The following is a 127,446-nucleotide window of genomic DNA, read 5'->3' as shown; positions in this document are numbered from 1 at the left end:
GCAGCCTCTTCAGCTCCAGCCTACTGATGGCAATCTGGAAGCACAGGATGGATGCACACTTGCACAAGCCACTTCTGAGTACTTATGCACTAGGCAGAAAGCAGATTCTAATCAAGAGAAGGGCCAGGGCTCTGAGTTCTTCCTGTCTTTCCCAAAGCCATGGAAGGTTATGCGTTTCAGCATGTGTGTATATACACAGGAATGCTCAGAGAGCACGAAGAAAAATAGCGGGCGATGAAAGAATGCTTTCTTTGCCCTCCATGGTATGCTTGCTACAGTCATCCACAGCTGTTCTGTGGGCATCTTTGGCATGGCACAACTTGTTTTTTTCTGGTCTTTGCTTGTAGCACACACTGATTAGCATGCATAATGCCTTGCTACACAATTGATCTGGAAGGAGAGATCACAGATGTGGAAGATCTTGTTTTAGGACTGGGGTGGCATTGGACAGAGCATGGGTGGTACAGTTGGATAGGAATTAGAGAGCTTGTGGGCTGTAAGAGCCCCAAATTCTTGTGTACCTCTCATATTTATCTATACATTTGTACCCCACCTTTCCTGTAAGGAGTTCAAGGCTCTCTCTCCCCCATTCTATTTTATCTTCACAACAACCCTGTGAGGTAGGTTGGGCTGAGGAATGGTGATCGGCCAAAGGGTTTGAACCCAGGTCTTAGTCCATCCTCACTGGGGCTGATGGGAGTTTTGGTCCAAAACATCTGGAGGGCACCAGGAACAAAGGCTGTTTTGCAGTTACTTACATTATACCACATGTGCCACTTCATTTCTCATTTCCCCAGTGTGGCAAGATTGCCTTTGGAGCACTTGCTTTTCACCATCCTGAATCATCTAGTGTTGCCTGAAAACATGGTCATATTCTGTCATCCCTGACTGCAAATAATTTTATGAGCAAGATAAACAGCACCCATCCAAACAGAGAGCCTTGAGGCCCATGTTGCTTACCGGTACTTCCCTTTGTTGTGGGAAAAGTCCTGATATCTAATACTTACCAAAAAGCCCTTTCCATGTGTTTGAATGATACTCTGAAAGAAGTTTAAAAGGACTTCCCTTTTCAGAGGAGAAGCTGGTTCTTGCTCAGCAGGACTTGCTTCTCTATATTACGCTTTTCACCAACATAGCCAAGGCTTATTTCCCAGCTTCCCTTGCGTATCTTTTAAAAAATGAAATAAGGCATTATATTGCCTACTTTCACTAATGGGTGATGACCAGCTACATATTTTTTTAAGAGTTCACCCTTGAGCCATTTAAGAATGCTTAGATGTATCCCATAACCAATGAGCTGGTCTTGAGATGTAGCTGGACTCCAACCTCCCATCAGCCAACATAGCCAGTGGTCAGGAATGATGGCAGCTTCAGTCCAGCAATTACTTGGGGGGACGGGGACACTAAAATATCCATCCCCACTCTAGAATATCATCTCTTGTCATCTCCACGTAACTTTGTTCTTCAGGTGCATTTCCCCCAAAATGGATCTGTCCAACACAAGGAAGACAAAAATGACTTTTTTAAAAAAATTACATTGGAAGCTGCTTCAAGCCACACCACTGGTCCACCAACTTCAGTATTGTTGACACTAAATGGTTGGGACGCTTTCAGGCCAGTCCTACCTAGAGACCCTTGCGTGCAAGCCTTGACCCCTGAGCTATGGACCTCCCCAATTACATTCTCTTCCAGTATAATATTTCATTGTAGGGTGTTTAGTAAGTAAACCATGCAGCAATCTTTAAGATTGCTTGGATCTCAATCCAAGCATGGCTGTTTAAATGGGAGTAGATGCCAGATTAAATGCTAATCTACGTCCCTGACCAGGTTCGCAAAAAGCTGCTACGCAGGGGAAGCAGGAACATGTGCCTCAGTGATTTGTATGTGAACTATGCATGACAGCACACTGCCCCCAGCAATAAGTTTAACACTGCTGTTCACATACCAGCAGGGCAGGAAGTGAAGGCAAGCAGATCTGCCAAGGTGTTGGATATGCTTCAGCATGATATTCAGTTGCTTCAAATAAATGCAATATACCAAATTTACCACCAGGTAGAAGTAAATGACAACCAAAGTCACACAAAAGCAAATGCTGTATAGTTTAGGGTTACCAGATGTCCCCGTTTCCCGGGGACAGTCCTCGGATTTGAAAACAAGTCCCTGACAAATTCCATCCCCGGAATGTCCCTGGATTTCACCTAATGTCCCTGGGAAATGCAGCAGCGGCAGTCTCAGCAGCCTGGAGCAGTTGGCTCTGGCTGGCTTCAGGAGCTGCTCAGAAGTCCCCATATGATGGTGGTGCAGAGACTCTAAGATGCAGCTTTCAGGCTGCCTCCACCTTCCCTGACCCCAGCAACTAAGCTCTGAAGGGAGGCTTCATGCTGCCTATCGGAGCAGCCTGCCAACTCCTACTTGCATGAAAGCAGGAGTGGGGCGGGGATCTCTCAGCTCTGAAGGGAGGCTTCACGCTGCCTATCAGAGCCTGCATGCAAGCAGGAGGGGGCAGGGATCTCTCAGTTAGGCATCGGGAAACCTCCCTTCCCAGCTCAGGGATCCCCGCCCCCTCCTACTTGCACGCAAGTAGGAATGGGATTGGGGCTGCTCCAATGGGAAGAGAGGTGTCACACTGCCTGAGAGATCCCTGCCCCCTCCTGCTTGCACGCAAGTAGGAGTCGGGATGGGGCTGCCCCGAAAGGCAGTGTGAAGCCTCCCTTCCCAGCTGAGGGATCTCCACCCCTCCTGCTTGCACACAAGTAGAAAAGGGATCGGGGCTGCTCCGATGGGAAGGGAGGCATCGCGCTGCCCGAGCCTCGCCACCACCACTGCTCTCAACCCTCCTCCGCCTTCCATGCCTGACCCACTGTGCACTGCTTCACCACCACCACCAAAGAACCAACAACTCAGGGGCTGCCCAGGCTCACGGATAAAGGAGATAGAAGCCTCAGAGGAAGGGAAAACGTGGTGATTGTGGTCAAGGCGGTGGCTGCCCCTCTGCCATCGCTGCAGCATCAACGTCCTGAATGTAATTTGTTGGTTTGTTTGAAGTCCCTGGATTCATTGAAAAAAAATCTGGTAACCTTAGTATAGTTGTCCCTGTTGCAACAGCTATGGTACCCCTTTTTCTCATTGTGTGTATAGGTTGCTGGTGTTGCGTTTAATTATTCTTCTTATTATTCTGGTGCTGGAGGAGACTCTTGAGAGCCCCATGGACTTCAAGAAGATCAAACCTATCCTTTCTTAAGGAAATCAGCCCTGAGTGCTCACTGGAAGGACAGATCGTGAAGCTGAGGCTCCGATACTTTGGCCACCTCATGAGAAGAGAAGACTCCCTGGAAAAGACCCTGATGTTGGGAAAGATGGAGGGCACAAGGAGAAGGGGACGACAGAGGACGAGATGGTTGGACAGTGTTCTTGGAGCTACCAGCATGAGTTTGACCAAACTGCGGGAGGCAGTGGAAGACAGGAGTGCCTGGTGTGCTCTGGTCCATGGGGTCACAAAGAGTCAGACACGACTAAACAACAACATTCTTGTTATACCCTGGCCTATCACCAAGGAGCTCACAGCAACTTCCAAATGGTTCCCGGGTACTCTCCTATCAACAAACCTCCTTAGCTTCTTCAGTAGAAGTGGGGCATGTGCTTTCATTCTCTGGGCATTGATGTGGCTAGTGCCAAAGCAGGCTTTGTGCTGTGACTGGTAGGGCAGTTTCTTCCATGAACACATGTAGGTGTAACTGCAGCTTTCTGAAGGTTCTCAACGCATGCAGCCCCAACCACTGGAAAATGAGGAACCACACACAACCGGCATTATTTCTATGTGCAGTTCCCCATCCAGTTATGTAGCATAACATGCTTTTGCTCACCTACGGTCCCTGGTCGGACATGGTCTTTTTGCAGAACTAGGCCGCACCTCTTTGCTAGCATGTTTTCCAGCTGAAAATCTGAGCGATCCTTCTCAGAGACGGGGCTGTTATGCAGCAAGCCATGAACACAGGTTTTGCGATTCGGATGGGAAAGTTCAGATGGCAATGAATAATAGGAAGCACGTTTTGCAATGGATGCTGCGAACATTCTTTTGCAGGGTGCGTCAGCTTCGCCCGTGGAATTAGCTCACTCATTTGGATTGCTACGTTGCAGAAACCAGCCTTGCACATAGTTCACGGGAGAACTCTGCCCTGCTCCTCCTTCCACAAGCCTCTATGCTATCAGAGGACCACTTCCTGACTGTTTTGAAGCCAGGATGGGCATGGGCAACCTGCATACTGTATTCCCCGCTTCCACACATACTTGCCCTGTCCCCTGTGGATATCCAATATTCAGCACAAATACCATTTCAACATTAGTACGCACTACCTGTTCCTTGTTATGTAGAGCAGCACTGTGCATTTTATCTGTTTCCAATACTGCTTCTTCCTTCCCACAGCGCAAACTGTGTGTCCATTGGCTCAGGGGTGGGGGCAAGTCGGACTGGAGTAGGCCCCAATTTTAATTAGGATCTTGGCAGAAGAGCAATAGGGTTAAAGTCTTCCTCCTTGCCCCCTGCATACCTGTTAACTATCCATTTACATTTTAAAATAACATGCATGTTAAATGCAAAGATGCACTTAACCCCATGTCCAGCTTGGCCTTAAACCACATGCTCCAAAATTTCACAGAGGAGAGCAGGGATATACTTGTTCCAATGCCAATAATCACTACCTGATGTAACCCACTGTCAAGAGCTGTGACGTGCAGTTGCCCTTCATGAGAAACCCCTGCACTGCAAGTGACGGCTGTCTAGTAAAGCATCTTTTGGCCCTGGACCAGTTTTGGCCTACACCTGTTGCCAGATGCTCCCCGTTGTTCAGGAACAGCTGTATATATGTAGGCATCTTTCAGCATAATGAAAAGCCAATCTGAGAGGGCAAGTATTTCTTATACAGTGTTTTAACTCAGCACAAGGACTCAACACTCAACTTCTATCTTGTTCTTAAAAGTAATTTAATAGTTTTTAAATTAAAAATTGTTCTGTTAAGACACCAAAGTCAGAAACTAATACTGTCACACATATACTGTTTTGTCATCATACTCGCAGACAGTTTTAGATTTTATATACTTGTTTCAACAGTTAAGGAACCACCATCTTTTCATACATACATTACAGCAATATGAAGTTGATTCCATAAAATATCAAATCATCCTTATTTTAAAAGTTATATTAGATTCTGTGTGCCAAAATGACATTTTTGTACACAATGCTGCTAATGTAATATACAGGTGTATTTCCCCTGCCAAGACCGCCCACGCCCCGTGGCCCCACCACATAAACAATCTCATTCTTTGTTTGTAAATCATTTATAGAGATCCACAGAGTCAAGTTATTGCAAAGGGCTGATGAAACAGTTATTTCCTGAATGTGCAGTAGCTTATCTTCCCTGGATAACATTTATGGGACTTACTCCGTAATCAGCTTCCTTCCTTCTTTTCCAGTCAAAACCTGGAAAAGTTGAATTTTTAGATGTGAGCTATGTTAACATCTAACTCTGTCACTATCTTGAAGGATTGCAATTCTCCAGTAGCAACATTTTGTATATTGCCCTTGAATGTAGGCCTTGAAGGACAGTATAATCTTCAGGTGAGCACAAAAAATGTGTAGAAATCAAGACTGTAATCCTCATACCTACTTTTTCCAGAATAACCTCATTAACATTCACTGGATTGCTCTAGAGAAGAATTTAAGGGTTGTAACCCAAGACTCAACCTGTGCAAGCCACCATTATGCAAATAAACTCAAATGAATGAAAAGAGATCTATACTTTCCACATGAGATGCACCTAAAGCATCTTTTGTTAATAGGAAAACCATCAAGAAAATCCCACAGCTATATAACATAATGGACTGCTTTTCTTAACTCTCCATTATGAAGCAACACTGCTCTAAAGTAAGGATACTATTATAGACTTTATCTGTTGTTTTACCCAAGACCAGGATTTTGGAAATGTTAGGTGCAAATCTGAAAAACCCTGAGAAAGAGGGAGAGAAGCATAAGATGACAAGAAGCTGCATTACAAGAATAACTCTTGGGAACGTTTGTCTTGTCAGGAGTTCAAAAGCAACTTTAAGTCTCATGGAACTGTTGCCAAACACTAAGCAGAGCAGTTCTTCGTAAGACTGGAAGCCACTTACAGCTTCAACATTTCCATCTACCGAAAACCTTAAACAAGAAGAGCATAACCATAACACTCTTCAGACACCCCCCCCCAATGAAGCAAATGAATTCCTTGGGTGACCTGATGTGGATGCTTAATGTGAGACCCACTATGATGACTGTGTAGGAATCCACATCCAGAGCTATGAGATGTGCATGACTAGAGATGGAGCAGAGCCATAAAGTTATTTGATGCCCATTAGGAAGGCCTCATACTAGTACTCTCCTATTGACAAGTTCCCTTCCCTCTCAATAAATAAGTTTGCGTATCCTTCACGTCTCAATATACAACTAGCATTTACATCTTACAGGTCACAGTGCCTGCAAGTGATTTGCTCCTGTGAAAATTGTGCAACATCACAACAGCTTTCATACATCTGAAGATGTCCGGATGTTGCATCTTCGACCACAACCTCTCAGGGTTGTGAACTTCATATGTGCTTTCAGCTTATGGCAAATAATAAAGTTTCCTCTTGCATGTAATTATGCAGTTGTGATTAATAAACAAATGATCACTAGGGTGAGTTTTCAGCAGATGCTTGCCAAGTCTGGATTTGGAATGAGTACCCTGGAATGGTGATAAGCTATGGGATTTGGCTTCCCCTAGTGGTTCTCAGAGCTACCTAGTGATAACACACATTTTCGCTGCAGCATAGGAAGATGTGATCTCTAAGGAGGGAACGGGTGTGAGGGTTGCTTTCTTTAAAACAACAACAAAGTACACAGGTTGGGCACCTGAGAGGAACACATTCCATGCTGCACTTCAGACAACATGCAGGAAATCCTCAAGTGTCAGGGAAAGGTACAAGAAGTGGGGGCTGACAAATGAAGCAGCCTACTGGTCAAAGCCTATGTACAACTTTTTTAAAAAATGAATCATTTTCAATTTTTGAAAAAAAAAGGTTGGAAATGTAAGCTGTAATACAAAACACATATATGAAGGTGATCTTGCCTCTTCCTTCATCTCTCTGTCACACTGATATGGTGGGACAAGCCCTGGAAATAAATAATAATAATAATAATAATAATAATAATAATAATAATAATAATTTATTATTTATACCCCGCCCATTTGGCTGGGTTTCCCCAGCCACTCTGGGTGGCTTCCAACAAAATATTAAAATACAATAGTCTGTCAAACATTAAAAGATTCCCTAAATAGGGCTGCCTTCAGGTGTCTTCTAAAAGTCTGCAAGTTGTTTTTCTCTTTGACATCTGGTGCGAGGGCGTTCCATAGGGTGGGTGCCACTACCGAGAAGGCCCTCTGCCTGGTTCCCTGTAACTTGGCTTCTTGCAGCGAGGGAACTGCCAGAAGGTCCTCAGCGTTGGACCTCAGTGTCCGGGCAGAATGAAGGGGGTGGAGAAGCTACTTCAGGTATACTGGATCGAGGCCGTTTAGGGCTTTAAAGGTCAGCACCAACACTTTGAATTGTGCTCGGAAATGTACTATGGAAAGAACTGTGTGTTCAGAAATTGCCAGATTTATTTAGGTTACACGTGTTATGAAGGATCTATAGGAAAATGGCACTGTGTAATTCACTAGATGACAGCAAAATAGATGATGTGCAGTAACAATTACTCTCCAGTTGAGGGCACAGTAGACTTCTGTTCAGAACAGACACACTGAACATTAAAGTGATCTGTCACATTCAAGATGTTAAGGAACTATTCGTATCTTCAAAAACTACCCCCATATTCCTTGTGCATATCTACTTCTGCTTTTCCATCTGATAACAGGAAAGACAACAACCTGGTTTTGCACATACAGCTAAGCTGAACTGCGGCTTAGAATGAATGAGCAAACATGGATTCCCAGCTTGAAGGTTGTGATCACTTTGGTCAGCTTCTGCTGCCGCCGCTGCCACACTACCCAGAACATCCAGGCTTATAGTTTGTCTCCCTTGCACAAACCAAGAGTGGTGAATCAAGGGAAAAAAGAGGGGTTTACAGCTTTAAGTGGGGTTGATAGAAGTTATAGTCCCAATGAAATCTGGAGGGCACTAATTGGGGCTTCTTTTTCAAAATCTGTGGTGTAAATTATACTGCGAGGACAAGCAAAGAATGCACTAAGCACAACCTGATTAACTGAGCTGAAAGAGTTTTTGCAAGTTTACTGCATTGTGTGTGCAATCTTCGATTATTTCACTAGTTTTCTCAGGTCTAGCTCCAGAGGTGCTTTCTCAACAAAATCACTTAAATGAGATATACCCTTTGCAAAGCCATAACTGTTATTGCTTCTATACTCTCTCTTACACCGAGGCTTATTTTACACGTCATGTTTAGGCAGGTATGCAGCCCAGACCCAGGACATATATGGAGGAATTTAATGTTGCACTATGATAGATAATTCCATCAGGGCAAGTGTTTCAGCTTGCTAGCTGGAGTGATCTCCCCCATGTGTTGTGCAGGTTCTCACAACCCTCCAAGCCAATTTCAGGTGGCACGGGGGAGGGAAGTGGGGGAAGCCCTGTTGCACAAGTGGGAGTCTTTCCGCGGGCTTCCACTACTGTGACTCATTGGTTGAATCCTGCCCATACTATAGCAGTAAGTGGCTATAGTTGTTTTCCCTCCACTGCTTATACCTGGAGCATATATTGCTATGTTCTGGGGTGGCGATGGCTAGCCAAGATGCTGGGATTCCTCACAGCCTCATGGTTCTTTGTAGAGTTGGATAAGAAGAAAGTAGATGTGACAAACAGGATTGTTCAAGATTATCTTGATGGCCCTGGCAGAATGGTCAAGGACCCGACTCGGTTAAGGAGATGTCTCATGGATCAGTGATTCTGGAAGGGAAGAGCTACGTGTCACTTCCTCTGGCTGGGAGCAAGTAGGAAAGAAGGGAGCCAATCTAACTTTGTCACCAAAGACAAAGAACATACAAAGGCCTGATTTCACTCGATGAGAAACCAAAGCAATGACTGTGATGACCCATAACCACCAAAAAAAAAAGCTGCCCCCAAAATAAACTATTAGGAAATCAAGTTCTGTTGGAGTGTTAATGATGTGAGCCCTTTTATCTTATGCTCAACCTGCATGTGTGTTATAAAGCCATGCATCACAAAGACACCACCACAAACCTCCAGTGACCGACATCCCAAGGAAACCCAACTCAAGTATATACTGAGCCCCCTGAGAGATTACCCCACGTGGAGATTTGGGACTGCACATGGCCTACAGCTGCTTTCAATGTCACTGCAGCAGCTTTGTATTCTGCAGAGGTTGAGACGGCAAGTCAGCCATCTTAGATAGCTATGCTGTGTATTGTATATTGTTTTTGCCATAAAGGAAAAGCTAGGCCTCGCTCTCAAAATGGATGCCGCTGTGACATGGTCTTTGAGCTGTCAGAGAAAGAATTCCGAGTCTAATCTTTAAGAGATGAGACTGCACAGCACATGCAAAACTAAGCAGCCTTTCAGAAGTAAATAAACTGATGTTTGGAGGAATTTAAGATGAATGCCCATTCTTGCACAATGGTGTGGCCGAAGGAGAGGCTACTCATGCTGAAGACCTTCAATGAGCAGCATTGTTATTTGGCCGCAGGATTTGCTTCCAGCCCTTGGTTAATATTCTTATTGCTGTGTGATGGCTTTTGTTCACTGTCAAGAGCTTCCCATGCGAGCAGAATTACACGAGACAGATGATATGAGGCTGTCTTTCCATAAGATCTGCTATTTCTTGCACAATGTCATGACATGAAGTGTTTCCCCATCTGCAGTCACATCAGTCAATGAGTAAGGTGAGGTAATGCACAATGCCATGACACCACAACATGGGATAAATGTTACTGCTGCATGTTACGGTAGAGGAGAACTCAACCCAGGAATTTTCATTGATGGCCCTGCATCTTTCTCAATGTACAGTACTGCCTATATTTTTAAACAGCTGAGTGTTTCCAAACCTTGTTTTAGTAACCCTGGTTACTAAAATAGCTGAGGAATAGATGAGAAAAAGCCAGAAATTTTAAATATCAGAGGATGATATGAGAATCACAGCAGAACAGGAAGATTTTGCCAAAACAAAACAGGCCACAAACTTTAATGTTCAAGAGCCATTTCAAATACTCTCTTAGGCATAGTAAGCATGGGCTAACCAAAAATACAATTACAACGGTCCAAGTGACAAAAAATAATGTTTAGAAGAAGATCCCATCCACCCTAATCTTTCCCCAACAGTGGTTTGGGGGGGGGGGAATCCAAACACAGCTGCTCTCTGATGAAATATGATGAACTTAAAGTTGAATTTGCCAGCCATGTGTCAAATTATGCCCAAGTGCTAAGTGAAAGGACTGCAATGGAGGTTATGTGTGAACCACTAATCCCTTTTAGCTGTATCACTCCTCTAAGGAATATCCCACCCATTTATAATAGGGTTGCCGCTTGCAGAGAAGACCTATCCAACTCTCTGTGTTTGTACAAAGAGCACAACAGGAAACGGTGGCTCAAAAAAATTGGCAACAGGATGGCTAAGTGTCCCAACTGTGTTGTCACAGAACAGTCTACTGGTTGTTGTAGTAAAGTGCATATGTCTTCTGTGCGCAAAAACCTCACATTTGTGTAGGCAAAGTGAGTCCTTCAACAGTCCACCTACGCTGCTCGTAAAAGTGCTCAGGTTTGGATCGCATACCTTTGGTAATGGTGCACCAAGGATGTGTTGAGAGGGTTTGTTCCCAAAGGGCCATTTTTCAGGAGCATGGTGGCCCAAGAAGCTCAGAAATAGAGATGGGGTTAGCAATCACATGGATGTAATGAGATAGCTCTCTCTTTCTCTCTCGTGTGGACAAGAGTATGCAATAAGGAGCTGTCCTGGATTTCTCTCTGCCACCTACACTTGCTTGATTTTTTAAATGGAATTGCAAAAGCAAAGTAAGGTACTAAAAATGAGCAAGCCTGGGACAGACTGGCCTGAGATGACTGATCCAGATTCTCCCGTTCCGCAGTGATAACAACCAAGACTCAGCAGAGGATGCAACATGCCTACCCAGCTTAGCATCTCAGCTGGTTAGCAATGAAATTGGATCAGGAAATTCTGCAGCACCCGTGCACCTTCTCCTCCATTTCTTCCATGGGAGCTTTGAACTTTAAGAGAGGTGGATCACCGCTCGACACTGTGTAATAAACTGAAGTCCCATTGGACGTATAGGAAGGAGTCCTGGAGCTAATGAGGTGCTCTTTTGCTTCTCCCCCGTTCTCAGCTGTGCTGCCCCCATTGCTCCCAAAGTGTGTGCTGATGAAGGGGTGGTTGAGAAGCTTCGCTGCTGCCCGCTGCCGTTTCAGCTCCGCAAGGGTTTGGTGGCTCCTTTCTTTGTAGCCCCCCCAGATCTGATGAGAATCAGGGACTCCGGGGGTTTCATAGGGCAGCGCTTGGCCTGCCTCATTGTCCAGGGCAGAATGCATTTTCCAAACATCTCCATTAGGGATAGAGTATTGGTAAGTGGCAGAGGATAAGTTGAGCCCGTTCTGGAGGAGGGTTTCCGAGTCGCACTGCGTGCTTTTGGTTACCAGCTCCGGAAGGACTGTGGGTGAATCTGCTGGAGAGTTCTGAAACAGAAAAGAAAATGAAAAAGGCTCAGCCATGACTAACCATTTATCTTTTTTAAAAAAAAAAAATTATTGAATTTTTCAAAAAATAAAAATTAAACAAAGAAAAACAAAGAATACATAACATTGTAAACATACTTATATACATATTTTCCAAAATGAAAACTAATAAAAAGAAAAAGAAATAAAAGGAAAAATAAAAGATATAAAGAAAAAAGACAAAAGAAAAGAAAAAATACTTTTCAGAACCTGGAATATTACCAAATTCTTGCTTCAAATACTGCAATATATAAATCTTAGTTAAAATATCATAAAAGACTTCCACCGCATTCACCACAAGTCTCTTAGTTGTCTTACTTGCATTTACATCTGTTCTTCAATCATTTCCCTTCCTTAGATTATTTCATAATCAATCAAATCTTTATGTTCTCTGTATTCTTCACAGACTAACCATTTATCATTTGACTGACGCTTACTGATTTCCATGCACCAAGGAGCTATGCATGCCTGCTATGTTAGGCTAGCCTGTGGCTTATGAAAACATTCATAAGCCGATAAGCAGACACAGGGCAGTCTGCTTCCATTCTTTTTGTCAAGTTATCCAAAACCTTCCTGGATTGGCAGGGCAGGGGAAAAGGGACACCCCCAAGAGATCGGCATGAGGCGATAGATGAGCACACGTTGGAGCATAGGCTATTGGGATAACGAAACTTCCACTCTACTTTGGAGCACTGGAAATACTTTCACTCCAACATAAGGATTAGTTAGTTATTACTTTGCCCCTTACTGGATCTGTGTTCTCTTGGTTGGAGCAAGACTCTCTGATGTCACCGTTGTAGCCAGAGGTCCTCTGTTCTTCTGAAGATTCTATTTGCTGCCAGATGATGGCCTCCTTCTCGTACTCCTTTCTGTAAAGGTTGGTTCGGTCAGAAAGGCTTGCCCTCCGTACCACTTTCCTGAAGAAAAAAGGACAGAGGAGAGGGATTGTGAAGAGGATAATCACTGAACTGGAGTGGATATTTTGTTCTGTAGCTACATTCCCAGTGTGAACAGCCCTTCACAGAAAAGCACTTCACTAAGTTGCATATAAGTATCATCAGGCCTTGTTAATAAGGGAAGTACCCTTTACCCTTTGTAGTTGTTATTATTATTATTATTATTATTATTAGTAGTAGTAGTAGTAGTAGTAGTGATTAGGCCTATAGGACTTCAGAGATTGACCCGCCAGGCCACTTTGGACTCCAAGTTGTTGTGTTTTCTAAGGTGGGGTGAGGCAATATTTTTGATGCCCTCATCCCAAGCTGTATAGAGCTTTGTACACAAGAACAAACACCTTGAATTGAGCCCGACAGCTTATTGGCAGTGATTGCAATCCTTTCAGCAGTACCATAACATGGTGGCAATAGGCTGCCCCAGTGAGAAGCTAAGCCACTGCATTTTGCACTAGCTGCAGCTTCTGGGCCAAGGGCAGCCCCACATAGAGCATATTGCAGTAATCCAACCTGGAGGTTATAAGCAAGGGATTCTGACTCCCAGTTATATTTAATAATAGCAGCAGCAAAATGACTCCCCTTACACCCTAAGTTATCCTGTTGAAATGAAGAGCCCAGGAGTGGAGTTCTGCATGGAAAGGCTGTGAGCTCCTTTAAGTTCTGTTACTTAAATTCAGAGTTCTTTAACTGGCCAAAGAGTATATCTTTTACATAAGACTGCAGCTTGTGAATCTCAGGACAGTAGTAAAAAGAATTCAAAAGATCCCATGTGCAAGCCTGAAATCTGTCAACTTGTGCCTTGGTTCAGCAGCAATTGAATTCATTGAAATGCTTGCATAAATTATTGTGAGTAGGCAAACATGCAAATCTGCTATAATATTTTTGCCCAGGACATGTAATTGCTCCATAATTCATAACTAAAGCATTAGTTCCCATGATGCTAAATGGTCAGTAGGTGGCTCTCATTCCATGCTAGCAAACTGTGCGTCTTCCCTCAATATACTGTAGGTATATAAAAAGGTTGAGAATCCTTAACCCCTTAGTTCTCACATTCAACACAACACAATCCTATGCAGTCCTAAGAAAATCTCACTGCATTCAAGGGACTTAGAGCATGTATAGAGCTGCATGCAACTGCATTTGATCAAATTCACTTCTTGTAACCCATGACTCTCTCTCCCATTTTTTTTGGATCTATATTTTAAAACTAACACAGATAAAATTGTTTTTGTAAGATCTTGGTAGCAAGAACCACCTGATATATATTTTTGCTTATGTTCTTCTGTAAAACAACACATTTGGGTAACAGTGCAATATAAAATAATAATAAGGATAAGGTTAATTTTAGCCCCTGATAAACCACACTGTAGGATTTCCTCCTAAAATATCTCTTGTAGGAAATCAGTTTTGTCCCCACCACAAGCCCACACTCTCAGTTAAATCTTGCAATCATGGCGTGCATTTGCCCTGTTGCCTTTCTTGCTGAATCTGCTTTTATTTATTGAAAGTAAGCTTATAGAAGTCAACTGCAGCCAGTTGGAAATCCTACTAAGCGGCTGCAAAGCTCAGACTCGCCAAGCACTAAAGGGATGGAAATATACATCTAGCCAACATGGTTTCTCTCTGCTCACTCACCCTCTGCTTCCAGTGCTGGAGGTTCTTCTGCTCAAGGAGGACTTGTGCCTCATCTGAGACTTCATGATGACATCGTGCTTATGCTTCAGCTCCAAGAGCAGAACCTTAAACTCTTCTTCTTCACAGAGGTCTAAAGGGAATAGAAACCAAACCCTTGAGTTGAGCTGCCCTGCAATGATGTAGCTAAAGACTGCATGGTAACTACAGTCCCCAGCTCACACACTGCATTTTATTAGGAGTACTCCAAGCCCAGCAACATCTGGGACTGAGGACAGAAAACATGAGCTTCTTTTATTCATGTGCATAAACCAGTCTTGGGTTCAGATTTTTCCCCCTCCAGCAATTTGTGGGGCGTGGAGGTGTAAAGAACATGCCCCCAGAAGACTGATATTCAGATGGGGAGCCAGGATATGCATTTGCCCAAGAATTGAAAGTGAAAACAGAGGCAGAATTACAGCTCACCTATTGGCATCTCATCCATGGTGGTTCGGGCGCTCAAGCTTGCGCCGTGAGACACCAACAGCTCTGCCATATGCATCTGGAATAAAGGAAAGAAAGCAAAATTCTTACTAGTCCTCTGAACACTAGGGCCATGTCTTTTATACAGATGAACTTGGCATTGCAAGAAGAGCCCTGCTGAATCAGACCAAAAGTCCATCTAGTCCAACTTTCCCCAAGCTGGTGCTCTCCATATGTTTTGAACTTCATCTTCAACCTGGCCAGAGCAGGTAGGAGAAGGCCTTGTCAAGAAGAGAGTTTGGATTTGATATCCCGCTTTATCACTACCTGAAGGAGTCTCAAAGCGGCTAACAATCTCCTATTCCCTTCCTCCCCCACAACAAACACTCTGTGAGATGAGTGGGGCTGAGAGACTTCAAAGAAGTGTGACTAGCCCAAGGTCACCCAGCAGCTGCATGTGGAGGAGTGGAGATGTGAACCAGGTTCACCAGATTACGAGTCTACCGCTCTTAACCACTACACCACACTGGCTCTCCAGTCAAGTCCTGCAGCATCTTGTCTCCCCACAGCAGGGAAGCTCACAGGTAGGATATAAGGCTCTCTTCATGGTTGCTCCCCAGTCAATGATATTGAGGTTCTATTTAGCTATCGTAGGTAAAAGTCTTTGAAGAACTACTTCTCATGAGTTGGTCTTGCCCTCTTCTGAAAGGTTTGCAACAAAACACGTACGTGTCCCCAGAAGGCGGCGGCATGGAGGGGCTCCCAGCCATCCCAGTCCTTGAGGTCCAGCCTTGCTCCATGGTCCAGAAGAATCTCTGCTGCGTGCAGGTAGCCATTGGCTGCAGCTATATGCAACTAGGAGAAGGAGAAGGCAATGCCTTTTATATTGAGTGTGAAACAACCTAGAGCCTGACCTTAAGGATTAAGTGCATCCCAAAGACCTAAGCTGCGTTCTCAACTGGGCTCCTGCTCCTTGTACCAATACCTCATTCAGCTTTGCATCCATTTCAGCAATTAAGAGTTCTTAAGATTGCCGCAGCTCCCATTCCTTTCCAACTCAAAGCAAATGCTTAGCAATTGCCTCTTAATTTCTTAGCACTGAACCTGCACAGCTAGCAATAAGACTCTTTATTATCTGTAGATGTTTTGCCAAGCTCAGATAACCTGACCCTAATACAAAATCAAGACTGCCCCAAGCAAAGTATGGCATTGAGCACATAGAAAGTTGCCATATATCAAGTCAGATCATCGGTCTGCCTGGTCTCTTCCAGCCTTACTTGGAGATGCTGGGAACTGAAGCTTTGTGTGTGGAAAATGTGTGCTCCACCACAATGACACAACCCTTATGGCTCTTGCTCCTAATACTGGCCCAGCTTGATATAAATTCAATACCCACGACCTTTCCATTTCACCCATAGCCCACCATTAACAGCCAAACAGAAAGAACTCCACAAAACCAATAGGGGGCTCCAAGTGAACGGAGCATTGCTATGCTAGAGAAGCTCCTTGCATTCCTTGCCAGAGCTTGATGTGCAAAACAGAATTTCGTTATCAATTTTGCTACTGAAACAACTTATCTTAGGGCCAAAGTAGATGTAACTGGATCTCCCAACACATTTCCCCTCTTTTGGAACAGCTGTGTAGCAGTAACACCCCCCCCCCCCCCGCAAACCACCACCATTTGGATCAGGGCCAAGTACTGGGGAGGAAGATTTAAAATTGTAGAGTTGCAGAACTGCAGAGTTGGAATGCACCACAAGGGTCATCTAGTCCAACCCCCTGCAATGCAGGAATCTTCTGCCCAACGTGAGACTCGAACCCACAGCCCTGAGATTAAGAGTCTCCTACTCTACAAACTAAGCTATGTTGCCATACTGTTTTCCTGAATTAAAATGCCTCACTGAAGTGGATATTAATATTATCAAACAAACAAACAAACAAACAAACAAACAAACAGATCTTCACTCTTAAGATCCTGGTGAAGGTTGCTGCAATTTTAAATACAATATAAAAAATGGTTTAAAACAAATTATGATCAGGGTGGGTCCAAAAATATGCATCTAAAGTGTCAAAGGCCAAGGTAAAGAGATGCATCTTCAGCATATGATGGAAATATGCAGTGAAGGTGCCAGGCACACTTCTGTAGGGAAGGAGGGATAGTAATACTAGCAATTGTCTCATGGAATGCTAAAATTAATAAAATGCAGCAACCTGTGCATTTGATGAGAACCAGCAATTGCAAACACCAATTTCATTTAGGACACCTGACCTGCCACATTTCAGCAGTCGGTGGTGGCAGCTCTTAACATACAAACCTACTCTTAAACATCACAGTATTTATTCCAGATTAAAAATGAACGTGGTTTTGTTCTCCTAAGCACTGATGAGTGTGAGAATCAATTTAAAGCTCACTTGCAGAATTAAGTCACACTGAACACTATGCAGCCACCTGTTTTGTTACCCAAGACCACAGCAAAAAGGGATAAGACCCCCACACACCCAACACACTCTCAAACTTTTCCTATCTGGAAGAGTTCATGTGATGTGTTAATCCCTGACCCCTAACTACAGTAACAAAACCAGGTGTAGTTAGCGATCAGAATCTCCCATTTTGTGCCAGTGATGACATGATGCTTTTTACAGTCAGAAGGATGTCCTTGGAGCAATTCCTACGGCGGAATGCATATACAAGTGCTGTATATTTAGTCACCACTTCTCAGGTGAAGCCTCAGAGAGGTTTAGTGACGCTGTCGTGAGATAAACTCCTCATTGCACACCAAGCTGAGCTGCTTAGAGGAAGGCTGTAAAAAGGTGACGGGGGGGGGGGAATAAATCGTTAAGCAGGAGCCCAGATGTCTGACTGTGGGTCAGCCCAGAGTGTGGGAAGTATTCTGGCGGGGGGCAAGGGTGTGTTGTCAATGCCTGCTCATACTAGGGCCAATGTACAGAAGGTTTTTAAAAAAATAAAAAAACAGCCAAGAAGAGTTACAGATTTGGGAGGGAGGGAGCTTTAACCGTTCCCTCCTTGCAAAATTCCCCTGATCTAAATCCCCTCCTGCAAAGCTGCTATTTGCCCCGCTGTGGAAAATACAACCCTTCCTCTATTGCCGCAGGGCCAATCAAAACGGAAACCCTTACAGTAATTTTAAAAACTAAAAATAGAAGCTTCGGGACATCAGAACATGGAGCTCTCATGTCTTGTATTTTAACACACACCCAGGCTTACCCACCTCACATGGTTGTTGTGAGGAAAAAAGGGGGGAAGAACTATTGAAAACTTTGAGTTCCTTGGTGAAAAGGCGAAACACAAAAATAACTAAAATAAGAGCAACATAACCCTCTTATCCTGGTTTCTTAATACTGGCCATCAACCGTAATAATAAAGATTTGATTGGTCTAATATAAAAATAATATACCACTGGAACCGAAATTCCTTTCAGCCCTCTTAAAAAGTAATTGTCTCTACCCTGAACATCCGTCATTTCAAGAAGATCCACAGCAAAAAAGCAATAAAGGAAATGTTGAAGATTTACAAGTCCAATTACATGCAAAGGCAGGCAGCCAGCCAGCTTCTTATAATAATTCAGTGAGAATATGGCTCACCAGCGTAGCACCTTGTGCATCGGTCCTGTTCAGATCTTGCCCTGTTGCTATCATCTCTGTAATATCATCAACCATTGCCTGTTCTGGCGCAGCTCGCGTCTCATTGATTTTCTCCTGTGTTATTCCTACAGTGAGCAAAAGGAGAGGAGTAGGAACAGCATGAGGTTCTATTTGACTTAACGGAAAAATAGTTTGGTTAGCTTAAAGGCTAACATACATGTTACAGGCAAACGTGTATAGGAGAGTGGTTTTTAAAATAAATCTGTTCCAGGAGGCATGCTTCAACTTATGAACACCTTTTTTATTTTTAATTTCAGGGGGAAAGCCAGATGAGAGAGGGAGGCATTTGGAGCAAAGAAACAGCTGAATGACAAAAGGTTTATAATAATAAATTAATAATAATAATTTATTATTTATTCCCCGCCCATCTGGCTGGGTTTAAGCATACCTCCCTGCTGCTTTACTGTTTCAAATTCCTCACCAAGAGCAAACAGAGCAGCTTTTATTTTTATTAAAAAAAACCCAGCAGCATTAGAATTAAGAATGCCTTTATTTGCACATAACACGTAGCTAGCCCCTTAGACTACACACATAGAAAAAAATCAGCAAATAGTAATCAAAATGGTTATGGGGATGGATATACGTAAATAAATCTGCTGGACTGCAGTCATTGACTTCAGCAGCTCTGGTGTACATGTGGGGAACATCAGGGCACACACATAGTTTTGCATGGGGAGAGACTACTCCCTTGTTTGCTTCCAGGGAGTGGTTTTCTTTTGCCCAGGACTGGGCACAAAACTGCCGGAAGAAATTAAAGTTTGGTGCAGCAGTTTTGCAGCTGAACAGAGCTACCTTAAACCTAAATATTTTCATGGATGCAAAAACATAATTTAATGTGCTAGATCAGGGATAGGGTAACAGGTAGACTACAGCTTCCATCATTCCTAGCCTTTGTCTAATCCTTTTTAAAATTCCTCTAAATTGGTGGCCATCATTGCCTCTTGCAAGAGAGAATCCAATAGTTTGACTCATGAGAACATGGCCTGGATGCTCACAAATAACACATACCCCTCCCCCACCCCCCGCAATGTCACACCATGCCGTGAAGGTTTGGCTTTTATATTGGCCTTAGAAGGCTGCATGCTTCTGCTGCTCAAGTACCCCCAATACATTTTCTAATAGCAGCACGGCTGTTCCTTTACAGGGATGAGGGAACCTGTGGCTCTGCAGATGTAGCTGGACTACAGCTCTCATCATTCTTGCTATGAGCCATGCTGGGATGGGATGCTGGAGTCACCTGCACTGGACATTCAACCTCCACAGGAAGATGTCAAATAGCAACACAAGCCCACACCTGAAGCTCCAATTTCTCATAACCGGGCCTTACCCTGGTATGCCATGCAGGTCTCAATGACGTCTAGAGTTGGTTCGTCTTCACACAGGTCATATGGCATGTTCCCATCTGCATTCACCGCTAGCAGGTCTGCTCCACTGCAAGGAGAAAGCAAGGCATGAGAGATATCAGCACACTTGGATTCAAGGATCTCAAGGGTAATGCACAGCACATGAGACAGCAAATCTTGTTCCATCAAGCTTTTGAGAACTGACTGCTTTTAATGAAAGGGATGGTGCTGTGCTGTTTTTATTGCAATTATCTGTTTGCTTTATAGGCTTAACTCTATCAATTTTAATTGTTTTTTAAATATTGGGTTTTCTCTGAGATGTTAGATGTCTTGACTCCCTGTCAGGGGAAAAGGTGGGGTATAAATAAACTGACAACAACGACTCAGACATGGTGCCCAAAACTTAACATTGCATTACTGGAGACATATAGGGCTGTGGTGGGTTTCAGAGGTGTTTTTCTCCCAGAGCCAAATGAAGCAAAGCAGGTGGGAGTCAGTTGAGACCTTACTTTTGTCATGGGGAACTGTATCCCCATGACTACTTTTTCCATCTGCCACCAGGATTGCCCCCTAGGTGATAAGGAAAGGCAACTCCTAAGAAAGACTTTCAGTGAATTCATTGGATTCTAAGGTGGAATGAAAATACCTTAAATTATAAACTCCCAAAGAAAACAACAATTCCTTCCTACTTAATACAGCAAGACACCCTGAGAGACGGTGCTGAATCGGAGCCTCCACCTGTCACTGTTTGGTCACAATACTCTAATCTCTTGTCTCTCAGAAAACCAAGTGGATTAGACTCTGTAGTTAAAGGGCGGGGAGCCTGTGAGCTTCCAGTTGTTGTTGGATTACAACACCCTGACCATTGGCCATGTTACCTGAGGCTGGTGGGAGTTGGGAGTCGCAACACCATTGTGAGGGCCACTCCGCACCGCTGCTGTAGATCAAGAACACCCTCTAGTCCATAGTTTTAGCCTGAATACAATCAGATGATCACACAGCATAAATCCAGGCCAGTAGGGATACACCAGACTGTATAAGGCCCTTACTTCCAGATTAGCTTCTCAGTCCAAATAGTATATGCCATTAAGGAGTCACACAGACTGTGCTTTCTCTGGAATTTTATCACCACCGTACCTAAATCTTTAATGCAGTTACTACATCAGCTGCCTCTAACCTTGTGGATCTTTGATTTCTTGCAAGAGAACCAGCCCCCACCACCCTCACCCCAAACGGTGAGAGCTTGTCTCCCTCTCACCCCAAGATGTAAGAGCTTGTCTCTCTCACATGCATTTTCACTGTCCCATTCCCACATTTCTCTCAATCAGGCATTCTGTTTTGCACAGGGCACCAAAACCGACAGGCCCACCATTCTGCTTCAACAAGTCAATTCCTGTGCCTGTAACAAAATCCTAGGGGTGTCCCAATATATTCTGAACCACATGTGGCCTCAACGTGAAAATAATATCCTAATACAGATTAAGCTTGATCTGCCTTGACATTTATATCCCTTTGAAGTGCAGACCAGGCAGTCGCTTCCATTGATATTCATGCTCATTTTTCCTCCCCATGAGAACAGAGGAAATTACAATGTAAAACACACTTGCAGGTTCTTTTTATAGAGTCCGTCTAAATCAGCAAACAAAGCACAGGATCTGACATCCTTTGTACGGCTGCTACTTCTACAGGTCTCTCTGGGTTCCATGTTGTGGCACTAAAGCCTTTTGATTCTGTATTTAAACAGACCCTTTGATCTGATAGACTTCTTACTGAATACTACTTTGATTGCAACAACCACATGCTGGGTTGTGTTCTGGAAGAAAAAATCCCAGTCCGTTGCTTCTTCTAGTACAGAGAATCAGCTGGCACGGTGCAAAAACAACAGCATTCTTATTACTGAGGCGCAGGAAAAGCGGAATTTATTTGTCCTACCTTATTTGTATCCCTTTCTTCCTCCAGGGAGCTCAGGGTGCCCCCATTTTTTTATTCATAATAGCCATATAAGGTAGGCTCAGAAACTGGCAGTTATGAAGTAGCACATTAAACATGCAAGATGGCTGACATCAGACTCATGTGGTTTACTTTTCCTTCTTCTTTTTTTTTAAAAAAAATTAGAACTTCCATGGAGCATCAACACATTATACATTTACAAAGCAGAACTGCAAATCCAATTTGTTTCCAGATCCAATTCAAGGTAAAAAGAGTCTGAACTCTTTGAGATCAGGATGTCTTAAGGACCATCTCTTCTCACATGAACTTGCCCATGTACTGGGGCACTGAGAGAGACTTTGTCCTGTGTCCCTCTGTCCTATGAGGCACAAAGGGTTGAGATGCAGAACAGGGCCTTCTCATCAGTAGCACCCTGACTGAATAAACTCTTCTGTGAACCACATTCTGACAATTCTTAAAGTATACCACTGTAGCTTATATCAAGTGGTAACATGAAATGAAGTGTGGCATAAATCCAAACCTTCACTTCTGCCAAGTCTAATCAGAATAAGTCATGAAGAACTCTAGGACTGCTTACCCATGGGGGAATACCAGGACTGTTGTTCTGGAATGCAAAAATAATGGATGCTGTGTGGCTGGCTGCCCAAAATATTCATCCATCATGTCTTGTTCCTGCTACTTGCTGTGGTTTCTGGCTGGCCAAGAGTAGGCTAGTGAACTGGATCAGACGAGTCTGATTCTGATGTCCTTCACCCCCATGGACCACCTTTGGCAGTTTGAGGTCCGCCTGCCTGTCAATCACCTGACATCAGAATGTCAGGTGACACATTGTTTGAAATCAAATAAGTGTTGCTGATCAGCTAAGACCAATCGCAGAGGGGATGGATTGTAAACACATGACTAAGCAATAAGGACCCCAACTTGTATCAAAGGTATTCAAAACGGGTCCGGCCCAGCATAAGACAGAAAAGTAACACAGGTCACCTACTGCTGAATCAGGATCTTCACCAGGTTGATGTGTCCACATGTTGCTGCTGCATGCAGAGGAGTCCACAGCTCATTATCCTTTGCGTTGACATTGGCACCATGGTTCAGAAGAAGCTTAACGACCTCTTCATAGTTGTCTATGCAGCACTGTTGAGAATTAAAAGACAGCAGAGGTTTTGTTTCATTTAACAAAATCAATAACCCACTTAAACAACATAATAATCTCAGACAAGTTTACATTAAATGGTTAAAAAAAATCACTAAAAAGATGGGGGGAACCACCCACAGATTTTAAAACAGCTAACTTAGTAAAATTATCAAAATATAAAAACCAAATAGACATAGTAAAATTACATGTCTGGGTAAGATTGCCTAAACAAAAACGGTTTTAGCAGGCCTTGAAAACTGTACAATGAGGCACCTGTCTAATATTAACTGGCAGGGAATGCTAAGAACAGGGGCTGCCACACTGAAGGAATGATTTCTTGCAAATGCAGAACAAACATTGTAGGCTAATTCAAATTCAATATTATTAATAAGGCAACCAAATATAGCTTTCAGCCAAACAGAAACATATGGACATAAATTATACATAAGAACCATACAGAAAGAAACTTGACCTGTACAATAAATAAAACATACATAAAAACAGAATCTTGGCACTCAAGGAAGGCCACATGGCTTTGTCTAAGTTGAGATGTGCTAAACGTTACAGACCTGTCTGAACTGGACAACAGATATTTAGCCTCATCCATATGCCAGATGGTAGCAACTATGGCTACATATTTCTCTAAATACTTATGCCTAGGTGTTTCATACACCTTACAGTGCAGAATATAGAGGCTGGGGTTTTCCACCCAGGGGCCACCACATACACAAAACCACTCATCTCTGGGTATTTTCTTGAATCTGCCTTCCAGAGAATTAGACTTCATAGCTGTAAATGAAAATTCAGGGCTATGAAGGTAGATTTAGCTCTGATAAGTATTTCGCTTCCCCATGGTGCAGTTTTAAGGAAAAAGCAGCGCCATCCATGTCCTGTTCTGCAAACAGATCTTGGAGCTGCAGATGTTATGGAGAGCTTGCAGAAATGCCAGTTCCCGCAGACTGATGCACTTAACTGGGTACATATGGGGGTGAGATGATCCTTTAAATAAACTGGTTCCAAGCTATTGAGGGCTTTATATCTTAACTGTGACACCTTGAATTCGGCCTGGCTTGTTCCTGATACTTCGGGATGGGAGTGGGGGGAGAAATTTGATTCAATTCACATTTAAAGGCAAACTTAATTTGCACTATGTGGGCAGCTATCCATCACACTTCTCAAAATGGTGCAGTTCTCCAGTCAAGAGATGTACACAAAAATGCATATGCATATAAATGCATATATTGGTGAAAATGATATTTAAAAATGCATTATGTTAGGGGAAATCAATTTGCAAAAATGTGTAGTTTAGGCAAAACAGCATACAAAGATCCATACGTTAGGAGGAATTTGCACTAAAATGCTTGTGAATTTTCACAAACCAGGACCAGGATATCTAAAAGACTGCCTCATTCCCTACCCAACTGATCACTATGCTGACAGGAGGCGCAACCTGCAAATACAATCCCACCAGGAAGTCCGTTGCACATAATGTTGGAATCGGGCCTTTAGTGTGGTGCCATTATGAAACAAACACCACCCTAGGAAATTCTAAATGTCAAATACCAGCAAGAAAAGGATATCTGGAGTTCAGTTGTCTAGAAATTTGCCTTCCATCTGCAGTAGTGATATGACATTGTTATATGTTCACATTATCTATTAATGTTTGCATTTATCACCAAAAATGGTATAAACTAACCCTTGCATGTCCTCATTTCTGCTCATGACTAGAGGAACAAATAGTTTTTAAGCCATGTGATGACTGAACAATGAGCCTGATCAATATACGATACTGGAGTCAATAATTTTAGTGAGCTTGCTTTCTGCAAAAGATCCCTGTCTGAAGCTTTCCCACCTGACTAGAAAGTCACTTTTACAGACCAAAAATGTTTTCCTTTGTCATAGGGACAACAAAAAGGAAACATCATCATATTTATTTATTTAACTTAACTTAACTTATGAATCACTTCCTATGAGACACCTCAACGTGATTTACAATACAACAATGTATCTAAAACAGTTACATAAATTAAAAACATTTTACAATTACATATATAAAAACAATTTTTGAAATAGAAGAGCAGTTTAAAACAACGGCACTTACATAAAATCAGTTAAACAAACCAACCAGAACAGATACAAACTGCGATTAAGATTTTAGAAGCTTTGCTGAAATATATATTTAAATATATATCTTTATATTTAGCTTGTTTCAGGAGCTAGTTTGCATGTCAAAGTAAACAACTACCCAGTGCCAGAAAAATAATGCTCATTTGCAGAAGAATCTGGGCTTCAGCCATGGGGCATCAATAGCTGCATTTACAAAGCCTACTAAGAAAGAACGAAATTTGGATGAAGTTATCCGCCTCCAGTATCAGCTTAACAACCCTCCCTCTGTTGTTACTACCCACCTCCTTAGTGCCTAGAAAATAGGCATCCAGATGGTCTCCGGAAAACCCAGCAGCCATCTGATTTCAGAAAGTTGAGGAAATAAGGATACGACAGTGAGTCCAGTCTCATTTCCCCCACAGCAAAAGCCCATTCAAACACATTATCAACCTGAATGATCTGCCTTATAATGATCTACCCTAGAACGATCTGCCAATTATCCTGCATGGTCCTTTTCTCATCATCTTTTGGGTTGTTTTGAAGATCAGAAACATGCATGTAGCACATCCAGTTTGAGGACTCTTCTGCTTATGCCGTCATCCTTTAACTTACACAGTTGGTTCGAAACACATAAAGCTGTCTTCTACTAGGTTAGCCCATAAGTCCAATATTGGCAGGGACTTTCTGAACCAGCTGTGATCCACATCCTTGTATTAGTTTATTAAAAACAGATGTGAGGATGCATGTGTGGATCTGGATCTCAGGGAGTGAGGTTTAAACATTCTCCTGTGCTATTTTACCCAACATAAAATTATTAGCCAGAGTGGAGTGTGTGTGAACAACAGGAACAATTCATTCTCTCTCTCTCTCTCTCTCTCTCTCTCTCTCTCTCTCTCTCTCTCTCTCTCCCTCCCTCCCCCTCTCTCTCCCTCTCCCCACATTTCAATAGTTTTACAGTCGTCTTATCTTAACATTTCAAAACTTGACTTCCTCCTTTTTCTACGGTTCCTGAAATTGATTTTTTTTATCATTTCCTGCATATTCTAAATAAACTTAACTTATTCTTTTATTCATCTACTTTACTTATATACTCTGATGAAACTGCAGGTTATTACAATAACCCTGCCAATGCCCTTATCTGTTTACAATTTGTTTGTAAATATTCAATAAACCATTTCCATTCTTTTATATATATATATAAAGTTTGTTATCTTGATTTCTTGTTTTTCTGGTAAGTTTCACCATTTCTGCATAGTCCATAAGTTTTTGTATCCATTCTTCTTTCGTCAGGACTTCTTTCCATTTTGGGGCAAATAACATTCTTGCCGCTGTAGTCGCATACATGAATAAATTTCTGTAGTACTGTTTAGGTAGTTCTACCCCTATAATTCCAAGAATGAAAGATTCTGGTTCCTTTGGCAAATGTTATTTTAAACATCTTTTTCAATTACTTATATATCATTTCCCAGTAAGCTTTAACCTTACTACAAGAGCACCACATATGGTAGAAAGTATCTTCTTTCTCTTTGTATTTCCAACATTTATTTGATTTTGATTTATACATTTTTGCCAATTTACTCGGTGTTAGATACCATCTATATAAAATAACAGGTGAAATTATTTGTAGGGGTGTGTGTGTGTGTGTGTGTGTGTGTGTGTGTGTGCCAATGGTGGTCAACCAATGGTGTACAGCCAGCTTTCCAAATGGTAACAAGTAAAACGTAAGTTAGTTTATTGAAATTCCAGTCAGGTAATAGCTTTATTAGGACCCAACAAAATGTTACAAAAGACAGTCGTACCTTGGTTTTCAAACAGCTTAGTTCTCGAACGTTTTGGCTTCCAAACGCTGCAAACCCGGAAGTGACTGTTCCGGTTTGCAAACTATTTTTGGAAGCCGAACATCCGACGGGGCTTCCAGCACCCAATCAGAAGCCACGCTTTGGTTTCCGAACATTTTGGAAGTCGAACGGACTTCCAGAACCGATTCTGTTCGACTTCCAAGGTATGACCTACATCAGGGGCAAACCCAAAGCAGCCAGGCTTTGTCTTTTCAAAAATGAGGAGCAAATATTTTTTTTCTCTGTCCCAGAATCCTAGGTGTGTTCCCTGTTTATTCTTTTCTACAGATCAACACAAACTACATTAACCTTTTATCTCCTTTGGCTTACTAAGTAACTGGGGACTTCCTGCAGTTCTAGTTCATTCCTCCCATGCTACATTGACAGCATGGCAACAGCCTACGTGAGCATTTTCTTTCATCTGACCCTGCCTGATGTCACACTTCACCTTCCCTAAACACTTACCTGATGCAGTGCAGTTAATCCATCTTCATTGCACAGGTCTGGGCTGAAGTTGTTGTTCAATAAATAACAGACTGCAAGAGACAAAACAGAGAAGTTTGTCCTCAGTAAATATTATCGCTAATTTCACCTTCAGATGGAACAAACAACTGGCAACAAAGAATAAAGAGAGGATTTCAATAGCTAAAATGCCCAAGCCAATAAACGACTCTTGCAGGGTAACAACAACAGCCTTGAGGCTGACAAATATCAATTATTATGAGGCTGTTCTACAGAATGGGATTCTCCCATGCCTGTTGAAATTTCCTGTGTGGATGGTGTTATTTTGACCACATAAGGATTGACACCTGGTGAATGAGTCCACTATTAGTATGCAACGTTACATTCTAAACTAAGGAGATAGAATTCTGAACAGTATTACTTTTACTGCAGTGAAAGGGTTATATGTCTGAACACCTCCATACATAAACACACACACATACACACCAAGACCCAAATACCTCCATGCATGAGTTAAATTATCCAATGGCAAGAAGCTATTAAACATGTATCCCCCATCAGCTAGTTCCTACATACACTAAACGTGTTGAGTAGGAGCATTCCAAAATACAACCCTTCTTGTCTTCAGGTCCAGAACTCTACTACCATGGAATACCAAAGCAATGTGGCTAAGGCTGCAATCTTATACATGCTTACATGGTGGTTGTTTTTAAATTGTATTTTAATCCAACTTTTAGAAGAATCTCACTGAATATATTGGGACTTTTGCACAAGATTAGGCTGCAAGAGCCATGAACTGGTCCTCCATGGGTCTGGTTTTTGAATCACCAACAACATTTTGTGAATGAAAGCACTGCTTTTAGCATTTTGCTCACCCCTCTGTAATGTTCCTGAACGAATGAAAACACAAGCCAAGAAGATAATCATTCTCATTTCCTCTCCCCTCCAACGGCTTGGGGGAGCCAGTGCTACTAAAGAACCAGTATTATGCTGACCAAGGATATATAAACCTTAAGGGGAAAGAAGGCTACAAAATGAAGAGCTTTAAAAGGAACTAAATGAGCACTCCATTAAAAGGCTGTGCACACAGCCTATATGGTGTACAACATAAGCTGTATCAAGTACATTACAGGAGGAAATGTGAGTGTTAAAAAGCTACTTCTCTGTCAGCTATTCAAATTACAAGCGAAGACCTAAAAGATGTGTCTACATAAATTGAAATCACAGATGTCATGGGCAATGGGTTGTCTCCAGTGCTGGCTCTACATAGAGTAGACCTATTGAAATTAATGAACCTATTTTAGTCATCTCAATTAACATCAGTGGATCTACTCTGAGTAGGAATAGCACTGGATGCCACCCTATATATGCATTCTGTCTCTAAGGTCCACTGATGTAAACAATTAGATGAGGGTGGTGGCTGACAATGTAAAGCCATTAGATAACTGATGTTTGTTATTGCTAGGAACAGCGAATGCTCAAAGGTGATCATACTTTGTTATTTTATGTAAAAAGAAAAACCCTGTCAATACATGGGTCGACTACCACAATGTGTTAGGCATTTGCGATACCAAAAGTGCATTATCTACCTTTATCATTTTCAAATGGACAAATGAGCTGATCCATAACATGGCTTAATCATCATGGCTGTGGACCTTAGGAACCCTCAGAATGGTGGTCTAGTCTACACAATGCAGTAATGTGAGATGGGAATGCCCTCTAAATATTCTCCCAGCTACACAGAGAGGATGGCATGATCAAGAATCCTGGACCTCACTGAACAGAACAGACAAGGGGCAACAGACGAGGACCCAGGAGACTGGGTCTTCCTCTACTTCCACATCAGCACATCAGTGTAATTTGCAGAACACAGGGCTGGCTCACACAGCACTCTTCTTGAAGACACAGGCAGCCTAGTTCTCCCTCAGACGACCCTAATATAACATAACTATGAATGTGTGTTTACAAATTTGTAATTATGAATAGGATTCAGGACACAGATGGAGGAAAAATGCCTTCCAAGTTCCTGTAACTTGCTTAGCTGCGCTCTCTCTCTCTCTCTCTCTCTCTCTCTGCACATTTCAAAACTTTTTTTAAAAAGAACAATACACAAAAAATTGGTGCAGCTCTACTCAAAACATCTTAGGTTTATCCCTTAAAAAGGCAGTGTACTCAGAAGTTGTCCCCCCTTGAATACAGAGAAATACTAAATATATAACAAGATAGCCTTATACTTTTACGGGTTTTTCCCTCTACCCCTTTCTCATCCTTCTCCTCCCCAAAAAAATTGAAAATCAAAATGAGTTTAACCAGCATGTATGGCATATGCAGTCGAACTGCACCACACAGTATATCCAGTTTAGATAACTTGTGCAACTCATCTAGCAAATCCAAATTTATGTTTATGCTTCTGTTGCTGGCTGGCTAACAACACCGCCCTGCCCTTCTAATACCAACTGACGGATAGATGTGTCACTCAACAGAGGCTCTGGTTTGCTCTTGTTTACTTTGGATGTGATTTCCATTAGGACGCTTAATTCAATCTGGCTCATTTAAAAGCCATTGTGTACTAATGACACGGGGATCTGTATAATCATGTTGACCCTGCTTTCAGTGATATGATCCTGTTAGTGTGCGGAGATTAATCTTGTCAGTTCTCCCCTCCCCACTTACATTTGAGAACAAATGTCAAAATAAACAAAACTTGCCAGTTCTATTATTTTCTCTGTTGACGATGATATATTAGGAGAAGTACCATGTACGTGTAAGTCATAAAAAGAGCCCATGGAACTATATATTTTCCATTGCTAACAATGGCATTCCTGTTTTATCTGTAAAACCTATGAATGAAGTCAGCAGACCTCTCCAGTTTTATGTCCAACACTCGTCCTCCATTCCATAGCTTCCACCCTGTGCCCTCCTTGTTCTGCTGGGAGGAACTGGGTTCCCCAGGCTCACGGGAAGGTGCCAAACCAATGGCCTCAAATTACAAGAAAGGATCTTCTTGTACATCAAGAATATCAGGAAGAACTTTCTGACAGTAAGAGCTGTTCGACAGTTATGAACTCTCCTTTATTGGAGGTTTTTAAGCAGAGGTTGGTTGGATGGCTGTCTGTCATGCTGAGATTCCTGCATTGCAGGGGGTTGAGGTCCCTTCCAACACTACAATTCCATGATTCATTGTTAGGTCTATTCTCCACAAACGTCATCTAAACTAGTGGCGAGCCCCACATCCTACGGGCATGTACTGGGTGAAAGAATTCTTCCTTTTGCCTGTTCTCAATCATCAATTCCACCAGATGGCAAGGTCCAAATGGTTGTAACAGTAAGACAGTGAGGAGGAAGAGACATTAGTCTCTTTCTCCATTCTATTTTCCATAATGTCCTGGCAAGTTTGGGGAGAAGTTACGAGTTACACATAATTTTAGCATGGGCATGCTGCTATTTTCAAGAGCCAGCTCACAGTGGATACAAATCATTCTGATCACCCCTGGGATGCAGTTGCTCATATCAACTGTTTTGTATTTTACTGTATTTTTGGTTTTTATGGAAGCCGCCCAGAGTGGCTGGGGAGGCCCAGCCAGATGGGCGGGGTATAAATAATAAATAATAATAATAATAATAATAATAATAATAATAATAATAATAATTATTATTATTATTATTATTATTATTATTATTTGTAGCGCAGATGGGATAGGCTCCCAACACTGGTAGGATGTTGTTTGTGAGGATTAGATGCAGTGAATGATCACATGACAGTTTCCCTTATTTCACCAACCCACCGATGCTATGGTGGCTTCCTGGAATAGCTTAGTCAGCTGTAAGTAAATATTAAGGTTTAATGGGGAATTTGTTCCTATTACCCCTCCCCCCCCAAAAAAGGGAAAATAATTTGCTCTATTCATACTGTAGATAAATACATGCATGACCATCCCTCTACAAACCAAGTAAGAAGCTGACTTATATATTTCTGAAACACAGGTTGTTAACCATATGGCTCTGTGTGAGCCATCTGATATTTTATCATCGTTCAGAACATTAACTCTCAGTTACAAATACAGTGGTGCTCAGGAGGCCCTGCAAATTTCAGAGTGTTTTCAGGCTAATGGCCAGTTTCCAGCTGATGGAGAAGATGCCATGAATGGGCCAGGCGTAGGTGGGATTGTATTCCTGCAGACTTGGCAGTGGCAGCAGGTTGGTTTTTCTGCCACACCTCATTACAATCCCCCAAGATTCTGCAACAGTGTTCTGGCAACAGATCCTCAGTGACTACAGCAAAGGAACTTCAAGAATGCAAAGAACTGCAAAATGTACTCCAATCTTATACTGCTTCTATTGTTACACTCTTCCCCTAGGATACCCTGGGAGCAGGAGTTCTGTGAGGTCACAGAAAATCCTTGTCGTTACCATTTTCAGGATATTTGAAAAGTCAGAGCATTGAAGCTTAGTTCTCCATTCGCACACTGGAGAGGCAGGCGGAACTTCACCTGCCAGCCCCATTACTGACATAAATAAATGGAAAGCAGGGAATGGTGTGTTTTCCCAACTCTCCAGACTCAGCTATACAGCTGCAAATAAAACGTTTTAATACAAGGTGATACTAGATAGCGATGGTGAGCCTTATGGAAAATTCATTTTTTAAAACACTTAAAAAAAAATCAGAATGGTTTTTATATGTGTGTAGATTCCACTTCCATTTATTTATTCTCTCACCCACCCATGTAAGGTTGCGACCACAAGTGCTGGGAGTGAGCATAAGTTGCAGGCCCACTCAACTTTAGCAAATAGCATGCAGCAACTTCTGCTTCTCTAGCCACATTCTTTTAGTGTTAAATTTGACTGTTTAGTTTTGCACTTTTAGCTGCTCAAAGGGTCATGCACCGTGATATATAGCTGCAGCTTGTTCTAGTACATCAGGCCTATTCCTCTTATCTGAGAGCATCCAATCATTCTTCAGGGCTGGCTCTGCTTCTGAACACAGCTTCTTTATCACAATCTATGATATACGGCCAGTCTTACCTGCTGAGCCAGGAATCCAGACACACTTCCAAAAGATTCCTCAAGGCTCAGAGAGTTCAAAGCCCAAGGAGACTACCTCATGCCTATAATGCACAGCCTTCATGGTGCCAGCTACACAATATGGTATCGCTGTGCAAGGATTTGGGCCTCCAAGGTACCATCTGTTCCTTACTGAGGCCGTGTGCAAGAGGAAATTTCACACAGCTAAGATAAACTGCTAGACTGTTGCCTCATTCCAGAATCTCTCTCTCTCTCCTGCCCCCCCCCATTTCTTTTTCATGAATATCTCTTGACAAAGCCTCTTTGCTTTCAGATTACTGCTTAGTCCTGAGGAGTTATCACTCCTAGAAAACACTCTGTTGACCTTTCAGTTACATTTCAGACCTCCATCTGTGTGCAAGCTTCCACTTTGCCACTGCGTCAGACTGCTTAGACGCTGGTGTTCAACAGTCACAAAAAAAGTGTAGGGGGTGGAGGAGTGCAAACTGGCCTGATCCATGCCTCCTGAACTGATGTGCAGATTGGAACAGAAATATCCTTCGGATTACTGTGGTACCTTGGTTCTCAAGCCCCTTGGTTCCCAAGCTCCAAAAACCCGGAAGTAAGTGTTCCAGTTTGTTAACGTTTTTTGGAAGCCGACCATCTGATGCGGCTGTTGCCTATTATTTTCGGGGTGCCTGCACCAACCAGAAGCTGTGCCTTGGTTTTTGAACATTTCAGAAGTAAAATGGACTTCTGGAATGGATTAAGTTTGGCGCTTTTGTTTTTGCTATTTATTTTGCTTTTTTGTTTTTGAGGCTTTTTCGGTTAATCTGTTTTTGTGACGGTATAGATGATAACTTTTATCAACTATGATACTGTTTATTTATTTTATAGTACAGTATATTGATTATTGCTTTCATTTTATGGATCAATAGTCTCGTTAGATAGTAAAATTCATGTGAAATTGCTTGGTTTTGGAACACTTTGGTTTTGGAATGGACTTCCAGAACGGATTAAGTTTGAGAACCAAGGTACCACTGTATTCAAGCTATCCTTCAGATTTTGCACTTTTCCAAATTTTGCAATATAGTACTTGGCTGTAAAAATGTACAAAAACGCATTAAACTTGGTGCATCATCAAGTACATAGATCATTGATCTTCAGCTGGTGAGTTAATAGGGAGTAGCCTGGGGTCTTTTGAGCCAGCCCTGGTTTTCCTACCCATTTCCCTCTTTCAGAAACTTTGCATACCCATTGGCAGGACACACTGTAAAATACACTGCCATCTTAAACTGGCCAGAAGCATCTATATTAGCATATGGAAATATTATGCAAATATGTGTCATCAGCATCTACCCCAAGTCCTTTAGGTGCCTAGCAATGGCCCTACTCTTACGATTAATCAACTTAAAGATATATTTAATTGGATGGCAACTCCATTTCAAAATAGTCATAGGCAGTGTAACTTGTAAAAGAGGCAAGCGTGCGCACACACCTTGTTTTTTACTGCACCTATAAGGTCTGATAATAACCTAATGTTTTGGGAGCCAGCAGCTAATTTGCCTTGCTGAACTTTCAACAACCTTTTTGCTTTACAGCATTCTTTCTGTCCTCGGTCTCCTTTGAAAGATCTTTGGTACCCTGTTGTTAAGGCTGCCCACACAAGAAACTATTTTCTAGACCATCTCTTTCCCACCTCCCATGCTCAAAGTCACAGTCAAATTGCAACCGACTCCACTGTTATTAAGTAAAATATATGCCCACACCTCCTGCAGTAAGCTTTGTGTTTTCTGTCTGTTATAAGAAGGCCTCTTGTATAACTGTTCAAAAAAAATATATCAAATCACACAAACAACGGAAACTGACTCACTGGTTCAGTGCAGAAGGAACAATGAGACTGATTGCAAAACAAGTAATATCAAGTCTACAAAAGAAACAGGCTCTGGACTTCTTCACACCTTGCACTGCATAACTCCACACTGCACATGGCACCAATTAATTTGTGAACACAATGAACCAAAAGTCACTTGTAGTTACACATACATTTGGCAAGTACATGTCAGAGACTGTCACATTTAGAGACAATGTAGTCTGGGGGCTAATATAATAATCTTTGGACCAGGAAGCCCTCCAGTTCAAACATCACCTATGCTATATATTCCCTAGGGCTGAAGGCAGATTAGTAACAGCAATAGCCCACTCCACTTCCCTGAGCAGCTCATACAGTCCTTGAGGAGGCCACACTCACTTTCAAGTATCTGTGGCCCTCTGGATGTTGTTGGACTACAGTGTCCTCCTTTCTCACCATCTGTCATTATGGCTTTGGCTCATGGGAGCTGGAGTCCCATACCAGTCACTAGGGGACAACAGCAAGGGAGGGCTATTGCCTCCATGTCTTGCTTGCAGGGCTTTCAATGAGTATCTTATTGGCACTGTGGGGAACAGGATGCTGGATTCGATGAGCCTGCGCTCTGATCCAACAGGGTTCTTCTTGTGTAACTATCAGAAGCAGAATACATTATGCAAAATAGAGAACCGTGGGTGAAAGTGTGCTCAATCTGCAGATTGTGTACAAGTCGCAGAATCCAACTTTTCCTGGTGTCGAATCTGTGTTAACTTAGTACTGAATTTTAGATCTGCCAAAAAAGCTGAAAAACATCTTCATGTATGTGACAATGGCCGCGAGAGTTCTAATAGCACAAGGATGGAAGACTGAAGAAACCCCAAATAAAGAATCATGGCAAGAAAAATTGATGGACTATGCAGAACTGGCAAAACTGACATATACCGTAAGCTATGGGACAAGGATAACTGTGACTTTAAAGATGAATGGGAACCCTTTACAAAGTATTTGAAGACGCAACAAAGTGAACTGGACTCCTTGGCTGGCTTTGAATAAACATTCACAAACTTTTTAATTGATGATAATCAGCTAAATAGTTTGAGGATCTATATAACTGTGTAACATGCAGAAAACAGCATTCTTAGAGAAATCAAAGACTGGACTGGAACTGAGGGAAGCCGGGGGGGTGTTGTGGGGGGGAGGAAAAATGGGGCGGGGGGAAGGATGATATGTTTCTGGATAATATGTGTTGTTTTAATTTTGAATAAAAAAAGTTTAATAAATAAAGAAATAAAGTTTGAAAGCAAACAAAAAACAAAAACAACTTAGTACTGAATTTTGAGGAACGGAAGTTGCTGCAGGTGCCATAAGTTTGGTTATCATATTCCTTCCACCTGTCACAGACACCAAGGTTATCAAGTTCCATATCAGAATATGCGATAAAATACGCTACCTGGTGCCTGTGCCAGGAAAAAAATTCATCAAACCGATCACCAAGCTTCACTTTATCCAGGGAGATTGGTGATAGATGCAAACACAAGGGTTGCAATTTCATTGAGGAAGTGACATTGCGACTTTTTAAAACCCTTGTTTATATGCTGTTTTCACAAATTAATCCTCCCCCAGGTGCTATTTGTTTTGGAGGGGGAAATTAAGGCATGATACAGTGCCTGTATGTTCCCACCCCTCACCCCACAGAACAAATATCTTCCGTAAGGGAGGTTTAGATCAGGGGGAAAGTATCCAAGCCACTTCCCCATTCAGACCAGCAATATCCCATAGTTATATTTAGTAAAAATAATGTTAGATATAAGAGATCAATCCCAGATCTGCCAGCCTAATGTGTAGCCAGAATCTTGGCCTTACTCAGGGCTGGCCAAGATGCTGCTCCTGCTCTGATGCCCATGCCCCCTACAGATCTGGGGTCCCACCTTGCCCCCTCCCTGCCTCCACTGTGGTGCCCCTACTGCTGCCAGCCCTGTCACCACAACTGTCTCCTCAACCTGAGGCTGCACCCATGCTGCCACCACAATGCAGCAGCATGGGCACAGTTGCAGCAGTGAGGGCAATGGGAGGGGATTGGTTTGGCTTCCTGAGACAAATGGCTTCACCTCGCCACATGCACGGGCTGCCCCTGGTCTTACTTGTCTTAGCAGATACAAAGACAAGAATCATTATATCACAATCTCCCCCGGTCTGGTAGCCTCCATGTGTTTTGGACTATAATCCACATCAAAATCAGACAGCCTGGCCAATGGCCAGGAATGATGGGAAATGTAGTGCAAAGTATCTAGGGCATACCATGCTGAAAGAATATGTTTTAATGGATCAGAATTAATATAGCTGAAGCTGTTTCTATTCAGTTTCCTTTCATAGATATATCTTTTTACATATATAAGAAAAACACCCTTAGCTTTAATCTTTGCTCTGGCACCCAAAACAATGTCTCTGCTTGAGGGCAAGTTCTCTTTGAAACTATAATAAACTGTGTATTTGTGGAATTGCAAAGTGAAGAATTATTTCCAATATGACTCCCAGCAGTTGTTTTATTCTGGAGACTTGAGATGCAAAACTGCGTGAAAACATATATTCTGATGAGCCTGGAAAGCTCTTTATCTCAGCAGTACAGTCAAGCCCATTTAAACAAATGCTTCTTCTAAGAAACCTATTTGGGAAGAGAATGTAAACATTTAAATTAACTCTGAGGCAACAACAGCCTGGTGAGCGAATCTCAGAAAACTGAAAGACAAATACACCAAAAATTGAACCTACCAAAACTGGGAAAGTTAATGGAATTTTTTTTAATCATTATTAAGTTGATAATGTATTCATATTTGAAACTTAGATACCATCTGCACATTTGCAGAAGAGTTTGCTAAGGAAAGCTATTCCTAAGGTTTAATTATATATCCATTCACTCAACATTTTATGGCATGGTGATTTGTGGTGACTGGCTGACCATATCCGATAACATAAGATGAAAACAAAACTTATAGGGTGGGCCAATAATCTACCTTGCACCCAGATCCTACACATATGCTTCACTGGATGTGATGTCATGGTTTATAATGTTGAGCTGATAGGTACAGCCAAACACAAAACCACAACAATTCCATGGTTAATGAATACACGGAGGATGGAAATGGAAGCACAAGCTTCAAGTATGCAACAGCAAGTTGTGATTGCAAAGGGGCTGGACTAGATGACTCTGGGGGTCCCTTCCAACTCTACAAGTCTATGATTCTATGACTACCACCCTTGACCTCCACACATTCATTTAAAGGTCAAAACAGACTGCCCCACCCCCATATACCTGTAGGTAAGTAGGACTCTCAGTACATGATTGGAGACTTTGATTTTTCAGGGTTCCTGATCACAAGGAGAAAGCTTTATATGCATACACCTGTACATGCGGAGACTCTGTTCCCATTTTCAAATGTAGCTGTGGATGTCAGTGGCAGAGGTAATCCATGCAAATTCACTGTGCCTTGTCACACATCCATAATACATGAATATGGCCTTAGTTGCTGTCAAAGGAACATTTGACTATGGCAGAGACAAAACGCACATTCATGGGCAGCAAAATGATGAAGGGGCATTTCAACTATTTTTGGGTGGGGGGACATGGGCAGTTCAGAACGTGCCTAGGTTATCCAGCCTATGTTCCTTCTACATGGCAGCCATTTCCACCCTACCTCAGGATGCTCCACTGAACCATGCTACATGAGAAGAGAACACTGGTCACAATCAGTGGCGGAGGAAGGGGGTGCAGTAGGGGTGGTCCACCCCAGGTGTCACCACTGAGGGGGGTGATAAAATGCCAGGCAGCACTTACCACGGTCCTTGCAGTGCACCTGAGCCACACGTCTCTCCTGGGAGTGACGCGGTGGCTTGGGCACCCGCAGGTTACTGCGCTGCCCCAAATGGTCCACCTGCTGCCTCCCCCCCCCAAACTGTAGGGCGGCTGAGTGGGAGGAGGCAGGCAGACTCATCAGAGGCCCCTCAGAGCGTCCTGCCCCAGCTGGCCCCGTCCCTGGGCGCAGGACACGTGTGCCGCCCCAGGCGCCTGATTGGCTTGCTCCTCCACTGGTCACAATGGCATTACGCAAGGAACAAAATGGCGACTAGCAGCTGCCTGGAGGAGCAGAAAACAGCTAGGAGGAGCCCTGCTTTTGTTGCTGCAAGAAGGCAAGAAGAGGTAGCAGCAGCAGGCAAAAGGGCATTTTACCCCTGTTCCATTCTTCCAAGCTCATTTGAACTTTTGGCCTAGCTTTCGTCTTCACTGAGCACTTCATCAACTCTAAGATGCAAGTCATTAAACAAGACAATAACTTCATACAAAAACTTGGCTTTTCTCCAAGAAGTGCTTTTAGAATTACTCCTATGGAGAAACACACCTGGAAAACATCATGCCAGAAAAGAAATATAGGCAAGAAAGATCCGTGAAGCGTTCCTGCTCACTGGACATTCTCACTTAAATTTTCCATTCCAGGATAAATCTTTTGCAGTGATTGCATCGCCCCCAGCCCCCAAAATATGATATTTGGGTTGCTCCAAATGATATTGCAAATAGTAAACTGCCCATACGTCATATGGATCCCTAATAAGCAATGCTTCCCCCCCCCCCGGAAGAGCAAGAGACTGAAAAATGTGTACTTCTGTCTTAAAGGTTTTCTGCTTCTACAATCATCATCACAACCACCATTTTATTCGCATGCCGCCTTGCCACAAAAAAATTATGCTCAAAGCAGCTTAGAAAAATACACCAAAAAATATCAGCCATTTCAAGAATAATTTCATAACAGCAGCAATAAAGCAGCAACATCCAGCAAATTTAACAGCAAATGAAAAATAAAAAAAATCAATGTCATACACAGTAGTATTAAACCTCTGGGCAGTAGCAAAAACAAGGGTGTCCGAACAGTTTTACCTGGGTCCTCGATGTTCTGGCCACTGCTGGTATGTTTGCTGCAAATTAACCTAGAATCAAGCTCAGCAGATCAGATGTCTAGGCCTCAGTTTCCCCAAAGGAACACGGCTCCTTTGGGCATCACCTTCAGGCAGCAGCTCACCCTGTGATGTTACTCACAGTCCCTTTCCTTCAGCAGCTTCTTATAAGGCTTCCTGAGGCAGGGGAGGGGGGTAGCTGGAAACATTCTTCCCATGATGTTACTCAGGCAAGCATGAATGGCATGAGGGTGCTGGAAGGTGAGGGTCCCACCCAAACCTCAAATGGTGCATGTTAATATGTCAACAGGGTTAAAAGTTTTATGATTCAAGGAGTCTACAGTGATCCCTTCTGTCATCTCCATATTGACCCATAAAGGCCCACTTGCCGTCTCCTCCCAAGTATTATGTTTATCTGGCAGAGAGGGCAAGTCACAGTGAGCCAGGTTCGTGCAAGGGAGCAGGCATGCATGTAATGCTGTATTTATTTGACACTGTACACTGTGGACCCCAGAAGTTCACTGTCCAGACTGCATGTGGTTGTCATGTGGGTAAAATGTGACCTCGTTCTTTGCTGGCAAAGGCAAAAAGGTTGGCGTGCCAACATATTTCAAGATGCTACCAGCGGATTTCTGGCAGGAGCCTCAGCATATTTCCTTGACAAAATCATGGTGCTTACTTTGAGGGATCTGTAGTCCTTCTGTGTAACAACAGAACAGAACCAGTGAACTTTGCAAAGTCAATGAAGCCGGATTTCAAAATAAGTCATGCTCCCTGGGGAATATTCCTCCAATACATGTAGCTCTCAAGCAGCGCACTGTGTGTGCCATCTATACCAGGAAGGGCGCTGGGAGCGGGGATTTCAGAGATGCAAATATGTCTGGTCCTGCAGACTGAGGTTATGAGATGAAAGGTGAGTATCAATGATAACCAAAGAGGACAACTCTTAGCTAAGCTCAGGGAAAGTGCTTTGAACTGTTAAACTGCAATGGTTAGAAGGCATGCAAATGTGTATCAATGCAAGTGCTACAAAAGTCCACCTTAAACTGTGCTGCTACCAAGATGGAAGCCCTTATATTCCCTGCCTGATCACTGATTGAGGTCAAACAGGCCCCCTCCTTACTGAACGTCTGGCACCTACATTTTAACTGAAATCTGATTTTATAGTTTTAATTGTTTTCGATTTTCATTGTACTATCTTCCTTGTACGCCACTCAGATTATTGCAATTAAGCATTACATTAATTGTCTAAATAATGATGATGATGATGATGACATTACATTCTTCATAAAGTGCAATACCGTATTTTTCGCTCTATAAGACGCACCAGACCACAAGACGCACCTAGTTTTTGGAGGAGGAAAACAAGAAAAAAAAGTATTCTGAATCTCAGAAGTGAGATCAGCAAGAGGGATCGCTGCACAGTGAAAACAGCAATCCCTCTTGCTGTTCTGGCTTCTGGGATAGCCTGTATTCGCACACACATTTCCCCTTACTTTTTAGGAGGGAAAAAGTAAGTCTTATAGAGCAAAAAATACGGTACGCTGTAAATAGAGCGACTGAGGTAGAGCATGTGACTCTTAATCTCAAGGTCACGGGTTCAAGCCCCAAGTTGGACAAAGGATTCCTGCATTGCAACCAGATGATCCTTGTAGTCCCATCCATTCTATGATTCTCCTTCACCACTGCAGGAAAAGAGATGCTGAACTAGTGGGTTCTTTTGACATTCCTAATTATAAAATGTTTCATAGTGAGAAAAATGATGGAAGTATAGGCAGTTCAATACAATACCTAACTCCATAATCCCACAAGTTGTTGTTTATCTACATTTAGTTCATGCATCAAAGGTTCAGTCTGAAAACATGAAGAACAGAATGGATTATTTCCTTTCTTCCTTTATTTAATGAAAATGCATATTGAAAGCATTGCTATGGCAGGCCTGCTTTGCCAGCCAACTTGGCATGTTCCAGTCAAAATCAAGTACTTGTTGGTAGTTACCTGCATAGCAACAGTTACTTGCATTGATAAGAAAAAACCAAAAATATAGATTCACAGCGCTGACCTTTACAACTATAATATCCTAACCACTACTCATGTTCTCTAGAATTTTATTTTTTAATAGTAAGAAAATCTGAGCACTTCTCTTCTCTCCCTTTTCAAACAAAGGCTACATGAAGTACGTGCATATCAAAGTTCTGATGCATAAGAAATTTATCTTTCAATAGCAGTAAGAGCAGAGGTGAGAAAACCTCTGGCCCTCCAGATGTTTGTTGAACTCCATCAGCCCCAGTCAGCATAGCCAAGGGTTTAACCAGGGTTGAGGAACCAGCAGTTCTCCAACTCACATCAGCCATGTAGGGGGAATGGTTAGGAAATTTTGTTCCCTTATCCCTGTGTTAAAACCAATTCAAATATATCGCTAATGCATGAAGTTTGGTCTTCTTTGATATATGTGGAACCTCAAACAGGATAAAGGGGTCTGCATGCTTAACTCTCATGTCAAAATAAAAGAAACAGTGTTTTCTGCTAGTCAAATCTCTAGCCGTATGTGAAGATTACAACTGTCAGGCAAAAACCTGCACCTGCTCACCTTTTCCACAACAGGGCTGTTTCCGCCCCTGCAATCATGGAAGGAAAATAGTCTGCTCTCAGGTAAGCAAAGGCCTTGAACCTGCATCCCCCCACAATCCAAATGCATAAGCATTCCAGCTGAGTAAATACAAAATCTAAATTAAAGAACTACACCAGATGCAGTCTACTAGGCCTGAAATACAAAAGGGAGCGGGGAGCTATAGTGATCATAATTAGCAAAGCAACCGAAGAATTCCCCGTCTAGCTGTCTGCAACATGATCTCCTGTGCAGCCTGACACCATGTTAACAGTCAGGCTGTGCTTAAGGCAGCTGCTGCACAGCTCCCCAGAGAGCAGGAAGAAACACCCTTTGGAATCAACAGCAAAGACAGGAACCCTCAGCCAGTGCTTTTTCACACCTTGGGCTTAAATAGGGGTTGGAAAGCCTTCCACTTTAAAATGGCTCCCTTTCTACCCCACATCAATGTTCCTATGTGGCACATGCACACACGAAAAGGATCATCGGAGGCACTCTCATGCTGTATCTTGTGTGAGAGTTACCTCAGCCTGTCTTAAGCAATAACTGCAGATGGACTTTACAGAAGGGAGGTAAGGTAAAAGGTAAACGACCCCTGGACGATTAAGTCCAGTCAAAGGAAACTGTGGGGTGCGGCACTCATCTCGCTTTCAGGCCGAGGGAGCCAGCGTTTGTCCACAGATAGCTTTCCGGGTCATGTGGCCAGCATGACTAAGTCGCTTCTGGCGCAACGGAACACCGTGACATAAACCAGAGTGCACGGAAATGATGTTCACATTCCCACCACAGCAGTACCTATTTATCTACTTGCACTCACATGCTTTCGAACTACTAGGTTGGCAGGAGCTGGGACAGAGCAATGGGAGCTCACCCTGTTGTGCGGATTTGAGCTGCCGACCTTCTGATCTTACAATATGAAAGGGGAAAAGTCAACTGATGTTTTTCATCTGTCCAGGGGTGGATCCAGATACAGAATAAAAATGCTGTAAATAAGTCAGAAATTAAATTGTTACAACAAAGGGGGGAGGGGAAACCTATGTAAAAATCCATATAAATTCCTTTATTGCTCTCTGGCACCATCTGGTGTTGCATGTTTATAACACATTCAAAACATATTATTGTGATGAACGTTGCTGAGTCCCAATGAGAAACAGAAACTGGAGGGCAATCAGATGACATGGGCTTCTCCTAATGATTCGTTGAAACCCCTTTCTTCCAATTTAAACCCATTGGTTCAGGCCCTGCCCTCCAGATCAACAGAAAACAAGTTTGTGCCATGATCTGCATGACATCCCTCCCCATGCCTGGAGTAAAGGTAAGGGTAAAGGGACCCCTGACCATTAGGTCCAGTCGTGACCGACTCTGGGGTTGCGGCGCTCATCTTGCTTTATTGGCCGAGGGAGCCGGCGTTTGTCCGCAGACAGCTTCCGGGTCATGTGGCCAGCATGACCAAGCTGCTTCTGGCAAACCACAGCAGTGCACGGAAACGCCGTCTACCTTCCCGCTGGAGTGGTACCTATTTATCTACTTGCACTTTGATGTGCTTTTGAACTGCTAGGTTGGCAGGAGCAGGGACCGAGCAACGGGAGCTCACCCCGTCATGGGGATTCGACCTTCGGATCGGCAAGTCCTAGGCTCTGTGGTTTAACCCACAGCGCCACCCATGCCTGGAGAGGACTGCCATTTTGCCTCATAATCGTATCTTCTCCCTCAGGGCTAACCGTACCTAACTAATTTAACTTTACCTCACAGGTCTCTAGGCCTGTCACCACACCTTTGTCACTTGACTAGACAGATCCCAGTTAGATGGCACCAACTTGGATGGCTTCCAAAGAGGATTAGGCAAATTCATGGAGGGAAAGAGCCATTGTGGCTAGTAGCCCTCTGCGGCCATGTTCTACCTCTTGTGTTGCTGGGCATCACAAGCAGGGCAAGGACTATCGTGCTCACGTCCTCTTTGTGGTCATCCCACAGGGATCTGTTTGACCATTGTGAGATTAGGGTGCTGGACTCTACGGGTTTGGGGCTTGATACAGCAGGAGCTTTTGTTGCTGGACCCAATATTTCAGCTGAGCTGCACAGTGAAAGCTAGGGCAACAACACCCCAAGAGCAAGTATAGCGTAATGGATAAGAGGCCGAGCTGTGAACCAGGAAGTCTCTTCCCAGTCACGACCTAGCTAGGTGGCCTTAGGCGATTCTCTGTCAGCTTCAGCTTACAGCCCCCTGCAACGTAAGCATAATAACAGTGGGGCTGCTGGAAGGACTACAACCAAATGATGTAGTGAAGGGCTTTGAACTCGCCAAAGCGCTAAGTGCTGCCATCATTATTAAAGTACTGGCACCTACTCTGCTGACAACACAGAGCTCCCATTTCCTCCTGGAGACTTGCCAAAGTATGAGCAAGTTCCCACACTTTGACACTAAAATGCCTTGAAGCTGTGAATGTTGCTAATGCAGGACAGAAACAGAAACGAATCTCATGTACATTATGTGCAATTTAGGTCTCGAGCGGAATTCACAATACGAGAAATGTCAAAAAAGAACCACTTACTAAATCACCTCTGAACTGTGAACTCACAATTCTGGAGGAGCTTTTGCAGCTGGAGTAATATAAGTAATTATTTAGCACGGGGTATAATTTAGCTGTGCATATACTGGTCCCTAGGAGAAATGGTTAGGGCAGGGGTCTGCAACCCGCGGCTCCGGAGCCGCATGTGGCTCTTTTACACCTTTGCCACGGCTCCGGGGCGCATACTAGCGAGGGGGAGGAGGCACATTGTGCGCCCCGACACTCCCCACTGTGGCGGGCGCTGTACTGGCTGTGACGTCGCATGGGGGCGGTGCGTGCGTTAGTCATGCACCGTCCCGACATCACCTTTCCGCCCGCCCGCTACATTGTAAGGGGCATGTACGCTGGTCACTGCATTGAAGGGGAGTGAAGAACACACACACACAAAAAGGTAACTTGTTAATTTAACGTTTATTTCTATGAGGAGAAGTAATTCTGAGGGGTCAAACAAAGAAATAATAAAAAAGTGACAAAGAAGTTATTTTTATAATGACGAGTTTGCGGCTCCCAGTTTTTTTTCTTCAGAAACGGGTCCAAGTGGCTCTTTTTGTCTTAAAGGTTGCAGACCCCTGGGTTAGGGTGTCAGACTAGGTCCAGAGAGACACATATTAAAATCCCTACTCAGCCATGAATCACTGGGTCTCATTGGCTCACAGTTACTCTCAGCCTAGCCTACCTCACAAGGTTATTGTGAGGATAAAATGAAGAAGGAGAATCATGAGCACCAAATTGGCCACCTTGTAGGAAAGGTGGGGTATAAACACAATTAATAACTGGTATATACACTATTCTGTTCATTTTACAGCATTTGAACATACTTTAGAGCAAGAGACTCTTAATCTCGGGGTTGTGGGACTAGAAGATTCTTGTGGTCCCTTCCAACTCTACAATTCTATGATTCTTGGTCTATCTCATCCTTCCTTCAAAGTGCTCAAGACCAGTTTAGATGAGGCTCCCACTGCCCTCCTAGTAAGGTTCATGATTGAGGCCTACGCCCTGCTTCAGTTTAACAATGCCTGCAAATCAAATGCTCCCAGGTCATATATGTTACCTGGGCCAAACTATTGGAAGAGGGCAGGTAAGAAGCATTAGGAAAAGGTTCCAGGGACTTAAGAGATGCACAAATCCAAAAAAGGCAAGGCAAAGGGGAAATGCCCACTCTGTCTACCACAGAGCGCCATGTCTTGCAGCAAGAGCAACCTAGTTCCATGCTCAGGTGTTAACTCCAACTGTGTTCAGTGTGGCTTGCTCCCAAGTAAGGATGAAGGCAATTGCAACCAGAACACACTTCTGCTACTCAAAACAATTTGTTTTGCTCCAAACGCTCAGTTATTAGAAAGCAAGGGACCCATTGCATTTAATTTAGCAACTGAACTATGTTCATTAACCTCTCATTAGCTTGCCAAGATTAATAACACATGGTGGATTTAATCTCATGCATTTTGCTGTTGCTAATAAGTCCACCCCAGTTCTTCGTGACAGGAGGGAATAAGCTGGCATTTCAAAAGTGGCCCCAGAGAAGGGACAAAGATGGGACACCCCAAGGCTGGCTGTAGGGTATTACTTAATCCCACAGTGCAGTGCTTTGTCTTCAAAATTTACAGCATAAACCAAACTGCTCCAGAAGCCAAAGTTGATCTCAGTAAGTTCATTAAAGTTAATTAATGCTTAAGTGGCTGCCTATACTGCTCCACGGAAGAGAGAGATAATTATATGCTACAGACGTAGATCACACCAACTTTCCGGGGGAGCCATGAGTCACTTCTAATTAGGAGGCAAGGGCTTAGATTTATGTGGCAAAGTTGCGAGCTTTTTTTTTTTTTTTTTTTTTTAAAAAGACCAAATTATTGCAATTTAGAGACAGCCTACATTTCTGGTTCTGCAGACTTTTGAACCACAACTTTGCCGGCGAGACCAACTGCATAACAGAAGCTTGGATCTAGCCAAACTGAGGAGACAGTTTATTTTTAACAATAGCATATGAACAGCTCCTTGACTCCACACAATCATGTCCAAGGGATGTCAAGAGGTTTTAGCAACGGAAAGTGGCAACACATCACTCCTTTACTGTGAAATATTGGATAAAATGCCAAAATCTATTCAATGCTATTTTAAGCACTAACTGACAGTGAAAAGAGTAGGGTGACTTCCTACACTTGGAAAAAGAAGAAAAAAGATATCACCAAAATACAGGACAAAAGGGGGCACATATCTGCATAGAAAAATTGGTATGCATATATGCAATCTGCAAAATAATTACTATAATTCCAATAAAAATGCAATAAATCCCACCATACTGAGGAAGACTGTGAACAAGTGGGCACACACAGTCTGCTGTCCAGGTGTGAAATGTTGATGGGCAACTTCAGGGCCCCTGCACTTCTTTTTCTTTAACCTGGACAGCCCTTTAAACAGAGTGCTAAGTCTTCATAATAGTTGAGTAACAAATGTAACTTTCTATATGGAAAAAAATAATAAAATATTATTATAAAGTAGGGCACATGGTCACCCTAGCATCTATGAATCATTAGTGGAAGAGGATGACTGAGAGTTTCATAAAATTCTGTTCCTGGGTTCAATAAAGGAATCAAAGCTTACAAGCTATGGGAGAGAAGCCATTGCTTCTTTGACCAGGATACTTTGCTGCACCCTATGAGGCCAGATTCAAAGTGGTGGTTTTGACCTTCAAGGTCTTAAAAGTGCTCCAAGATGGAGTGATCTGCAGAATACCCCTGTCCAAACAGGGATGGGAAACTGGTAGCACTGCAAGTATTGTGCACAGCGCTATTTTTCTAGATAAAGAGGTGCAGGAACTCATCATGAACCCCTCCCTCATTCTCTTAGGAAGGCAATGGTGCCCACCTAAGAGGTGCCGGAACTGAGCTCTGGCGAGTTCTGGCTGGAAAAAAAGCCCTGGGACTACACCTCCCATCATTCTTGACCACTAACCATGATGGCTTGAACTGATGGGAACTAGAATCCAACAACATCTGGAGGATCTTGACTTAGATCAGGCATGGCCAAACTTGGCCCTCCAGCTGTTTTGGGACTACAATTCCCATCATCCCTGACCACTAGTCCTGCTAGCTAGGGGTGATGGGAGTTGTAGTCCCAAAATAGCTGGAGGGCCAAGTTTGGCCATGCCTGACTTAGATCAACATCTGAATCAAACACAGAAGCCTCTCTGATATGCTCTAAACTGATGACTGATTCCACAGAGCAAGGCTGATCAAGAGTTGCAGGACCAGGGATAGCTCCAAGTGAGCAACTTTCTCCAACTAAAGTTGCCAATACACTGAGCCTTTTCAAGTCTCTGCCCTTAGATTACATCTCCCAAACTCCACCCCATTCTGGATCATCTCAGATGCTTAAAGGGCTAGCACTCTGGCCTGAAGATGGGCACCCTTTCCATGGCCTCCTGACCAGTGAGGTACTGTGAGTGGTATTAGGTTCTTTGGAGGAAGGCACTCCCTTAAAGACCAGCCTCTGGCCCTACAGGCCCTGGCAGGATGGGAGGTTGTTCTGGGTCCATCAATCTCAGGTGCAATGGTTTTCCGGTCTCCAGTAGCAGGTTAAGACCTTTGCCTGGCTCCCCATCTGGAGACTGCAGCCTCCAAATTTGAGTCTTAATTGCTGCTGGTCTCTAGGGTCATGATATTCCAGCACTCAGCACTTGTAATGCAAAACCAGACACTTTGGAAGCAAGAGTACCTCTTCCACCTCTGCTGGTTTGTGTTACTTTTGGGACCCTGAGTAGAACCTGAAAGAGAGAAAATCCACACACACGAACACACACACACCACAATAGCCATGAAGGAAGAGAGATAAATATAGCAGGATGCCAAGGTAATGGCTGCTGAACTCCATTATCACTCCAGAATTAGAGCAGTAAGTCACAGCAGTTGCTACTTTCATGACATTAACTGGAAATGAAACCAAGGCAAAGAAATGTTTGCATTCTAAGGGCAAAATCCACATCAGATTGAGGTCAACGGGAACTTCTCCCATCCATATGGATGAAAAGTGGTTTACAGACATTGACAATTAAAACCAAACTCTCCCTTTCTCATACCAGCTTGGAGTCAATTTACAGGTTTAGTAATCCTGCAGAGACAATCCCTGAACTCTCTTCAGTCTCCCTTGAACATGTAAACACACTGAAAGCTAAAGTTAGATGAAAGAGAGAAATGTCTGAAAAGGTCACGGTCTCTCAACTCAGTCCTCCTAAGGGACACTTCACACCGGAGCAAAAACTGAGCATAAGGACACTTGCATATGTCATGTAACTACAGCGCATCTTATAAAGTACAAGATATTCACATGCCCTTTTATAGCTGCACACACACACCAACACACATACGTTGCATGCTGTATGGAGCTACAATTACCCCTAGATTCATGGAGCATGTATAGAAAGAAAAACATTAAATAAAAAAAAACAGGGGGAAAGACACATCACTCTCACACATTGGTACACCACAAGCAGCATATCAGGTACAGTGGTACCTCGGGTTACATCCGCTTCAGGTTACAGACTCTGCTAACCCAGAAATATTACCTCAGGTTAAGAACTTTGCTTCAGGATGAGAACAGAAATTGTGCAGCGGCGGCGCAGCAGCAGGTCCCATTAGCTAAAGTGGTGCTTCAGGTTAAGAACAGTTTCAGGTTAAGAACAGACCTCCAGAACGAATTAAGTTCTTAACCCGAGGTACCACTGTAATTTTGTGTGTGTGTGTGTGTGTGTGTGTGTGTGTGTGTGTATATATATATATATTCTTTAATGAATGAGCATGTGACAATAGGAGAGAGGTTATGACAAGCTGTAACACTTGGACTCCTTTGCACATTGGGAGGAGGAATGAGGGAGGCAAGGCAACAAGCAGGGTAGGGGGAAGGCAAAAGTAATCTATAGACAATGGGAAAAGATCTCCTAGTTCCTCAGACCAGCAAACAAGCTTGATCCAGACTCCTAAAAGCTTTTATGGGGTCAATTACCTGCCCAACTAGTAATTTGAGGTTTCACTGGCCTCTCTCTGTGAAGATCTTTCCTTCCTCTGCCCAGAACTAACTGAAGGTTCACAGATGAAATCTCCATTTGGCATCCCCTGCAATCTCCTTCAGCTCTTGATACTGACACGAGTTGTCAGCTCCATAGGAAGACTAGGGGTGACTCTCAAGGTATAATCATCATCTCGTCCAAAAGAATTTCCTGGTAGCTAGCCTTTTTGCTGTCCCACCCCTCTGATCAGAAATGTAGCAGAGGGTTATAATGGTTCATAGAAAAGCAACTGGCAAAAGAATCTCTCTCTCTTTGTGTGTGTGTGTGTGTGTGTGTGTGTGTTTGTAACACATATGCAAACGGTCTTGAATAATACTCCCCGCAACCCTCTAGTTCCCCAATATTCAATCTGGGACGCAGATGCCAAGGAACCTAGTTTTAAAGAATGCTACTTTCCAAATCCAGGATTCACCTGCCCCGCCCCCCAATGTTGGCTCAGGGGGAAAAAAGATCACTCCCCACAAAGAAGAGTCATACTACCTGGAAATACCATATTTTTCGCCCTATAGGGCGCACTGGCCCATAGGACGCACCTCATTTTGGGGGGAGGGGGGAAATGAATAAAAAAAATTATTCCCCCCCCCCAGCTGTGGGGCTGGGGCGGGGGAAGCCCGAGCTTCCCCCAACCCCAGCCCCCAGAACAGGCTGCTATCCGCAAGCCTTGCGCGCCCGGGGGGAATTCCCCCGGGCGCGCAAGGCTTGCAGACACCTGCGCGAAGCACGAGGCGTCCTCCAGAGGGCACCCCATGCTCTGGGCTGCAGGCTACCGCCCGCAAGCCTTGCGAGCCCGCGGGAACTCCCCCCAGGCATGCAAGGCTTGCGGACACCTGCGCTCAGCCCGGGGCGTCCTCTGGAGGGCGCCCCGTGCTCCGGGCTGCCGCCCACAAGCCTTGCGCCCCCAGGGGAACTCCCCCCGGGCGCGCAAGGCTTGCAGACACCTGCGCGAAGCACGGGGCGTCCTCCAGAGGGCGCCCCATGCTTCGGGCTGCAGGCTGCCGCCCGCAAGCCTTGCAAGTCCATGGGAACTCCCGCCGGGTGCGCAAGGCTTGCGGATAGCTTCCTGAAGCCTGGAGAGCGAGAGGGGTCAGTGCGCACCGATGCCTCTCGCTCTCCAGGCTTCAGCGAAAGCCTGCATTCACCCCATAGGATGCACACACATTTCCCCTTCATTTTTGGAGGGGAAAAAGTGCGTCCTATAGGGAGAAAAACACGGTACTACTGGTATTCAGAAGCATACTATGGAGCAAGAACTCTTTTGCCATTGGAAATGGGAACTATTCACTCAGAATACAACCCTGAACAACCAGAGATGGAGGGGAAATCCGTTTTAAAGATGGAATTTTATGGTTCCAACCCACTGAGCTTTGTTCTCTTCTCTTGTGTCTTGCACCCACATACAGTATTGGCCTGAATATAAGCCTCACTTTTCTGCCAAATTCCAACCATCAAAAGTTAAATTACAGCTTATATTCAGGCCTTATGGTATGCAGCCAGGAGCACGGGGCAAACAGCACCAGGAGTGCGGCAAAGCGGTGCCCGCCCTGCGCATAGTCCCCCGTCCTCTCCCCAAAGGCTGGGATGGGAGAGTGAGGAAGGGGAAAGGCCACCAGCAACACAGCACACCCCGCCCCCACCCCCAGGCAGCCAGGAGCAGCGAGGAAGGGAGTGGCTTATATTCAGGTATTTTTTCTTTTTGTCTCCCCCCCCCTCCAATTTTAAAGGTGTGGCTTATATTCAGGTGCAGCTTATATTTGGGCCAATACGGTATGTCCAAGCTATTCCTGAACTGCTGGTTTTATTTTATTTTTTAAATGTGAGAATTGTTCACAGTTCTAGCAAAACATGGGGGAAACCCCACTTTTCATCAAGATTAAGGAGTAAGATGGGAATTTTTTTTGGGGGGGAGCCCATGTGAATAAGCTCAACGGCAAGATTTTCAGCAACTTCAACCCTTGGTAACAACAGCAGGATTTTGAGTGAATTTTAAAAATCAGCAAAAGCGTGCAAAGCCACCTTTGGCTCTAGATCCCTCTGCAGTTTACTCTACTGCCTACACTCAATATGCCATTACCAGGATTTCACTTTTTTTAATACCTGGAAGGACATTCCTCAGGTTTCATCAAGAGAGCTAATAAGGCAGGCTGACACTGACCTGCCATGTTAAATGAGATCAGTGCCAAATTGATTTTAACTTCTCGTGTAGAATAATCTGCCCAAGCTCACAGGTGACATTTTCCTTTCATAAGAAAAATAGGATCCGACGAAAACTTGCTGACCTGGGCTTTTGCTTTAACACCAGCTGAAAGAGAAAAATGAAAGCAATTTGGAGTCGAGAAGGGACTATTGCTCACCAGTCTTTCCAGCCGCGGCTTCAGGCTTTGATCATCATTTAGTTGCCTCTTGACTATCTACTTAGACAAGGTGTGTGTGCCCCAAATACATTCCTAGCATTGCACTGTTCTGCTGAAAGAGTTATTTTAAGGTTTGTTCACACATTAGGCATCAATTTACTGTTAAATAAAGACCAAGGTAGGCAAGAAGTCCAAGAACTGTGATCAAATTTCCCCCTCTTTTAAAAAACCAGCCATGCAGATGTGGGTAGGGGAATTGTGTCTGTGGCAATCGAAGTTGGGTGTGTGGGATTCATCAGGATGCTTTTTTCCTATTGGAACAAATAGCAGTTGGGGGATTATTCATTACCAGAAAACAGTGAAAGGGTCCGCTCCCCTTCCTCATGCTTGATGGTCCCAAATGCAATTCAGAGCACCCCATACTCATCTTCTTAAAAAATACAGGAGATATGGCAATGAATCTCAAAGACCTCAGTGGTATCTACCCATGTGTTCTGAAATGGTTCTTTTTCAACAATCCTGTTGGACTATGGCAATTTTGAACTCTATTATTATTCTTGTAGCATTTCTGCATGTAGGGGGTCTATGGGATGTTAGGGAAGGGGTGGTACCTCTGGTGAGGGACACGTCATGCTCCTTCTGGGATAGGTTGTCCACCTTTGATCCCCACCCTACACTCAGCTCTCACCTGAGGCTCTTAGAAACTGTCAGCATGTGACAGAGGGCACACCCTGGGAAACTGCTTTGACTGCCTGGGTACACCAGGTGAGGGTAGTTGATGGGTCTCAAGCCCTTGGTGAGTTAGGGATTTTCCCTGCATGCCAAGGAAGATTGAGTGGACGAGGCTAATAGTGGATCCAGTGGTCAAGAAGGTGGCTTCTGCATGTGCTGTAGAGAGAAATTAGCAGAAAAAAACACTGGTAGTGTTTTCCAAAAAATATCAACCATATTCCTGATAACAGTACCAAATGTGGGACAGGCAGCGGAAGCTTTCATGGCACTCCTGGACTGGTGGAGAAGGGGACTTGAGGGAATAGCCTATAATTCTGGTTTAGATGAAGGTTACATTGTGGTGAAGGGAGTACTTTCTGTGTATGCTCTAAGGTAATTTTTTCTGACATTAAGCTGTGGCTGTAAGGATTCTGTAACTAAATCCGGCTGTACTCTGGCTGAAATTAAGACCAGTAAAAAAAAAATGTTAACATGAAAAGACAGTTCATCCAGTATCCAGTGATCCTGTGAATACGCTTGCAGAGCCTCTGATCTGATGCCCTTTCCAGTGGTGAAGCTGCTAATCTTCATACCAATGACTTTTAATCAGAGGTGATTAAAGCATCCTCCTATCTGTGAATATTCTCCCCCCCCCAATTGTTAACTACTCTTTAGTGCTACAGAATGTACAAAATACAAAGAAGAACCCCACATTGATGATTCAGTTTGATGCTGCAGGTAAGCAGCTAATTTTGAAAGCTCACCTAGTGAGTTTGCTGGAGAGACAAAATTTAAACCTAGGACTTTCTTTTTCACAAGTCAGTTTCTTTGCCACTGGACATTAAGATTTAAATCCTTAAAAACAAAGAAGCATCATGGAGGAGGGAGAGAATGACAATTTTTGCAGTGTGAATTATGACTGTCTCTAGTAGAAATAGTATGTGAACAAACCACTAGGCTTTTAGATTCTAGCAACAATAACAAAAATACCAGTTACACTTAGCACACACCCTGGAGTTTCCTGCTTATAAGCAGCAGGAGTTTCCTGTTCTGTTAAGAGCATCATGCCATGGAGGAATCAACAGTTTCGATTTCCCTTGGCCACAGTAGAAGAAACTTGCTGCACATTCTCGTTCACTCGCACCAGCAGTTCAGCGCAATGCAGAAGGCAGGCAGTGACAATGCAAGGACTAGAGAAGTACCACTGTGAAAGAAAACTAGCCCAGTGTCCATTTCCCTGAGATGTAGCAGTTTGAAAGAATATCACTCTTTACCACACCAATTTCTCTTTATATTCTCCTCTGATAAGATATATATCAGAATCAAACCTATGGAACCTGCGCAGACGTATTGACATCAGATGCCCACAAACTGAGGGTTGATAGTATCTAAGAGAAGGGGAAGAATCTGATTCCAACACCAATCTGTATACACCGTGAGACAGAAGTCAGGCTCAGAGGTTCATGTGTGTTCTACAGGTTGGGATGGGTTGCAAATTTGGTTCGGATCACAATTTTAATATAAACCTATGGAACCTGCACTTCCAGAAACAATATACAAACCAAAGCACAGCTATCTTTCAAAATCTACACTTGTCTGAATTTTGCAATGCAAAAACTGGCCAAGTCATCTGCACAGAAATACATATATTAGTGAAAATAACATACAAAACTGCACTGTGGCAGGGAAATCTGCTTGCAAAAATATGTGTTTTATTGCATACAAAACTGAATGCTAGGGGAATTTCACACGAGAATACTGATGAATTTTCATGAGGAACCGATTAAGAAAAATTGGAAAGCGGTGCAGAAATGTGAAGAATCTAACTCAGAAATGAGAAACAGAGAAAAACTGAAATTGACAGGTGCATCCAACTGCAAGTACAAGGAGTGTGAATGTCAACTGGAAACTAGTGGGGAAAAACAAGGAATAAACATGGGAGCTTTTCTTGTGCATTTGGTGGTAAGCAATAACAAACAGCTAGTTACTACACACACCATCTCTGTTCTCCAACCAGGAGAGGCATCATCAGAGTTCCACAACACATTCCAGCCAGGCAAAAAACCACTCAAGGAGGCTGCAAAGCAAGACTGCTGAGAGGAGAGTATGCCAAGGGACAGGGAAAAGGCTGAACCCTCTTCCTCCCCAGTCCTGAGGTACCCTATCCCTGGGTTTAAAGAAGGGCATACATACATGTGGGCTGCTTAACCCTTAAAGAGTGGCTCTTTTCCACTCAAAATTGGCCTCTCAGCTGCTTCTCTCTCGCTCTCTCTTTCAACGGAAACGATAACAGATCAGCCGTAGCTATTGAACGGGAAGCCAGACGCTGGTATTCTTCTGAAGCTTTCAGGAAATGCAGCACAAGAGAAACAAAACAATCAAAGCCTTGAGGAAAGGAAAGGCTTTTTCATTTTTAGGAAAAAATGCAAGCAACTAGAAATGGTTTTGCTGCAAGAGCGTTTGAAATAGTACTTGCACAGTGGTACTGCTTGTGTCAGAAAGGTTAGTAATGACATTCTAGTATGCCCAGTGCTGTCAATCATGAAATCAACAATTCTGGGTACTCCACAGGACCCAGATCAGGGGTGGGGAATCTTTTAGCCCAAGGACTATGTATATGCATATATATTTGGCAGTGGTCAAACTTGCTTGCAGATGTTTATGATACAGTTATGTGAGCCATGCCTATTAATCACTTTCATGGTCCAGTGCAGAACTATGCTTGCATGCATCTCATAAAGTACAAACTGAGAGACCTGCGAGAAGCGGAAGTAGCAAAAATGGAACTCCTGGGAGCAGAAGGTTAGGCCTGACTTTTGCTATGACAAGATAGGCCGCTTCTCCACCAGTCCAGGAGTGCCACGAAAGCTTCTGCTGCCTGTGCTACATTTGGCACTGTTATCAGGGACGTGGTTGATATATACTGTGGAACCTCGGTTTTCGAGCATTTTGGAAGCCGAACGTTGGGTTTTCGAATGCCAAAAACCTGGAAGTAAATGCTTCCATTTTCAAACATGCCTCAGAAGTTGAATGGTCTTCCAGAACAGATTAAGTTCAAGAACAAGGTACCACTGTATTGGAAAACACTACCAGTGTTCCCAAGAGGAACACCTCTGGCCAGTAAACAGGCAGGCCTCTTCTGACTGGGATGGGGCCCTACCATATGGAGGCCAGCTCGGAGAGATACAGACAAAGATTTCTAAGCAAATTGTCCCTGAAAAAGTTGACTTTCTTCATTGTATGGAGAAAGTTTGTCATAAAAACGAGCCACAAAGCTGTGTGTGTATCTGCAACAGAACCTTTACACTGCTGCTTGGCTCGTTTACTCCACTTGTCATTTTGATCACATCACTTGGGCAGAGCTGCTCAGTTCCGTTTGTTTATGTCTTGCCTTGTATATGGCAACAAGCTGCTGAGATACATAATTACAGAAATGCTTGGTGCTTTCCCTAATGGGACAAACGAGATTAAAAGAGATTATTTCGTTTGCCTAGGAGGAAGTGGCTGAGTTGTATGCTTTTATTGGGATCAAGGGGCCAGATCATCATCACTATTGATTAATTTATGGATCCCCTTTTATGTTCGTCATTTACAGGCCATTTACAGGCATGCCATAAAGACAGTTTAAAAATAGCTTTGAAACTGGTTACTGGTTCCAAAAAAGCCCCCCTAAAGATAGGTTTAAAAACAGCACAGTATGAAAACCTAAGGCAAAGACTCTTTGATCCATCTTGAAAAGCTTGTCAAAACAGAAACATCTTCAATAGTTTCAACAGATAGAGCTTGTGGGCCTCATGTTGGCAGTCTGGGTTGCAAGGATCACAGACAGTGCATGTAAAGCAGTTTGAACACCCTCAAGGACTACACAGATGCGAAGTATTATGAAAGAAGACAATGCCTTTACTTGGAATTATTAATTCCACTGTGAAATGCTGTAGAACAGTGAAAGGCTATAACTCAGTAGTTAGAGCAGGCAATGTACTATACCCTGGAGAGGCGAATCAGTAGATGATACTGAGCTAGGTAGAGCAATGCTCTATCTCGGTATAAGGCTTTCAGTTTCCCCAACTCATCCCAATTTCATGATCAACACTCTCGGCTGAACTTGAACCCCTGAGAGCCCTAATCATTGACAAAACAGACGTCAACAGACAGTCTCTTCCCCCAGTGTATACAAGCAGAGGAAAGATAACCAGGGTCAAGGGACAACAACTGGATTTTCTTATAAATCCTATCAGAGAGAGATTAGCTCACTGTTGCACCAAGCAGCCAACCCCACTTAATGAGAGCTGAAGTAGACGCTGCAATGCAGTCACACATTTCAGTTGCTGCTTTTAATGTTAACCGTGGTTCATCGTTTTGGGTGAAGGGATGTTTAGAAGATAGATAGATAGATAGATAGATAGATAGATAGATAGATAGATGATAGATAGATAAATGATGTTGTCTAAGATTTTTATTTATAAAACTGGGTGGGGGCAGATTCCTACCTGCATGTCATGATCTATTTATTTATAAATATAGAAATAAATAAGTGAAGTAAAACCCAAGGTGGGGGGGAACACACCTGCATCCATTGACTTGTAAAAGCTACAATCCTAAAACAAAGGATAATCACTGAAGAGAGAGGGAGTTGTTTCCAAGTAGGCAGATAGGGTCAGCCCAAGTAGGGTTGCCATATTTTGAAGAGCAAAAAAGAGGCCACATTTCTTGACTTCTACTTTTAACTGTGGATCGCTATGACGACTCTACCCATGAAAAAGAGGAAAAATGTGTCCAGGAAAAAGAGGACATATGGCAACCCTACCAAAGGTCCATCTAGCTTTCTACAGAAGCTAAGCAGCTGCCTCTGGGAAATCACAAGCAAGGCCGGAAGACAATCCTGTTGTTTTCCTAGGAACTGGTATTCAATGATACCTCTGAACCTGGAGGTTTGATACAGAAACCCTCACACACAGAACCAAACTGTAAATGTAGCTTCTAAGCAGAGTGGAACCTCCTCAACATCAACACTACCAGCGTCATCCCTTAGGGCTCCAAAAACATGTGTCAATCTCTAACTACCACATTAGAAACCCTCTTCTCCTCCCATCACAGTTCTAAATACTGTTAACATGATGGGCATCAGAAGCAATAGAAAAAGCAACAAGGAAGGATTTCGAGGCTAAAAGGTCTGGAAGCACTTGTTCTTTCCAGGAGTTCTTGTGTGCTTGTACTTTGACAAAGTTGGTTAATAATTTACTCTGGAAATTTAGTATCCACTATATAGTCAAATAATCACTATTTAAGAAGGTGATTGGTGAGTAATTCCCCTCACAAACATATACAGTATACACGACTGACACACTTTGCTGGAACCTTCCAGCATCCACAGAGCAGCAAGTAGCCCATTTGGCAACATCTGCCACATTTTATTCCAACGACAGGGTAAGAACCAGCTAACCAGTTGGCAAAGGAATACCACATGTTGCTTCACATTTGTCTTCTGCCCTGCTCGTTTTTGCCTTATCATACTTATTTTGAAAGTTTTGCTCTTTGTCCAAATGAGGGTATAACAAGACCAGATGCAAAAGACCTGCACTTTCTTTTTCAAGGGACAGAAGGATCAGAATAAAGCACAGGATCAATGTTTGCATGGGAAGCATTTGAGCAAACAGCCGTATTTTAGCATTACAATAAGGCATTTTGAGAGGAACTCCTCCCTGTTCTCTATCAAATACACAAAGGGGGCAGCAGGTCCGTACTTCCCAGTCCAATCATCAATGTCCACATGCCTCCTTGCTGTGCTGTCTGTCGACATGTTATCTACATGTATGGAGAGAGATCTGCCAAGCATCTCTAATGCAGGAACCAGTTATGCGGATATAACTGTGCTACTAAGGCCTGGAGCAACCTTCTACAATGTGACGCCCTCCAGACGTTATTGGACTACAATTGCCAAGACCCCTGACTCACTGATCATGTTGGCTGAAGCTGATGCAGCTTCTGCCCAAACACCTGGGGGGTACCAAGCTGGGATGTATCATGGATGACTTTAGAGCTATTTCCAAGAAAATCAGAACGTCTGACCTACCTTAGCTAGAATCACTGAATAGGGTGTCAGAGCAAAAGAACACCTACCATTATGCCATGTGTTTTTGTGGAAAATTCACCCACCTCTTCCTGTGCCATGAGTGGAAAGCACAGAGACACTTCCTGTGTAACAAGAGTAGGGGAAAGGGTGTGATAGAAATCACATTCCTAAACTGGGTGACCACAGCCAAGTGGAAAAACCATTCACACCCAGCTGATGGAGGATTGCCAAAGCCAAGTAGTTTTGTTGCTGCAGGATTTCTATTGTGTTGGGGTTTTTTTTTTTAAAAAAGAAAGAAAATCATGCTATTTCACCAAGTAATAATATTAATTTAAACATAACACGGAATAAACTCACAATCCTGACCACTAAAACATGGATCCTGATTGAGTAATTTTGAATTGGTGCAAGAAAATAGGTGTTGGTTCAAGGATTTGAGTTGATGGAGAGCTTGGACAAGAAACCCTTAACAAAGACATGTAAACTGATTATGGTTTCATGCTATCACCGACTATAGGTGCGCTATGCAAAGTGCCAATGTCATAATGCCAGTTCTACTGAGATGATGATCCTTGTTAGCCTCGGAGGTCTGGAAATGCCCGATTTCATCAACCTGTGGGTCCCCACTAATGTTGTTGAACTACAACTCCCATCATCCCTAGCTAGCAAGGCTAGAGCTCAGGGATGATGGGAGTTGTAGTCCAACAACATCTGGGGACCCACAGGTTGAGAACTGCTGCTCTAGAGTCAACCCTCCAGCAAATGGACACCAACTGGGGCATTTGACCCAATGCTTAGTAGCACCAGCGATGTCCACTCAAGGCTTGCAGAAATGCTTAGTATTATAGCTTTATAAGCATTATACGCAAAGACCGACCTCACACTCCAACAAACTTGTGGGATGACGAATTTTGAAGAACCATCTCTAGCAAAGTGTTATTTCTGGCATCCTCGCCAAGGGGTATTTATGGAAGAGTACAATTTAACTGTCAACCAAAGTATGACATAACATACTAATTACAAGAAGAAATTAGAAAAATGTGAGTCAGATGGGGGAAGTTCTAAAAGTTCCTAAATAAATTGACACAGTTGCCTCCTTCAGACCTCCATCCACTCATGTTCATTTTGTAGGGGGGGCTGGGGGAGAGGGACCATGCTGCTGATATATCGCCATACACCACTGGCTCAGTCCCCAATCTCTGTGTGCAGAACCAGAAGTTAGAAAATGAGTACAGCTGTACGCTAGTAGGTTTTCCATGCATTTACATAAATACGTACAGAAATTCTGAAAGGTGGCAGAATGTTGAGAGAACTATTGTTCTAGTTGCTGTCTGACCATTGCTTTGCTGTGCAGACGAATAGTACAGGACTACAAGATGATTACTGATGCTTTAGCCATGGGGGAAAGAATCTCTTGCTGTGTGTGAATCTTTCTATGCTTTTGAATAAGATACTCACCAGGGTGCAGGGAATACGCCGTCTTTACAGTGAAAGAGAAAGGACAGAGAGATATGAGAAACAGTTTTGAATCAAGAAATAAAAGTCACCTCCAGACTGCCAGCATACTGTAAATTAAGGTTTGCAAAATCAAAATGAATTAGAGTGCTCTGTTACAACAATTTCGCTTAAAAAAAAGCCCCACACAGACTTTAGGATAGTGATGGAGAAATGCACTAACAAGTATGGGATAATGCTCAACTGGGGGAGATATAATGTCTACACCAGTGGTTTTCAACCAGTGTGCCGTGGCACCCTGGGGTGCTGTGGGCAACACTGACCTCTGTCCCTTTTTCCTTTCCTCCCTCCTCTGATGTCCTCTCACATCTCTGCCTCCCAAAGGCTTGCACAGCTGTTTATTGCAGCAGCCCTGGCTATAACCTCCGCAGGCAAGTGATGCCTCTGAGGTACCTCTCTTTGGGGCAGGAGGGGCAGCTCAGAGACCAGGAGGGGCAGCAGAAGCTGCCCAGATGACTCCCAAGTAGAAGGGAAGGGAGAGGAGGCTTAGAGAACACTCCACAAAGGAAGGTGTTTGAAAAAGGCTGAGAGACTGCCAGCTCTACAGCCAAGGGGTGACATAACTGGGCTCCTGAGCCCCACAGGGGTGCCGCAGAAAGAATGCAGTTGGTTAAGGGATCCGTGGACTCAAATAGGTGGAAAACCCCTGCTCTACACAATCAAATCAAGATCCTCAATGAACAAGTTGTCTGGAGGAGCCTTAAAAGAGAGTGATGTGTATTGTCTGAACATGAAGCGACTCTGAATGGAAAACTGATGCAGGGTTACAACTCTGCTACTGTATAGAAGTGCCTCTCTGCTTTCACTTATTCTCTGTATTTTCACTTATGCTTCTGTATTTTAATTAAACAACAACAACCCAATGAAATAAAAAATTTAAGGTGTTATATATATAATAAATGTTCATAAATGTACCAACCAAGCATGTACATAGATATGTGGACCACATGTCTGGAGCAGCACAGGAAGACCGTCCTGAAACCATTTTGACTCCCAAACTGACCAAATGTTTTCTCTGCAAGCAGGGAGGGGGTGAGGGAACCTTCCCATTGTCTCAGGAATTGGGAAATCACCATCTCAAAGGAATGGAAAGACTACCAGGAAAGGCAATCAGATAAGGCATTATCAGATAACCTGACAGACAGGGGGGAAAACATTCAAATTTCTGTTGTAGACCACCTTTTCTGTGATGTAGGTATGATGTTTGTGGGAGTGGTCTTGGGTTACACCCCTTCTGTGATGTATGTATGATGTATGGAGGGATGGTCTTGAGCTCCAGGGAAGGCAATTTAAAATGTCTATATAAGGGCAGGCACACCTTTGTTCTGGGACCTCCTCCTTTCTCCTGCATGTGAGGGGAGCACCCTGTTGCAACAATTCAATAAAGATCAGACTTACTACCTGCTTTGCTTCTCAATATTCTCTGGTTGGCCTCTGTTATTTTCTCCTACCGATGGAGAACCTACAAAGGACTCTGTAAGGACTCTTGTGTCCCCCATAAGGAAATAAGGGCAGATTTTGTTTATTACACCAAAAACAAAATGCATCAGTAGCCTTCAATGCTCTCTCATCCATGCGAAATGAAACCCAACAGGGTTGCCTCTGGAACATCTCAGCGCTTGGTGAAATGAGGCTCAAGGAGAAATGCTTTTCCTCTGTCTGCACCCTTTTGTCACGCATGAAGCTCCTCGTTTTGAATCTGCTCTGCTATCTTTAAGACCTCATGCAAATCAGGTCACGGGTGAGACCTCATGCAAATGCAGTTGCATTACACCCAGCAGACTGTAGTGACTGCACCCATGTGCCTGAGATTGCTTCTCATGCATTAATAAAAAATGGTCACCAACACCACTGCACCCCTAGGGATTGCTTTGAAGGATCTTAGGGTCTAAGTCACATCACCAGTTCCAGTATGGCTCTTGCCACGTGCATGCATGTGGAGGGGAGCCTGCGGTGAGGCAGTTGCTTGACTTGCTAATTGTGGGTACAGAACTCTTTCTACAGAACAGCTTTCCATGTGCCCTTGGAAGAGTCAAAGGACTTGCAGACACAGTGATGGACCTACAATCATATGCTTTGCCTCTGCTTCTGATATTAATACATGCACAAACTGTTACTCTACTGGCATCTCTCATGTAACTAACTTCTTGAACATACTTGCACCTTAACAGACTGGACTCCGTATCTTTCATGGCTACAAAAGAGGGAGAAAGGATGCAAGGTCAATATTGGGGAAGGTCCACCACTTTTCTGTTAGAAGACCTCGATACTGAAGGCGTGATTAAAACCCAGACCTTTATGTCACTTTCAGACAACCCATTTATCAAGCATTCACACTGATTTATTTGTGCAAAGCCTGCAGGGAGGTCAGACAACGCCAGCTATTCACTGAGCCGATTTGTTTGTGGAGAGGTTATACAATGCGACATCAAGCCATGGTTATCCCACCATTTCCAGATGGGGCAAGGAAAGCAGGTTTGGTGTGCAAGAGCACCAAATCAGCCTCAATTGTGCAACCTGATCTCATCCATTTGGGATTGAATCCCACCAGGAAACAGTGATACAGTCTTGAAGGGCCGCTTTGCCAGTGCAGCTTACAGGAGGAAACAAAACAGTTAAGATACAAGGTACATCAATACGGGAAACCGAAACAACTGCTGCACAAGCTGGTGGTTGGATGCACCACATGACATAACACCGCCATGTTACACCTACACAGTGGAAACAGGAAGGCACCTTAAGTAGCTGTGTCAGTTTTACGCATACATAATTTTGGCAAGACACTTGGAGATAATAAATGCAACAACTATGATGAAACTGCAAGAGGAATATAAATAAATGCCAAATGGCTAGGAATTTTTAGTTAATTTTATTAAACAACAGCTAGGAATTTTAGGAGCAGGGATTTATTGCATGCTCCTGTGAAAAGCTGCAAGGGTATTCACAGGATCACTAGATACTGATGAGCTGCCTTTTCATGTTAACATTTTTTTTTTTTTACTGGTTGTATAATTCTCTCCCTCCCCTATGGTCAGGCATCTCCAAACTCAGTCCTCCAGCTGTTTTGGGACTACAATTCCCATAATCCCTGACCACTGGTCCTGTTAGCAAGGGATGATGGGCGTTGTAGTCCCAAAACAGGTGGAGGGCCAAGTTTGGCCATGCCTGCCCATGGTGCTTCTTTGTTTATAAGGATTTAAAGCTTAATGTACAGTGGCAAAGAAACTGACTTGTGAAAAAGGAAGTCCTAGGTTTAAATTTTGTCTCTGCAGCAAACTCACTTAGGTGAGCTTTCAAAATCAACCACTTACATACAGCATGAAACAGAATTAACCATGCAGGGTTCTTCTTTGTACGTTTGTACATTCTGTAGCACTAAAAAGTAGTTAACTATTGGGGGGTGGAATATTCACAGATACGAGGATGCTTTAAGAAGTCAACTCTGATTAAAAGTCATTGGTATGAAGATTAGAAGCTTCACCCCTAAGCAGGGAGGACATCAGATCAGAGGCACTGCAAGGATATTCACAGGATACTGATGAGCTGCTGCCTTTTCATGTTAAGAACACTTTTTTTTTACTGGTCTTAATTTGAGCCAGAGTACAGCAGGATTCGGGGACGCGGGTGGCGCTGTGGGTAAAAGCCTCAGCGCCTAGGGCTTGCCGATCGAAAGGTCAGCGGTTCGAATCCCCGTGGCGGGGTGCGCTCCCGTTGTTCGGTCCCAGCGCCTGCCAACCTAGCAGTTCGAAAGCACCCCTAAGTGCAAGTAGATAAATAGGGACTGCTTTATAGCGGGAAGGTAAACGGCGTTTCCGTGTGCGGCTCTGGCTCGCTAGAGCAGCGATGTCACGCTGGCCACGTGACCCGGAAGTGTCTCCGGACAGCGCTGGCCCCCGGCCTCTTGAGTGAGATGGGCGCACAACCCTAGAGTCTGTCAAGACTGGCCCGTACGGGCAGGGGTACCTTACAGCAGGATTCAGCTACAGGATCCTTAAGGCCACAGCTTAATGTCAGAAAAAATTACCTTAGAGCATACACAGAAAGTACTCCCTTCACCACAATGTTACCTTCATCTAAACTAGGATTATAGGCTTTTCCCTCAAGGTCATTTGGAAATGCAGATTTGGGCTTTGGCACTCTTTCTTTAGAAACCTGAGTATGAGCAAGAGGGTTAAAGCATGATGAAAAAAGTTAAAGTTATGTTTCAAACTGAATGGATTCAAAACACAGAGTGGAAATATGAATGAGCATTTGCTACGGCAAGACTGAACGGGACACACAGATTAACAAAAGCATGTAAAGAAAAGAAAATGCAAAAAATGGCACACACAACACTCTCTTATCAAGTTTTAGCAGTTTTATTTCTGCAAACAACAAATGTTAAGGAACTGGATTTGTGTCACATCTGCCACCAGAGCCCGATTTCTGTTCTTATCCTGAAGCAAAGTTCTTAACCTGAAGCACTATTTCTGGGTTAGCTGAGTCTGTAACTTGAAGTGTATGTAACATGAAGCGTATGTAACCTGAAGCATATGTAACCCGAGGTACCACTGTATAATGAACTACAAGACATGGTGGTGAAAGCAATGAAGACTATGAAAGTATTGGCTAAAGTAGACTGATGTCATAAAAGAGTGAAGCTCAATGAAGGATTTTTGGCAGATTCCAAGAGGTGGGCAGGGTTGGAGGAAGGGCCTAGGGAAGAGGTACAAGTGTTTGGAAGAACAGAGGCGGGTGGGCTTTAAAGAAGCAGGCAAAGGGAAAGGCTGGTGCCTAAAAAAAAAAACAAAGTTGGGAAATTATTCCAGATGAATTAAAAGGAAGAGGGGAAAGCCAGAAGGAAATGAGAGGGGAGTAAAACAAGGAGAGAGGAATTGGGAAGAAAGGAGAAATGAAGAAATACAAAACAATGCAGGAATAGCTCACCAAAAGTCTGACCACACACCTTAAGAAAAAGTTCTGTAACATGGACTGATTATTGCTGCAGTTATTAGCATGAAATTGGACAGGGACTTCTATAGAGATCCTGCCAGCATCTGTGTCAGCACTACAATGGAAATGGTTAACAATATCTATATCCTTATGTTATAAAAATCTTTTATTGCATCAAAAAAAATAGCACATAAATTATGGGTCTCTGAGGGACAGGAAGATTCTAGTCATTTTCTTCTCAGTACGGTGGGATTTTATTTCATATAGTTCAGTTTCAGATTTACAGGCATGTCTCCCTATATCATGATCTCCATTTGGGTGTTACTATTTAATATGTTTAGAGCTCACTTGCCCTGCCTTTAAGTTGGCTATATTATAATTTTTTTGTTATTGCTCATCTGTTTTCGTGGTTCTGTAATAATTTGAAAACTAAAAAAAACACCTAAAAAATAGTCTGGCTTATCATGATGTAGAAATGCAGCTATAGGAAAGAAAGAAAGAAAGAAAGAAAGAAAGAAAGAAAGAAAGGAAGGAAGGAAGGAAGGAAGGAAGGAAGGAAGGAAGGAAGACTTGGGAGAGGTTTAACAATATTGCCAGAGTCTGACTATCCATGAGCTCATTCAGATATTACCAAAATGCAATTACATTTGGGAAAGCATTTTGTTACTTATTGCAAAGGAGAGAGGAACTGACCACACTCCAAACAAAACAAGCAGGAGGGAGAGTTTGCATGCATGGAAATCTTAGCATCCGTTATCAGGAGCTACCTAGACAACTGCTATAGCAACTAGAGTTAAATAAGGATTTAACGCATTTGGCAACTAAAAGGGAGTTATGAGCCTGGGATGTGCTGTAAAATGAAAAGGCCTGAAGGGAAAGAAACTGTGAGAGTGGGAGACAAGTGTACAGAGAAATAGTCCACAGAAGTAGCGTTTAGCAACACAGACACAGGAACCATCCAATTATGTTGGCCAACATTATAAATGTGACTACTACAACATTTGCCTTGACAGCAGCCAGCCACCTAACATGAAGGCCTACGTAGCAATCAGTGGTGCACAGATGGAGAGAAAATTGCTTTAATCTAGGAAGAAAATGGCACTTTACAAAGGGGAGAGGACAGTTTGCTTGTTGGTTTTTTTTAAAAAAATGCTCCTTGTGAAGGACCAGGGTGAGTAAAAGCTGTCCCTTTGCATGCCGAGGTCCCCAAGACACCCCCCAATAAAACACAGTTGACACATGATTTTAGTTTTAAGATTTTTACCATGCCTCACCTCTCCCCAAATGCTCCCAGGGGCTCTTGCGTGGCCCTAGCCCCTTGGCAGGAGTTCGGACAAAAGCATGGCGAGCCTCTGGATTCCTCTAATGGAATACCCTTGCAGCAGCAGCATTTGGAGGGGCAGGCATACCCCTCCACCAACCAATTCATAAAACCAATGCCTAACCGCTGTGAGATTTTGACCAGCTTCGGCCCATCTGAAGCTGATACAGGCTCATCTTATCTTGAGCCCAAGCAGAGTAGTCCACACAGCAGAAGGATAAGCAGTATATGCCACATTTTAAACTTTATTTCCACTCTACGCTGAGAGAATACAAACATGCATCTTGCCTCTGTGAGAGCAGAGAAGCAACTGTCTCTCTAACAAAGAAACCGAGAGAACAGTGAAAAACAGGAAACCAGTGTACGTCACATCCAGTCTCCCATTCCCATGGGAATCCAACAGTAACTTGGACTGTGGACTGTGGCAAAACAATGTCTTGTGACTGCAGTTGCTGCACAGTGAGGGAAATAGAAACCAACACAACCTTACAAGTTGTGACGATTTGCTACGCAGTAGGCAAAAACCAAATGGCACCAGCCAATCAGCCAAATGGACAAAATTCCTTCCTGGCCCCTGCCCCAAAAGCGGACGACCCCATGACAGGCATAGCAAGGTCAAGCAAACACCTGAAAATAGGGAGGGTGATCCGATGCGCACAGTGAAAAGAGGAAGCTCAACGCTGTGCGCAGGGTATTTAAAAGCTATGGCTATCAATCACGAAATGGCAACATTTAAATCTCCCCAGCAACAGTAAGCTCAGTGATAATGGTGGCCAAACTCTTTTCCCCACCCAGCAACAGTGGGTGTCTTGCTAGCCCCCACCGCAACACATGCTCTCCATGAAGGAGAATACGCTTTATGCAATTCTGGTCCAACACATTTTGCTTCAGGATTCCCTCTTTCCATTTCTAAGTCAAAGTGCATAGAACCCCACATAAGCCAAGTTGTTTTGGGCACCTGCGGCAGAAAAACCCAAAAGCAACATTCCCCCCTTTTTCTTAGTAAAAACCACCACCACCATAGTAAGTACAATAATTAGACACAAGGCAGCCACATCTCTCTGCCTAATGGTAGGGCCAGCCCTGCAGATATTCCCACCTTGCTGCATCCTCCCATCGCATCCTCCGGATATCTCTTTTTGCAGAAGAGGAAACACAGTTTTCACAATGCAAATTTCAATCACCACGCACAACCCAGTTATGTGGCCCCGGCAATGGTGACAAGGCAACCCCTCATCATTGCCCATTCTCTCCCCATAACGTTCTTATACATAAAACAATGCCAGTGCTGTGGAACTGACTTTCAGATGTCGTTACACAGTGAAACATGACTGGTTAACATGGCAGCATATTGAAGCTAAGTCAGAATGAAAGCAGTTTCCTGTCCTTTGTCTGGCGTTGTCTGGTTCTGCCAAAAGGAAGGAGGAAATGGTAATCATCTACCGCTGAACTATGGTTACTCACTTGCTGTTGGACACAGATGGCATTTTCAATATGCACAAGGCGAGCAGCGATGTTTCGTTTTTTACTGTTCAGTTGATGCAATCTCTTTGCATGCAACCCTACTTCACACTGGGATTAAGCAAGCCTTAATTCATCAATGAACATCTTAATTCACAAATTAAAACCCATCCCATCTCAATGAATTGGCAGAGCAGAGACTGAAAGGCACACAGCTGAGCAGGCTGAACATATGCACCAATAGCTTCCTCTCCCTACCATATTATGGAAAATGCAATTTAAAGAAGGCTTTTCCTTCCCATTTACATCCCAAACTAGCAGATGCTTTAACTTTCAAGTTGAAATACCAGCACTAATGGCAGGCAGCTGTAGCCAACAGCCCTCAGCTGAAATCAATTTCAACACAGGTTCTTAAATATGGATCTTCTAGGCAGTACTGATAGGATTAAGCCTTGTTCATTTTTAAAGCTATTTTATCTCCAATGTAATATGAAGCATTATATATTTGAATTTGCAAAACTGAGGAACAAGACACTACCGAAGATGGACTTTTCTTTTATACATACCAGCTTTTGCTGACTGAAAGTACTCATATTGCCCTTTAAGTCCTAACCAGCTTGGGGCAGGTTATATGACACCCAGATGACCCTGACTGGACCCTAAGGTCAGGCAGAAGATACAAGGCCTTTTCCGTGGTGGCTCCATATCTGTAGAGTTATGTCCCATAAGTGATATGATTAGCTCCTTTCCCATTTCCTTTTAGGTGGGACTTAATGGATTTTTCATTTCAGGCCACCGGGGTTTTTACCGCTCTCTGTTTTAGATTGTGATATTGTGAACTTTATATTGGTTTGCTGGTCTGAAGTGCTTTATGCTGTTCTTTTATTTATTACAGGGTCATTGTTGTTGTTTTTTAAATAATATTTTAGATACTAGTGTGTTTTTGCTTATTAATAAAAAATAAATATTTGTGTAACCCATGCTAGGAAAACTTTCTTTTAAAAGGCAGCATAGAAATTCTTGAATAGACTAAATATAAATAAAATAATTTGCACTGTTAGGCCATCATACACTTCAGAAAATGTGCCTGATACAACTGCAAAAAGGCCACATTACTGAGTTTGGATAGCATGTAAGAATTCAACAGATTAATCAAATCACTTAAAGATCAGATGATTAATTAACTAAACATTCTTAGCCGCTTGACGGCCAGGCCTTCAGTTGCCAAAATCAATGACATTCACAGCTAAGAGGGATACTGTGTCCTCTGGTTTGCCTGCTGAGATCTGGCAACACAGAGCTTGCAAAGCAGATGGCAACCTTAAGCATCCGAACTGGTTGTACCTCATGCAGACACACCAATGAGAGCAATTCAAATGAGCTCCGTATGTGCTGCTATGGAAGGAACACATTTGTTAATGCTGCTACAAAAAACAAAACAAACAAAAATGAAAAATTTAATCGCTAGCATCAAAATGAACACCATTTTCAGGGATAAGGGAAAGGAACTATGCACATAGTCAAGAGTTTGGCATTATCAGCTAGCAATTATTGACATCATTCTCTACCAATATCTAACCCAGCTTGGAAAGAGCTAGGTCCTTCGCCACAGTGTTTCCCTTATGACTCGGAAGCAGGCTAAGTGGCAGAGCAAGTGCTTTGTACACAAAAGGTCCCAGGTTCACCCCCAACATCTCCTGTTAATCTCAGGTATCAGAGGTGGGAAATATTTGTATCTCAAACCCTACCACCAGCAGCCAGCACACACAATTTTGGGGTAGATAGTCAACGTGCAGCTCGAGTTCCAACATCTACAAGAAGAAGCCCAATACAATGGTTTAATCCTATACAGTGGTGCTTCAGGTTACATATGCTTCAGGTTACACACTCCACTAAGCCAGAAATAGTGCTTCAGGTTAAGAACTTTGCCTCAGGATGAGAACAGAAATCGGGCTCCAGCGGCGCGGCAGCAGCAGGAGGCCCCATTAGCTAAAGTTGTGCTTCAGGTTAAGAACAGTTTCAGGTTAAGTACGGACCTCCGTAACAAATTAAGTACTTAATCTGAGGTACCACTGTAGTTGTTAGTAAGAAGGCAGGTAAGTGGAGACTGGCTAAGGGCTGACTGAGGTTGACTGAGGGATCAGTTCCAGAGCCCCGTTCGTATCCAGAAGCAAATGTAACTAGCGACGGCATGTCTGTGCGCACGTCGCTTTTCGTCGCTTCTGCGCCTGCGTGTGACATTATTTTGAGCATCTGCGCATGCGCGAGCAGCGAAACCCGGAAGTAACGCGCGCCGTTACTTCCGGGTTGCCGCAGAGCACAACTTGAACGCGCTCAACATGAAGCATGTTCAACTCGAGGTATGACTGTACTTCTGCTATTCCTTTAAATGCTATAAATATTATGCAGAAAAATTGAGGGTGATTTCTGGGGACAATGTACTGAAACAAGGAGCTGAACCTAGATGTCAGACAGATTGCCTCCACCAGGGAGATTCTGTACTTGGGTCAAAATCCCTCCTTAGAAGTAAATACCAGTTTCAGAAGAAAAGGACTATATGGAAAATTCAAGGCACCTTTGTAAAAAGTCTGAACATCTAGGGAATAACTGGAAATTAAAAAAGGAGTACATTAAGAGAAAGCAATTTAGAGAAGCTAATTAAAGGCTCTCTTTAAAAAAAATGCTTTTCTAATTGTTGAAGTTGGTTTTATGTTGAAAGTGCTGCCAAAAACAGTAAGTGAACAGCCACTAGAAGGTGAATGGATGATTTTACATACATACACACAGCACATACGAAACACCACTGCGCTCATTATCACTACTATGACTGAATTAAAGGATCATCATAAAGGAAAATTCTACAGTACATGATGAATACTGAATTGATGAGCTATTTCAGTTCTTCCTAGGTTAAGATACTTTAACAAACTAGGATTATGAGATCCATCATACATCTGCAACTTTCAAAAGGCTCTTAAAGGTATTTAAAGAACCATATTATCCGTTATCAGGAGGTGTTCCTCTGTCTCACCTTGTAAATTCTGTTCAAGCATCTGCCCATCAGAGTATCCTCCTTCATTTATCTCATGTGTCCGATAACTTTCATAAGCTAAAATCTGCTTAGGTCCCAAAATACAGGACAAGTTCAAGTGTTTCTGGATTGCACCACTTGAGTGAAACGCATTTGTGTAGTCCCAACTACTGTTCCCCTCCTCCCACCCAATTTTGGGTTTCTGCCTGTCAAACTGCCCACAACTCAGGCCAGTCAGTGTGCGTGTACACACACAGCACGTGAATGTTCACTCACAAAAATTAAAAACACCCAGGGGCGAAACTGGGCTTTATTTCACCCGGGTCAAAGACCTGATTTGGTACTCCCCCCATGTGTGTTTGCATACACACACACACACACACACACACACACACACACAAAGGTTGGGAGCCTCTGGAGGCTTCACCTGGCTAGAAGCCTGGCTAGTCCCCCGGTAGCTACAGCTCTGAAACACCTATAAGCAGAAAGCCAGCCTGCTTGGAGGGGCTACTCTTTTTCATTTTAACCTCTAGTTTCCCATATAAAATGAATCCTTTACTCTCTCCTTTCAAGTTTAAGGAAATGATTAATTACATGATTCCCCACCCTCATAGTCTGACAACGTACAGCCCAGGACAATATTTCTAGCCCATTCATTCATTTCACAGTACTTGTATCCCAACTTTCTCTCCCAAAATCACTCAAGGGAGGCAGCAAACAAGCACTGAAAGATCAAGAAAACAAGTTGAAAGGAAAGATAAAGTGACAGCCTGATGGCAACTGGCCAAAATTAAGCAACCTGCAGGTCTAAAAAGACAGTGAAATGCCACCAGAGAAGGGTGATATTATCCCATTTGTGTGTGGGCTACCCATTAGTCTTTAGTGTGACATGTCTCTTTGTCCTCAGAATCCTAGGGTTTCAAAGAAACAGAAAATGAGGTACTTTAACACCCACACACCCACACCCTGCTTTTAGCTAGAACTAAATACCCCTAAACTCAGCCTAAAAGTATCTCGAGGGCTAGCACCTACAATTTACCCATAGTACTTATTAACACATCTTACCTATAGCATTTCCCTTGAAGCAACTGAAGACTTAAGGCCCTTCCAGGCATCCTTTTTCTCATAGAGTTGGAAGAGACCATGAGGATCATCTAGTCCAGGGTTTCTTAAACTTGGGTCCTCCAGCTGTTTTTAGACTACAACTCCCATTATCCCAAGCTAGCAGGACCAGTGGTCAAAGATGATGGGGAAACTGTAGTACAAAACAGCTGGAGACCCAAATTTGGGAAACCCTGATCTAATCCAACCCTCTGTAATGCAGGAATATGCAGCTGTCCCTTAAAAGGATCGAACCTTCAACCTTGGCATTATCAGCACCACGCTCTAACCAACAGATCTATTCATTGTGCATATATTTTATTTAACGGGCATTTATTTACTTAGAAAACTTATATACCGCTTACTTACAGTCATTTCTAACAGGTGTACAGGAGATTCAATACAGGGAAGCGGCTTGTCTGAACCCAAATGAGTTTCATGAAACTGGTCCCACAATGGTGAATGAATGGCTCCTGGTGGATACAAGCCATGGGGGTGGAGACTAACAGTGACCCTGAAGATCTCAATGATTGGGTAGGGATATACGAGATCAGGCACTTTGTAGAGGGATCCTGGGCCTGAGTTGCTAAGGGCCTTTAAAATTCATACAATAACTCTGAAATTGATTCGTGTTCGTGATGGTACTGGTGCTATTCTAAATGTACCATTGCAGAAAAACTAATAAAGTGGAATGACGGGTGGACGGTCCAATATGTATCCACCATCAACGAAGGATTATTGTATCAATGACATGTTGCAGAATTGTTGTTGTTTAGTCGTTTAGTCGTGTCCGACTCTTCGTGACCCCATGGACCAGAGCACGCCAGGCACTCCTGTCTTCCACTGCCTCCCGCAGTTTGTTCAAACTCATGCTGGTAGCTTCGAGAACACTGTCGAACCATCTCATCCTCTGTCGTCCCCTTCTCCTTGTGCCCTCAATCTTTCCCAACATCAGGGTCTTTTCCAGGGAGTCTTCTCTTCTCATGAGGTGGCCAAAGTATTGGAGCCTTAGCTGTCCTTCCAATGAGCACTCAGGGATGATTTCCTTCAGAATGGATAGGTTTGATCTTCTTGCAGTCCATGGGGCTCTCAAGAGTCTCCTCCAGCACCATAATTCAAAAGCATCAATTCTTCAGCGATCAGCCTTCTTTATGGTCCAGCTCTCACTTTCATACATCACTACTGGGAATACCATAGCTTTAACTATACAGACCTTTGTTGGCAAGGTGATGTCTCTGCTTTTTAAGATGCTGTCTAGGTTTGTCATTGCTTTTCTCCCAAGAAGGAGGCGTCTTTTAATTTCGTGACTGCTGTCACCATCTGCAGTGTTCATGGAGCCCAAGAAAGTAAAATCTCTCACTGTTGCAGAATACACATGTAAAAAAAGGGGGGGGGAGAACCCACTAATACGGAGGGGCCATTCCTGTAGAGATGCTTGCCCTTGTCCAGTTAATTGACCTAGAGTCCTGGACCTCTAAGCAGTGGCTAGAGAGGTAATTAACTGGATGGAACTAGCAATTTACCTCAAGCCCCATTACTGCTGCAAAGACATGTTTGTGCAAATCTCTTCTCAGGATCTATTTGTGCCTTGCCTCCTACAGTGCCCTCCATAAAGATTATACTGTGGGCAGGCTGCCTATCAGAATAATCCCAAACTTGTCACTGTTGCCTTTAGCTTGCCTCCTTTGTCCTGCCTACCTATCAATCTTAGGGTTAGATTGGCAGATTTTTAAGCAGGGATTATACTTGTTTGTTTCCTCTGCGGAGCCAGCTACAATGGGAGCTAAGCCTGTAGCTGATACCACGCAAATAAGCAGGGGCATTTGCAACAGGATATGCTAAGGCTCCCATAGATTTTCCTTTTCCTTTTTTCTTTTTGAGCCTTTCCTTGACAAATGAGCCTAAAATCTAAATGACATCATAAATACCAAACAGCATAAATCTTTTATTTCTCTTTTGAAGAGGAAAACCAATTCTTGCTCAAGGCAGTAAACAATTCCCACACACTCTTGTAACAATTCTCATTTTTAAGTCCAGTGGTTTTAAAATCCAGGTTTTGGGGTGCCTTGACAGTTAAATAAAGATGCTCTAAATGGCAATATACACTTGTTGCATACAACAACACGAATGATCACTTTAGCCAATCCACTGATACAGCAACACCACTTACACATTCAATGAGCAATGGCTTGGAGTTCAGTGGGTAATTCCCTTCTTATGGATAAACACTGCTTTTGGAAGGATGTCAGATAGCATGTGGCCTGGGGTGGGGCAGAGATGGGGAAACAGCTTCCAATGTAAATGACTGTCATGAAAGGCTAGGGTAGTTAATGGAGCCCTCCAGGTGTTACTTATTCATTTCTGAATGACGCAAGTTACGTAGTCCAAAACATAAAGAAGGCTGCAAGTTACCCACCTGTGGTCTAGAACAGCTAGGATGCCACTGAGATACCACTGCAGTATTAGTTTTAGTTCCAGTATTTCCACTACCATCTAAACTTCATTTCCCATTTGTTTCCACCCCTTCAGAAAGCGAAGAGTTCTTCCACTTTCTTGCAGCAACTTCAACTTGAGCATCAAATCAAACAGAAATTCAGGTTGCAATTCTTTGCACATTTCCTTGGAAGGGGCAAGTCCTGCTGAATTCAGTAACTGCAGTGTTTGTTTAAGTGGGCAGCGGAAAGCCAATAGGTAGCATCACGAGCAAGAGGCAGCAAGGTGTTAGGAGACAGAGCATAGCATCCTCTAAGCTAGCTCTCAGGTATGGTGGTGAATGTGTTCTTGCCAACAGGGTTGAAGTAAGAATCAATGACCAGTACATTTGGTTTCTGTAGATGGAACAGAGGGGTGGGAGAACCATCTTGTATTTTGTTTCATACTGTTAAATGATATGTGCCAGCCCTGGATATGTTCTCTCCTAGAAACATAACTTGTACTTCATTTTTAGTCCATACTGATTAAAGAACCATCAACAGATAATTGCATAAAACAAACCTTGGGTAAATGTTTAATATATACCTGGTGTATGTGTATATGCTGCTGTTTATACCAATTCTGCAAACATTTCCTCATTCTTCTCTAATTATTTTCCTTGTTATTCAAAACCAAAATATCATATACACATTTAAAAGGCTTTAGACAACACGTCCTGATTGCTACTTGGAATGAATTTACTTCCTTTAGAACTGCTGCCAGACATTTGATATATACAAAATGTCAATGCTGAAAAAAAATAAAAGGGCCCCCCCTCCATTTCCTCATTCACTACATCATTTGATATCTTCCCTCCAACAATCCAATCTTTAAATCTTGAGATCAGATTACACAATAGTGTCCTATTGTCTTGTCCCAGCTGAACAATTTATGCCTAATGACCAAGGGCAGTAGGGAAATATCTGGGCTAATCCTACTTTTATCATCCTCTCGGCTTCTAAACAATTTGTTGTGTAATTCAGATCTCAGATGGTGTTTCCTTTCAAGCCATATTATTGCATCTAATGGATCTAGCCGTAATGTCTGTTCCAGCCCAAACTACATCCAAATCACATACTGACAAAAGATAAATAAACTGAACAGCATAACAGGCTGTGAACATTTGATGCAAACTCCATTGATTTTGCAGGCCATTTGTAGCTATTTCTTCTAATTTGCCACCCAAAGGAATGTTTATTATTAGACTCCACCAAATATGAAACAAATTATTGGGGAAATGTTAGAGAAGAGAGTCCTAAAAACAACAATTTTTTTTAAAAGTTCAGATAGAATATCCATCTTCGCAATCAATAACCTTTTCCATGCAAAAACAAAATAAATCTCAGTAAAGTCGTCAAGAGGCAAATCGTTAACTTTCCTTCTTTCCCCCTACTTTCCGTTGCATCCTTCTTGTGAGACGTCTCCTGAAAAGAATCACCATAAATCCTTATACCAAAACTCAGAGCAGCTATTATGCTTTAAGCGTATCTTTTTCCACTTACACAGCATATACCAAACAAAGATCAACATTCCAAACATTTCACCTAAGTCCAATTCTTTAACACAGGCATGGTTACAAATGCTCATTTTTACTTTAAGTCTATATTACTCTTTTCTACAACAAATTGGTACTCTCCCATCCCCGCCCAAGTAAATGCATCAGGGTAACCCAGAAACAAACCCCATTTTATACCTGTAGCCATGATGCACACACTCTGGGGTATTTTTTCCTTTCTTAAAAACCAGACTATTTTTTTTGCTTCTGCCATAACACATCAGGAATCTGCTAGAGCAGCCTTTCTCAACCTGTGGGTCCCCAGATGTTAGTGGACTACAACTCCCATCACCCCTAGCTAGCAAGGCCAGAGCTCAGGGATGATGGGAGTTGTAGTCCAACAACATCTGGGGACCCACAGGTTGAGAACCGCTAGAGGATGCAAAACATGGAACGGCAGTCAAGCGATGGGGGGGGGGGGAAGAAGAGAAATGTTCATCATAAGCCTCACTCTGGACATATTACATATGGCAGTCTAAAGGACAACCATCCAGGGCCCTAAATGAGCACTCAGATGCACCACTGGGTGCTTAGCACATGGCTTACAGTCAAACCTAGCAAGGGCACACGGGGCACAAGAACTTGCAGCATCTCCTACCTTCCTCAACATCGTTCCTTAGTGAAGCCTCCAGCAGCGCAACGCTGGCCTCAAAGGACACCTTCTTGCGGCTGGCAACATTCCTCTTCTTCTCATGCTTCCTCCTCTTGTGCTGCATCTCCTTCTCGTATTGCGCCCACTTCTTCAGCTGCTGAGCGCGGCGTTTCTGGGCTGTCCGGAGCCTCTCAAGGGTAGGCACCTTATCCAGTAGCTGCAGCTCTGTCAACAAGTCCATGTGGGTGTCCATGGCCCACCTGCCAATGGGTCAGCCACACTCCTGCTGGACCAGAAGCCCAACCTTGCGACAAGATGCCTGGCACTACGGGAACATGCTGCGGCTGGACTGAGAGCAGCACTGCGTAGATACCGGAGAGCACATTGTGGTATCCTGCACAGTGAGAGAGGGAGAGAGGCAGAAAACAAGTAAGCGTGGGTTGCGTCCGGCAAAAACAAAAGCGACATAAAAGAACACTTGTGCCGATTGCTACATTCTAAATAGTCATTGAATGTTCTTAATGATGAATGCTGCTCTTTCTTCATGAAACTTCTCACCACAAAAATGAGCATTTCCACCCAACAGGTGTATATTAAGTTGCAATTAGGCATTTGGTCAGCCGACAGGCCTACAACTTATCTGAATATTTTAAAAGTATAGGCGCACCAGGAAAGGAGGAGGATTACCAACCCAAGGAGGAATGGCTTATAAAACTGAATGGCCTATACAGAAATTGGCTACTAAATTAAGAGGACATAATGATGAAATGTTTAAGGAGGAATGGAGACCATTCAACCATCCAACCATCACCCATACATAAAAGTCGAAGGCAGAATTTGAAGTATAAACAGTGGATTGTTGAAAGAACTAAGGATATTGGGGTTTGGACAATAAAAAGGTGTGTTATAAAACAATAAAGGTAAAGGTAAAGGTACCCCTGCCCGTACGGGCCAGTCGTGTCCAACTCTAGGGTTGTGCGCCCATCTCACTTAAGAGGCCGGGGGCCAGCGCTGTCCGAAGACACTTCCGGCTCACGTGGCCAGCGTGACAAGCTGCATCTGGCGAGCCAGCGCAGCACATGGAAACGCCGTTTACCTTCCCGCTAGTAAGCGGTCCCTATTTATCTACTTGCACCCGGTGTGCTTTTGAACTGCTAGGTTGGCAGGCGCTGGGACCGAGCAACGAGAGCGCACCCCGCCGTGGGGATTCGAACCGCCGACCTGACGATCGGCAAGTCCTAGGCACTGAGGTTTTACCCACAGCGCCACCCGCGTCCCTCTATAAAACAATAAAAAGGTGTAAAAGAAACAAAAAACACCAGGAAAGGAGGGTGGGAAGTCAAGAAGAAACTATGTATTTATTTATTCATTTTTAAAAAAACAAAAATCCTGTATATGATGATAAATGCTTTGAAATATCTTTGGAGAATTAATGAAAAATATTTTTATTTTTAAAAAGCATATGCCCATTAACGAACACTGAACTCTCAAAGTAGTATTTTTAAAGCCACGGTTATCCTACAATAACCCTTGAACTCATTTCAGTCTCTCTGTCCAGCTAATGCACCCATCCAGACGTTCATTTGTTAAAATTGCAACAAAGGAAATGGATAGGAGTAATGATCACTTCTCATGTTTTCCTTGTTTTAAATGTTAAAACCACAATCAGAGGTCTTAAAAGCAATTCCACCTGGCAGTATCCAGGGCAGCAGAATCACTTTGTTATTACAGTCGTACCAGGGAAGTCAAACAGAATCCATTCCGGAAATCCGTCCGACTTCCAAAACATATGAAAACCAAAGCACGGCTTCTGATTAGCTGCAGGAAGCTCCTGCAGTCAATCGGAATCCATGGAAGCCCCATCGGATGTTCGGCTCCCAAAAATAGTTCGTAAACCGGAACACTCACTTCCGGGTTTGCGATGTTCGGAAGCCAAAAGGTTCAGGAACTAAGCTGTCCAACTTCCAAGGTATGAATGTATAGCAAGATTAAAGATTGTGGGGCTGGGGGGAGGAAATGTTACAGTGGGTGGAGTTCATCAGAACATGAGAAGAACTTTGCTGGGCCAAGTCAAAGGCCCATCTAGTCCAGCATGCATTTGGAAAGCCCATAAACAGGACCAGAATGCAACAGCACCCTCCACACTTGTGAGTCCTAGTAACTGACATTCAGTATGCCTCTGACACTGGAGGTAAAATATATTTGTTGTGGCTGCTAGCCACAATTTTTAGGTTTAAAATACAATCATTGCCTAACCCAAAAAATACTAAGTAAAAGGTCCTAAGGTACAGAAACACTTTTGGATTCTTTGTTCCTGTGAACAGACGGCACATTCTGCTGCGTCTTTACATAGCAGCAAGATCCACTGGGTGTATCTTAGGTATGTGCAGGGGTTTTTTTCAGATGGAGCTCAGTTGTGGCACCTCTCAGGTGGGTGCCTTTGCCATTATAAGAGAACAAGGGAGGCATTCATGGTGAGTTCTGGAACCTCTCTAGAAAATAGCACTGGGTACGTGCACACAGAACTGGAGTCAGGAGATCTGATCTCATATCTCACTAAACCATCCCCACTGAGTTGATTGTATGGACAAGCACTAACACATGCCCACTTTCCACCCAAATAAATCAAACGCACACTGCATATATATCTGAAAATCATATTTTTAATTTGGCTTCTGTGGCCTCTGTTCAATGTACTCCCTGTTCTATTGTGAAATGACTCATAGCACATGCTTTGCATGCAAAAGGACCCAGGATCAATTCTCAGCATCCCCAGGTACGGCTGAGAGAGGCACATGTCTTCTGGAGAGGCCCTGCCAGTCGGTGAGCCAACGGTCTAACTCTGTTTTAGACAATCTCCCATGGAAAATTTGCTCATTTGTTCACTTATTTTGAATTCTGGGTGTGTGTTTTAAGAAAGTTGACTTTTTTTCTGTTGGGAGCTGGGACTGGGCTGCAAGGCCTTAATTAAGTCAACTCCTTCTCAGGTTTAGCACCATTCAAGGTGCTTAGCCTGGGGGACCAGTGATAAAGGAGGTCAGCAAAGGAGGACAGGCCAAGGAATCACAAAACGGGACAGGAAGGCTCCCAAGGCTCCTTCTGCCTTCAGCAACGTTGGTTAAACACTAACACTTATTACCATTTTTTTCCTTCAAAGGTCATATCCATTAGGTTTAATCATACAGCTGCTTGCCGAGAGGAGCACAGAGAGAAGAAATGTCATGGTGCATCTGCAGCAGCACAAGTGGATGCCTTCATCTGCCCCAGCTGCAACAAAACATCTCCCTCCGCATCAGTCTCTACAGCCACAGCAGGCGATGCAACCTTCCGAAAGCTAAACTTCATCCCCAAATGCACACTCCTCCATTGTCTGCCAAGCACACACACCAGGTTCTGCCCAACTTGGCGGGGGCAGCGGCACACGTGACATCATGTGGCAGGAGGGTGTCTAATGGGCCCTGTCCTCCATTTTGCAAAAAGAAGGGGGAAAGGGGAAGAGGTATTATCGCAAAGACTGCAGAGAGAATAATTGGGTGTACTCTTCCCACCTTAGATCAAATCTATGCTGCCAGGTGGCATAAGAAAGCGGCAGAGATAGCGCAGGATAGTACGCACCCCGGAAATGATCTCTTTCAGCTTCTGCCTTCTGGAAGAAGGTATAGGGTTATAAAGGCCAGGACTAGCCACCTGAGAAACAGTTTCTACGCAAATGCAATTCTGGTTCTAAATGCAGCATAAGGGGTCTCTATAGTATAGTGTATTTTAAAATGGGATTTCAGAGTTTTTAGGGGTTTTTGAATGTTTTATGTAGTTTTTATGTAGTTTTATGTAGTTTTTATGTAGTTTTTCAGTTTCATTGTTCTGCATAGGACAATGACAATAAATATATCGTATATCGTATGCACTGAGTATTCCCTGGCTCTTGAAAAAGTCTAATATCAGGGCTAAGAATACAACACAGCATGGTTTATCTAACCCCTGTCTTTCGGAAGAGGCAGATACAAACTATGCACTGGCTTTAGATTAAACAGCAACACCAAAAACTGGCCCGGCCTCTATCACTCAACCACCCTCCTTAGCAGAAAGGGGGGAAGAGGTAAGTAACCACAAAGCTCTTGAAATACCATAACTCTTTGCAAAATGCTTCACTCTTTGGAGGGCAAGTTGAACGGTGTGTTTTTTTCCCTTTTAAAAGCAGAGCATTTCTGACTCACCCAGCACTATACCACACAGAGTGAAACAAACATCCCCGCTAATAGGAGACAGTGAGAAACAGAGACATGGGTGAGAGAGCCTCTGGAGGGATAGATATGTTTGGAAGCAAAAGCAGAGGTGGAAACTTGAAGAGCTCTCAAGGCAACCTAACTCCTACTCGTAGCAACACAGGGGGAGGGGTGGAAAAACTACAAGGAAGGCTGATCAGAACTCCCAGCTGCAAATGCCCCATATCCCAAGCCATTCTGTATGCCAGAGCACATTTTCTGCTTTCCCCAAAAGCACTGGGGTACATTTCTCACATCAGCCCTTCTGAAAAAGCAGGCTTTGGTAGCCCCTGAAACATATTCCTTGAGTGGGCGGCAGGTATACAGAGCTGCAGCTGGGGGGGGGGGGCTAGCTGGATTTTTTCCCATGGGTGAAGCCTCCAGAGGGGCGCCATTGAGGCTCCTAGACTGTGTGTGTATGCAAATGCACATGGGGTGTGTGTGCCATACTAGGTCTTTGACACGGGGGAAATAAAGCATAGTTTCAACCCAGCTTATGCTCACTTTACTTATGTGATTACAACCTTTCATGGGGTAGGGGAGAAGGAATGAATGAATGATGGCGGGAAACTGCTGTTTCACCCCCAGCACCTCCATTTTTTCCCTCCCACCCGCACAACCAGAAATACCTTCTTACGTCCTTCCACTTCACTTAGTGGGCTTTGGGAAGGTTGCACAAGGCCCCTGGGATGCTCCTAGAGCCCTCCAATGATGTTCCCAGAGCCTGGTAAAGAAGCTGTCTGCCTTGCAGTTGGGGGAGGGGGGGTGTTCCAGGGGTTCCTGACTTTGCACGCTTTTGCCTTTGTGCACAGACCCCCAGAAGTGGCAGGCCTACTGTATTACATTTATATCCTACTTTGCCTCCAAGGACCCAAAGGTTTGGTATCTGCTTCTCCTCTTCTCCATCCCCCCCCCACAACAACCTTGTGAGGTGGGTCAGGCTAAGAGAGAGTGACTGGCTCAAGGTCACCCAGTAGACTTCATGATTTGAGTGGGATTTTAATCCTGGTATCCTAGGTCCTAGACCAGGGGTCTGCAACCTTTAAGACAAAAAGAGCCACTTGGACCCATTTCCGAAGAAAAAAAAACTGGGAGCCGCAAAACTCGTCATTATAAAAATAACTTTTTTGTCACTTTTTTATTATTTCTTTGTTTGACCCCTCAGAATTACTCCTCCTCATAGAAATAAACGTTAAATTAACAAGTTACCTTTGTGTGTGTGTGTGTTCTTCACTCCCCTTCAAAACAGTGACCAGTGTACATGCTCCCTTTCAATGCAGTGACCAGCGTACATGCCCCTTACAATGTAGGGGGCGGGCGGGAAGGTGACGTCGGGACAGTGCGTGACTAACGCACGCACCGCCCCCATGCGACGTCACAGCCAGTACAGACCTGCCACAGTGGGGCGTGTCGGGGCACACAATGAGCCTCCTCCCCTCGCTAGTATCCGCCCTGGAGCCGCGGCAAAGGTGTAAAAGAGCCACATGCGGCTCCGGAGCCGCGGGTTGCAGACCCCTGTCCTAGACTGATCCTAACCACTATCACACACACACAATTAAAATACTACTAGAGGTGTATCCATGCTGCTACGTTTTTCAGGTGGGATTCAATCATATACCACCAAATTGAGATTGTACAACTAAAAGGTGATTTGGAGCTCTTGTGCGATAAACCCGCTTGCACACGCACACCATGTTTTAAGAAAAACGACAGGAAAATGCACAGAAACGTATTGGGTTAACATGTGTTTGGTGCAATATTGTCTAACCTTCCGCAAATAAATCGGAATTAATGCTCAATAAACATTAAAGCTCCCCGCAGACAAATCTGGGGGAATGCTTGGCAAACTGGTCACCTGGAAAATGTGTCTTTTCCTGTTGGAGGCAATATATTTGTAATTATTTTCCCCTCCACCAACCCCACCTTCCCCCCCCCTTGCACTAAGGAAAGTGAATACAAATTAATTAACATTGTGCAGTCTTTGGAGGCTTCAATGCTGGATATTACACATAACAACAAGGGAGTGGGGGGAGAAAGAAATAAGTTCCTGAGGACCTCAAGCTTGTTCACGACTTGTTACATTTTAGTCAATCCTAATAAAAGGCATTACTGTTACCATTTGGGGAATGGCTTTTTCGCTCTCCAATAGACCAACATGACTACTTATGGCTTGTGTATATTCCCCGCTTTTCACACTAATTGCATTTCACAGTACATAATTGCGCCTGCTAATTTAAATAAGTAGCCTGCAACCATTACTCCATATTTCCACTGTTTTTTCCCCTCATCCTCAAAGTTCTGCCTTTTCAGCTCAGTTCTGAAAAACCTCTTGCAAATGCACCATGGACTCCCCTTTGCACAGAGCTTTCCTCTCCATTACCTGTTCAATTTAACTGTAGTTTGCTGTCCAAAGCGACAAACTGCGGTTAGCAATCCACAGGAGAGAGGGAAGCTGTGCACCAAAGGAAAAGAAGTTTGGAGACCCTGCAGCAAGTTCCCAGGTTGTTCAAAGTTTCTACACCCAGGGACTACCCTGAAAATTATGGAGGCCCACCAGTCACAAAATGGTGGCAGGTGGTAAGGGAGCAAGTCACAAAATGGTGGCATGGCGCTTTATGACCCCCAGCTTTTGTGAGTTGGCAGCAGTGGTGGCTGGAGCCCATTAGGCAGGATGGGCAACAGTAGGTGGAGCAAACTCTGCAAGAGCCAATGACTGGCAGAGGCAACTCATTATAGTTTTGTCCCCATCTTCATTTGGGCAGATGACACTAAGGAGGAGGAAGTTGACAAGTAGTTGTTAGTAAGAAGGCAGGTAAGTGGAGGCTGGCTAGGGGCTGACTGAGGTTGACAAAGCTGGGCCCCATTGCCCAAAGAGATCACCCTCCCCTGCTAAAAACAGGATACAAACAATGTGCACTCCTTTCATGACACACCAAATCAACTGCCAGATGTGCTCACCTCATGCTGCCTAAAGGTAGGCGCTCCCAATCCCATCGTAAAGTTTTCCTTCTGCTTTCAAACACAGCACTGTTCTCCCACATTATGTTTGATTCCTTCTATGGGCTAAACACAGCAGTTGCTACTAAGAGCAGCAATAAGCATCTGAAAGAATCACCTGCATGCAAAACTCCAGTGAAGGGCAACCGGCTAGTTGCTTTCTGACTTTGGCCCAAGTCATTAATTAGCACATGACACGGTTCAGAAACCCAGTGCATACCTCTGTTCCGCCGCTCAGGCTGCCCATTTTCAGAAATGACCTAGTTTCCTTTCCAAAATCGAGAGAGAGAGAGAGAAATACAGTTGCCGGTTTCGGTTTTTGCACAAACTGGTCAGTCTAATTATAGCACAGGCACAATGTTCACTTACCTGTGAAGCAGCAGAGGCCACTGTAGTTCACAAAGCATTGCATCTGCGCTCGTTCGCTCCCTCTCCCCCCCCCCAAAGGAGAGTGTGTTTCTCCTCTCTACAAGCTCAGATCTGTTTCCATGAGCTCAGCACTTCCGCTTCTTGAGATGTGCCGAGAACATCCTGCAAGCCATGAAGCGCAACCAGAAGAAGTGTGGAAGGAAGAATAATATCGACCTCAAAGGGCAAAGTGAATGAGAGAGAGGAGGGGGCGGTGGGTGGGTGGACGTGAGGCCATTTTACGGTAAGGCAGGCTTATAGGGCTTGCAACACAAAAACCTCATCCAAAAACCAGAAGCTGAAAAGGAAGGTGGCAGGGAAACAGCAGCGAAAGGACAGGGCAGTTGTCTGCTAACATCTAACCTCGGCTCATGAGACTTCAATGCACAGCTCTGGGTAACATGCAAGTGCAGGGGGAATAGCCCCGGTATCCTCAGCACTAGAACCTGCACCCTCAAATGTGACACTTGTTTTTATTTTTCTTCTTTCATTATATATCCCTCCCTGCAATGTGTGGAGATACAGATTGTGCTAATGCAGAGGTTCCCAAACTTTTAATGCCACAGCCCCCTTCGTTCCATAAACTCATCTCCAGTGCCCCCTTCCCTATAAAAAGCATTATTCAGCTCTCCACCTCTTTCCCCCTTTTCTTCCTCATGTAACAATAATGTCTCAACAAATGAAACTGATTTGTAGAAAATGTAACTTGAAAAAAAAAGACATTGCACATACTTTTGTAAACCAAGAAATCTTTAATAAAAATGTTTGTTTTTTAAAAAAAAGCATTATTCAGAACAGCAGTTTGCATGACCCACTAAGGAAGATAGTAGTACAATAAAATTCAAAGCAGCAACAATTAATTGCAAATTAATAAAAATTCAATTACAATAAAACTATTTAGTTTAATTAATTCAACAAAATTTGAGCCGGGAATACCAGCTTTTCAAAGTCTGATAGTCAAGTACACTTTCAGCACACACACCCATGTCCTACTGCCCCCTTGCCTCTTAGCGACCCCCACGGTCATCCCAACTCTACCCAGGAGGTGGTACCATCCACTTTGGGTAAAAGGTAAAGGGACCCCTGACCATTAGGTCCAGTCGCGGACAACTCTGGGGTTGCAGAGCTCATCTTGCTTTACTGGCCGAGGGAGTTGGCGTACAGCTTCCGGGTCATGTGGCCAGCAAGACTAAGCCACTTCTGGTGAACCAGAGCAGTGCACAGAAACACCGTTTACCTTCCCACCGGAGCGGTACCTATTTATCTACTTGCACTTTGGTGTGCTTTCGAACTGCTAGGTTGGCAGGAGCTGGGACCAAGCAATGGGAGCTCACCCCATCACGGGGATTTGAACCACTGACCTTCTGATCGGCAAGCCCTAGGCTCTGTGATTTAACCCACAGTGCCACCCGCATCCACTACCCTAATGTGCCCTTCCCCCTGCCCCCATACACACACACACACACACACACACACACACACACATCCTTGTCCTGTAAACTTCACCCTCATGTGAACAAGTGAGGGCTCTTTCCATCCATCACTTCTACTCATAACTGCCCCCCCACACACTTTGAAGGCATTTTTCTCCAACTTAGGGTTCAGTTCCAAATGCAGAGGATTTGCTGGGATAGCTCAGTTGGTACAGCACAAGACTCAATCTCAGGATTGTGGGTTCAAACCCCACAGTAAGCAAAAGGTTCCTGCACTGCAGATGAGCCTCATGGTTCCTTTCAACTCTACAATTAAGAGTCTGCAACTACATTTTGTGGATATTTAGACTAACACATATGTCCCTGTCTTCCTCCATCCCTTTTGTTGTCTGATTGTTATTGAAGCTTTATTTTTACTTTGGTGGGGAACACGTCATGCTCCTTCTGGGGTAGTTTGTCCACCTTGGGTCCCCACCCTGCACTCAGTTCTCACCTGTGGCTCCTAGAAGCTGTCGGCATGCGACAGCAGCCACAACCCAGGAACGGCTTCGACTGACTGGCTAAACCAGGTGAGGGTAGCCGATGGGTCTCAAACCTTCAGTGAGTCAAAAGACTTCCCCTGCCTGTGAAAAAAGGCTCCAGAGGACTGAGCGGATGACACCAATAGCGGGTGCAACAGTCAAGAAGGTGGTTTCTGCATGTGCTGTAGAGGGGAGTGAGGGGCAGATGGGGCTCATCAACTTGGGAAGGTAGTCTATCTAGGAGAAGGAAAACTCAGATCCTAAACCTCCGCAGTCTTGTGGGATGTCTTCAGAAGAAAAAAAGGCTAAGGCAGGCATAGGCAAACTCGGCCCTCCAGATGTTTTGGGACTACAACTCCCATCATCCCTAGCTAACAGGACCAGTGGAGTAAACCTTATACAAATCCAGAGTAGAGTCTCTAAGACAGCTGGATAGTGCCCAGAGGTGGAGCTAGCTGCTCCAGCATCTGGAGCGGTGTGCACTCTGGGGGTAGGGCTAGCCAGGGGGCAAGAGTTGGGGGGGATGTTACCACACCCCCTCGGGGATGACACCCAGGGTGGGCCACATTCACCTTGCTCCACCTCTGATAGCGCCTCGTATGCCTTCTTCCTGCAACTCCTGCAGCCCAGCTGGTGCCAAACGTATTGCTCTGCTTTCCTTTGAACCACATCAGTGAGGCCGGGGGGGGGGTGGTCTTATCTGGGCAGCCCAGGATCTCCACACACACTGCCCAGGCTTGCGCTCCAGGGAGGTCACTTCAGTGCTGACACAGCGGTTTGGCTTCACCCCCCCCATGAGGTGTACTCCATTGTTTCTCAAGACAGATGGATGCTACCTAACAGGTCTATAAAGCAGCATATGCATGCTGTGGTACAATAAATCGAGATCAACAATACTCCAGTCGGATATTGCTCCCAACTGGAGCAAGGCAGGAGAGCTTGTAAAACAAGATGCATAAAGGAATTTGATATATATTTACAAAGCTTAACTTCCTCCTGTGTATCTGAAGAAGTGTGCATGCACACAAAAGCTCATACCAATAACAAACTTAGTTGGTCTCTAAGGTGCTACTGGAAGGATTTTTTTTTATTTTGTTCCTCCTAGGGTTACCAGAAGTTCTAGCTTCACTTGAAACTGGTCAGAAAGCTGTGGCTAGTGCAAAAATTGGGTGGCTCAACTACTCAGCAGGGCAGAATATTGCCATATTACACCACCGCTGAATGATCTGCACTGACTGCCAATAAGCTACCAGGTGGCCTAAAAGATCATCTAACCCTTTATACTCCCATCTGATTACTGCGCTCTGCAGCACAGATCACACGTCCTGTTTTGCCACCTGAGGTGAAATGGGAAAAGGCTGCCTCGCTTCAGTCTCTCTTACCTGGCTTGCGTGGCAGCAATGGTGCCAGCTCCTAGAGAGATCTCACCAGATCTCATGCGATTTCAGTTGAGATATCCCTGCTGCTAGTGGAGGGCAGGACGGCCGTAGGGGTACCGCCTCTTGGGGTGTGGTGGTTAAGAGCGGTAGACTCGTAATTTGGTGAACCATGTTCGCATCTCCGCTCCTCCACATGCAGCTGCAGGGTGACCTTGGCCTAGTCACACTTCTTTGAAATCTCTCAGCCTCACTCACCTCACAGTTTGTTGTGGGGGAGGAAGGGAAAGGAGAATGTTAGCCGCTTTGAGACTCCTTCGGGTAGTGATAAAGCAGGATATCAAATCCAAACTCCTCCTCCTCCTCTTCTTGGGGTTCAGCTGCCTGAGGAGGATGCCTTATCCCGCTGCCTCATGGGGCAAGCTGCATATAACAGCTTATCTCAAGGTCCATGTGATGTCAAAATTGGGCCTTAGTGTGGGGGTACCTTCAGTTTGGATCTCCCCACTGTTACACATCAGAGAGACACCATCTCTGTCTTTTTGGCACACATGGAAGTAGATATTTTGATCCAAGTTAGTATATTTAGTAGATTTGAAATTGTTTTTAAGATATTCAATTGTTTTAAATATGCAATTGTATTACCCCCTCCCAAAAAACCCCTTTATAACAACTAATTTAAAAATATGCAATAGTTTTAAATATGTTTCTTTTAATTGTGTTGTGAAATTGCCTGAGAAAAAAGAAGAAGAAATAGTGTAAACTCTACAGGCAAGATTCAGGACCAGTTCTCAATTCTTCACACACAGAGATTCTACCTTCTGGAAGTGTAGATATAAAAGTTTAAAAACAATATTCTTTATAAGGAAATTGATCCCTGCAGGCAGTAACTGCTACAAGCTGGTAGGAAAAAGGAATGGAATTAGAATTGCTATTGTTATTAATTTATATACTGTATGCTATATGTATTATATTTATATATTAATTTATATACTTAGGGGCAAAATGATTTCTAACTAGTTTGTCAGTTATAATATCCATATGTAATTAAAAATCAAATGAAACAATTTCATCAAAATATTAAAAGCAGACCTAATTAAACTTCACAATAAAACAAGCTTGTTAAAAAGCATAGCAATTAAAACAGTTAAACGAACAATTAACATTTGCTTGTGTACTACTGAGAATGGTGGTGAAATCCCAAGGCTTTGCTGCTCATATAGACGCTTTCTACCACCTAGTGCTCTACAGCAAGTCAGGTCGGCAGTGGCAGAGCTTTTTTGCTCATCCTGATCCGTTGCAACTGGTCAGAGTCAGGTGTCACAAATTCCCTCTCTGCCCAGCTGGAGTATTCAATTCCTTATATATGTTGTGTTAAGCCTCAGGCATAAAAGCCAGTGGCAGAGTACAAAGGTGCAGTTCTGCCCAACCTGCTACCCAGAGAAGCCTCAAAGCAAGCCAGTCTATGACTTTTCATCTACCACCTCAAAGAAAAACGTATCTAAGGCAGCAATCCAATATTGGTTTAACTGGTAGTAAGTCCCATGGAAGTCAATAAGACTTATTTCTGAGGTGATATGTATAGGTTTGCTCTGCAAGTCTGCTAGCGCGTTTAAATTTGTGGGATTTGGTTCTAGAAATGAACACAGGATAAGTCAGGCCATGTAGCTAAGTAATATCTATACAGTGGTACCTCAGGCTAAGTACTTAATTCATTCCGGAGGTCCGTACTTAACCTGAAACTGTTCTTAACCTGAAGCACCACTTTAACTAATGGGGCCTCCTGCTGCCGCCGCGCCGCCGGAGCACGATTTCTGTTCTCATCCTGAAGCAAAGTTCTTAACCTGAAGCACTATTTCTGGGTTAGCGGAGTCTGTAACCTGAAGCGTATGTAACCTGAAGAGTATGTAACCTGAGGTACCACTGTACTGACTGGCAGCATTTTTCCACGGCTTGAGACAGCAACCTCTCCCAGACCTATCTAAAGAAGCTGGGGATTCAAACTGGGGAACTTTTGCAAACTGGGGATGAGCTCTGCATGAGCATAGATCATGCTGCGTGTTTTCTGAACAGAAAACATGTTTAATTACTTTAAATTTTTCTGAACAGAAAACATGTTTAATTACTTTAAACAACAAATAACTGTTTGGGGCTATAAATTAGGTTGCACTTGGAGCAACTGTCCTTATCACCCCTCATAAGCATCATTAGTACTCCACCCACCCAAAGCAAATTGTGACCCTAACACTGGGTATGATTAGACGATAAAGGCAAACAGCAAACATTTCCTCTGGGTTACAGGCAGTCAAGTGGAGGAGGACTGAATTGGCTATCAGTAAAAATAATCTGGATGATGGAAGGTGATGGGACAGAAATGGACAAGGAGAAGGAAGTCAATCAAGCAGACAGCCCGTAAACATTTCTTCCCTGAAAATGTTGATCAGAAGACTACAGCTTCAATACAAATGACATTTGTGTCTAAGCAAGTAAACATGGCCACTGAACACCTAATCATTTATTGTTCAGAAAACGGTATTTTCAAAAACCGTACACTGCCAAAATGCCCAGAGACGGTCAACAAAAATGCCATCAGCACATAATACCCTTTTTAGAAGAAGAAGCTCTGATTTGAAAAGCCTGGTTAAAGTCCACATTTTAAACATGCCATTAACCAATTGTTTGACCGTGCACACGCCTGGGCCAGGTGAAATCCATTCATGATTTCGACCTCTAAGCAGCGCCAAGGTAAGACAGTAAAAGATGGGAGGGAAGGAGAGAAGGAAGGGGATTTGGAAGTAAAGATTGGTGGAGGTGGGGGAGAAATAACAGACAGCTCCAAAAGGTAAGGTGGAAGTAACAGCAAACGCATAGCCCTGCCCATACTATAAAGCTCAATTAAGTTTTTGCCACTTTAATTGCTGTAACTTACCCCAAGGACTCCTGGGAATTAGAATCTGGCAAGTGTTTAGAATTCTGCTACAGAACCATCCCTCGGGATACAGAATGATGTTAATCTGGTCTTACCCTTAAAGTGTAAAATCAAAGTTGGACGGGGCCTTGTAGGCCACCTGATTCAATCCCCTGTCTGCAACCGGAGCCAGAACATTCCCAAAAGATGACCATTTTGTCTTGAACTTGCAGATGATGGTATTTGATTGACCCTCCCAGCTTCTTCAGTTAAGAAGCCTCTGAATGTCTTTCAAGGTTGTCGGTTGCATTGCTGAGCACCAGCGTAAGGCTGGCTGGCACACAGCCTCCTCCCATCAGCGCCAGAACCTTTTGTAAAACGCCATGCAATACCTATAAGCAGGTGTTTTGGAACCAGTCTGTCCTGCCCTGGGCAATGGAAATCAGAGTCCCTGTAATCCCTGGGCTAAGTAATTGGCTTGCTCTTAACAGCCCACGCCAAATACCAAGGGCAAGTGTCCAAATGCTATTAACACCTGTTTTGAGCTTCCTTGTGGCTGTCAACTTAGAAAAATAAAATAAAAAGTACGATGTCCTCTCTAACATTGCACTGAAGGGCTATTCAAAGGATCATTCTGATGCATGCAGAAAGTGCAAATAAGTTGAATCGGGGGTTGGATAAACAATCTCCCCCCATTCTGAAGGAAACCTACAAGCTACTAGTCAGCTTTAAGTCTTGATTTATAGAAGCCATTCATAAGTTACCTAATAACATGACTGCCACTTCCCTGTGGCTGCATCTTGGAACATCCAAACAAAAGAATCACATAAGAGGGTCTGATCATATGTCCACAGCAGTCCTGCACTTTGCAAGATGCTAGCACACTGACTTTGCTGCTTCTTAAGCAATCATCCCAGACAACAATTTATCTAAATGTTAGGGGAACTGGTTTAGATTCAGAAGTAATGGAAGCGCAACCATGCAGTTCCAGTTAAAATTGGACTCTGTGGTGTATTGGGGAAAGGCAACAAGGAGGAGAAACTGCCAACCAGTGGTGTGGGTTTTCTGGGGAGGAATTATGATGCCCTAGAGCAAGGGTACCTATCATGGTGCCCTCCAACTCCCAGTAGCCCCAATGGTCAGGGTTGATGGGAGTAAAAGACCAGCAATATTTGGAAGGCACCTATCCTAGCAATGGAACTATTCTAGCGGATTTATTTTGCTTGTATTTAGTCACTGAAGTTAAAACCCTTGAAGCCGCCAAGCTCCTTACTACTGCATTCGCAACTGGCATCCATTCACTGGGGCTGAAGTACTTACAAAATAGATCACTTTCTGCGAAAAACAAAGCATCACTGCTGCCAACCCAGAATTGCTCCCTCTGTCCAGGATTTGAGGCAGCTCCAGAGAAGAGACCATCAATGGGTCCTTTTAACCATGAAGGACAGAAAGTGCGAGATGCTCAAGCCACGGGTCACAGCTTTGGATGCTGAAGGTGCTGGGTCATTGTTATACATTACTATAAAGGTAAAGGTAAAGTACCCCTGGCAGTAAAGTCCAGTCGTGAACGACTCTGGGGTTGTGGCGCTCATCTTGCCAGTGTGGTGTAGTAGTTAAGAGCGGTGGACTCGTAATCTGGTGAACCATGTTCGATTCCCCGCTCCTCCACATGCAGCTGCTGGGTGACCTTGGGCTAGTCACACTTCTTTGAAGTCTCTCAGCCTCACTCACCTCACAGAGTGTTTGTTGTGGGGGAGGAAGGGAAAAGGAGATTGTTAGCCGCTTTGAGACTCCTTAGGGTAGTGATAAAGTGGGATATCAACTCCAAACTCTTCTTCTTCTTCTTTACTGGCTGAGGGAGCCGACGTTTGTCCACAGACAGTTTTTCTGGGTCATGTGGCCAGCATGACTTCTGGCAAAACCAGAGCAGCGCACGGAAACGCCGTTGACCTTCCCGCCAGAGTGGCACCTATTTATCTACTTGCACTTTGATGTGCTTTGGAAGTGCTAGGTTGGCAGGAGCCAGGACCGAGCAACGTGAGCTCGCCCTGTCGCAGGGTGACACCAGTCAGTTTAACTAGTACTGAGCTAGGTGGGCCAATGGTCTGACTCAGTATAAAGCAGGTTCCTATGCCCAGATAGCCCTCTACCCAGATGACTCATTCAATCAAGCCAAGTCACATGTGAAACACAAAACTTTTCTAAATGGCTCATTCAGAAATGCAGCATCTGGTCATCTCAACTGAGAACACCAACAATCCAACTAAAGATGAAAATGGAGAGGAATGACCTTGTGGTGTCTTTGTTTGGAAGGTTCTCTCCAGCTTTATCAGTGGACCTCTAGCTGGCATCAGGACCCTGGCAAATTCATCACCTCCCAGAGTGGGATGTTCCTTTGTAACTATCAGCAGCTAATCTGAGCTTCCTTGGATGACAAAAATAGCTGCCACATCTACATTAGACGCATCAGATTCTCCACTCCTGCTCTCACTCTTCCCCATGTTGAAAATTTGTGTCCATCTTGTTAAACTGGATACACCAAACTAGCCTTAAATCTTCCTTATATATATATAAACAAACAAACAAACAAACATGGCAGCACAGCTCCTGCAATCTTGGTTCCAAGGAGAATCAATGAGCAGGAAAAGCTGCTGCAGCAGAAATATATCAGGAAGTCTGTGTGCTGTGTAGCACAGCTACTTTACACCCACCTCAGCATGGTTTGTGTGAATGCATACTTGACATAGCTTGCCCTTCCTACACCAATGGAATTACATGCATGCTCTGCAGAAATCTCAGTGACCAACGATCTCATTTCCCAGCGTGTTTGTAAGTAATACAAAAAGTCTGACCCATCAACACCCCCCCACCTTCCGTGCTTTAAACCACTCCCTCATATCTACTCGCTTAAAAACCTTCGCTCAACTGCATGCCCTTTCTCAGGTTCTTCATATGTTGTCTGCATTTGTTAAGGACAACAAAAGGTTAGAATTTCTCTCCTTAAGATTTTCACATAGTGGCAGTTTTGGACACTGTGGATGGGTAGGAGATGCAGTTCCCCTATCTAAATTCTGACATGTTATCATTGCCAGGAACACTGTACCAACTGCCTTCTCTTGCATTTCTGAAACAGTTCTGAGTATTATTCAACCACTCCAAGAGCACATAGGAATTTGGTACTGAATACAACTTTTTAAAGTGCTTTCCCCCCTGATTTTCTGTTGCAACAATAAACCATAACCACATTAACAAATGCTGCAGGGCTGATGTTCTTGTCACATTACCCACTTTCTTCTTTGAGTTCACACTTCTGCTTCAACTCACTGAAGCATCAACAAATTGGTGGACACACATTTCACCATAGTGTCCCATGCGCTAAAGACAGGATCAATGCTAGTGCTCCAAGTATCTGCAAATTTGTCGTTCACTTTAGGTCCTCTGCATGCTCTGTAATGTTGTGTCCTGTAAAACATGGTACACCCTGAAAATTGTGTTTTTTGTTTACAAAAACAAAACCCTCCAAGAGATTAGTCAGGAAGAACATAGATTAGTCAGGAAGAACATAGGCTTGAAAGTATGTGAGCAATATCTCTGTCACAGTAACACTGGTCCTAAAAGATCTACATTGGCTCCCCGTCCATTTCTGAGCACAATTCAAAGACCTTTGATGCCCTAAACGTCTTCAGCCATGTATACCTGAAGGAGTGTCTCCACCAACATCATTCAGCCCAGACACTGAGATCTAGCTCCAAGGGCCTTTGGGCAGTTCCCTCTCTGTGAGAAGTGAGGTTATAGACAACCAGGCAGAGGGCCTTCTCGGTAGTGGCGCCCGCCTTGTGGAACACCCTCCCATCATATGTCAAGGAAATAAACAATTATCTGACTTTTAGAAGACATCTTCCCTTATAGGGAAGTTTTCAATGTCTGATGTTTTACTGTGGTTTTATAATTGTTGGAAGCTGCCCAGGAGTGGCTGAGGCAGCCAAGTCGGATGGGCAGCATATAAACAAACTATTGTAGTAGTAGTAGTAGTAGTAGCAGTAGTCGTTGTTAGCTGATGACCCAGGCAATATGGGTTTTGGTTGCCTGTGTATGAACCTGCTCTAACCAACCAACACTGCATTTGTCACTTCAAGCCACAAATCCATTATACTCTCTAAACACCACTTGCACTGTAAATAAGCACCCTTCTGTTTAAGCCCAAATTGAGACTCAGTTGTCTCAATTGGCTATTTCCCCTATGTAACTGTGTGTGTGCAGGTGTGATACAATCACCCCTTTGAACTACAATCATCTGTACCTTGCAAGTTTCCACACTCGCATGAACAGGGAAACTGGCGGGCCTGGTAATAATGCTTTCGGCCAAAAGTGTTATTCAGTGGTGAAGGGCACTGCCAGTTAGCTGGAAGCAAAACCTATAGAACCATGACTAATAGGAAATCTCTTACATTAATAATGTGTCTTTCAATTCCATAGCTCCCAATGCTCTTTGGAAGCAATGATTTATAATTAAGAAGAAAGCAGCGTATTGCAGATCAAGAGAGCGGTGCAAGCTGACCAAAAGCCAAGCGCTGATTTATGAGATGTGCCTTGAGATGAAGACTAAAGGAAGGCTTCTCAAGTGTACTTTCCTAAATCAAGGAGGAAAGCACCATTCCAGTTTTCCTAAAAGAACAAACCCTTTCAAAGGAAGGTTCCCTTCCCCTTTTACCAGGCATGCAGTTTTGAGAGGGGGAGTTCGCAAATGTTCACAACTAGTTCACATGTTGTTGGAGCAGCTGCAGCCCCAGGATTGCTAAAGCTGTGTGGGTGTAGATCTCATTAGTCTGCAGGTTGGGAGGACATTGGGAGCATCACTGTTATTAGCCATGACACTAAATGGAACCTCCAGAAGCAACAGCCCCCAGACAACAGATGCTGGAGGCTGTAGTCTTTATGCCCAGATAGCTAGTCGCTGTGGAAAGAAGGACACTGAACTAGATGAAACCTTTGGTCTGAAAGCAGGGGTCTTAAGATTCTGATCACACGCAGTTACTGTCCTACTGAGGCCACCGTGCTTCATCTGACACAGGAATCCTTTCGATATAAGAAAAAGCTGCACATGAATTTGTGAGAGTGATGGGTGATGTGTCTCAGAGCAGTGACTCTAAAATTCAAGCTGTTGTCTTGACACAGTGGGTGTCAAGGGCTGCTGCTGCTGCTTTAAATCTCCTTCCAAATAATAAAACTAGCATGTTGTGAAAAATTATCACTTTAATTTTCCTGCTCTAGCACGTAGTCTTAAAAAAAAAAAGTGTGGGCAAAAAGTGTATCAGGATTTGCAGTAGATCAGGAAGGATTTCCGATGCTGATTTGTGTAACAACAACAAAATGACTTCCTACCCTCAATTAGACAGATGAAATGAAGAAAACTTTCAGGGACCAGGAATAGATTTTAATGTAGACTGCAAGTGTCCTAGTCCTGTGCTGCCAGCCATGGCAGAGCTCAGTGGAGGGAGAAGTGAGCCAACTAGCTGAGTCTCAGGGGGGTACTTGCCTAGAGGCAAGAGTCCATATGCAAGGTTCAGTCTAGTCTTAAGGTCAGGAGTATCTCAGTTCATGGAGTCGGATGATCCGGGGATCAAGAAAGTTGAGAGTCCAAGGTCACGAGAAGCAAGCAGCAGCAAGGTCTGGCCTGGGACGATTAATGCTGTTTCCAGAATCTGAGGCTGGAAACCCTGCTTAAGAAACCTGGAGCCAGCTAGTGCTCAGAAGGGGCAAGAAGAAGGCTGATCACCAGCTGGTAGAGTCACTTCGGCTTCTGCTCCTTCAGGCTGCTGCTCAGCAGGTGAAGCCAACTCCTGACCCATGACAGCAAGCTCTGTTCAGTTCTGGTACTCAAAACAAATCCCTCAGCTCAGAGGCAACAGGCTCAGTTTGTCTTTTGCACCTGCCTGCTGCTGTTAGATCTCAAGGTTCTAGTAAAAGACACAGTAGACACACCCATTAGAAACAGTGGTTGGTATCCGACTAAAAGGACTTTGGGCTGTGCAGATAAATCTGTTATGGGGTTTCCCCCCAATGCTTCAAAGCAGATTCATGGAGAGTGCAGAGATGGATAATAATAATAATAATAATAATAATAATAATAATAATAATAATAATAATAATTTATTATTTATACGCCGCCCATCTGGCTGGGCTTCCCCAGCCACTCTGGGCAGCTTCCAAAAGAATATTAAAATACTATAATACATCAAACATTAAAAGCTTCCCGAAACAGGGCTGCCTTCAGATGTCTTCTAAAAGCCTGGTAGTTGTTGTTCTCTTTGACATCTGGTGGGAGGGTGTTCCACAGGGAAGGCGCCACTACCGAGAAGGCCCTCTGCCTGGTTCCCTGTAACTTGGCTTCTCACAGTGAGGAAACCGCCAGAAGGCCCTCGGTGCTGGACCTCAGTGTCCAGGTAGAACGATGGGGGTGGAGACGCTCCTTCAGATATACTGGACCAAGGCTGTTTAGGGCTTTAAAGGTCAGCACCAACACTTTGAATTGTGCTCGGAAATGTACTAGGAGCCAATGTAGGTCTTTCAAGACCGGTGTTATGTGGTCTCTGCGGCCACTCCCAGTCACCAGTCTAGCTGCCGCGTTCTGGATTAGTTGTAGTTTCCAGGTCACCTTCAAAGGTAGCCCCACGTAGAGTGCATTGCAGTAATCCAAGCGGGAGATAACCAGAGCATGCACCACTCTGGCGAGGCAGTCCGCAGGCAGATAGGGTCTCAGCCAGTGTACCAGATGGAGCTGGTAAACAGCTGCCCTGGACACAGATTTGACCTGTGCCTCCATGGACAGCTGTGAGTCCAAAATGACTCCCAGGCTGCGCACCTGGTCCTTCAGGGGCACAGTTACCCCATTCAGGACCAGGGAATCCTCCACACCTGCCCACCTCCTGTCCCCCCAAAACAGTACTTCTGTCTTGTCAGGATTCAACCTCAATCTGTTAGCCGCCATCCAACCTCCAACCGCCTCCAGACACTCACACAGGACCTTCACTGCCTTCACTGGTTCTGATTTGAAAGAGAGGTAGAGCTGGGTATCATCCGTATATTGATGAACACCCAGCCCAAATCCCCTGATGATCTCTCCCAGCGGCTTCATGTAGATGTTGAAAAGCATGGGGGAGAGGACAGAACCCTGACGCACCCCACAAGTGAGAGCCCAGGGGTCTGAACACTCATCCCCCACCACCACTTTCTGAACACGGCCCAGGAGGAAGGAGCAGAACCACTGTAAAACAGTGCCCCCAGCTCCCAGCCCCTCAAGACGGTCCAGAAGGATGTTATGGTCGATTGGATCAAACGCCGCTGAGAGATCCAGCAGAACTAGGAAACAGCTCTCACCTTTGTCCCTAGCCCGCCGGAGATCATCAACCAGTGCGACCAAGGCAGTTTCAGTCCCATGATGAGGCCTGAATCCCGACTGGAAGGGATCCAAATGGTCCGCTTCTTCCAGGCGTGCCTGGAGTTGTTCAGCAACCACTCGCTCAATCACCTTGCCCAAGAATGGAAGATTTGAGACTGGGCGACAGTTGGCTATCGTGGCCGCATCTAAAGATGGTTTTTTAAGAAGCGGTTTAATAACCGCCTCTTTCAGCGGGTCTGGGAAGGCTCCCTCATGGAGGGAAGCATTCACCACCCCACGAAGCCCATCACCCAGTCCTTCCCGGCTAGCTTTTATAAGCCAGGATGGGCAAGGATCAAGGAGACAAGTGGTTGGTTTCACTCGTCCAAGCAGCCTGTCCACATCCTCGGGGGTAACAGATTGGAATTGATCCCACACAACTTGACTAGACAGGACTCTAGCACTCTCCCGCCCTGGCCCTGCTCCCACGGTGGAGTCTACCTCTTCTCGAATGTGAGCAACTTTATCTGCAAAAAACTTTGCAAAGTCATTGCAGGAGATCATGTGGCCCGTACTGGGCCCTGATGGAGCAGGTGGTTCCGCTAAATTACGAACCACCTGAAAGAGTCTCCTGCTGCTGTTTTCCACAGATGCAATAGAGGCGGTGAAGAAAGTCTTCTTCGCCGTCGCTATCGCCACTTGGTAGGCTTGACATTGAGCTCTAACCCGTGTCCGGTCAGATTCAGAATGGGTTATCCGCCACCGACGCTCTAGCCGTCTCAATGATTGTTTCATTGCCCTCAGATCCGTGGAAATCCACGGGGCTGTCTGGGCTCCATGCAATCAGAGAGGGCGCTTTGGAGCCAAACAGTCAATAGCCCTGGTTATCTCCACATTCCAGCGGGCCACCAGGGAATCAGCTGAAAGGCCATCAACATGGGATAAAACATCCGCTACCACTCTCTGGAAACCATTTGGATCCATTAAGTGGCAGGGGCGGACCATCTGAATCGGTCCCACCTCCCTGCAGAGGGGAAGGGTCATGGAGAAGTCCAGTTGCACCAGGAAGTGATCTGACCATGGCACTTCTTTGGTTTCGCTTTTACTTAGTGTCAGATCACCAACATCCATAGAGGTGAACACCAGGTCCAAGGCATGCCCATGGCTATGAGTTGGGCCAGACTTATTCAGGGACAGCCCCATGGAGGCCATGCTTTCCACGAAGTCCCGAGCGGCCCCTTGTAAGGTCGTGTCGGCATGGATGTTAAAATCCCCTAGGACAACCAAACTAGGTGTCTCCAGGAGGACATCCGCCACGACCAGAAGCAGCTCAGGCAGGGAATCCTTGGTGCAGCGGGGAGGTCGGTACACCAATAGGAATCCTGTACTGCCCCTATTGCCCAACTTCCAGAACATGCACTCAGATAATTGGGTCTTCCCAATAGGACGCCTGGTGCAAACTACTGACTTTCTAAAAATCACTGCAACCCCCCCCCTCCCCGCCCACAAGGCCTGGGTTGCTGTGCGTAAGAGAAACCTGGTGGACAAGCAGCGGCAACCACAGGCCCATCTGCTTCATCCAACCAGGTCTCTGTCACACATGCCAGGTCAAATCCTCCATCCACAATCAGGTCGTGGATGGCAGTGGTTTTATTCATCATTGACCTGGCATTGCACAGCATGATGTTGTTCTGTTGCACCAGTGAAAATTCTTGCACTGCTGGATCTATTTAGCTAGATACCTCCCAATCTTCTCTGCCTAACTTTTTCCCCAGTACCAGAGGAGAAATGTCAAGCAGGATAATCTGCTTCAAAATTTCAGTGGAGGCTGCTAATAGACATTTAACGATTTATTTTCTTCCCCCACATCAAGCCTTTTCAAGTTCTCCAGCAAAGTCTTTTTGCATGTTCACGTCTCTTCCCTAATCACATTTCTTCCCTGCACTCACTTCCCTCAACCCTTTCACCTAGCCAAAAAGAAAAAGGAAAAAAGGACACTTCTTCCTTGAATCTTGGTACCTTTTCAGTTGGATCTGCCACCTTCATTTTCCTAAAGGATTGTTGGATGCTCATTCTCTGCAGCAGCAATGTAACGAATGATTACACAGAAACATCTTGTGCCTTTGGCTTACTGCTACCAGCACAGATCCAGAAGCAGAGGAACTGGTCCAAAACCAGAAGGCATAACAACTGAAAATGTGTGTGCCAACTTCGCCCTCAGCGGGTTGGATTTCACAGTCCTTGTACGGCCTGCAACTTTCACGAGCGCCTTGAAGACTGCAGCTAATGAGAAGCCCCCAAAGCCCCATGTTGTCCTGTTCTGGTCAAGAAGGAGTCCACAGGGCAAAGCAGCTCAGTTGTTGCAGCACCAAGGAGAGCTCCCTAGTGGACAACTTGCTCTCATGGTGGGGTGGAAGTGAATTAAGATTTTAGATTTCTGCCTCCACTCTGCCTCTTCTGTGCTCTTTAGAGAATTGGGATGCATGCACAACATGCATCTGAAGCATATGATTTACCCCCAAGGAATCCCAGGAACTGTCATTTGTTAAGGGCATGTGAGGGGTAAACTACTGTTTCCCATGATTCTTTGTGGAAGTCATGAGCTTTAAATATATGGTGTATATACCCAGAGGTTGTAGCCAATGCTAATCCTACCAAGAGTAGACCCATTGGAATTAATACAACATAGCCATGTCTGTTAATTTCAATAGATCTATTCAGCATAGGACTAGCATTGGATACAATCCTAGGAACTGTAGTAGGCCGGGCTGGGTGATATCAGCTTTTCAACATCGCAATGTATCACCACCAGCCAAGCATCGTGATATAGCAATACATCACAATGTTAAAACTTGAGGGAGGAACAAGCTGCCTTGGGCCCAGCCCCCTGAGTGAAACCACCTCTGCTTTCTTGGTAGAAGTGGTGGCAGTTTCACCCCAGCACCTCACAGGCTGGGGTAGATGCAGCTCATTTCTCCAAGTGCCGGCAGGAGAGGGAGTTGGGTGAAGGCACCACCATGCTCTGGCCCTCAAACCGGTTCTGGGTGATGTATCGATACATCACCCAGGCCTAGCAGTGGGGGACACTTTTCAGCCCGCAAACTATTTTCCCTTGTGGAGATTCTTCCAGAGCCTGCATGCCAGTGGAGCGCAACACCAAGGACAGAAATAAACAGAGCATCTTCGTATATGGTGGTCACACATTCCAGCCACACACAAGTCAGACGTTTATACACATATACACCCATCCATCCAGAAAACATGAAGAAGCACCACAGTTCAAGGATGCAATCCTGCTAGGCAAAAGCACTAAAGGATAGTGTGAAGGACTGGCAAGGAGTCTAGCTTGGGATGGGGCATGGCCAAGGGAGTGTTCCTAGGGCCAAGCAAAATGGACTGAAGGGCCACCTTTGGCACCTGGGCCTGAGGTTGGCCACCCTCATCCAAGTTCAGCCTAGGAGGAAATATGGATCATCCTGCAGTGACAACCATTTCAGGAGCAGTAAGAATGTTAGATACCTACTGGATTTGAGCAAGAGGTTCTCCATTCCAACATCCTACTTCCAACAGTGGCAATGCAGATGCCTCTTGGAAGCCCTGAATCTGGCCGTTCTGGCAATACAATGGTCAAGTGGCTTCCTTGCCTTCTTCAAAATCTTACACAGCATTTTCCTGATGAATACGAATCAAAACCACTGTTTCAGAACTTATTTATATTATTTTAAGTCTTATTTATATTAAATGGGACTGGACCTCTCAGAACTCCGCATTTTTAACTGTGTTTCCTTCTTCAATCAGGTGCCCCCTCTCATCTGAGCTTTTACTTTTCCTTTTTAGGGGAGGAGAAAAACCCCAAATAATTCCATTAGTCATACTCTAAGCAGTGAATTAAATTATCGGTGCTGGCTGACAGCTGACTTGTCAACAACTGGCCACTGTCCAAGGTCTGATTTCCCAAAACATAAAGGCATGCCTGCCAAGGACCCTAAATTATGTTATGCGGGTCGTGAGTCTTTTTCTCCCTTTTCTCTTTAATGAGCTCAATGCTTGAGCAAAGCTTCGCAGCAGCGGCAAGCTAGGATAAAAAGATCTCGCAGAATATGGATTCTCTAGTGCAAGCACTTAAAGAGACCTTCAGTATAAAAGATAATCAGCACTGAGGAACAAATACGGATGTTCATCCCTGCAGGAGAGTTATGAATTCACTTCTTTCCTTGGCACACGGGTAAGGATGTTGCAAGGCAGCGGGCAAACAGAAAGAGCTCTGTAAATGAGGCGGCTTCTTTCATCTGTGCTCCCATCCATGGCCTGAGTAATTGAGCTGGGCACCGGAATGACACTTAAACCCCAGGAAAAGGAATCCTGCAGCAGCTGCAGCTGCTGCAGCTCTACTTTACAAGGTGCAATAGATCTGGGGAGCAGTAACCCTCATTGCCCAGGTCCTGGTTTAGTTTCACTCTGCTGCCACCTAAGAGCATGCAGCATCCTGGCCAGCCTTCCAGGAGATGCTTGCCAGTGCTGAGTGGGGAACCAAAGGAGTCAGGCGTCAGGGTTGTCACATTTATACTTGCATGCACACAGATATACAGTCTAGGCTCTAGGAAATCTGGAAAACTCCACATTTTCTTTTTGTTTTGAATTGGCTGATCCACAGGTGCAAGTAATTGAGAAACATCAACCAAGCGTTTCAATTCAAGTGACGGTTAGGCTTTTAACCGATTTACAGCTCAGCTAACCAAGAATATCCATTCATTTAAGCATGATACGCAATGCATGTTGATTTTTGATAATGCATCGGGGTTTTGGAGTGCCAGAGAGAGAAGCTTGGAATGTAAAATGTTACATAATAAAGGTGGAATGTTAAAATAATAAAGGTGTCATTGAGCATGTGCATAGTATTTTCCCTTACCACTATAAACAAATACAATCACCCTACACACGTCCAGGATTCAAGGGAATGCTTTCTAGCCAGTAACCTAGTTTAAAAAGTCAAGTACCTGAACTGCATTTTGAAGTCCAAAAGAAATGCACCCTTGTAGGGAGGGGGCTCCCTTATTCTTATTTTCAGGAGTCACCAGTATAGTGCCTGTGGGTGCAATGGTGTCCTTGAAGGTCTTCCTCCGGTGCCCACAAAAGCTTATGACACCACCACACTCACTGTCCCCTTGGTAACAAGGCTGTGAAAGTTATTACCTTTTTCTCCCTTGAAAAGCAGAGAGAACTGAAGGATGAAGTTGGAAGAGTTCCACTTTTCCCCACTTCTTGCTTTCAGCTGTACAGTATGTGCTTCAAGGCTCAATCTAATTCTACTTGATCCACCATTTACCTAGATCCCTTGGAAAGCATGCAATCTCTCTCTCTCTTTCTGTCTTGGGGCAGAAGTCACCAGAGATGGCATCAATGGCACTTGCTCAATAATCCAAAAGTGAGTGAGAGAGAGACAGACAGACAACCCCTGCTTTATCAGGTTATTTTGTGTCACCTTCCATAGGATCCCAATCTGTGCTTGCATCTCAGTAAAATGGGAAGAAATACATGTTCAGCTCTTAGTCTATGGGTGGGTAAAGACAGGGTCCTTCCAGACAGTCGATATTTTGCAGGTGGGATTCCATCACATACCAACAAATTCAGGTTGTGCAATTAACAAATTCAGGTTGTGGATTTGTGGCTCTTGTCCAGAAACTTTTCGCAGTAAGGAAAGTGACAGGAAAATGCTCTGGGAAATGTGAGATAACAGCAGCTTGATGCAATGCCAAACAACATCCCTGCGAACACACCAGAATGAATGCTCAACGAGCAGCCAACACCCTCTACCTTCCCTGCAAACTTTGTGCAAACAAACCAAGATTTGTGCTGAATAAACAGGTCGTATAGAAGCGACCTCCTGACATCTTGCCTCTGCCTGCTCCCGATTCAATGTCTTGCTTTATTCCATTCCAAGTTCAGATGCTGCATTTAATGCTCAATAAGCAGGTAGTCAAGAAGCAACAATGGTTCCCCTGAAAATAAATGTTAAGACAGGCAACCACCAGCAGAATTGTGTGTGCATGCTTGGGCTCATCCCGGGAGCAGATCAAGGCACCTGGTTCTCAACCTGTGGGTCCCCAGATGTTGTTGGACTACAACTCCCATCAACTCTGAGCTCTGGCCTTGCTAGCTAGGGGTGATGGGAGTTGTAGTTCAACAACATCTGGGGACCCACAGTTTGAGAAAGGCTGCGGTAGGCTTTGGCATGAACTGAGAGGTGCTCCCCGGGATCCTACACAGAGCCCCAGAGAGGCCTGAGGAATAAGTATCCCGTTGCCAGGTGTATCACTGCTACCCCAACAGTATCACAACCCACCCCAAGCCATTGCTTATGAATTCAGTCCCCACCCGTGAGTTACCTGTCCATTCACACTGCAAAGCTGCCAGTAGATCCCACTTCACTTGACATACTACGCTACCACTAATGCCCAGTGTTTCAAGCCTTAGGCTTATGGGAATCAACAGAAACAAATAGAGTACTTGCTTCAGGTGCAAAAACTCTGCTGGGGGGAGAGTGTGGGAAACTTGCTCTTTCCCCTCGATAAATGGAAAGTTATCAGACTGGCTTCACATTCTCCATTTAGCCTCATTAATCCTGAGCTCTGCCAAACTGCTCTAGATGTAAACAGAAAAATAACTACTGAACTCATTTCCGTAATTCCAGGAGAAGGGGCAAGGGGGGGCAGGGATAAATTGCCCAGGATGTTTGCTGCATTGTAACACAAAACCCTCATCTCTGCATACCAAACCTACTCCCCCGCTCTGAACTCACCTTTTCAGAGAAGATTAAGAATGAAATAGTCACTTGCTATAGTTCAACATATACGTTTTATTAGGCAGGCAGGCAGATCTACACACATTTAAGGCACAGTCAACACACATTTCAAGTGCATGACTTTCCCTTAATAATCCTGGGAATTGTAGCTTTCTTGTCACAGAGCTACAATTCCCAACATCCTTAACTAACCATGGTTCTCAAGACCCAATGAGGGAAATCATGTGCTTTGAGTGCGTTTTTAATGTATGGTGTGAATCTGTACTAAGGCTGAAGGTATAACATAGTCTAAGTGAATGTGAAGTACCACATTTTCCTCTTGTACATTTGCATTTTTAAGAATATGGAAAAATAAGCACTTATCCATACATGTGTAGCCCCATGTACTTTTTTTTTAAAGTGGAAGGTTGTCTTCCCGCCCCTTCTCTCCAATATGTTCCTGCTTGTCAATATCCTTCTTAAATTGTGGTGCCCAGAATTGCACATAGTACTCCAGATGTGGTCTGACTAAGGCAGAACAGAGTGGGACTATGACTTCCCTTGATCAGGACATTATACTTCTGTAGATGCAGCTGTTGACTCATGGTCTACTAAAACCCCAAGATCCTTTTCACATGGACTACTGGCAAGCCAGGTGTCCCCCATCTTATATTTGTGCAAGTGGTTCTTCAGTCAGCAACCGGTGGGTCCTGGGCCAAATCTGGCCCACTGACTGACGCCACCTGCTTCACCCAACCTGAAAGCAGCCCATTTGGGATGCATGGCGCTTTGATCTCTGCCACCTCTCCATTCCCTGTCAAAGCAACCCTCCAGCAAAAAATAAATAAATCCCAAGATATCTGCCCAAATCACCCAGAAAGTGACCAGAACCCTGCTCAAGAGATAACTTTCAAAATAAAATACTCAGACCAAAAATACATTAAGAAGCCAGCAAGAAGCTACAGCACATGAGAAGGGGAATGAAGGAATGTTTCTGTCATTGAGCAATGCAGAGATTGTGCACAGAACTGAATGGTAGAGATCCATCTGATGGATGAACAGGCAAGCACATGGAAAGAAGTTGGAACGGCAAGCTGCCTAATTGGAGAAGACAGATTTCGGGTAAGATTGCAATAAGCCTCTTTAAGTTTCCCTAAAGGGTGATCCAGCTGGCAAATCAGTCCCAGGAGGTGTAACTTGACAAAAGTGGTTGGCTACGAGGCAGTTCCTTTTCTATCCTGCGGCTGCTTCTTTCCTTCAGCTTTCTTTATGCCCCCGTGAGCCTGAGGTGGTAACTAGGTCTATACACCTTGGAAAATGTTCATGATTCCACAGCTAAAGAGGAAATGGGAGGTCTCTGTGTGCACATGCATGCAAACACACTGTATCCACAATGCATTACAAAACAGAAAGGAGGATAAAGAATAGTAAACGAGATGAGGGTGGGGTACCAAAGTTTTGTTGCAGTAGAATATAGAGGTTTATGGAAAAGATGGGTTTATTCTGAATGTGGGATGTACCAACATTTGTGAAAACTCAGACAAGAAGGTCTATATGGGGCATGGCATTTGTGCATATTTTTTATATGGAAACTTTAGCCACTGTGAATCCTGAGTAGCATTAATTCCCCGCCCCCTGTCCCCAGCAGCAAGGGAAGCCTCAAGTGGTATAAATGAGAGCTTCCCTTGAAAACCAAATGGCCATTGCAGGGAATTCCCTACACCCAATGGCTCCAGGTCACTCAAGCTATTCCAGACCTAGTAAAAGACACACATAGTAACTGCAAGCATGAAATTAATGTCTATTGTGGTCCTGAAGGTACAATGCTCTCTTGACCACTGAAACAGAGTAGAATAGGCACCTGCACCATTCACTACTAAAAAAAACTCCACTATTTACCCATCAAAGTGTGGTTGTCTAAGGAAAGGGTAGTTTGCATTAGGTTTGCATACAGTAGAGGACTGACTGAGAAATCTTCACTCCACTGACAATGCAACATAGACCATTTCTCAATATTGCTCACATGGCTTTTGTAAAACAATCAAACACTGATTCACTCTCTCTCCACAGTCCAAAAGTATCTTGCAACCACAATATGCAGTTATATTCTCCCCGCCCCCAGAAGCAAAGAGTTTTCTATACTTGGCCAAAAGAGCAAAATGTGAAGTTTTAGATTTAGGGTGTGTGTACAGAGCAATTAATGCAGAATTCCATGGCTTGCATCCTGCTTTAAAGCCAATAATTTCTATACCAAGGAAGCAGTGCAGTTTTCAAAAGGAAGCTCAAGAAAAGCGGCAGAATGGCAGAAAGATTAATGGATATGATTAATGAATGAGGAAATTTATTTACTCCACCGAGGCTAGACAGGAGATGATCAAGAGCTTTGTGTGTGTATATATAAAACAACATTTGAGAGAGATGCCTATTAAGAAAGAGTGTGAGAGACAGCTCAAGCTGTTTACACAGATTTACGTAAGTAGTAACCAATCAGAACATTTGGGCTACTATCAAGTAATACTTTTCCACTCAAACCATGGTGCAATTAGGTACTTTTACAACCCTGGGCTTAATGGTCTTACAAGATTCCCCCTCTGAAAATGGCAATAAATATTTATTCATCTCCTTCAAAATGTGGCAAGACAGAACTGTTGAGTTTGGGAACTCTTCTGCTCATTCTGCTGAATGGGGGCCTGGACTTCTGCCCCACCCAAAAAAATTATTGCCTTGATTGGACCTTGGATCACTGCCTTGTGTCAGCTACTTATTGATTTCGAAATCAAATAAAGACTACTCATTCAAGTTTCTCTCTCTCTGCTCCTCTAAAGCTGCAATAAATAGGGTGGTCAAGTTTTGGGGTTAGACTAAAATTCTCCACCCTATTTGCAGGGGGCAAAATGAATAGGTCGGGGTTAGATTTAACCAAATACACTTGTGAAGGGATTATAATTCTTCAATGAAACAATTTGGGTATGTGATGGGGGGAATCCTCAGCTCCCCACACCCTCAATAAGTTAATGCTGAATGTTCTTACTGGTGGAAGGAGGAAGCAGTGGCCTAGGAAAGTATGTGCCACTCAGAGTGGTGGTTGCAGGCTAGTGCTAGTCAACCAGCCATTGGCTGTTGCTCTGCTTCCAGGAAAGGGCCTACACACCCTGTAAATCCTTATCACCTGCTCTCTAGGATTACTGAGCTCTTCCGCACTTCCTGTTGCTTTCCTTCCCACGCCCTCCTTCAAACATACACAGGTCTCCACACCCTGCAGCAGATCCCGCCGCTGCTGCCACCTTCCTCTCTCTTCCTCCTCGTTTCCACATGCATGCAGGACAGTGTCAAAATGGGGTCATCATTTCTACCCCACTACCCAGATCCAAATAGAACAGCCTCCCAGTTAAATCCAGGATAATCAAAAACAGCAAGAACAACCCTCCTCTCTCTTCTCTCTTCCTCTATTAAATGGGGAGACTATTGACCCTTTGTATCTTCCCTAATTTAAGGAGGAGGGTATGTAAAATGATGGGACGTGGGTGGTGCTGCGGTGTAAACCAATGAGCCTAGGGCTTGCTGATCGGAAGGTCAGTGGTTCGAATCCCCGCGATGGGGTGAGCTCCCGTTGCTCGGTCCCAGCTCCTGCCAACCTAGCAGTTCGAAAGTACGTCAAAGTGCAAGTAGATAAATAGGTACCACTCCCGCGGGAAGATAAACGGTGTTTCTGTGCTCTGCTCTGGTTTCACCAGAAGCGGCTTAGTCATGCTGGCCACATGACCCAGAAAAACTGTCTGCGGACAAACATCAGCTCCCTCGGCCAGTAAAGTGAGATGGGCACCACAACCCCAGAGTCATTCATGACTGCACTTAACTGTCAGGAGTCCTTTACCTTTACGTAAAATGATGGGGAAAGCTGTCACCTTTTAAGAAATTGTCCATGTCCTTTTTATGAATATAGACGCACTATCTTCTGACACAAAGGGGGCTTTTAAAGTTGAAAGGTGAAGTAAATGTTCTTTGTTCTAAAGCTAACATGTTAATATGGTACAAATAGGTTACTAGTCCCTGGCACACTGAGGGGGAGAATTGCCGGTCTGCTGCATCAGATAGTTTGAGAAGCACCGACTCAGGAGAGCTAGACGCAGTGAGGACCAAGCCCTTTGCTTAACAAAAATAAAATAATCTTACTATTAAAACTGGGGTCCAGTGTTGCACTTGAAATTATCCACCCTTTTAACAGGAGGTGAATCTGGGCAGGCTAACTCACCAGTTTTCAAACCATTTAGGGGCAGCTTACGGAACAACCTAAACATGGCTGGCGAACATTTCTTGCTAGCAAAAGTCATTCAAATTCCACACAAAGCTGTATCAAGCACTGAGAGAAGACCCTGCCCAAGTTGCAACCCTTCTTGGGATAGCATCAAAGAGAGAAAAACTGTCCATTACTTAAGCTTCTTAGTGTATTTTTTGTCATGAATGGGGGAAAGGATGTCATTTAGTGTTGGCTTTTCGGGGGGCCTCAGGCACCAGAACATTTTATGGCAGTCTATGCTCACCCTGGTCCCTTTGCAAAGAAATGTCACCACCTCCCTGCAGCCAAGGTCACACCTGACATGGACTAGTATCCTTTCATCCATAAGGAATCACCATGGCATTTGCTCTGCTGCATGTTTGGGAAAGTACAAATTCATTTGTTCAATAGCTTGTCTCCAATTACTGCTTTCCCCGAGGGAGGCAGGATCACAACTGAAGGGTAAAAATCACCAGCATCCAGAAGCTCAGGGTAGACACAGTTAATAATAATAATAATAATAATAATAATAATAATAATAATAATAATTTATTTATACCCCGCCCATCTGGCTGAGTTTCCCCAGCCACTCTGGGCGGCTTCCAACAGAATATTAAAATACAATAGTCTATTAAACATTAAAAGCTTTCCTAAACAGGGCTGCCTTCAGATGTCTTCTAAAAGTCTGGTAGTTGTTTTTCTCTTTGACATCTGGTGGGAGGGCGTTCCACGGGGCAGGCACCACTACCGAGAAGGCCCTCTGCCTGGTTCCCTGTAACTTGGCTTTGCGCAGCGAGGGAATCACCAGAAGACCCTCAGCATTGGATCTCAGTGTCCAGGCAGAACGATGGGGGTGGAGACACTCCTTCAGGAATACTGGACAGAGGCGGTTTAGGGCTTTAAAGGTCAGCACCAACACTTTGAATTGTGCTCGGAAACATACTGGGAAAGCAATTCACCTTTCACACTTTTGTCCTCCTGAACCATGAAGGGGAAAGCCTAGAATGGTGTCAGGAAAATGGAGGCAACTTCCCCTTCTTCAAGGGTTGAGGGACTCCAAATCAGAAGCAGGAAGGGAGCACAGAGACAACCCCAGTAGCACTTCCACCAGTGTGCTCTTCCAGCCCAGAGATGTGGAACTGTCCTCCTTGGACTCAGAAGACTCCATTGCAGGAGCCCCAGTGAGAACAGAGACTCCCTCTCTCCCTCATAACTGGTCAGGGCAGGTGGGGCTAACAACTAGGATGTGGCTTCTGCCACTATAATAGGGTACCATATCACAGCTCTCTCTCCCTCCCCCCCCCCCCCCCGCAACTGTTCACATCAGAGCGGCTTAATTAGCATTAGATCCATATCTACTTGTGTACACAGGGATGTCAATGGATGAGAATGTCTTCACCCTATGCAAAGGTATTCACTAGTTGGCTAGGAATTACTTAGGAATGGCCCAAGGGCTCCGGTCGGTGTGAAGCTGGTTTGTGAGAAACAACACATCAAACAGTTGCATTTTATAACCAAGTAGGGATACATATGCATTTTGGGTAACTGTGAGCACAGATTGAGAACTCAGCCCTGGAGAGCCAGTGAATGCGCAGTAAACAGAGTATGAACACAGTCTTAGCTTGTGTGCTGCTTGCTGAAACAGCATTCAAGCTCTGTGTTCTTGTTGCACAGCCTGAGCCTCACCACAGAGCCAGACAAAGAGAAGCTTTTGCCCGCCTTGCTCTGCATTGTCTTTTTTGCTTAAGAAGAAAGATGCAATCACAAAATCTAAACAGAACCAAAGTCCAACAAGAAAGAGGGAAACTGTGCTCCTTTAAAAAGAAAGGTACAATAATGGATGTGAAGCACAATCCTAAGTTTATTAACTGAGAATAAAGTCCCATTGTGCTCCATGTGGTTTATTCACTCCATAATTATACTGGTGTGCTTAGGGTTGCAGGTTTAGTACTCAGAAGAAAGGCAAACTAAAATAATACCACCATATTGAAGGGCGTTGTTCAAAATTTGCTGGTTCCATAGCACAAATCAACTTGAGAGCCTGAGATAACAGCGTTCAAAATCCTGCTCAGCCAGAAAATGCATTGGGGGACCTTGGACCAGCCATTCTCTGACAGCAAGTGGGGAACCTGGGGCCCTCTGGATGTTACTGAACTATAACTCCCAACATCTGGGTCCATGCATGCTGGAGCTGGTGGAAGTTGTAGTTTTGCAACATCTGCCAGACCAGTGGTTCCCCTACAGCCAAATGTGTCATGGGGGTGGGGGCCATGGCCCCGGGCACACATTTTTGAGGGGGCGCAATCAGGCACCCCCGTGACAGGCATGGAGCCCTGGCAGCTGAAGAACAGCAGCAGGCAAGTTAGTCTAGTAGTGGGCAGGTGGGTGGAGGTAGCAGGCAAGGAGCCTGTTGGAGGCAGGCTCCATTCACCCTCCATGTGGGATCCACACACACCCTCCCAGCTGCCCAGTCCACCAGGGGGCACAACACTTGCCCCCGGATGCCAGCAACCCACACTATGCCACTGCCTAGTACAGCCTAACTTACCTCACAGGGGGGTTTGTGTGTGTGTTTTTGTAAAGATAAAAAGGGGAGGGGGAAACTGAGCCCTTTGGAAGAAAGGTGGGATCATAATGTAATAAATCCATAAAACAATTTGCAGTAAAATCCCATACACCCAAAACAAACCAGGTGATAGAAGCAGGAAGCAACATCATTAAATCAAAAGCCCAGACAAAACTATTGCTTGAGTGCCACCATCTATTGAGTGGATCAAATTGGATCTCAGTGGAAATGGGCCCCAATCAAGTTATGGTGGCACAAAGTGAATTTATAGACAGGCGGCAGTTAGATTTTGATGGAGACGAGGCCCAGAGAACAATTCAGCAGTGTTTTTTTGGTTTTGCTGCTGTACAACCAGAAAGAACCAATGACTGAAAAATGCAATTCTTATTGAAATGTAAGTAACAGAGACAGCGTGACCAGCCGCACACAGCCAAACACTAGCATATAAGCACTCCATAAACACCAGCATCCAGTCAAAGGAGAGCATGAAACAGCTCTATAGATGGCTGTGCAGTATTAGGCATTAACTAAAACACACTGTTTCTTTCAAATGCAAAAAGCAGGCTAAACATGATGCAGCAGAAAAAGGGGGAGTAGGGGACAAATGCCAAGATAAAGCTGGTACCATGAGCACAACAGAATCCACACGAGGTCAGTTCCCTAATAAAGAAACCTTGTTAGAAATGAGTCAGCTGGATAAAGATTTTTAAGAAGAGCAAGGGACAATGCTGCTCATTTCTATGCCTAGGATTCAGAACAAGCCTCCACATGGGACCAGTGTTAGAAACTGAGATATGAAAGCTAGGAGTTAAATGGAACCTTAAACCTAGGTTGTGGGCGCAACAACAGAATGCCTAGGCACGCTTTTTTTAATAACAAGAATACAAAGCTGAAAATGAATGAATTGCAGCTAAAATATTACGTTCATTTCTCACATGGTGTAGTCCTTCCCCTGCCCATCTCCCTAATATCCTTGTCTCTTCTCCAGCCTGAAGAGAGTAGCTGGAAGTGAAGAGGCAGAAAAAGGCCCTCCTTTCCTTCCACCCGGCAGTTTTAATCTGAAATCTTAGGCGCAGTACTGTGCCCAGAGCTCAGAAACTGCTTGTGCTAATGAAATTCCCTGTCGCAAAATGCGCCTAGAACCATGGGAGTTCCGAACACTGCATGGGGCTAACTTTCCTTTCCTTTTGACACTTCCATTCCTAAAGAAAACAAAAGGTTTCTCCCTCTATTACCAGCACCAACAGCAACATTTCGGTTTCACGCAATACCTGATGATCATCTAATTGCACCACCACACTGAACAGGAGTCCTCACAAAGAGAGCCACACTATAAATCAGCAGAGGAGATAAATTACACAAGTTATCTCTCATCACCATGTAGCTAAGAACATACCACATTGTTTTCTGTCCTATCCTGAATATTAATGTAATGGTGGAGAATCTCTGGCCCATGGACCAATTTTGGCCTGCCAAGGAATCTGTGTTGGGCCATGAGGCCATGTCCCACAAGCCTTACCCACCTGACCATCAGCTGACATCACTGGATGACCTCAGCTGATGGGCAGGGAACATGGTTTAATCCTGCTGGCTGCAGAAGTCTAGTTTGTTAGTGTGCTGTCACGGCAGCAACCATCAGGATTGAACCCTGTCACTTAGTGACGTCAGCTGATGGGCAGATGTCAGTGGTTTGGTCTTACAGGCCAATCTGGACTCCCTGGCAGGTGAAGATTAGTGAGCAGAGGGTTCAATCCTGTTGACAAAGCAAGCACCCACATGCAGATAAACTTTTGAGGTGTTCACAGGATCGCTCACCTTTCAGTCCCTTGATGCCATCAGGATGTCAAATGACTGACAGATGGGTGACCTGACCCTACTTGCATTAAGGGGAGATAACAAGCACATGAAGGCAACCACATAAACACCTATCCTACCACACATTAGCACCTGCTATGTGATTGTTTTAAAAATCTACTTGGCAGGAGAATGGTTCAGCACACTCACCCCAGGGTAGTTTTTGTGGGCTCAGTATGGTTCCCAAATGAACAGAAAATATAATTTTTATTAAAAAGTACAGCCACTAAGAGCGGTAATCGTCACTCTGCAGCAACAGGGTCTGGCTGAGGGTGCAGACAGGATGCACTCAATATAATTGTAAAAGTTTAAAAAGGAAAGTGAGTTTAAAAAGGAAAGCAAGATGAGACCCTAATGAGGGCAGTTGTTTATTGTTCCAGTAACACCTGAAACCTCTTCAGGTACGTACAAGAGAATCAAAGAATCAGTGCAAACCCTGGAGCACCACGTACTCTTTGAGGCCATCCCCATCCATAGGCAAGCAGTTCTGCTCCAAGCTACCTGCAGCTTCTGGACACTGTTTTCAAAGAAAGCGCTATGAAGGATACATTTCCATAATCAGTGGCCGCTTTGGCTGCTGTTGAACAGGCCAACAAGCAAATGATCTGTAATGTCCAAAAGGGAATTCATGCTGGGAAGATGTGGAAGCTTCAGCCATGCATGCAATGTTTCTGTACCAAGAGACCAGAGCATCACTGCCTGCTTTGTGCTAAGGCAGAGAAAAAGCCTTCAGCTGAGCGACTCAGCGATGGGTGCCAAACATTCCACATTTAACTAGAGGGGCCTGCATTTCAAAACAGTGCAGGTCAACAGAACTACATCACCAAGGTGTCCCCTCCTGACATTTCCCTTGTGTGGGGAATTGGATGAAGACTCTGTGCATTACTTCCCCAAAGCCCTGGGAACTGTACTTTACATTGCTACAATTCCCAGTTCCTTTAAACTACAGCTCCCAGGATTCCCTTAAACTACAGTTCCCTTAAACTACAGTTCCCAGGATTCTTGGGGAAGGGGATAAACCATGTACTTTAATTGCATGATGTGTGGGCAGAGTGGACTTATAAAGGTTGCAATCCTATCGGTTGTTTAATGCACCTTGTGGATTTTGTTTTACTGCATGCATATTTTATCACTGAAAACCCACTTTGAGCTTCTTTATCTGGAGGAAAAAATACAGTGGTACCTCTAGTTGCGGACTTAATCCATTTCTGGGTGCCGTTTGCACCCTGAAATGTCCGCAACTAGAGCGCCTCTTCTGCACATGTGCGCAGCACGATTGAGAGCTTCTGCACGTGCACGAAGCGCGTAGATTGCTTTTGCACATGCGCAGGCGGCAAACCTAGAAGTAAACACTTCTGGGTTTGTCACGTTCATAAGCTGAAAGTCCGTAACAAGAGTGGAACGCAACACAAGGTATGACTAATGTGTTTTAAATAATAATAATAATAATAATAATAATAATAATAATAATAATAACAACAACAACAATAAACAAATATGCACATTTACCTGAGGCTCACTGAAGTAAGCAGAACTGTCTTCCAAGTATGCATGCAAGGAATTGCACCACACATGACATTTGCAAAAACAAATTTTGTGGTTCTAATCACCATCCTAAATACTAACAGTGAGCTCATTATCCAAGTGGGGATCCTTATAGAAGCAAAACATTCACACAACCAAAAGCCTTTGAGTAACCCTGAGGTTTTCAGAATTGAGAAAAAGAAAAGAAATAATTAGGGGGAGAAACCCAAGGGTGGAAAAAGCACTAACAGTTCAATGAGGACTATCTGAGAAGATTCATTGGCTAGAGGTTGCTGAGTGTCTGTTCAGAAGTAGGGGGTGGAAAATTAGTGTGGGAGTGGGTTGGGGGGGGGGAGAGAAGGTGTATGGAATGCAGTGTCTGGAATATGGGCCCTGCATACTTAACCTTAGAGCAGGGGTCAGCAACCTTTTTCAGCTGGGGGCCGGTCCACCGTCCCTCAGACCATGTGGAGGGCCAGACTATGTTGGGGGGGTGAATGAATTCCCATGCCCCACAAATAACCCAGAGATGCATTTTAAATAAAAGTACACATTCTACTCATGCAAAAACACCAGGCAGGCCCCACAAATAACCCAGAGATGCATTTTAAATAAAAGGACACATGCTACTCATGTAAAAATACACTGATTCCCGGACCGTCCATGGCCGGATTTAGAAGGAGATTGGGCCACATCCAGCCCCTGGGCCTTAATTTGCCTACCCATGGTTTTAGAAAGTATCCCCCCCACACACACACACACCATAGCAGCTACCAAGAAATGAGCCCTTTGTGCATCTAATGAAAACAGCAAGGGCAGACAGAGGCATAACAACATTTTCCTGGAGGCATCTCCCCATTTCCCAAAGGTAGTTTTAAGGGTGAATTCACAGGCACCTCTCATTCCGCAACTGCTGTGACAGATCGGCAGGGCACACAGACATGGCTTTCATAGTAGACAAACCCAAACTCATTTTGCCAATAGGACAGCTCCTATAGCCAAAGCTGATCGAGAGAGTACTGCTGTACAGATATTTCAGCACCCTTATGGAAACAGATAGCGATTTCAGTGCTGCAGTTCAGAAGTGATGAGAAATTATTACATTTTTATACTACCCTACTCCCAGGGAGCTTACAATTCTATCCCATTGTATTATCACAACAACCCTGTAGCTTAGGTTGGACTAAAACACAGGGGGAGAGGTTCAAATCTCCACTCCACTGTTGACTCAGTGCATGACTGAGGGCCACTCACAACCATCAGCCTAACCTACCTCGCAGTATTGTTGTAAAGTTATAAGGGAGGGAGGCGAAAGGATACCATATGTGCTACTTTGACCTCCTTAGAGGAAAAGCAAGACATATAAGTAAATAGTAACTACAACAATAAGGTGTTGGAACCTGCCTATGTGACTCAGAACCAAGACCTTTTTATACATACTGAGAGTGGTTAATATTAATAGTTCCCAATAGTTTGGATGGCTCTCCTCATCACTAGGTTAGGCAATTATTATTTTATTTATAAATGTCCACCTGTGTTTTTAGCATCCTACCTGTGACAAGGCCAGGGAAGATGCAAATTTCATTGTGTTTTATTGAGGAAAATGCTATTCTAACATACTTTATTATATTACCGTAAGTGCTATAGAAATGATGAACATCATCATTAAATGAAAATTTTTTAACAGGATTGTTCCTAATGCGGCTTAGATGCTGTACTGAGACAACATACATCATCCAAGACATGAAAACTCTCTCTTTCCTCTCCCAAATTAGATTTTTACATTGGCATTTTCGCTTTGAGAGACTCAGTTGAAAACTGCAATAGAGCAATCAATCCCAGATGCTCCGGTGTTCCCTACTTTTCAAACACCATTTCATTTTAAAAATTTTTTTTAAAGCACTCACATTTTGCTTAACTACGAGATGGTGCCTAGATCGCAGTTAAGGTGGAAGAAAATTCAAAGAGAAGCAAAGTGAAAGCACAAGAATGGCAGAAGGAAAATTGGGGGGGGGAAACACACCTCAAAATTGGCTGCCACTCTGCGATAATGGAAACTCTGCAAAGTGATAACACCCAAAGCCAATCGTGCAATGGAATAAACTGCCCTCCTGTCCCAAAGTCGTACACCAGGATTAACATATACAGCCTTATCCTCCTTCATGTAGGAGGACTGAACTAGATTATCCATTCGGTTGTTTGCAACCTCATCTATCACCAAAATACCTTCAGGAGGTCAAGGGTGCAAGGAAAGGGAGGGCACATAGCCTCCTCTTTGAATTGCAACCTCCCCCTGTGCTTCCTGCATCACAAATTTATCCTTACTTCTGATTCTTGCACCCACTCAGTAGGAATCACTTACATATGGAAACATGCTGGCTATCAAGCCCTCATCAACCCACATCAACCCAGCTTCACTGATTTACATAAGCAAGGGGGGGGGTATTCAAAATTTCTGGCATGCAGACACTGCAGATCTAGCTTTGTTTAGCAAAAGTTGCCCATCAAGTCCCCCCCCCCCCAATAAAATCGCTACATCTCCCAAGTGCACCCTCTGCAGTAGTACTCTGCCTGGCCCAAGGGTGTCAAAGCTCATTTTGTCATCACAGCAACTGATGATGGCCATGGTGGCTGTAATGCCTTGGCCTGCCCAGGCCCAGTGTGAATGACATCACAGCAGTTTCAACTGGATGATTCTCATCAGCTGTGAATGTGCAAGTGAAATAACGCAAGTTAATCATCACTGTGTGTAGGAGACAGGTTTGAGTACATTAACAGGCCCATTCAGTGCTCAGAACAGGCAAACACACTGTACATTAGGACACACTATCAGTGCAGCTCATATTTCCTAATACCACATCTAATTTGGCATTTAATGCAGAAAAGGTATGCCCTTACTGAGAACCTTAGCTTCTTAACCTATTTGAAGAAGCAAGTTCCTAACATTGAAGTTTGTTTGAATAGACTTTTGCAGTTTGAAAGGCAAAAATACCCCCAAAGCAGCTTACAATCATATACAATTCAAAAAGCTGCAGAGGAACGGAATACAGAGTCCTTTTCCAGACCACATATTGGGTTTGTGACAGGTGGTGGTGTTAGAATCACACCTGCTGTCCCTGTCCCCCAATGATGCACACGCAATTGACCTTGGAAACAGATCCTGCAAACAGTCAAATGATATATGCACTGGCATGGTCAGGGATTACATGAACAGAGCCTATGCATGGTATGTTGATAAAGTCAGTTTAAACACACACAGGTTGGAGCACAGTCTCTGTATGTATATTCACTTTACTTGGCTCATTATCTTAAAAGTGAACATCAGTAAGCAGCTGTGTCAAAGGAGTAGAATCCTTGTATAGCTGACCTGAAGCTAGGAGAACCAGGCAGGTTCCTCCCTGTCTCCACACCTCCTATCCCTAAGTTTTAACTCATACATCACCCTTCCTAACATTGCTTTGCTTAGGGGAAGGATATATTTTTTAAAAGAACTGAGCATGTTGTTGCAAATGTCACCTTATTCCAAATGAAGACACCAACTTAGATGAAAGCAAATAAAAATACAATCATATGTCCATGAACGTAAAATCATTTTGTAACTTTCAAATTTGATGTTTCAGAAAGGACTAATTCCAAAATCACACACACACCCCGTCTCCTTTTCCTTCTCCAACTGTTCTGCATCTCTGCCCTGCCTCACCCACACAAGTCCTCCCTCTCTAAGCTCCCATGCAAGCATCCCCCTCATTTGCTAACACAGCGGTGGCATTACGACACCCTCAATCACACTCCCCAACCCGATTTCCCTCCTGTGGATATTTGGAGAAGGCATGGAATGGAAATAGCAAAAGGGTGTCAGGAAATAACTGCTATGCATTCACCAGAGCTATGCAGGAGACCAGGGCAGAATAATGCATGCAATAGGAGCAGGAAGACACATGGGAGAGAGAGAAATGTACACTGCACCTGCCCACGGCTTAAGAGATTGAAACATCCATAGCAGAAGGACTCCCTTAAGCCACCAAGGAAACATGAATATGCACACATTATTGCATATATGCAGCCACACTCTAAGGAAGCCAAGGAAGAAAGGCGGAGTCTCAAACGCATTGGAGCTCCGTTATATGAATGCAAAGCTTTAGGAATGCTTTTCTGTTTCTGTATGGATCTGGATCCCCTAACCATACAATTGCAGAGCTGGAAGGAACCCCAAGGGTCATTTAGTCCAACCCACTTCAGTTCTCAGAGCCTCCAATCTATCCCCACTTTCCCATAAGGTCTGCTTACATGCTGGGCTTCTTTTGAGGCAAAGGCTCAAACCCCAAATACACTCCAGTTTGCCCTACATCAGCCAACACAATAAGGGCAAGAGAACCTCTAACGATGTGCAGAGTGTCACTCCTCCTTTCTCTCCCCTGCAGAAAGAGGGAGAGAAGGACCCCCATCCTTTCCTCCTTACACGTGTTGACGGACCGTGTGAACGTCTGCATAACCATGCCCCCACACCTGTAGGGTTTTCCACAGGTGAGAGCCCCGAGGCCATTTCATTAGCCCTTTCCTTCTAAACTTCTGAAATAAAAAGCTGGAAGTTCTCTTTTTGCGTTCAGCAAAACGCACGGGGGGGGGGGGAATAACTCAGGCACAGCCTAGGAGACGATCTCGAACATACGTGTTAGACCCTTCTTCAGGTAATACGCGGGGTCTCCTCCGCATCAATCCCTAACAAGAACAAGAAGAAAAAGCTACCCACCTCCTTCCTGGGTGCTTCTGCCTCGGCTGCAGCGGCTCCGAAGCAGCGATGGTGGCGCCTAGGTGCGAGACGCGCCCGCGAAGCGACCCGCTGCAAGAGCCGCTCTGAACCAGCCGCAGCTGCTCCGCCACTCGCTTAACGCGGCTCAGCGGCAAGCAGCCCAGATCCGCCCGAGGCGCCTGACCAAATCCCCACCGCAGCCGCCGGCCCCAAGCGAAGCAGCGGAACCCTGCAGCCGGCGCTCCGGGGAACCGCTCGCCTCCAGCAGCCTCGGTGTCCTTTGCGGGCTCAAGAAGCGGCAGTAGGCAGGAGGACTCACCCAAAGGAGGGCGGGCGGGGGGAAGAGAATGAAAGCCGCCGGATCCGATGGTACAGCCTTTGGGTCCGGTCTTCGGTGGCCCCGCCCAGCTCCGCCCCACGAGGCGGGGCTATGCAAAGTGGAGAGGGGGGAGGCCGTGGACCAGGGATGCTGAGCAGGGAGGAAGGTGATGAGCGGCGAGCGGGTGCGTAAAGGAGGGGAGATGGGAAAGGCGCGGGCACAAACGGGAGAGAGCCAGGCTGCAAGGCTAAAAGGATGCTCCACCAAACCTCGAAATTGTGCTCACAGAGACGAATCAGATAGTTGGAACACACACACACACATGCATATATATTCCTGTACCCAATGCAAGCATATACACAATCCCAAAGTACAGCATTTTTACACTGTAGTGCAGAGAACTTGCAGGGCAAAGTTGTGAGTAGCATGTGCCCCCCTCCCATATAGTCTGAAAGGGATGATGACCCATTTTTATGTATGCATTTATTTGTGTGCTTTCGGTATTCTTGACCCTTTTTACATATTTTCAAGAAACAGGATATAAGCATAAGCACAACATTCTCAAAACAATTGGTATGCTTAACAAAAGAAATGGCTACAGGGCAGCTGTATAAAATATGCATAATAAGCAAAATCTTAATATAATTCTCATAAATGAGCACAATGGGGGGATAGCCTTTTCCGGGCTGAGGTCCACATTCACTCTATCCTAAACTCTTAGGAGGCTTATTGCATGAGTGGGTGTGGCTATCCTACACTCTTACAGGCACACACCCCTGTTAGCTGATCCTAGGTAGATCAGCTGAGGGGTTTTGTAGCCCTTTCTCCCTTTGTTGAAGTATTGATATGGTGAAAAGGGATGGGGTTACAGTGGTACCTCAGGTTACATATGCTTCAGGTTACAGACCCCGCTAGCCCAGAAATAATGCTTCAGGATAAGAACTTTGCTTCAGGACCAAAACAGAAATCACGCGGCGGCAGCAGGAGGCCCCATTAGCTAAAGTGGTGCTTCAGGTTAAGAACAGTTTCAGGTTAAGAACGGACCTCCGGAACAAATTAAGTACTTAACCCGAGGTACCACTGTACTTGCATTTCTGTCAGAGTGCTGGACTCCACCCATCCAACCACCTTGTGTATTTATTGCTGCTGCTGTTGCCAAAATTTGGGGGCGGGATCAGGCCCCCAAACTGTGCATGAGCCACCTCTGAGATGTAGGTATCAGTCTGGTCAGCTTTTGCATGCGAAATAGGCTGGTCCATCTTGTATTTAGTCTCAGGCAGCAAAATGTCTGGGGCCTGTTTTGAAAATAAGGCTGCTCTTCTAAACATGCATCATGCTTGAAAGTTAACAACATCAAAATCATTAAGGCTTAATTCTGTTTAAGACATATATGTAGGGCAAAGTTCACCTTCCCCAATGCACTTTTCTTTTTTACAAGGGCTAAATTCTGATTAAAGAAAAGAAAACCCATTCCAACTACTCTACTTTGGTTTGAGGCTTGGCAACAGTACTGGTTTAAATGCAAGCATTCCAGTTTAAGTGGTTTGTGGGTTTCAGCCATAGCAATTACTGTTGTCATACAATCCAGGAAAGAAAACCAAAGAAATAAGCCCAGTTGGACTCAGACTGCAATCTTATGTACACTTGCAGTGAAATCTGAGTTGTAAGTGCGTGAGAGAGGGGATGAACATGGCTCCCATTAATGTTGAATCGAGCCAGAACTTCTTATAGTCTAGAGGCCCTTCCAATGGAGATCAGTATGAAATTTCTGCAATGTTGAAGCCCAGTCACTCCTACTGTTCAAAGGACAAGACCACAAATTTCTATTAAAATGAGTCAAGTCAATAATTCTAATTTTGCATCCCATATTGTCACAATTTATACAATTTTCAAGGGAGCTTGGAGATGGCTGTTTATTGTGAGATTGGCACTCCTGATGCATGGAAGGTGTTTCTTTGCAAAGTTCACATGACATTGTTGGTATCAAAATACCAGCCTATATTTTTCTCAATTTAATCCAGATTTGTGCTTCCACTGAGAGATCAATGTTGTTGTTATTTTTTAAAAAAAGAGCTGTTGCCAATGACCCATTTGCAAATAAAGTTTCCTTCTGGAAGCACCCACAGTCAAGCTGGAAACATAGTAAAAAATAAATTCCTATGAGTATGTCTGTACTACTTGGGGCTGATTAGATTTGTAATCCAAAACATTTGGAGGGCACCAGGTTGGGGAAAGCTGGGCTACGGGGATGAATAACTTGTAGTTGTACTCAAGGTTAAGAGTAAAACTTGAGCAGGTGCTGCATTAACACTGCTTTGTACTTCTAGGTTGCTGAACAATCTCAAGGCACTCAGTATAAGTTAATGAATCAACGAACCAAATAAGTTGTTTGAGACAGTGTCTTCTCAAAAGCTAGAAGTCTTTGTTTGACAGTATTTAGCTTTAACTACTAGACTAGTCTGCCAATGTTTAATCAAAGCCCGTATTTGCTGTGAAAAGATGTACGGTTTTCTCCCTACAATGCCTTTGGGAGTTCATTAGTGTAATTAGGGGTCAGAGCATTAAGCACAACTGACAGAAGTGTGGATTAAAGTAGTGGGTCTAGTAAGGTAAACTCAAATCCACTGGCTATTTATTTGAGATCTACCATATACTGTAGGCTTACAGGAACAGCTGTGAGCCCTTTGATAAAGGAGCAAGGGTTGATTTTCCCTTGGGTGGTCCACAACATGTTACAAAGAGCAGGTATGCCAAGTCCTTACCCCAAGGGCCTTACAACATAGAATAGACACAGGAAAACAACATTAGAAGGGTGAAATGGAGGCATGAGTAGACAGGGGAAGAACCTGTGATTATTCCAATGACACATACTTTTGTTAGTTTCAATAAGGTATAGGACAGGTGTGGGCAACCTTTGATCCTCCAGATGTTGCTGAACTCCAACCCTCATTGACCTTGCTTGCTGGGGCTGATGGGCATTTTGGTTCAGCAACATCTGGTGGACCAAAAGTTCCCTAGACCTGTCATAAGGATTAGTAGGGAGAATGAAGGAGCAGCAAACCCAGAGGGAATGGGAGAAGGGCAGCAGTAGATTGAGGATAAGGACAATGGATAGGAGATTAGCAGACAGAGGGCAAGTGGGTACCCCCATGTCTAAAATAAGTTTCTGGATGAGAATGGGGCATTTAAGCAGGCAGGGTTTGTGCAAACTAGCAGTCTCAAGGACAGGCTACAGAGCAGCCAGCTTGGCAAATATGTCACACCCAAGCAGTCCAGATCCACCTGGGCACATCTATCAGCTTTTACATGTCAAGGCAATTTACAAACATAGCATAAAAACAGCTAATGGTTGTTAAAAAGTAACTAAAGATAGGCTTTAAAATAATACAAAAACATCTAAGGCTGAGAACTTTTCATCCAGCTGTTCTTCAGGGTCCTCTAGCAGTTGCTGAATATTGGTACAGTGGTACCTCGGGTTAAGTACTTAATTCGTTCCGGAGGTCCGTACTTAACCTGAATCTGTTCTTAACCTGAAGCACCACTTTAGCTAATGGGGCCTCCTGCTGCCACTGCGCCGCCGGAACACGATTTCTGTTCTCATCCTGAGGCAAAGTTCTTAACCTGAAGCATTATTTCTGGGTTAGTGGAGTCTGTAACCTGAAGCGTATGTAACCTGAAGCATATGTAACCTGAGGTACCACTGTACTCTGGAAACCTTTCTAGCTGAAGGAATCTCCCTTTCCCCCAGCTACATTCTGCTTGCCCCCCAGTTTTCTAAATCTTCATGGCCTGAACCTATAACATCACTTTTTTCCTCTGAAGTAGAATGTATCAAAAGCCATAATATGACGTGAGGCTTTGGGGGACTTGCAGGCTACCCACGACAGAACTTGCCCCAATCCCAAAGGCAAGGGCAACAGGGCTCCTATGCTTTTAATTAAGGTTGCCAACTGATGGAGGGAGGGAGAATAGCTTGGCCTGCTCCTATATCTCTAATAGCAGCAGATGTGCCTAAGCTATGCTTTCAAAGCATGGAAGTAAACATCCTCACCTGTTTCTTGCTAGAGAGAAAGAAAAAAAACCCTGCTGTTAAAGAAACAGCTACAGTGGATGAATAAAATTTGGCAACCGTACCTTTTAATAATTGTGTAGAAGTTGGGCTTTCACAGGCCTCTCTTAGTCTTGTAAGTACTGTAAGACAATAAGCACATACTACAGTTCTGCCTTGTATAACTGTTGAATTACAGGAGCGGCCCTTCCTTCCTTTATTTTGCACCAAGTAAACTTAATTGTGGTGTTAAGGCTGCATGACGAATACTTCTGGGGAGGAGAAAATGTCTAACCTAAATTCACAGGCCTTAAATGTATCTGCACTAAATGTGGGAGTAAAAAGTAAACCATAGATCTCGGGAGATGGGAGAATCTGACACAGCTTTGCGACCCAAATGGAGGCAGTCCCTCCAGGTACCTGACCTAAAAAGCAGAAAGGAAAGTTACAGCCTGGAAGAAAAAAAAACACAAAACAAAAAGTTTGGCGGTGTGCCTTGTTCAGGGGTAGGGAACCAAGGGCCTGAGGACCATAGATGGCCCTCCAAGCCATTCTTATCTGGCCCTCAGAAGCCTCCTTCCCAGGCCACAACCTTCACTGGACCTGCTCCACACGCAACTCTGGTTCTTTGGCTTGGCTAAAATGTGTCCTTGAGCTGTAATAACATTTCTTGCTTGGCTTGCCTGGAGAGAGGGAGATCTGTGTAGAAACTTCTGGCTTTTATGTGGCTAGGGAGCCTATTGTGCAAAGATAATGACTCACATCTGTTGCCTCACCTCTGGCATGCGGCTCACAAGGGAAAGCAGCCCTTGGCTTTAAAGAAGTTTCCCACCGTTGGCCAAGTAGGACCCAAGCAGCAAAATGGCTTTCTGTCCCCTCACCTGTTCAAGGTGCATAATACTCAAGGCCAGTCATGCCATTTTGGCATTTGAGGCAGAATTCCACACAGGCACCTCTCTTCTTCCCTGGCAGTAAAAAAGACAATCAGGGCATGTTTTCTGGAACAGCATCCCTGTTGAGATACAACAGGTGCCTGTTATCTGTACTTTCCGGAAACAATTGAAGACATTTTTGTTTTGACAAGCTTTTCCAGCTGGATGAAAAGGGTTTCCTTCAGCATTCCTTTTGTACTTCTTAACACCTCCCCATTTTTGAGAGGAAGTACTATTTTAAAAACTATTTTCAGCTGGTTTTACAGTATGGCTTTAAATCACCTTCAGAGGCATGCAAAAGGCGGTTCAATAAATTAATAAACAATAGCGGCAAATAACTAACCATTTGCTGCCCTTTCATGAAACACATACCGTATTTTTTGCCCTATAGGGCGCACTGGCCCATAGGACGCACCTCATTTTGGGGGGGGAAATGAATAAAAAAAATTATTTCCCCCCCCAGCCGCGGGTCTGGGGCTGGGGAAGCCCGAGCTTCCCCTGACCCCAGCCCCCAGAACAGGCTGCCGCTTGCGAGCCCGCGGGAACTCCCGCCGGGCGCACAAGGCTTGCGGACACCTGCGCAAAGCACGGGGCGTCCTCCAGAGGGCGCCCGTGCTCCGTGCTGCAGGCTGCCGCCCGCAAGCCTTGCGCGCCCGCGGGAACTCCCGCCAGGCGCGCAAGGTTTGCGGATAGCTTCCTGAAGCCTGGAGAGCAAGAGGGGTCGGTGTGCACCGACGCCTCTCACTCTCCAGGCTTCAGCGAAAGCCTGCATTCGCCCCATAGGATGCACACACATTTCCCCTTCATTTTTGGAGGGGAAAAAGTGTGTCCTATAGGGCGAAAAATACGGTAACTTGCTTCCTCACACTAAGTCTTAGTAGAAAGTAAGCCCCCTTGAAGTCAGTGGTACTTACTTCTGAGTAAACATGGCCCACATCCACGCCAAACAGTTAAAAAACTATGATACAACTTTACCAGTCGTGGCTCCACCCAAAGAATCCTGGGAACTGTAGTTTGGCAAAAGTGTTAACAGTTGTTAACAGAGCTCACAGAGCTGCAATTCTCATAGTTCCCAGAGAAGGGTTGGTTCTTAACCCATTTTGGGAATTCTAGCTCTGTGAGGGGAATAGGTGCTTCCTTACAACTTTGTGTCCTTAACCAAGTACACTTCCCAGGATTCTTTGGGGGAAGCCATGATTGTTAAAGTTGTATCATAGTGCTTTAAATGTATGGTGTGGATGTGGTCATCCTTACAAGTGTATTATAAAAGAGGTAGCGACTCTCCTCAACAGAACTTACTTTTGGTTAGCCTTCGGACATAGCAGAAAGCATTTTTTGTCTTCCAAAAAGAATTTGCTTTGCCAACCTACTAAATTTTAAACTTCCTGTATCTTATCTGCATTTATCTGCTGTTTTCTCCATCCACAGTTGTTATTGTATTTGCCACATTTACTCAAACGTAATGTGCACCTTTTGAGGCCAAATTACGTCACAAAAATTAGGGTGTGCATTAGATTTCATGGCGCATTTACATTTGCCAGCAAATACTTTTTTGGTTTCAAAGTTTTGAAATTTGAGGTGCGCATTAGATTCGATGGCACATTACATTCGAGTAAAGACAGTATTATGGCACTTGATTCCAATGTTTTGTAAGGCATCTTGAGGGTTTGTGGGGGTTAATGGAAAGATGTAATACAAATATATTGTTTTAATAAAGAAATATTTTCCCTATGTGACTTTTCCAAGACATCAGTACCAAGCTTTGTTATGTCCTTTATTAGCAAAATTGATATTTAAAAACACAGTCCTGTTTGGGCAACAGGCACCTCTTATTTGTTGTTAAGAGAGGCTTCTTAGCCAGTCTCCCTGTAGTTTGGGCTTCTCATGGGCATCTGGTGAGAACAGGATGCTGGACTAGATGGGCCTTTGGCCGGATCCAGCAGAGCGTTTGTGTTCTCTCCTTTGGCCACAGGTAGATGGTGACACACAAACTGAATCTGACCCTCACATCCCTTTGGCTGAAGCTGGCTCCAGAATCTTGTCCTGACAAATAATTACAGTAATTTAAGGAGCGGGTCACAGGAAGCAACAACAATTTAAATGCCACAGTGGCAGAGTGTGAAAATTAGCCAATACCAAGAAAAATCTTGTCCCACCTTAAAGGCTAACAAGCTTAGTGTGGCATTTGTATTATCAGAATAAGGGACTCTAGTGGATGGAGGGTTATGCTACAATAAATCTGCTTAACCTTCAAGACATCACAAACATGCACTATCCCTCTGGGATTTGTAAGGATTAGTAATTAATGGAGGAATCTGGTATCCTGTTTTAAATTCATTTGAATCAAATTCCTAATTATTGCTCTAGAGAGCTAAAATTCACACATGATGTGTCCAGGTCAGATTTGCTTCTGATGTATATTTCATCAAGTCTGCATGTTAAAGCTTCGCTCACATCAGTCTTATTAGAAAACCCCATTTACACAGACTGTCTCTATATGTGCTACTGGACCTGCTCGTTTTAAAACATCTAGTGCTTTCAGCTAACCCTGTGAAGCAAAATGCCAACATGAGAAGGCACTCATGCTACCTGAAGCAGTAGAAATATTATATTTATTATAATATAGATGACTGGGTGTCTGGCAAGAAACTACTGCTGTG

The 127,446-nt window shown here is 44.1% G+C and overlaps 1 protein-coding gene across 2 annotated transcripts; it reads right to left on the bottom strand.

Annotated features, from left to right (window-relative positions):
• Nucleotides 1-10,190: 10,190 nt before the first annotated feature.
• On the bottom strand, nt 10,191-119,815 carry PPP1R16B (protein phosphatase 1 regulatory subunit 16B). Of its 2 annotated transcripts, XM_053394054.1 has the most exons (12): nt 119,488-119,815; nt 76,460-76,847; nt 27,311-27,381; nt 25,310-25,366; nt 22,755-22,900; nt 19,801-19,904; nt 18,414-18,538; nt 15,540-15,665; nt 14,814-14,889; nt 14,352-14,481; nt 12,512-12,680; nt 10,191-11,724 (listed from the first exon to the last, which is right to left on the bottom strand). In XM_053394054.1, the coding sequence occupies exons 2-12, from the start codon at nt 76,704-76,706 to the stop codon at nt 11,203-11,205; spliced, it is 1,773 nt and encodes a 590-aa protein (XP_053250029.1). In that variant the 5' UTR covers nt 76,707-76,847; nt 119,488-119,815; the 3' UTR covers nt 10,191-11,202. The 2 variants fall into 2 exon arrangements, with proteins under 2 accessions (XP_053250029.1, XP_053250030.1); XM_053394055.1 differs by lacking the exon at nt 25,310-25,366.
• Nucleotides 119,816-127,446: the final 7,631 nt, after the last annotated feature.

Source organism: Podarcis raffonei, chromosome 6 (assembly GCF_027172205.1).
Source record: "Podarcis raffonei isolate rPodRaf1 chromosome 6, rPodRaf1.pri, whole genome shotgun sequence".
In the NCBI taxonomy this organism is placed as follows: domain Eukaryota; kingdom Metazoa; phylum Chordata; class Lepidosauria; order Squamata; family Lacertidae; genus Podarcis; species Podarcis raffonei.
The sequence above is the reverse complement of the archived record's forward strand: the minus strand, read 5'-3'. Positions and strand labels throughout refer to the sequence as shown.

Bases quoted from the DNA above. Each gene is read 5' to 3' on its own strand.
- PPP1R16B (XM_053394054.1), bottom strand. From the start codon at position 76,706: ATGGACACCCACATGGACTTGTTGACAGAGCTGCAGCTACTGGATAAG. The intron at 18,539-19,800 runs GTAAGGCCCGGT...TGCTCACTGTAG, and splicing joins GACCTGCATGGCATACCAGG to GAATAACACAGGAGAAAATC. The intron at 11,725-12,511 runs GTAAGGGGCAAA...TTTCTGTTTCAG, and splicing joins ACCAAGAGAACACAGATCCA to AACTCTCCAGCAGATTCACC.